The sequence below is a fragment of the Neopsephotus bourkii genome, unplaced genomic scaffold, assembly GCF_033783945.1.
Source record: "Neopsephotus bourkii isolate Nb327-2 ecotype Australia unplaced genomic scaffold, CSIRO-AGI_Nbou_v1 NB_580, whole genome shotgun sequence".
In the NCBI taxonomy this organism is placed as follows: domain Eukaryota; kingdom Metazoa; phylum Chordata; class Aves; order Psittaciformes; family Psittacidae; genus Neopsephotus; species Neopsephotus bourkii.
Window position 1 is genome coordinate 2,168,504 of NW_026901081.1, and position 119,082 is coordinate 2,287,585.

A 119,082-nucleotide genomic window follows, 5' to 3' on the forward strand; every position below is an offset into this window, starting at 1 on the left:
TATCGCTTTGCTTTAATTTTTTAGGGCAGAAGAGGGTGCTCTAATCTCTTGGTCTGACCTCCCACATCAGCCTTGGCCAAAGAGCTGCTGCTGCTGCTCCGAGCTCTTCAAGCATCCTGGAAATGAAATGTGTTTTGTAATGAATTATACCTGAGGGTACGGCTGAATAAAGCTGATCTCTCTGGAAACCCTCTGCAGCCAGCAGAGAGAGACAGGGAAAAGGCTTGGCTCCTGTTCTGCCTCTTCCTGCAGAACGCTCTCATGTCTCCACTGATTAATAGAGAAAACTGAGGGAGAGCAGCACGGCAACACTTTGTGTTAGCCTTTCTTCATGTCCTCTGAGCCTTAATTAAAAGCTCCAGTCTTGGAGGGATCAACCAGGTTCCCACATCTATTGTTCCAACTGTTAATTACCCTCAACATGAGAAATACCCACTTAACATCCAGTGTGTCTGGCTTCAGCTTCCTGCACCGGGCTCTCACTCTGCCTTTGCCTGAGAAGCAGAGCACCACAAAGCACAATAAATACCACCTCCCTGCAGAGGTTTGCAAACCATAATTAGCTCACATCCCAGTCATCCTCTGAGTAAAAGAAATAAACAGCCCCGCAAGGCTTCTGCCATAGAGCATGCTGTCAGGATTGCATCCTTGCGCTGCTCCTTTGACATTCATTTTTCATTTCCCTTCCCATTGCTTAATTAAAAGCCGTAGTGAGCCTCGCTCTTCAATGCTGAATATTGATGTGATGGCATCTTTTATCACCTATTTGATTTTTCCCCACTTCTGTTCTATAGCTCAGATGAACACAGATGCGGCATCACTGTTTTCAAGCCTGTCTCTGCTTTCCCTCATGCAAACATCTGCCTTGGACGCATGGTGTGAATCCTCTGTTCCCACTTGTATACAAACCCGTCTGCTTTTAGTTTAGAGGATCCTTTTCGAATCTGCCCATTTAATGAGAGGCCCAGACCAATCTGCAAGTCGTAGGAATAATGATTTTTCTGTTTCTTCCAGGTAATGTGATACAGATATTGAACAGCACTGGAAAAAATGAGGTCCCAGGGGCTCTGCTGGAAAACACCACTAAAGGAGGCTCCTCATCTACTATTTTATTTCAAAATAGCCATTAATCACATTTTATTTTCCTTATGACACAGACACATTGACTGCAGAGCACTGATTTTCTCTCCCAAGATCACCTTTCAGATGGATGACAACTTGTAGGCATTTAAGACAACATCACCACTTGACTTTACATGCCAGGCCTGTGACTCAATCACAACAATTATGTAAAGTCAGCCTGTCAAGATTCATTATCACTCCAGCCTCACTGTCTCGCATTAGTTAACCTCCATCCTTTAATTCTTTACAAGTTCCTCTCCATTTTGTCCTTCCCATGGCTTTGATTTGTTTGATGTTAACCCAATCTGACAGCAGTTTCTTGGTCATGCAGCACAGTTTGATGTCTCATGGTGTTGGAGGGGCTGTTTTCTGGGGGGAAGAGTGTCGTGCTGTGCCATATTATCCTGTTTTCAAGTTGCAGTCCAGCATGTGGAACGCTTTTTCCTCCGGATTGTCTGGTTTCCATCACAGCAGCTACACGTCTTTGCATCAGAGCAGTTGTACGTCATCACTGAAGAGTCCTGCAGAGCCAAGTTCAAGCAAGTCCACTTCTTTCCCAAACTGCCCAGATTTATTTGGTTTTCTTGGAATCTGATTTTGTAGCCTGTAAGATCTGAACTCTCTGGCACTGGTGTTAGTGGAATATATGACGTTGCATGTAGTTCGGATAGTCAATATTAGAGCTGGCAGGAAACGGTCTTATAGCACTAGATGAGATATTTATACATTTATTTATTTAGGCATCAAGACTCGACTGCTTGACAGCCTTGTCTCCAGAAGCTCATTATACAGCAACACATAGAGAAAAACTCCTTTTCCAGGAGACATTTCCAAACCTCTTAGAATCCAGCCACGATTCAACCTAAGAAGTGGCTACTGTTCATCATTTCCTCTACATGAAGCTTAGAGAGGCTGCACTTTAAATAAGCAAGTTAAAGCCAGATACTGAAGGAAATGGAGCGTCTCGTGGTGTTAACCAAAAAAAGCACTTGCCCAACATGTCTCAAAATGTTCTTCTTGAAATATGTCAGATTGAAAAACACTTCAGATATGTCTGGATCTATGTCTGGAGACCTTAGAAACTGCAGGTGTCTTTTGTGGGAATAAAGATATCAAGTAGGTCTGTCTCATAAGCAGGGAAGCTGAAAGCAGATGAGTGTTTTATGCATGTTTAGCAAGCCTGGCCCGCATTGAAAAGACTAGAAACCAGACACAGCAGCTCATTGACAATGACAATTCCATTGATGGCCTTAACAGAAAGACTGAGGGGAACAGCAAACCCACTCAGCACCTGTAAACTTCAGGAAGCTTGTACTTCCTTGGGCATTTAACAAATAAATTGCTTCATTGCAGTGAAGAAAACAAGAAAAGGGGTGAAAAAAAGGAGTAAGAAAAGAAAATATCACACTGAATCTCCTGGCAGACAAAGAACGATGGGTTTTGGCCAACCCCGTTCATGGTGAATGGCAACAAGACTTCCAGATGCGTCAATGGACTCATGAATGGCTGGCTGACGTTCTGGATGATGTGTTACCCTGTGCTATGTTGCACACTTCCCTGCAGCCACATAACCTCACTGAAGCATTCATCAAGTCCTGCCAGATCTGATAAATGGCATTTATGCCTAAAATAAAGCTTGAACATGACATTGAGTTGCATTTTCTTTACACCATGGCTTTAAAAACCCTACAGAGCAAATAATCCCAGACCATTTTCTGTCCCAGTAGGTCTTTCGTAGCCATTGGCATCTTTGACAGCTTGAAGAAAATAACCAGTTTACAACCTTATCTAAATATCTGAGCTTTCAGCTGTCTGCTGGAGAGACTTTAGCTCAAATACTGAACCACAGCACAGGCCATTTGGTCCTGTTGTTACATCTTCCTCCAGCTCTCACCTTGCCTATCACAACATATACCTTTGTCCCCTGTTATCAGGATACATAAACATCTAGCCAACATTTGGTAGAACAGCATCTTTAGCGTAATTTAAAGGTTTAGAAGCTGAGGAGAGACAAAGTTTACCAATCTAACCTATGCTGCATAAGAAATGCATGTACTAGACCCAAATCTTTAAGTTCTTTTTAGTATGGGATGAAATAAGACCCAAGAGGTACATTGCCTTTGTTATGCTTGTAGACTTCTATCATGTAGGCCAGCATTTTTAAGGCAAGGTCTCTGCATGATCTGCCAGATGTTACATGTAAGATCATACAAGGGCAGGGAAAAACACTACCCCAGGCTCTTAGCTGCATGTGCCTGTAACCCTAAATCATTTCTCTGACATCATCTCAGCTCCCCAACACCCAGCACCTACTGCATAAGAGCAATCCTGTCACAACAGCTTTATAAGCTTACCAGCTGCATATGCAATAACTCTTTATATCCCCATTTTCTAATACCACTTCATCATAATGAGGAGTTATAATACATAAATTAACTTATTAATTAATATAGAACATGATTTAGGTATGAAATTTCTTTGATAGGTGGGCAGCAGCCTCCAGCAACCTGATTTCTTCTCTCTCCTCCTTCAGTTACATATATACATTACATATATACATATATATATACATAACATATATATACATATATACACACACACCTATGTATATATTTGTATGTATATACATACTCTGGGCTGCTCTGGCAGCTCCTTTGCATTGCAGCATGGCTGGAGAGTCCCCATCCTGGCTGCAGCCTGCCTCTGCTGACTCCCTACAAAGTCCACGGTCTGCCTGAGCCTTACCACTAATCCCCTCTGGGCCCACAGGGTTGTGCAAGTGCTCAGTTTACTGGTAGTTTACTGGTTTTATTTCAGGCTGGCAGATCTGCAGGAATTTCTGCTGACCTTTTCTTTTAAACTGTTTTTAAATCCTTTCCGAAGGAAATAGTTTTGATTTCACTTCATTTCCAGAGCCTGAACAAAACTTAATGAGGGTCAATGGACCAAGTTTCAGAGCACACCTATTTATTAGCACCCTTTAATTGTCATATGTAAATGAGAGATGACTATTTCCAAGGGACATTTGAGCCACATGGACTGTTGCAGATGGTTATCTTGTCATGCTGCTCAAAGCAGTTAACTCAGCTAGAGCAACACATCTGCTAAACACATTAAGCAATAAAGAGTTAAAACTCTTCCATAAAGCTAAGATAACAGAGCAAAACACCTTTTTTCTTCACCTCCTGGGGGTAGAGAAACAACCAGTCCTAACTGCCATCCAGACATAAAATAACCAGCAATACCTGCAGTGCAACTAACCACAGAAGGGGGAAATAGAAATGAAATAATCAATTGCTCTTATCCATCTTTATGCCAACCATGTGGTTTTTTTCAAAAGGAGTTATAATGCAACGGAGTTGTTGCACAAAGGATAAGTCCCAGGGTAAACACTGTTGTGTTTCATACCCGGACTCTGCAGGAGTCCCAAACAAGCCTCTAGATATTAATCCCTTCATCTGAAACACGCACATCCAGGCTAACGCCTCGCTAAGTCCCCATTATCTGTTGCTGCACAGCGTGGTACCCTACAGCAGGGCAAGTGCTGCATGCCCTAGGAGAGGAGACAAAAACCAGACCAAAACTATCAGTGCAAACAAGCGCTGACCCAAAAGGATCGTGGAATCGTTTGGGTTGGAAAGGACCTTAAGGGCATCCAGTTCCAACCCCCTGCCATGGGCAGGGATATCCAGGCATTTTAGAATAGCAGCAGCCTGCTGTGTTCTGGTACAGATGTTTAGGGTGGCCATCACAAAGGGTCCTTTCCAGACGGGTGAGAGAAGAAACAGCACATTCCTCATGGAAAAGGAATCGTTCAGTGAAATTTAGCCATCAAAGTACATCTGAAGCTGAAGAGCCTGGATGATCAGCAGTTAGGGATCAGCACAGCATCACTGTGGTTCGTGGAGCAATGTGAACAGAGGAGGAGTCCCAAAAGCTGCAGCTCAGCTCTTCTGGTGCCTGTTTAAGGGAATTGATAACATCTTTGTGTCTTGGGGTGTGAAAGTGCCTCTGCTAATTGAAATTCCCTGGAGACCCACATCTCCTAAGCTGATAATGATAAGCCTCTCAGACTGTGTGTGGCTGTTACCTCCAGCACTGCTATGGACGGATAGCAGGTGAGATCTGAGAGCTCTGCATGTCACAATGGAAATCTTGGATGCTTAGAACCATGGAAGGAAAAGGCAAGAGCAACATCCAGGTCTGGGGAAGCAGTGAATCTGCCTATGGCCAGGGCAGGCTGCATGAATGTCTGCAGGGATATGAAGAGAGAGCCTCAGGGAGATTTATCAGAGGGGGGTCAGCAAAGTCTCTTCCTAAGCTGTCCTTGGCTCTGATGGGCTGGTTCTCACTTTACACGCTTCCAGCTTCATTGGCCTTTGATCCTTATCAGAGACCAAGAAGTCCCACATCTGATCCGAGGCCAGACTCCAACCCTGGAGCAGCCAGTTCTCATTTGACCTTTCAGATTGATGTCAGAGCGCTTGTGTGAGGCTTGCAGTGCTCAGAGGTGGGCAGGCGGAGAGATCTGATGAGAAAACACCTTCCCAGGTTCTAGGACTGCCTCCTTCTCAGATGTATTTAGTAGGGGCAGGGCAACGGGGAGGGCAGCTCGCCTTTTCCTACTAGCACTGACAGCTTCATGCTGTGAAAAAGAGAGCCAGTCATTGCCTTTTTTCTTCTATCACTTCACCTCCTGTGGCTGTCTCTAAAGCAGATCATGTCATCTTATACAATAAGAGACTGGAGCCTGGATTACCTTCTTCTGTGTTTTAAAGAGAACAAAACACTTCCAAGCCTGAATCTGGATCAGCATCACTGCAAGAGACTGAAATACTGAGTAGATAATGCAGCAAAAGAGCTGTCACTTCTGCTTCTTCCCTAGGACAACAGGCACACGTGCAAGCCATGCTTTACCCCATACTGGGCAATTGATGTTGCTTTTCCTGAGCACTTGATTGCTTAGATGAGGATCTGCCAGAAGATTTCACATCTGGCTGATATACAGGGAGGATCTCAAGATTAGTGAAAACATTCCCTCAGGTATTCAGCTGATGGAGTGAAGAAGCTCATCCACAGCAGCATCAAAGTCTGGTTCTGGGCCTATCTCAACCTCTAAGCATTAGCTTTTGAGTGGAAAGGCCAAGGAGGAGCTCTTCTGAGCTGGGAGGAACCTCAATACAGTAAAGTACATAAGGATAACTGTAAGAATTAATGTTTCACACATTAGCTTAGGTCTATGTATTGAATTTGGGCTGGAAAAGGCTCCATCTGTCTTCTTGGGGTTTTCTGTTGGCTGTTTTAGTTTGTGAAAGCTTCTGTGTCTTGAGATGTAACGGAGATGGTTATGTAGATGAAATGCATACGTGCATAGAATCATGGAATAGTTTGGGGTCGAAAGGACCTTAAGATCATCAAGTTCCAACCCCCCTGCCATGGGCAGGGACACCTCACACTAAACCATGGCACCCAAGGCTCTGTCCAACCTGGCCTTGAACACTGCCAGGGATGGAGCATTCACAGCTTCCCTGGGCAACCCATTCCAGTTCCTCACCACCCTCACAGTAAAGAACTTCTTCCTTATATCCAATCTAAACTTCCCCTGTTTCAGTTTGAACCCACCACCCCTTTTCCTATCACTACAGTCCCTAATGAAGAGTCCCTCCCCAGCATCCCTATAGGCCCCCTTCAGACACTGGAAGCTGCTCTGAGGTCTCCACACGGCTTCTCTTCTCCAGGCTAAACAGCCCCAGTGTTCTCAGCCTGGCTCCATACAGGAGCTGCTCCAGCCCCTGCTCATCCTTGAGGCCTCCTCTGGACTTGTTCCAACAGTTCCATGTCCTTTTTATGTTGAGGACACCAGAACTGCACACAATGCTCCAGGTGAGGTCTCACAAGAGCAGGACAGAGGGGCAGGATCACCTCCTTTGACCTGCTGGATACAGTTGCTTTCTGGGCTGCGAGCACACACTGAAGCAGGCTCATGTTCTTCAATGTATACCAAGGCAGGTCCAAAGAGGTGGAGGGTACTCCAGGAGGTGGGAGAACTGGTTTCAGGGGTTTCTGCTTGTCACAGGCCTTGTATACGACCTCAGGAAAATCATTTCCCCCACACAGCAAAGATAAAGCTTCAAGGCTTTAAAGGGGGAAGTATGAGTCAGCCTTGCGCAAGCCATCATGTACCAATTAACAGTCTCTTCTTCCTATCCATCATCTGCATTTCTTATTCCTCCTTGTGTTTGCCACCTTCTCACCACCGTGGGTGGAAGAACACCCATCTAAAGTCGACGTGTCCTGCTTCCATCCTCAGGTGCTGGCTGCTTTGCCAAAGTCCTGACATGAGGTAACTTAGAGCAAACCCAGTATGTCTATGCCTTGTGACGAGCTGTCCGCATGCCTCTGCAGTTCATAGCCCCCAGCCAGGAGCATCGCATCTTGGACCTTCCCTTTCATCTCAGCTGGCCTCAAGCAGCACAGTGGGTATTAAAAGTGGCTCTGATACTGGTGGGGCTTATTTACCTTCCTTCTTCCTTGCTTCTCCAAGATCAAAACAGCCCAACATCTGGTTGCACTTTACTGCCGCGCTGGCTTATGTCATGTCTTCCTTCCACAGCCTTTGTTTTCCTTATTAATCACCTCTGAGCCAACTCAGCTGACACATGGAGTGCTCGTAGCCCACGAGAGAGCGCTCCCTCGCTGGAACACTGCATGCTTTTCCAACTGGCTAAGCCGGAAAGCAACTCAGATGGCGTTCCTTGATCCATTGGGATGCCCTTTAAGCCTCCAATCACACCCGAAACCCGCTGAAGTCCCACCCTGGGAATCAGACATGATGCATCAGCATCTGGTCTGTCAAAGGATGAGGGTTTTTATACAGAAAAGGGATTTCTGTGGGGCACAAGCACTTGCAAGTGAAACAGGAGAGCACGACAAGAGGGATTTATACTCCCAGACACACATTTTACTGAGTGCAAATGTGATTTTCCAGTTCATCATCCAGACTAAGCTGTCACCAGCAGGATTTTGACCCTTAAAGCGAGCTGAAATCAGTGCTGGTAAAACACATTTCACCACCCTCAGTTTTTGCTTTTGTAACTGGGGACCTCCTGTCCGAAAGAGCCTCGGATGCTCCACTGAGCTACTGAGCACTGTTTGTTTCTCCCATTAAGCAGTGAGAGAAGAGAGGTGAGCCTCTGTCAACGTTTCGTTTTAATTAAGCTGCCCTTGTGATGAACGTCTGAGGATGAGAGGCAGTTCAGAGGACTCCCCAAATGCCACACTTACATCCACTCCTGATTTGATGCTGTTCTAAGGCTCTTTTCCCTGCTCAGATGATTCCTCAGTCTCATCGAGCCATGTGCATAAGAGTCCTTGTGTTAATCAACACGTCAGAGCTGCAGCCCCCTGCTTACCCCACCCTGCAGCTGCAAAGTAATGCTATAAAAACACTTAATGAAGCTTAATGCCTGGAAAACACCCAGCTCATTCCTCCAGGGAATGGGAATGCCCTCAGCTGTGATTAAAGTGATGCTCAGAGCCAGTGGCAGGGCAGAGGGTGGTGGTGTCTGCTTGGTGTGGTGTGTGTCTCACACGTGGCTCTGTGTTGGATAGCAGTGGAGGCTGTGATTTATCCATCATCCTGATGCATTAGGAGAGGGGGAAAAAGGCTGTTGTCTCCATTGCAGTAAGGCCAAGGTATCATCAAATCATTCTATGTGGACCACAGAATCATGGAATCAACTAACCTGGAAAAGATCTTCCAGATCATCCAGTCCAACAGTTATCCCAGGACTACCAAATCCATCACTAACCCATGGCAAGCTGAAGCCCCTGCTTTAAAACTGGGAGAAATGAGTGGCCCAGCACCCTAGCAGTGGGGCTGGGAACTGTCCTAGGGAGCGATCTCTTTGGATGAGCAGCAATGGACATGGGTTGAGAAGCTGGGACCTCCAAAGATGCCTTGGACATTGAGTTTGTCCCTTCTTTCCTGACATCCTTTGAAACCTCCTTTCCTCCCAGCACAGCCCTTCAGCTGTAAGAAACAACATCCCAGCTGTTCCTGGTGGCAGACACATCCCCTGCAGCAGCACTGGTGTGGGTCTGAGCCCTCCAACTGACGCCAGGACATGTTTCCATGTCCACAGGGTACCCAAGCTCCTGCACCAGTTAATGTTATTGGAGCCATCAGGAAAAAAGTAACTCAGCTCTCCCTGAAACACTGGAGCAGTTGAATGGAATTATTTGCCCCAGGGTATACAGTGACATATATGATATCCTCTGGGTCTAACACATCAGCGTGGTGCCAGATGAGCCTCAAGTAGGAGCTGTATGCTCTGCTGGAGCTGCAGTGCCCTAAACCATCTCCTATTACACTAAATACCCATGTGTGGTCACATAAATCATCCTTCTCTCTTTCCCTAACACCCTCTGAGGTCCCCAGGGTGTCCCATCTGCTCTCTTATTGATTTCAAAACAGGCAGGGGTCTCCCATAGGCTGTGTCATACGCGTCATCAACACCATGCAGATGTCTCGGATACCATGGGCATCTCAAACTGTATATGGGCAGCTCATCTGAACCCAGATGTGCTCCTTCCCCTCTTCCAGCCTATTAATAGGCAAGATCCAAGCCAATGCCTACGATGCTTAAATCTCCTGGGAGCCTGGAAGTGCCCTGTGTGACTGCAAAGTGAAGGATGAATGGCACCTCAGCTCAATGCGAATTAAGCAGCACCTGCAGATGACAGCCTATGCAGAGCAGAACGGTGGATGGACAGACATCTGCATCATTCCCACTGTAATTAGCATCCCCAGGAACCTGCTGAGCAGACTGTGGAGACGAGCTATGGGCATGTCACTCTTCATTAGTGAGGGAAGGAGGGGAAGAACAGGCATTTTATCCCATTATCCCCATAGATAGGAGGGGAAGGTGATAGGGGAGGGAGCACTGATCTGCCCAAACGAAGGCTGGCTGATACCACTGCTCTGGTTTGCATGCTCCAGCACCACAGCAGTGACCAGAGAGCACCTGGGAAGTGTGGGATGGCAGAGACACTGGGCAGAGAGGAAAAACACCCAGGAAGAGTGTGGTCAATGGCAGTAGACAAGCACAGAGATGCAAGAAGAGACCAAACAAGCACAGTCTTGAAAGGGAAAACCAGAAGGAGATGGCTTGGCTCTGGATGGTCCTCCCTGTGCTGTGATGGGATGTAGAAAGCCTGGGTCCCTGCACTGGGATGGAGCCTGCCACCCTGCCAGGGTGAGTGATCAGCCACAGTCCTCATATCCCAACATAAGTACTGAATTCCCAGGAACAGGGGTATAAATGAGAGATTCCTTCTGGAAATTAAAGCTCTGAGCAGCCCAGATATATGCCAGGGGAATCATCTTCAGATTTTACCAAAACCATTGTGGAAAAAAACCCCAAAAAGATGGCGAAAAATGCTGATTACTGAGTTTTGGATGGCATGGGGATGGACACTGAGAGACTTAGCTTAATAACTTGCTCATACAATGCATTATCTTGACATTGAAAAGCTGAGGAACCATCACTTTAATCACGGTGACCATCGTTCAGTGACATGGCGCTGAGTTGGGAGAGCTGCCCAGAAAGAAGGGGCTTAAAAGGAAGCTCCCACCACACCTCAGCTTGGGCAGATGGAGCTAATGGGAGAGATATCACCACAAGTTAAACCCCCTGAGATGCCTCCAGGTCCAAGTAGACATGCATGTGGGTACCACTGTATCTGAGCCGTCAGGGATGTGTAAGAGGGATTGCTTTGGATCAATATACAACTTTGTGATCTTCCACAGACCTCTTAGCATCCTCTGGCCAAGCATTGCTGTCTCTAGCACTGTATTTAAAGACTCCTTTAACTGGTAAACCACGTTACATCTACAATTCCCCATCGTCCTGAGTGGAGAAACACTAGGACATGGCAGAGTTGGGGTGCTGGTGCCTGGCTCCTTGCTGTGGACCAGGGTGTCAAAATGAACCCACCACATGGATTAGGTGCTGAAAGAGGGGGATGGAAACACCTCTTGTGATGCCTCATTCCCCATAACATGTAGATAATATCTTCTCAGCTAACAGAATAAATGAAAATGGTGAGGCAATCCATTGCTATGGCAACAGGAAACATTGAATTATGGGTGGATGGAGTCAAGGAGAAAAGATAATGGAAATGCATTTGTGTCTCCTGCTTGCTGGAGGTCTTTATTCATTGGTGTTTCTGCCATGCACTCATCCAGGCATGGAGCACAAAATGCAGTCATCACTTCCTGACCACGGGGCATGGTGTCCTACAAGGGTTTCATGTACCTTTATCAGGCTTCCTTATTTCTAAGGTCTTGTAAGATACACACATCTCCTCCAGAGTTTGTTTAGCTGGAACTGGCTTGTTACAAACACCCAAAGATGGGCACGCTAACCCCTATTATTTCATTGTCTGGCAGAAAAATGGGTAAATAAAGGAAAAGCAAATCATTCCACTGAGTGGACATCTGTGCTGATGCTCCCAGCAGAAATACAGGAAGGGTCATGCTCTGCAGTGAGTTAACATTTGCAGTAGGAGACAGGACCACATTAAAGCATCTATTGTGCGCAGAACTCATCCAAGCTCTCACCCTTGGAGCTGAACCCTCCAGCTGGGTGGGCACCTCTGTTCACAGCATCCAACTCTTCACAAGGAAGCCCTGTTCCAGGGCAGAAAGCACTTTGGAGGGAAATGAACCCCTGACACCAAGCAGTGACTAAGCAAAGACAAGGCATAGTCACGAAGGAGGATAAAGTTATTGCTAGCCAGATTTCAGTATGTTCCATCACAGGTCAAAGAGCAGTGTGTTTAAACTCATTTAGCTTAGTGACACTGCTAGTTTACTTCAGAGGGAGACTGGGAGAGAGGACTGGCTGTGCAATTGACAAAACTAAATGTCTTACAAACCATGCAGCCCAGATCTCTGTTATGTTGGTTTAGAGCTCTGTGCTACATGAATGTGATGCATGAAGCCAGACACATCAGGCTGAGGTCTCCGGGTCTTTTGGAAGGCAACAAAGACGGATTGTGGTCCAGGCTTCCTAGAAAATTAAGGTTTGATTAAGGGCTAGAACATGGCACACTCTAGATGCAAGAAATACAGGAAGAAGGTGAGGTGAAAGGGGGTGGTTGGGCTCTGCTCCCAAGGAACAAGGGATGGGACAAGAGGAACCGGCCTCAAGCTGCACCAGGGCAGGTTTAGATGGAGCTGAGGACCAATTCCTGCCCCAGAGGGTGCTCAGGCATTGGAACAGCCTGCCCAGGGCAGGGCTGCAGGCGCCGGCCCTGCAAGGGTTCACACCCTGTGGAGACGAGGCCTCAGTGCCATGGGGCAGTGGTGGCCTTGGCAGTGCTGGTCAATGGTTGGACTGGATGAGCTTAAAGGGCTTTTCCAACCTGGTTGATTCTGTGATTCTAAGGCAGAAACAGAGCTGGAAAAGGGGGAGAGGTGGCTGCCCTGCATTGCTGTCTTGTTTCCTTTGACCGTCTATTGTCATACATAACTGACAGATACGCTTTGAGCAGCTGACATCAGCAGTTGATCTCTATGACTTATGTGTACTTACCAGGTCTGGTCTGCATCTATCCCAGCAGAATAACCCATGCCAGGGTATGGTCTCTAGCCCAGTTCTGCAGTTGCCCAGTTCATCTTAGTGTTGACACAGAATCCCAGGCTGGTTTGTGTTGGAAGGGACCTTAAAGCTCCTCCAGCTCCAACCCCTGCCACAGGCAGGGACCCCTTCCACTGGAGCAGCTTGCTCCAAGCCCCTGTGTCCAACCTGGCCTTGAACACTGCCAGGGATGGGGCAGCCACAGCTTCTCTGGGCACCCTGTGCCAGCGCCTCAGCACCCTCACAGGGAAGAGCTTCTGCCTAAGAGCTCATCTAAATCTGAACTGTTGTTTCATGCCAGTGAACAGGTGAGTCAATGCCCAAGAAGTCTGAAGGACAGCACAGGCCAATGGCTGTTCCCATGAAGCAGCCATGAGGGGACCACTTAGCTCTGGAATGAGAGGTACAAGTTGTGTGACACAGTCTGAGCAACATTATTTGGCCCCAGAGCTAGAGAATAGTCTCTAGCAGAAAAGATGAAGTCACATAGTGCAGAGAGGTTCATGGAAAACCAGCAAGAAGCTGTCACACCTTCCCAGAAACCTATAGAAACCTCAAAAACTGTAGCAGAAAAGGCCAAAAGCCACAAGAACTAGAAAGTCATACAGCGAGAAGGCAGAAAGAATCAAGGACATGCATATATGTGGGTACCAGGCACTGATTATGTTTTTTAACTCATCCCATTGCCTTTATCAGTGTCTGGATTTCCATTTAATATTGGTTAAAGCGGGTCTCATCTCCAAAGGGCAAGGCATAAACGCCTTCTCCTGGTTATCATTGCTCCATGCCAAGAGCTGCTTTACAGGCAGTATAAACCTCTGCAACAATTTGCTATGAAGTGAACACTTAGGCTTACCTTTGAAGCAGTGTAGATCTCCATATATGTCTAGAATATATGCAGGGGACCATTAAATTTTTATTGTGCAATTCTGGAGGGAAAAAACCCAAACTAAACCCAAGCTAGCAAGCAAGATTTAGACTACAAATGGGATATGCTTACCTCCCGTGTGCTATTTTGACTGGAGATGAAGCACAGGTGCTTTGGAGCTGTTTACCCAAAAGAAAAGCGAAAAAGCTTTGTTTAAGAGGAAAAAGGTGAAATCTCTGAGGTCTTTGTCAACACCCTTACCATAGAATCATAGAATGGATTGGGTTGGAAAGGACCTTAAGATCATCCATTTCCAACCCCCTGCCATGGGCAGGGATGGCTCATACTAGACCGTTGCCTGAGGTTATGTCCCTTGATGGATAACTTTCCAGATGCTTCTAATAAGCCACAAGGCACAAGGACACAGTTCTACAGAAACACCATCAGCATTATTAGAATGCTTCATCAGTTTTGGTCTGATGCATTTTCCTACGGATGCAGGGAGAAGGAGGTACAGCATAACAGCAGTAACGAATAACAGAGATGGAAACACGGCAGCAACTGGAACTCACATCAAGTGTTGAGCAACACAAAGGTTCGGCATGATTGGATTTGGCTTTGTGGCTTGGTCCATTATAAACAGAGGGGTTGTTTGCAAAGCTTCAGTGTGGGATTAGATTTCCCAGCTCTTCAAAGCCTGAGGGTTGCTTGGATGGAGAGCAAGGGTTTGGGCTATTTGCTAAATAATAGCAGCAGCTTTTAGTTGCTATGTTTGACCCAAATATTTCCTTGGAAACCAAGCACAGAAGAAGCTTTTGCCAAGTCAGATGAAGCTGATTTGAAACCACAATCAAAACGTAAGTAACAACAATCATTTGGAGGGTAAGAGAGTTACAAAATCCCACTTAGGTAACATGGAGGTGAATTTACCTACCTGGGATGCTTTTAGATCATGATCCGTGCAACCATGAGCAGTGGAGGAAAAGGGAGGATTATTTGCTCTTTGGTGATGAAGACATTCCTGCTGTCATGTTTAAAGCAAACAGGAATTGCAATTCTTTTTGCATTTGGTTCTTTTTGACTTGGTGCATGGAGAAGAGAAGCTGCTTGGAGACAACAGAGCAGCTTCCAGTGTCTGAAGGGGGCTGCAAGGATGGTGGAGATGAACTCTTCATCAGGGACTGTAGTGATAGGACAAGGGGTGATGGGTTCAAACTGAAACAGGGGAAGTTTAGATTGGAGATAAGGAAGAAGTTCTTTACTGTGAGGGGTGGTGAGGCACTGGAATGGGTTGCCCAGGGAAGTTGTGAATGCTCCATCCCTGTCAGTGTTCAAGGCCAGGTCGGACAGAGCCTTGAGTGCCATGGTTTAGTGTGAGGTGTCCCTGCCCATGGCAGGGGTTTGGAACTGGATGACCTGAAGATCCTTTCCAATCCAAACTATTATATGATTCTGATTCTATATCATCCAAAAAAGAGATGTCCATGGTAGCTGCTCAGCAAGTGTAGCCCATATCCAAGCTCTAGCTCAGCAGGTCTCTAAATCTCTTGCTATTAAAAGCTGAGGATGTCTGTTAGGAAAGGTTCTCTTTATCTTTGTCCATTACACTTTTTTCTACAGGTTCTTAACCAGACACATCAGATACTAAACACTCTGGGTCAGAAAAAAACCTTCTTGCATTTTATTACAAGCTCTTAAATTTCATTAAATCACAGATCTTTTTTGTCCAAATCACTACTATGAGAATTTAAACCCATTCCTCTGGGATATAAGCTTGTGCCTGGTGAATACAATGTCCTAAGAGCTGTCATTCCAGCCAGTATGTGTCATTCTGTGTCACAGGGTTATGTCTGAGAACTCTGCCAAAATGAAACAGGATGGGAAGATTTGACCCTGATAGGGAATTGCCAAGACATGGGAGGATGAAACTGCAGCTAACAGATGTAGCAATGATTTTGGTAATTATTAGCTTCCTTTATGAGTCTGCATTTTATACTTTGAAATGAGTAGGGCTGACATGGTAGGAAAGAAACAGTGAACAGGCATGTCTTCACCTGCCATCAGAAATGACATAGTGTGAATGGCTAGTAAAACCAGATTCTGGCTCAATCTTCTAGGTTATCACATCAACAAATGAACCCATGTAATCCTTACTTTTGCCTTTTTAGATTGTCTGCCAACATGTTCTTATCCTATTGTGCACTGTGTCTTGTGTTCAATTAGAAATGGGCGTAATCAGTGATTATTATTAATGATGGCCATATGTTTACAGCAGCAAAGCCAGGAAATAAATCATATTCTCTGCAGTAAAATGGCCACAGGGTATTCTGAGCCTGGTGGTACCCAAGCCTGGTATGGTTAGAACATGGTGCTCCCTTTAGCCCAGAGCATCCATGGGTGCTCTTGCCCCGCTATTGACACCTACCCCACTGCTACCCCAAATAATCAATGTGCAGCAATAGACAGTTAACCAAAGTTGAGCATGTTTCTAGACTAGAATTGCTGCTGTGGGCACTGCTGGGAGTTGCTCTGTTTGTCTCAAGGCTTTGCTCCTGTCTCAAATGGTTTTGTTTGCACACAATGGATGTGTGCTACTTGCCTCAACCTGTGCCTTACTGAAGAGGATCTTCTTCAGCCCTAACCTGTGAGTCTGTGATGCTTTGGCTTGCTGTGTGACAGATCCTGTGTTTCCTGAAGACACCAGGCTTAGTTCTCAGTGTATCAACAAGGGTGGTGTCTATTTTAGGCATTCTCATCTATCTCAGCTACTGGTGCCTTAGCTGATGGAGGAAGGATCCTTACACATGTTGCTCTTAAGAGAAGGCTGTCCCAAGTACCTGAATGCACAAAGCTCAAAGCTGATCAAAACTGGGCCCTCAACATAAGAATGTGGACCTGTTGGAGCATGTCCAGAGGAGGCCACGAAGATGCTCAGAGCGCTGGACCACCTCTGTTATGCAGACAGGCTGAAAGAGTTGGTTCTTCCTGTTAATGTGGCACTCAAAGAAAATGTTTCTTCAGTTCCATAGGTAAGGAGTGACTTGTTTCCTGGTGCTGGATAAAGAAGATGTAGGACTAGATAGTTTATTGCACAGACGTTTGTGACAACCAAACTGGCATGTAGTAGAGCCAGAATATATCCCTCTATAACATACCTTCTTTCCAAGGAAGTACTTTCCATAATATCATTTCTGGTACCTTGGCATCCCTTTTAGCATGCTCAGTGCTGCTTAGCATCTTGTGAGCTGCCAGGTTGCCAGGTTGCAGAGTGATTCCTGGAACTGATGTGGGGCAATGCTGTGAAATCAACCATTTGCTGGTTACATCATCTGCCCAGTCTTATTTTTTAGGCCATGATCCTGTTGTTTCACCCTGTGAAGGTAGAAGTCTCAATGTAAACATCTTCAGATTCACTCACACCATAATACAGACCTTATTTAATGCTTATTTTGTTTTGAACTGAAATGAGAACAAAATGTCAAGATTTGATGGCAATTGTTAGAGGAGATTGGAAATGAATATTTGGGAAATGACTTCTCTGCTTCTCATTATTTTGTGTGGTTCATAAAACACTTCTCTAGCATTATTATCCGGGAAGTTTAGATAGAAATAGGTCCCCTGTTACTGGGGATTTCATCTCCTCCTGTTCAGCATCATATGTCATATGTGGTTACTACAGCAGTGGCTCTTTGATGTTTGCAGACTGAAGATGGCAATGCGCAGCAGGTTATAATCAAAAGCAATGAAAATGTTGTTTGCCCTCGTTTACTAGGGAAATGAGTACTGTGCGATGATGCTACCTTTGTTGTTGCCTCCCTGTGTCTTTACCTGCCTAACCATTCAGTCTTGGTTTTTCCCCAGGGAGTTTTGAACATGCTGCCCAATTTCAATCACTTTTGACAGAAAAGTGGAGACCTTGGAGGTATTCTATACCCAAAGGGTTTCTGCTCATAGCCAATGGAGAAAACCTTTACTGGCTGTCCAGAGGGAATGTCTATAGCAAAACCTCGACTCTTACGAGGCATTGGGGAATCAACCACAAGACATGGACCTTTAGAAAGGCAGGTTATGGTAATCCCATTGCTCTGAGCCCACATGTTAGAGTGAGCTGCTACTGCAATGAATATGGACGAGGGAAAGAAGTACAAGGGGATTTGTCTCCACTGGGAATACGTTATTTTTAAGTTACTTCATACAAAACTCAGCAGTTTGCAGACACACTTGTCCATTTTGGTTAAGGACCTCTTTTATACTGATGTGTAAGGCGTTACAGGGGAGACAAAGCTGGAGTTGGAGGTGTGTGGAGGACCTTGACCCATTGCTTGTTATCACTGCTGTGGTAGTTGGAACAAACCCTGCCATCCTGAGAGAAGTGTGGTAGAAAAAGAGAACTGACAACCTAGGGTTTGGGCAAAAGGCAAGAGGTGAATACTACAGGGAAAGAATATATTAGCTTGGAGCTGCCCCATCTAGCAATAAGCAGGTTGCTTATAATGCACTTTGAGGCTTTGGGTTGACTTTCATTGAGCAAGTTGATGTCTGCCTGTGATGTCTTGTCTAACTCCAGCCTTCAGGGGTGATGGTTTTACTCTCAATGAGCCACTTGCAGGGTATGCATGAACTTCCAAAGGTGGATATTCCTATTACATTTTACTCTTGAGAGTATTGTGTTGCTGTTCTCCTTACTCTATGCATCGAGTCATGGACAGAAGAAGCGGATCATGTGGCAGAAGGATATCTATAGGGACATAAGGACAGTGGGATTGAGTGCGCCCTCAGCAAGTTTGCCGATGACACCAAGCTGTGTGGTTCGGTTGATCCGCTGGAGTGAAGGAATGCCATCCAGAGGGACCTTGACACGCTTGTGAGGTGGGCTGATGCCAACCTCATGAAGTTTAACCATGCCAAGTGCAAGGTCCTACACCTGGGTCGGAGCAATCCCAGGCACAGCTACAGGCTGGGCAGAGAAGAGATTCAGAGCAGCCCAAGGAGAAGGACTTGGGGGTGCTGGTCGATGAGAAAATGAACATGAGCCGGCTTCAGTGTGCGCTTGCAGCCCAGAAAGCAACCGTATCCTGGGCTGCATCAAAAGGAGCGTGACCAGCAGGTCGAAGGAGGTGATCCTGCCCCTCTGCTCTGATCTCGTGAGACCTCACTTGGAGCATTGTGTGCAGTTCTGGTGTCCTCAACATAAAAAGGACATGGAACTGTTGGAACAAGTCCAGAGGAGGCCACGAGGATGCTCAGGGGCTGGAGCAGCTCCTGTATGGAGACAGGCTGAGAAAGTTGGGGCTGTTCAGCCTGGAGAAGAGAAGCTGCGTGGAGACCTCAGAGCAGCTTCCAGTATCTGAAGGGGGCCTATAGGGATGCTGGGGATGGACTCTTCATTAGGGACTGTAGTGATAGGACAAGGGGTAATGGGTTCAAACTGAAACAGGGGAAGTTTAGATTGGATATAAGGAAGAAATTCTTTCCTGTGAGGGTGGTGAGGCACTGGAATGGGTTGCTCAGGGAGGTTGTGAATGCTCCATCCCTTGCAGCACTCAAGACCAAGTCGGACGAAGCCTTGGGTGCCCTGGTTTAGTGTGAGGTGTCCCATGGCAGGGGGCTGGAACTGGATTATCTTGAGGTCCTTTCCAACCCTAACTATTCTGATTCTATGACATAGGCCAGAAGTGTGTCCAAGGGTTGCTTTCTAACAGCAATCCTTTAAGCCCTCTTGGAGCACCCATCCTGCACAGGACACCTTGTCATGGCTACTGCCTGCTCTGTGACCCCACAGCCCAGTCCAGCTCCTTGCATAGCCCTTTCTTTGTGTCCTTGCAGCATCTCTCATTTCTTAGGAATACCCAAGATCTTTTTGTGACACCCCTCCAACCAGCTGTTGGCCACAAAGTGTTGTGAGACATGTGAAGAGAGCCATTCTAGTGCTTGCATCCGCAGTAGCAGCCTGAATTCTCCTTCTTTAAGCCTGGCATATCTCTTTCCTGGGCTTTGCCTACCCACGCAAGGCATTAAGTGGTGTGTTGATATAACCTCCCCAGTACACCCTCACAAGGCCTTCTGAAGCTCTTTGACGTGTTCCTCTTCCAGGATAACTCAACAACGACAAGTCCCATCCAGGAGGTATGATTGCACACTGGAAATGGAAGGGTTGTTACAAAGTGCTTGGTACAATTTTACTAAGTAGCACAGGGCAAAAGAACTCATAGAAAACTGAATAGGAAACATTTCCACCCAAGAAGCCTTGTTCAATGTGATGGTAAGAATATGACATCAGCCTTTGTAAATTTCCTTTTCTGATGGTTTTGAAGAGCTTGGATAAAACTTTTCTCATTTCCCAAGCAATCTCCTAAGACATCCTTTCTAGGGAAATGCTAACGTGTGGTACCTGAGTCCTCAGCCACACAGCCTGTATTAGCCCTGGGCTATGGTGAGGGAACTGCAGGAGGGAAGCCAAGGGACCAGCCACAAAAGCTGAAGCTCTGACCCTTTTTCTGCACCAGGCTGACTCAGTGTAATTAGCCCCAGGCCATCTCCAACATTCCACAGCAAAGAAGCAGAGGTAAGCTGTACTTCTTAACCCATCCTTTGTGCAAAGCAGATGTGCTCCCCCTATAGCAGAAAGAAAGTGGGGATGTAGGTGTTTTGAACCCACATTTTTTGCCCATTCCACTGAGATATCCTTTCTCTAAGAAACTGCATGGGCTCTGGTCCATAGAGCTGATTTTCTGAGGTTGTTTAAACACACACAGCATGGACCAGAAGAACATCCTGGATTAAAGGGCTCTTGACCACCTCCTGGGGCATAGAAGGGTGATGGCATTGTCCCACAGAGAGGGCTCTCCTGCTCCCTGCAGCCACCCTGACTCAGCATCAGGGGATTTTCAGGCTCACAATTCCCTGCAGCAGAAGAGCAGAGCTTCTTCAGTTGAATTTCTGTCCACCCTTACACTGCAGTGCATACATACATACACTTCTGTGCAGTCCCTGAGCAGTCCCCTTCAGCCAATGCACCCTGCAGACCTCCTGCAGGCCCACCAGGATCAGAGCTCACTGGAGCCAGATCCTGGGACTATCCCAAGCCCCCATCTATGTGCCTGACAGGCTCCTTTGACAGCCAAGACCAAGTATTTGTCTCCAGGTAGGCAGTTTCAATAGAGCCCTTTGAGGAAACCAGTCTGCCATCTGTCTGTGTCTACCTATGGCAGCTTAATGGAGAGTAATGACCCTCCATGAACCCTTTAAATGAAAAACATTAACTGATCTGATGAGGGAAAATGAATTATTGTTTCAAACAATACTTCCAATTTACCTGCCAGTTCGTCTTGTCCAATACACAATGAACACAGATGTAGTCTCTGTCAGTCACCAAGTCGCAGGCAGAAAGAGATCTTTCTCTCTGGCTACCTGGGAATGTTAAAATCACAGAATCATTGAACAGTTTGGGTTGAAGGGACCTTAAAGCTCCTCCAGCTCCAACCCCTGCCATAGGCAGGGACCCCTTCCACTGGAGCAGCTTGCTCCAAGCCCCTGTGTCCAACCTGGCCTTGAGCACTGCCAGGGATGGGGCAGCCACAGCTTCTCTGGGCACCCTGTGCCAGCGCCTCAGCACCCTCACAGGGAAGAGCTTCTGCCTAAAAGCTCAGCTCAGTCTCTCCTCGGGCAGGTTCAAGCCATTCCCCTTGGCCTGTCCCTACAGGCCCTTGTCCCAAGGCCTCCTCTGGGCTCACTCCAGCATCTCCCCATGTTCTAGCAAAGTCCTGGGTCAGTTTCTGACAGATTTTTATAACTCACATTCTCTCCTTGTATCTGAACTGATTTGAGGTCATTTTTCCTTGTTTTCAGGGACAGGAGATGTGTCCGTGAGCTGCTTTACCCCAAGCTAAGCCTGCCCATGGGACCATGCTGAGGGTGCAGTATCAATGGTCACAGACCCACTGAATGAACCTGAGACTTCCAGGGAAACCAAGTGTATCATCTATACAAACACTAAACATGAAAACACAAAGATAGAGATGAGTATGTGGCTTCAAGGATGTATAACAGGGGGACTCTTAGCACTCCCAACACTTGGTATGTCCCCAGTCCCGTTGCAGGCAGAATAGCAGACTGGAAAGGAGATCTTACATTGATATTTCCTGGTTTGAGGCAATATCTAACAATCAGCATCCTTAAAACTGGAGTACTTGGAAACTGATTTGGTGCTCAGAGTACAGGGGTGCTTTGTGATGGCTTCCTGCAATATGTAGAAGACATAGAGTAACTCATCAACGTGTTAGAAGTCATATATTTCTTTCTTATTCATCCTGCATGCAGCTGTAGGCAAAGGGGACATTCTGTCCTTGATGATGTTTGATGAAGTAGATTTAATCAGACAGGACATTGACCCTGATATCATAGTGTCAGCTCATCCATTATGAAGGTTTTGTACCTGCTGGTCCTTGGATTGGTGTGTCTCCCGGATTTTTGTCCTTGTTCATTCTATTTGGTTTCATGGTCAATAACCTTGTGGTTGGTGTGTGCAAATCTCATAATCTTTTGCTCTAACAGGAAATGTCAGCTTGCATGGATCTCCAGGAATGATAGATATCCTGCCCCTGGAAATGGCAGGGCCACAAAAGGGACCTGTCTGCAAGTACGAAGTTAACACAGTGTATTTGTATAATCAATGTAAAAACACCCCACACAACACACCTTTATTCCCTGTTCCTGTAAAACCGCAGCAATACATGAAAAACAACAGTAAAGAAGGAGAGAATAACATAGGGATGATCCAAGCAGGGAACACAAGGATAAAATCTTCGGTTTGACTCTGGTGTCCCTGCCCATGGCAGGGGGTTGGAGCTGGAGGATCTTAAGGTCCTTTCCAATCCAAACCATTCTATGATTCTATGACTCCTGTTCTTGCTTTGTGGTCTTGGTGAGAGCCCATTTTAGACATCTCTTTTCTATGCTGCTGCTTTTCTGCCTCTTCTTCCTCGCCTTTCATTCTGAATGTGTGCTGAGCTCCTTCCAGCCTCCTAAAAAAGTATAGACACCATTAAAGGAAAGGACACTAATCTTCAAATACCCTCTTTTGCACTGCTGCCTGTCTCTACCACTTGTCTCTTAACTCAACAAAGACCTTCTGTTGGGGCTGCTTGTGCGCCTAAAGGTTCTTCAACTGGGGGCTGAGGCCATCAGAAGATCCAAAGGAGACAAATCAACACTGAGAACACACAACACCTTCCAAAAAGCTCAGCCTGCATTCCCAGACACTGCACAGAGCTTCTTGAAGACAACATTTCCATTTTTATTTAGTGAAAATTACTTTATTTGGGCTTTTTTTGGTGTGTTTTCTCTTTCTATAGGAGGTTTTGTGATGCTGTAGTGGCTGGAAAGGCTCTTGGTGCAGGCTTGTGCTGGAAAACATGCTCTATATAATATGTGCTGCTGTTGACAGAACTTACAGATGACTGAAGCTCATCAACAGTAGCAAACAGCTGGTGTTAGTCAAGATGCAAATTAGTTTTCCATGGCAGGCAGCAAGGCACAAATAATCATCCCAAAACAGCAATGAAGACCTACTTCTGTCAGTTAGGATCGTATGCAACACCAGGACATAAAGCCTTCTGGCCATATGGGAATGTCTTGCTGGAAACAACAGCTCAACTATGATCTTTTTGGGTCCAGGGTTCTTTCTATTGGTTCCCACAATTAGGAATGGGATAAACATTGGTCCCTACAATTAGGATGAGGCTAAATCAGTAAAACTGAAACGCACACGTCTATAGAGCACGAATGGTTTATTTACTGCCTGAAGCGTTTCAGTGTTCAGCGGCCTTTTTGGTTCAGATGCCATTGGAAGGCAGAGCTGGTCCCTAATTATAGACATCTGTGAGTAATGCATTTCACAGCTGTTGTGCTATAACAGGCATGGAGAAGCTCGAAGCTCGGACAACAGCCAGTGTTGTCACTGAGTGCTGGATGCTTGTTGCTAGGTCTCTGCTTGGCAAACAGCCTGCAGGTTGCAGCTGCTCAGGCTGGGAGGCAGGAAGGATGCAAGTCCCATGGGACAGCCCAGTGCTTGTAGAAGGACCAGCTGTACCTGGGATGAGGTGACTCTGTTTTCTACACCTGTGCCAAAGGGAGGTTCCTCCCATAGGGACACAACAGCCGATGTCTCTGGAAGCTGCAGAATTGTATAGAGAATAAATACAGCCTGAAAATTCCCGAATTAGAGTGAATTGACTTGCAGCCCTGATCCAGCTCTGGGGCAGCAGCACAAGAGGGACGTGGAGCTGTTGGAGCGAGGCCAGAGGAGGCCATGGAGCTGCTGCAAGGGCTGGAGCAGCTCTGCTCTGGAGCCAGGCTGAGAGAGCTGGGCTGGGGCAGCCTGGAGAAGAGAAGGCTCCTGAAGGGGAGACCTTAGAGCAGCTCCAGTGCCTAAAGGGGCTGCAGGAAAGCTGGAGAGGGGCTTGGGACAAGGGCCTGTAGGGACAGGCCAAGGGGAATGGCTTGAACCTGCCCGAGGGGAGACTGAGCTGAGCTCTTAGGCAGAAGCTCTTCCCTGTGAGGGTGCTGAGGCGCTGGCACAGGGTGCCCAGAGAAGCTGTGGCTGCCCCATCCCTGGCAGTGTTCAAGGCCAGGTTGGACACAGGGGCTTGGAGCAAGCTGCTCCAGTGGAAGGGGTCCCTGCCCATGGCAGGGGTTGGAGCTGGAGGAGCTTTAAGGTCCCTTCAACCCAAACCAGTCTGGGATTCTGTGAAATAAGAAGCCAGGAGACAGAAAGAAGAATACCGCAAGAAGGAAAAGTTCCTCTCTTTATCACTATGGCCAGTCTGTAAACCCCACAAGGCAGGAATGCCTGTACGTATCACACAGATGGAAACGCTCTCCAGTAAGTCAGTGATGGTTCTGAGATACCCTGTGCCCTGCCTGCACCCTCGAGCTCTCTTTTGTGTCAGGCTTTCTCTTCTTTTGCCCTTGCAGTTGTCACTCTTCAGACGTCCTTGGCTCCCCATGACTCTGGAAGTGGCGATGCCTCTCAAATGTAAGTCTGCAGGGTCAGAAATAGGTGCAGGCTATAAATAGTGTGATAACAACCTGCAAATAAACTGAAGGGCCAGGCTGCATGGCAGGGGAGGCTGTCACCATGTGTGTAAGATGTTGCTTTCCTTGCTGCTGGTAATCCAGGAACAGCGGCTGCGAGCCATCCATGGAAAGCATCCAAGTCACCACGTGCTCAGATGAGGAAGGATTCAAGCTCAGGCCCCCATTCCTCACAGCCCCTGCTATTTCAATCTCCCTTTTGTGTGTGTGTGTTTTAAATAGATAGGATCTTTAAATAGCAATGAGTTCAGAGGGTAGTTTTCAAGTAAAACTAAATGATGGGCTGTGGTCTCCAGGCTTTCGAGTCCATACTGACAGTGACTGTGTGCCTGAGTCAGGGCCTGGCCTCTCATCACAGCCTTCGTCTTGATCCAGCTGGATCAAAACCAAGACACTCAGGATACAGCACCTGAATTATTTGGTACTGGGCTTTGTTTTGAACTGAGTGGCTCGGTTACAAAGCTGTTCCTAATTCTGCCCAGGTGGATGACGAGCATCACTTGGATGAAGCACATCCCTGTTCTTCAGGGCACCTGGAATGGACTCAGACACAAAGCTCTCGATAGCACGGTGTCTGGATGGAGACAATGGGCAACAAACAGGTCACAGAGCAGAACTTGCCTTCTGGTTTCAGACACAAATGATGGATAACAGTGTTTGGGGTATTTTACAGCTCGGATGAAGAACGTCCATTGCTCCAGCAGCTTTCACCTGGATGTAACTGCCAGATTACCCTTAACCAAAACTTCCTCTGGAGAAACCTCCCCTGTCAGCAAGAACGGATCTGTTTATAGGAGATCTGACCATTTGTACTCTTGAATTAAAACTGAGCTTGTTAAACAGGCTCAATAATCAGCCTGTTACTGCAACCATAAAACAGGGACAAGAGAGAAGAAGGACCAGCAGTCCCTTGAAAACAAAGCCACTTTTCTGCCAGACTCTTTCTGAGTTGCAGAACCTGCTTCCCCTTTAAGCATCTTCCAACACCACTGTCAGCCACTGAAAACACATTCAAAACAAAAAGACAACTCATAATCTATGTTAGCTTTGCTAACCAGGACATTGAGTGATTCAGAAGCTGAATTAAGGGATGGAAGCTGGCTTTGAATGCTGCAAAACATTGCAGCTGTTAAAAACATCTGCAATTCTGTGCTCTGAAGGAAGGAGGATCCAGATTTTCTGGACAGGGCGTGATGCTGACTGGCCTCAAAGCAAACATTATGATGTGCAACGTTGTCCAACACTATGAGGTGCTCAGCTCCCCATGCACCAAATACAGTGAGCACAGCCTGACGCATCTTTCTCCGACACAACCAGTCTTCACTATTGCTAGAAGTAGGATTTGGATTGAAACAATACCCATAAATTCCACGGGACTAGCTGCTTGGATTGGTTTGACTGTGTCCCTCCGGGGCTGATTCAACAGTCTGGTTCCTTCAGGCTTGGTGTGGAGATGGGAGCCTATGACAAGTCTCCCTGCTAGGGTGGAGCAAGCACATATTTTCTAGATGATAACTAAGCAAACGCAGTCCTCTGGTAATTCATGAAACAGGGACAGTGCAGGAAGTCCTGAAATTCTTGCCTTCTGGCAGAAACCCTGGAGAGCATCATGCTGTGTAACACTATATGGCAAACCACGCCTTGGCCCAGCTTCCCTAGGGGAATAGCTGCTAAGGATGGTATGGGAATAGATAGATACCTTTTAAGGATGGTATGTTAGCAACCAGGGGTGGATACTGGGGTTTAGCATCTTTTCCACATAAGGTCCATGAGAGCGGACATGTGCCTGTCTATCTGCACATTGGTTCCCCTCCACAGGCAGAAACCTGGTTCTCCAGGGCATGTATGTGCCTGACGGTGCAATTAGCTAGTTCCTGTTACACTGGCAACACAAAGCAGGTGAAGGCAAGTCCATTCAGTCCCACCAGCATTTCCGTGTTCCTCACACATCAGCAGCTTAGTGGCACCAGAGGTTTCTTCCACTTCTGACAAGGGAATGTCTTGGGTTTAATCATTGCTTCCAAGAAGTGAGCAGATGTGGGAAACGATTCACACCACCTCCTTTCCAGGATGGGCACTGCCCTATGCTCAGTTTGGAGAGGAAATGAGGACGATCTTAAGGTCCTTTCCAACCCTAACTATTCTATGATTCTATGATCATAAACAATCATATCCCACAAACAAGGAATGAAACATTCCTCCCTCTTACACTGGAGAACTGAAAGGGATTAATGAGGCAGTATGTGTAGGACATGTCAAAGTTTTCAGCTCTCCCATAGCTCCTGTAGAGCTGCACCCCCTGCTCTGCAGACACATGATGGAGAGATACACGGTACTAAGGTCCTTTCCAACACTAAGCATTCAATGATTCTTTAAATGGAGACATCTGGCCCCCAGCATGGGGTGGCATTGGAAATCCTTCTCCTTATCCTTGAAGAGAATACCAGCTCCACTCAATTAAATAACTCCTGCTACCTAATGCTTGCAGAGATTTGAAAGCCTCCCCCACAACTTTCCCCTCCTCAGGTCCCAGATCCTGTGTTGCTGGGGCCCCTCTGGTGTCTCATTAGGTTTCTTTTATTAAGGCTTGGTGTACAATGAAGGACTTTGTAGTGAAGTGACAGAGGGCAGCCAGTTCATGTGGGACTCTTTGTCTCAGGCTTTGTAAGAGCTGGTATTGTGAAAGCATTTGACATGCCCACCGACACAAATATAAAGGCAATTTAATGACATATTATATTTAATTGGGGGTGTGGAGGGGGAAAATAAAGAAGAAAGTGCTTGGCTGAATGGGGGCCAGAGGGCTCAGGTGGGAATTTATTGTAGTGGCTTCAATTGCCCATAGCAACGTATTGTGTAGGAATCCAGCATCCACTGCAGAGGTGATTAAGTGTCCAGAGGTGAAGGCGGAAGAGTGATTGAATGAGTTGGAGAGGGAATAACAACTCCAGGTGGGCTCAGATTCATACAGGTATCTTAAAGGGGAATTCTGTAGCACAATAGAGTAGGCTATGGAGGAGTAGAGGTTTTGATGCTCCATCACTGAATGTTTGGTCTGCAAAAAAACATGGAGCACCTCTAAAGTACCTCTAAAATCATGGAGCCTCTAAAATCATAGAATCATGGAATAGTTAAGGTTGGAAAGGACCTTAAGATCATCCAGTTCTAACCCTCTGCCATGGGCAGAGACACCTCACACTAGACCAGGTTGCTCCAAGCTCTGTCCAACCTGGCCTTGAACACTGCCAGGTCTCTTCAATTTTATAAAGCTCAGCAGCACAAAACCACTACTGATCTTATGCTGGCCAACACATAAGAAGCCAAAAGCTGTGAATTCAGGTCTTGAATTCAGGTCTGGACTTCATCTATGCTGTGGCTGCAGTGGGAGTTCAGGACTTGAGATGGGGAATGTAATTTGGGCAATCCAGTTGAAGGCTCAGGATCCTCTCTTCCAGCCCTAAAACCTGTGGTCCTGAAGGTGACAAAGCACTGTGGTGGCCTCACAGAGGCAGAGCTTCAAGCAGAGGACAATTGTCTGAGAGGGACTCTTTATCAGAGAGTGTAATGATAGAACAAGGGGTGATGGGCTCAAACTGAAACAGGTTTGGAGATAAGGAAGCTCTTCCCTGTGAGGGTGCTGAGGCCCTGGCACAGGGTGCCCAGAGAAGTGGTAAATGTCCCATTCCTGGCAGTGTTCAAGGCCAGGTTGGACAGGGCTTGGAACAACCTGTTCTAGTGTAAAGTGCTCCTGTCCATGGCAGGGGGTTGGAACTGGATGAGCTTTAAGGTCCTTTCCAACCCAAACCATTCTATGATTCTATGATTCTATGGGTCTATGATAATACACAATAAAACCACAGCCCGCATCCAAGGCAGTTCTTGTGCCAATGGTGGTTGTTGCGCAGGGAGATTGCCAGGAAAGCAAACGTGTCTCTCCCGGGTACTTCTTGAAATAGAGGTGGTTGATAAGTGCAAAGTGATCATTAGTTGCCTAAAAGGATGAGACAAAGGAGAAAACAAGACATTATTTAGAATCATAGAATCATAGAATAGTTTGGGTTGCAAAGGCCCTTAAGGTCATCCAGTTCCAACCCCCTGCCATAGGCAGGGAAACCTCACCCTAGACCATGTCACCCAAGGCTCTGTCCAACCTGGCCTTGAACACTGCCAGGGATGGAGCATTCACAACCAACCTGGGCAACCCATTCCAGTGCCTCAGCACCCTCACAGTAAAGAACTTCTTAATGGCTACTTTCCCTTTCTGCCCTCAAAAAGAAGAAGTTTCCTGTGACTTCATTTCAAGCTCAGGAAGGGAATAAGCTTTAAAACCATCTTCCTGGGAGGTCCCGATGAAACAGGGCTGTCAGAGCAGGCAGGCTGTTGGCCCTCTGATTCGAAATCCAGCTAATTAGCTCTGAAGCACAGAGTTTCAGATTTGAGCAGGGCTTGAAGCTGCTGAGCTTGATATTTCCAGGCCTGTCAGCCCAGGCATTAGAAAAGCAAAGAGCTCAATTGCAGAGAGGGAACACTGGGCTTAATGAGGCACCCTGGGGAAATTTGGCAGAACCAGGAAGGAGAGCGCATTGATGGCAAAGCCTTCCTCATCGGCCTCCTGGTGGGAGACTGGGATGCAGAGCAGTGCTAACAAGGGAGTAATTCCTCCTCCCAGGGCCCCCGCAGGGATTCATGAAGGCTGGAAGCAGGCAGCAGCATCAAGAAGGCTTCTGAAGGAGCACAGCCGCAGAGCCAGGGCATCGTCTTGAAGCAACAGCATCTTTCCAACATCCGAGGGCTTTGAGCTGCAAGAAGATGAGATGGCATGGTCTTTTGTGGATGAAAAGACAAGCATAGATGTTGTCCCTGATTTTTGCACTAGGCTTGGGATAGCATCAGCAGCATTTGGAGGCCTTTCTCTGAAGCTACCTGGATGTAAACCCCTGGACCAAGCCAAAACCTGTGTTAAACAGTGCCTGAAACCAGGACAAAAGCTGCATTAAGAGGTGTCTATACACTTACAAGGTTCTCCTGTATCCTCTAAGGTTGCCAGGGCACCTGCCAACTGACTACCATCAGCTGAGCTCAATGTAAGACAAAGGATCATGGGCACATACCATGGGTGTAGGACATCTACCCATAGAGAAAGGACTGAGGGATTGAGTTTTACTAAGATAGATACAAATGGGAACCATTCTAGAAATCAGACACTTAAGGCCTATTTGAGGTCCAAATTTCTCCAACATAGAGTTTGCCACATTTGGAATAAAGATGTGGAAATATCTTCCACATCTGTAGAATATGTGCTGCCTGTACCCAAGGCCGGCATAGGAAAACAATCCTGAATGTGACCAAACTACAGTGCAGTTCATACTAGGACAGTGTGGCAGAGAGTATCCGTTTGTTCTCTTGCATGAGATCACTTACATGGCTGTTTCCTGTTTCAAACGTTCCCTAAATTAGTGCAAGGGATCTTGGTGCTAGGCATGGGAGAAACATCCCCTCTGGGACCTCATCTTGTGCTTGCAAAACACGTCATGACCATAAACCATAATTTTATCCCTTAGCTCCAAAGGAAGAGATAAAACAGAAGAATGGGAGAGAGTGTTTATTGTGAAAACCACTACAACAGGGGCCATCAAGGGGTGATTTTCACTTCAATGCCTCGCTGGAGAAACCTCAGCTCAAAGAAAGGTCTTAACCAAAAGAAGGAGGAAGGTAATATTATTCAGGTAATCTAAGGCTATGCTTCAGAGAGCATAAGAAGTTTACATGGGTGGGTGAGAAAGCTGTTTTCACATGGCTGAGGGTATTGCACAGCTCACTGGCTGCATCCTGGGAAGAGTCTCATCTTCCCAATGAGCAGTTGCTATCTGAGAAGATGGGATTAAGAGGAACAATGGTCTGACTGGACCACTGGATTGTAAGAACTGGCTTTGTTTGAATACCCATTCTCTTACTTTGCCTCCCCTTTGAAAACACATCAAGACAAATCACAGCTCCCTGTCCTACCTAATGTGCTGCTGCTTGCATTAAATGATAGGGCATGTACAAGCAAGTGCCAGAAGTGCTGGACCTTGCTTCAGTTGGGTGTTTGTACTGCTGTAAGTCGTGATACTCAGCACAGCTACTGAACTAGATAAGAGACAGAAAGGAAGCCCTTATCTCAAAAAGCAATGAAAGGCACTTGTGTTGGTTCTGCAGTTTGAACTCAGCCTGCCACACTGGGGGCAGGCTTTGTATTAAGACAAAGTGGTACTCTTCAGATTTAATAGTGCAGTCATATTCCTTTGGTCAGAAACAGTCTCTGCCTTGGCTTTTGCTTTGGAGCAATTCCTAGACATCAGGCCAGGAAAACATTTAAACATATTCTTGATTGCAGTCATGCACAACTAGTTTGCATTTTCCTTTAAGCTGTTTTCCTTTCTCTGCCATCAATTCCACCTTAAAAACAATCTCCAGGGTGTCCTGTCACCACCACAACCTGCTCTTTAACATGTCCTTTCCCTGTTGCTGTCTTGCTCCTTCTAGAAACAATATACCTTGTTGATAGGGGGTAAATATTGCCGAGTAAGCTTGTAAGGAGCAAGATTTGTAGGGAGGGAACATACCTTTCATTAGGCCAACTGCTTCAGCTTGAAAGGTAACACAAGTTCTCAGTAACATCAAACATTTGACTTGATGGTGGATTCAAACTGAGTCACCAACATCACATTGCAGAAGCAGAAGCAAACTCTGACCTATCCAAGAGCATGCAAACAAGAAAGATATGGACCAACACACAAAATCAGTTTTTAAGATCTGGGTAGACCAGAGACAGTCGATCTCTGCAGTACTTCCAGTGTGATCTGGACGTCATTGTTCTCCCAGTACTTTCTGCTCTATATGACTTAGCTGAAAACATCTATCACTCCATTTTGGATAACAGGAATATCCAAAGGATCTCCTAAGCTTTGCGCCCTCCCAGCCACCAAATAACCCTATCCAAGCAGGCCACCTCCCACAGCAGCCTTGTCTTAGGAGCATCTCCCTGCCCTTGTTCTTTGTAACCAGCTTGCCATATGATTTGGCATGATGAGCACCTCCTGGAGACCAGACTCCATCCAGTAAAGAATTAGCAGAAATTAAGTAGCGTTTATCAGGCTGGTCCTAACTGGACCTCCCCTCAACTGAACAGGAGCCACGCTGGATCTTGCCTCTTTCCATTTCTGGGGCTAATTATTGCCAGCTAAACAGCACCAGGCTTTCCCTTTTTCTCTTTGCCATGCTTGTTAGCATTGTTTCTTCCAGCAGCTTTTCATCCCAATGGAGGCAATTGTGCCTGGCTGACATTTTAATTCTTTCCAGCTGCATCTGAACAAAATGACATGAATTAAGTGGAAGGGTTTGGGGAAGACGGGGAAGGAAGCTTCTAGCCCCCATTGCCTGTCCCACAGGGAGGGTTTTGTGCTCAGTGAAGGAGATGCTCAAAAGATGCCACAAAGAGAGGTTTGCCACGTTGACACCATGGTCTGGTCCTGAGGATGGATGGAGCACCTCTCCTATGAGGAAGGGCTGAAGAGTTGGGGTTGTTCAGACTGAAGAGAAAGCTTCAGGGAGACCTTATCGTGGCCTTTCAGTTCTTAAAAGGGGCCTATAACAAAGCTGGGGAGAGACATTTTAGCAGGGCCTGTTGCAATAGGACGAGGGGTGATGGTCTTAAACTAAAAGAGGGAGATTCAGGGTGGATGGGAGGGAAGAACTCTTTACAGTGAGGGTGGTAAAACACTGGCACAAGTTGCCCAGAGAGGTGGTGGATGCCCCATCCGTGAAGACATTTAAGGCTGGGCTGGATGTGGTTCCGGGCAACCTGAGCTAGTTGAAGATGTCTTTGCTCTTTGCAGGGGGCTGGAACTGGATGAGCTTTGAAGGTCCCTTCCAACCCAAACCATTCTATGATTCTATGCTTCTATGCTTCTATGATTCTCTGCTGTGTTGCAGCACCACTACCCCTCTGGACCTCTTCCCTTGAAAGACATGGTGGGGAAACAGAGGTGAAGGACTTGCAAGGTCTCCCAGCAGAGCAGTGGCACACATTTGCCTTTATTTACAGAAAGTTTCCAAGGCAATCTGCTGCCGTGGGCCCATACTTTGGTTTAGGGTCCCCTGCACCCAAATAAATGAAGCTGAGTGAGCTTTTCCCCACCCTATAAGGTGTCTGCAGCTGAACTATGCCAGTTAAAGACAGAGAATGCACTGCCAAGATGTGGATCTGCTCAGCAATACATAGAAATCCCAGCCACGAACTACGATTTCTCTGGGTAAGATATTGCATAAATACAGACTGGAAAGCCTGCTTATATCCCTAACATTAGTAAGAAGAGGTGGACTAAAATAACATACTTAAATACTGGGGGGGGGTTAGGTCTTAGGGTGCTTTAGAGTGATCCTGCCCCTCTACTCTGCTCTTGTGAGACCTCACTTGGAGCATTGTGTGCAGTTCTGGTGTCCTCAACATAAAAAGGACATGGATCTGTTGGAACAAGTTCAGAGGAGGCCACGAGGATGAGCAGGGGCTGGAGCAGCTCCCATATGAAGATAGGCTGAGAAAGTTGGGGCTGTTGAGCCTGGAGAAGAGAAGCTGTGTGGAGACCTCAGAGCAGCTTCCAGTATCTGACAAGGGCTATAGGGATGCTGGGGATGGACTCTTCATAGGGACTGTAGTGATAGGACAAGGGGTGATGGGTTCAAACTGAAACAGGGGAAGTTTAGATTGGATATAAGGAAGAAGTTCTTTACTGTGAGGGTGGTGAAGCACTGGAATGGGTTGCCCAGGGAAGTTGTGAATGCTCCATCCCTGGCAGTGTTCAAGGCCAGGTTGGACAGAGCCTTGGGTGCCATGGTTTAGTGTGAGGTGTTCCTGCCCATAGCAGGGGGGTTGGAACTTGATTATCTTAAGGTCCTTTCCAACCCAAACCATTCTATTATTTCAGAAGCTGAGCCCATTAGCCTAAGACAGGAGAGGAAGAGATGTCAAAAGAAGAATTAAAAGCAAAAAAGCCTTAGCAGCTGGTATTAACCACAGGGAACAAGCTCAGACTGGTTCAGTAACCCACAGGACAACACAATCAGGCTGGTGCTGGATTAAGCCTGCCCTGAAACCAGAAACTGGAGATGTTTGCTTGCCACACTTCTGTTACTGCAGCCTCATATTAGAGAGCAGGAATAGAAAGGGGTTTGGCCTTTCAGTGGTTCCTCATTCTAGCACCACACTCTTGGTCACACCACAACTCCCAGCTTCAAGACAATGGGAGTCTTGCCTCCTTGCTTGCTGTTTTGACACCTCCCCATCATGTTGGCCCTTCTTTTCACCTTTAGGAAGGACACATTTTCAACAGCTACTTTCTTTGTGCTACACTTGGACAGATTTTCCAGGGTATTGCAATGCCTGATATTCCTAGTCCTTGGTTGTTGTTTCACATCAAATATATTAAAGCCCAGCTTCTGAGGGCAAGGAACTTGTGCTATGGTCTGAAGATGCAGCTATGGTGGTCACCAGAGCTAGCATGAGACGACCTGGCTCAGACACCAGTAGCACTGTAACTGCATCAGCTGGATCATGGAACCATAGAACAATTAGGGTTGGAAAGGACCTTAAGATCATCCAGTTCCAACCCCCTGCCATGGGCAGGGACACCTCACTCTAAACCATGGCACCCAAGGCTCTGTCCAACCTGGCCTTGAACACTGCCCAGGGATGGAGCATTCACAACCTCCCTGGGCAACCCATTCCAGTGCCTCACCACCCTCACAGTAAAGAACTTCTTCCTTATATCCAGTCTAAACTTCCCCTGTTTAACTTTTAACCCATTATCCCTTGTCCTGTCACTACAGTAAATCCAGCATATCCAGGAGCTTCCCGTTTCAGCACATAACAGGAGACAGGAGCTGGTGCAGGAGGTGGTAAGAAATTGGAGATGAGAGGGGGTGCAATGGACCACAGGGAAATCAGATGTGGGAGATGGAGAAAGAAGGTGGAATAGAAGTGATGGACACAGTCACAGTCCCCAGTGGGCCGACTGTCATCACCTGAAATGCCTGTGCTTCCTTTTCCCCAGCTTCCAAAAAGGTAGCACTGTTGGGTCTGGAGAGCCCATCCCAACGTTGGACACCAGACCAAAGTGCCTACATAGGGAACTGAATTGCTTAAGGTTGTGCTACAGAGTGGGGCAGCTCAGAGACACTCCTGAAAGGTGATTTGGACCTGAGCAGCCTCAAATCAGTTTCTGGAGGTACCTATTTCTCCTCATTAACTACAGAATCATAGCACCATTTAGGTTGGAAAAGACCCTTAAAGTCATCAAGTCCAACCATTAACCAAGTCCACCGCTAAACCATGTCCTTAAGTGCCACGTCTACATGACTTCCAAATACCTCCAGAGTAAAGCATGTCTGAGGTCCCAAACCCACATGCCTCAGGAATTTGAGCTGCTTTTAGTGGCAAAAGAAGGGAAGACCATGCCAGTGAGGAAGAGAAGATGTTTTCCATAAAGTCTCAGCGCTAGATTTTTCAGCTGCTTTAGAAACTAATGGGAAGAGCAGACTTGCAAAACCTACTTTTGTGCCTTTCTTCCCTCTGGAGTGCAATATACACTTTTCTAGGTGATGAGGGCTTCTTTCAGGTGGTGGAGTTGGTGTCTCCAGCACCAAGATGAATGTGATTCTGGCAGGCTTTCAAAGTACCCAACCTAACACCTGAGGAAGTGCCCCTGGGGTGCGCTGAACTGAGAAACCAGGGGAGAAAAAGGCTGTTTCCAGCCTTTCCCACTATTTTCTCTTTCTTTAAAGACCTATTTGATCAGCTCTCAGCTGGGATTGGAGCTATGAATGCTGCCAGGCTTTCATTCTGCTGCACAGATTGCGGTGTCTCCACAAATCCATGCAGATCTTGCAATCAAAACTGAACTTCAGGTCACTTACTTACTTATTGCATCATTCGGCATCCCTGTACATCTTTATGACTCTAACTGTGAAAGGAAGAGGCACGGAAAGGAGCAGAGGGTGAAGGAGATAATGAGCATTTCCTGATGTATAAAGGGCTGTTTGTTTGGGTTTTTTTCCTTGCAGAAAGGATCTCTGTCCAGTGAGTCAGATTCCTTGGGGGATTTAAAGGAATGTGACACTACCCCTCTGTTATTTCACTGAGGCCTTGCACCTCAGGCTGTGGTTTCTTGATAGGTTTTCTTTTGCAGCAACAGCAGCTTAAACAATTGCCTCCCAGCCCTTTTCCCTTACCCCTTCCCAAGAGTTTGTTCCTGCCATATCATGGTGTGGTGCCACAGAGCTATGGATGGGTAGGGTAGGGTAAAAAGAATCATGGAGCCAACTGATTCCCCCCCAGAAAAACCCTGTTTTGGCTATGCTGCTTTGTTGGATCCATTCCCTGGACCAGCTCTCAGCAGAGCAGTTGTGCTGGCAGGGGAGAAGCGATGGCATGCAGCAGCAGGAATGAGAGGCAGCAGAGGGAGGAAGAGCTGAAAAGCCATCAAAGACAACGTACCTTGAAGCTAAAGACTCAATTAGTGGCTTTTCATGCAGCTGCTCCATGAGGAAAATGGTAAATCACAGGTCCTGCATCCTCCCCAGTATGCTGCCATGCTTGGAGCATCTGTGGTATTGATGCAGAGCACCCTGAAGGAGAGGAGGGAGGACCAGAGCACCTGAGATCTACATAAGAAGAATGTTTGGAAAGACTCAGCTCAAGACCTGTAGACCTTTAAGCCACACCTGTGTATTTCTAAGCCCTGGATCTAAGGAGGGTTTTGCAATGTGTGGAAAGGGGAATAGGGTGAGCATTGTAACGCCTCTGGAAATGTCTCCAAGCTCCTGAAGTCAGTGTAGAAATAGTCTCGGCTATTCAAACAGACCAGCAAGGTGGAGATAAATGGGTGGTAGGAGGCTCTCATGATGCTACCATAAGCTCCCATGAAGGGCACCAAAGGAGGAGAGGGGACAGAGCGAAAAACGACGGTGTGCAGCAAGCACAGGGGCAGCTCTGATTTAGGTGCCAAGATGAATGAGGCAGTAGTGGAGCTGTCTGAGTAGAGGAAGGACTTTCTGCCTGTCTTTCGGTGAGGAGCAGAAAGGGATCGAGGGGGAATGGAGCACAGCTTTGCAGGATGGAGGCGGACGTGATGCTGCTTGATCTGGAGCTGAATGTGCTTAAGGGACTCTCCAGGGATGATCACTCAAAATGACATTCAGAAAGCACCACTGGGACACTCCCAGCTCTGCACAGCACAATGCATCTTCACACGGCGAGATTGACAAGTGGGTGATGAATGCCAACAGTGCAGGAATTCCCTTTAAGGGCAAGAAGGCAATTAACTTTGGAAACAAGGGTTGGGGCTGAATGTACTTGGATATGTTGTGTGCAGGGCTGGATTCGAAAGGAGCTGGGTGAGATGGGTGTGCAGCACCCGCGGATGTGTCTCCCCATTGAGTATGAGCTGGGGGTGGCTGACTGTCCCAAAACTTGGTGGGACAAGCCAATGCAGGAAGCAATGAAGGAAGTCCCCAGAGTCATATTTCTGACCCCAGGAATGAAATGTGGAGGTAGAAGTTGGTCATTAACTTCAAGCTCAAGCGCTGAATGTGCAAAGGACTCAAAGGGGAGAGAGGCTTGGCATGGCAAAGGTGAAACTGCTGCACGTCTATTGGAAGAACCACGTCTGTGCCTTATGGTCTTACTATCATAAGGACATGGAACTGTTGGAACAAGTCCAGAGGAGGCCACGAGGATGAGCAGGGGACTGGAGCACCTCCCATATGAAGACAGGCTGAGAAAGTTGGCACTGTTCAGCCTGGAGAAGAGAAGCTGCGTGGAGACCTCAGAGCAGCTTCCAGTGTCTGAAAGGGGCTATAGGGATGCTGGGGAGCGACTCTTCATTAGGGACTGTAGTGACAGGACAAAGGGTAATGAGTTCAAACTTAACAGGGGAAGTTAAGGTTGGATATAAGGCAGAAGTTCTTTACTGTGAGGGTGGTGAGGCACTGGAATGGGTTGCCCAGGGAGGTTGTGAATGCTCCATCCCTGGCAGTGTTCAAGGCCAGGCTGGACGAAGCCTTGGGTGCCATGGTTTAGTGTGAGGTGTCCTTGCCCATGGTAGGGGGGTTGGAACTTGATGATCTTAAGGTCCTTTCCAACCCAAACCATTCTGTGATTCTACTATGAGGGTGTGTTTTGCAGTTAGCACTTCCCTAGTTAATACACATGAATACAAAGAAAAGGAAAACACATAAATCCCTTTTACTTTATGAGAAGGCCACCCAGACAAGCTTGTTGTCTGGTGGGCTCTCCAAGCTATCTTGCATATTTAGGCATAGCTAAGGTTGCCAACACAGGTTTTGTGCCTGTGTAAATAGGAGACAAACCTCCTCCAGCCTTTACCACACCGTATCAGTTTGGTTTTGAGACTTTGCTTCAGCTGCAACACCACCCGTGCTTCAATCCCAAACCTTTTTGCTTTCAAAGTCATTTTGCTTCCAAGACCAGTTTGTTATGCTAAGCAACAGCAATATCCACACACTTACTGGGAGGTCCTTCACAAAACACAAGCATTTATCCAAATAAGTAAAGAATAACCTAAGGTCTTTCCCTACCCCTTCAGAACATATTGTTCCCATTGAACACCAAGGAGGATGCTTCACTGTGATGAAGTATCATGGGGAGAGAGTTAAAAAAAAAGGCTTACTGGGAAAAAGCATACCAAATTTTATTCCAGCGTTCATGTTTTAACATCTTATAACTCAAAAATGCCTTCGTTGTTTTCAGGCTGTTTTGGCACCATAGTTTTCCTTTGCCTTCTGTTTTCGACCCAAATTGATTTTGAAGCCAAAGCTACATCAAAAGTACTATTACTGAAAGGCAATTACACCTTTGCTCAGGGGATGCTGTTGCCTGTTCAAGATTCCTGGCTGGTTTTGGCAGCAGCCCTGACATTCGTGTTGGTGGGTGGACGTGAAGGAAGACACTGCTCCCATCTGAACAAGTGAAGATTAATGTCTGTCATGACAGCCTTATTCAGTACACCTATTGTCAAGCCAGCTCATGTTCCTGCTCTGAACTGCCTTCTGTTGGGGTTTCTCACTGTCAATACTTTGCGTGATTGTACTCATGATCTGAGCTAAGGTCCTGAAGAAGACAGCAGAAGGGTTCCCAGGGGAGGCTTTGTCTGTCTGTACCTGCAGGACTCAAAGGCAGTCTCTTGGCTCATGCCCTGGAGAGGTCTCCTTGTTTCCTGCAGTCTCTGTTGGCTATTTGAATAGATGCCAGATGATTCATAACACCTAAGTCTACAGGTCTAAAACAGATCAGCATTTAGTTCCAAGTATTCTCTCTATAGGCAAGGGAAAGAGATTTCCAGAGCATAATTCAGCAAATCCGATTGGGACACATACACTAGGGTGGTTTGAATCAGTCTGCACAAGCGCCTTTCTCTTTCCACCCACTAGAAAAGAAGCCTTGGACACTTGGGCTTCCAAAGACAAAGCCATTTTCTGTTCTGGTATTGTACACATCCATGGATTTTTTTTTTCCTGTGAGTGCTTAGAAAGCCATTACATTACCTTTCAGTGTAATTCTGCTATCCAATTACTCTGTTCATAAATGAAGATAGGGTTTTTTTTAATGATGGGCCAGAAAAGGAAAGACTTTCAGGAAACAGCAGGAGGTTTGGTTTAGGAATATGAAAAATATAATAGATTTTCATGGTTTGGAGCATTGCTGCAGTTAAACTTCTGGTTTCGTCAGCTTTGTGTTACGTAGTTCATCATTTGGAATTCATTAGGAAATTGCTTGCCTTAGAGAGAGAGTGACCAAACTATGGGTTATAGTCCTGAATCTTAACTTGATTCAACCTCTCTCTGAAGGCTGAAGCAGTTTATATCAGTCAGGAAAGGTTCCCACCTCAGATACCTCAGTTAGAAATCCATGACAAGTAGGATAAACTTGGGCCTTGCTGGCTGGATTATCTCCAAAGGGTTCAACACAAGCCCATCTGAAGAAGCTGTTAAGAAATGTGGCTGAGGTTGAAAGCCCTGGGCTGGTCTGTGAAGTGGTACCTCCCCTCTCTATGGAGAGATGACTTAAATGAGTAACAGGACTGCAGGGGTCAATGCTGCAAAGTGTAGGGAGCTGTCAGCAGAACATCCCAGCATTGAGAGGAAAGCCAAATTCCATCACTCTATCCTGACATCTTGGTGCTTGCATCTCAGATGGATGAAGCTGGGGTTTCAAACTTCAAAGCATGACTCTCTGGTGCCTGAAAACAACTTGAGCAGAAAGCGATTCATTTAGGTTCATCCATCTCTGAATGCCTATCCTCCAGGGAATGGAAGCAGAACCCTCTGTTAGCTTGAGTCATTCTGGTCTGAACTTGGAGTGACACCAACATTACTGGTGTAAAAGAGATGAAGCTCTGGTCAGATCCTCATATTTTCTCAAGAGGAGCCACCTGTATTACCCTAGTGGAAAGAAAATGAGACCCATCTCCTCTTCATCCAGTGTGACCTCTTATTTCAGCACCATGTTTAACACGAGTTCAATACCACATTCAATCCAAGTTCAACACTGGGATCACAGTTCCATCACCCTCCTCTTCATGAGAACAAAAGCCCATCACATGCTCCACATGTTGCAGCTGCACCTTTTTCTTCACCCCTGGACCTTCACCCTCAATCCTACACCATGAAGTTATTCAGTTGTTCAGTCCATTTCCTATTCATTTCAGCCACTTGTGTGGCTGATTCTGAACTCTGGATACTTACTCTTTCCTGGAAACTGTTTGAGACCTCCTACTTTCAGAGCACCCAAGATCAAGCCAACAGCCTCCAAGGCTACAAAAACCAAATAGAATAATAGAATCCCACCCTGGTTTGGGTTGGAAGGGACCTCAAAGCTCATACAGTTCCAACCCCTGCCACAGGCAGGGACCCCTTCCACTGGAGCAGCTTGCTCCAAGCCCCTGTGTCCAACCTGGCCTTGAACACTGCCAGGGATGGGGCAGCCGCAGCTTTTCTGGGCACCCTGTTCCACATACATTATAAGTTATTAGTTCTGTTGGTTTAGGCTTCTTTTGTCTGTAAATCCTTAATTTTGAGCTAAAGAATCAGCTTTTCCAGACAACCCTGTGTACCCCTACCCTCTGTGGGTAAGCAGGCACGTAGTACACAGAGCAAGGACTCGCCATGCCCTTGGAAGAGGGAGACAACGAGAACCACACACATCTTCCATTGAACCCTGCAGCATCCAGGTATGAAAGGGACAGGGCAGGGGGCACTGGGCTTTCCATGTGGCCAGCGTTGAATGGATGGAGCTGGCAAAGCTGGGTTTCACCAAGGCAGGCACTTGCAAGCAGCAGCTACATTTGTTTACCAAGTTCCTTGCAAGCGTGTGAATTAGAGACTGGATCATTAGCTTCACAATGAACCAGAATGCTGATTTATTTAATGAATGTAAATGGCCTTTTGTTAGCTAATTAAATTAGGGAAATGAGAAGTATTCATTATAAAATGGATAGCAAGGAGGGAAAAAGCTTCTGTACTCCAGTGACAGCTGTAATGCCAGTCTTCCCATGCCCGTGCCTCTCTGTAAAAGCTTCCAATCAAGTTTCTGTCCTTGAGGGCAGGTTATTACTATCCTGAATACAGAATCATCTGTACTCAACTATGGGTTACTGGAGGTCTGTAAAGGTCCTGAACCAAGAAAAGTGATGGACTAGGCTTCTTTTTCGAGTTACTCCTGTGTACATCCAGATTAAGCTGAGTGGTCTCCTTGAATTCCTATCAGTGTAAACACAACCATTTGCATAATTAGTAGTGCAATAAGCTATTTGCAATCATTTCCACTGGCATCTACCAGGAGTCAGTTGCTCAATGCTTTGTAAATTCCCTGGCTTGAAAACTCCTCTTCCAAACTACCTGCTTATGAAAACACACCATGGTCCTTCACCAGTCAAGTTCAGTATCTAGTAAGTCCAGTCCTAATGTTCTAATGCTTAATCCAGAGACAAAAAACATTGCCTTCACAAAAAGACTAACACAAGTGGTCCCCAGCCATGGGTTTCATGACTGTAAAAGAGCCAGAACCGTAGCAAGAGTGGGTTCTGGTTCTGTTGTAGCAGCATTATGAGCTTGCATGCTTTGGGACAACGCTATAGAGGACATCAAGGTTTCAAAGACACTGATGTCTCTCTTACTAAACAGTATTTGTCAGTATTCAGCTTAACAATGCTGGATTCCCAATGAGTTCCTTGCTCCGTAGATACTGCTCATCTTAGAAACCCTTCTCCCAAGTAACACAATGGTTTTCAGGTACCACAATGGCCAAATGCTGGGCAATCAATCTCACTAATTCCTTTCAGATGAAGTATGTATAAGATAATAGAGCTCATAGAGGAATGGCATTTATTTCATGCCAAAGCACATAACTAAAAGCCAAAGTGTCTTTTGACAGGTTTATAATCCACCTATGCATTGCCATCCATGTAGGTCATACATTAGTCAAGCCATATATTACTCAAGACTCCTCTTAATAAGCAACTTGAAGACTTTCAACAGCCTTTTGGTAGGCTATTAGCAAGTAAAGCAATAACAGCAATATCACAAGGCACTGTCTATCCAGAACATCAACAAACTGATCTCCATTCTCAGGAAATAAATCAAATATAAGACTTTAAGCTCCAGGGAAATAAGTTCCATCAATTAAACCATGTAAATGACCAAGGTTTTCAAATCAAATAACTCATCACAAAAGGCCACTCCTCACCCAGGGGTTATGGAGGAAGTCGCCACATCTATGACTGTTATTAACAGGCATAAATCTGTAAAGATTTAGATCTATGCTTGAGTTCTCAGGGTTGTATGTCTACATGTGAGGCAGTAATTAGAAAGCAGTGATGATTAATATGCCTGATTAACTGCACTATTAGAAGACAGGCAATGCAATTACAGAGTCTTTTGGACATGCATGATCCTCCACTCCATCACCAACTGAATAAAACAAACACAAACAGAATCAATCAAATGAAATGGGAAAATCGAGTTCAAGGAAATGCATGGGAAATGTCAAAGACAGCTCCATTCTGGGTCGCTCTGATACCAACAACTGAAGTGTAAAATTAAAAAGCTGAAGGAGATAAATGAGGCACATAACCAAATCAAGGGAATCTCCCAGCACAGGCTCTTACAGCTCCCTTTAGTCTGCAGCTTGTGTTGTGGGGGGAATCACAGAATGGTTTGGGTTGCAAAGGACCTTAAGTTCATCCAATTCCAACCCCCTGCCATGGGCAGGGACACCTCACACTAAACCATGGCACCCAAGGCTCTGTCCAACCTGGCCTTGAACACTGCCAGGGATGGAGCATTCACAACTTCCCTGGGCAACCCAGTCCAGTGCCTCACCACCCTCACAGTAAAGAACTTCTTCCTTATATCCAATCTAAACTTCCCCTGTTTCAGTTTTAACCCATCACCCCTTGTCCTATCACTACAGTCCCTAATGAGGAGTCCCTCCCCAGCATCCCTATAGGCTCCCTTCAGACACTGGAAGCTGCTCTGAGGTCTCCACGCAGCTTCTCTTCTCCAGGCTGAACAGCCCCAACTTTCTCAGCCTGTCTCCATACAGGAGCTGCTCCAGCCCCTGATCATCCTCTTGGTCTCCTCTGGACTTGTTCCAACAGCCCCATGTCCTTCTTATGTACAAAGTGGATAAAGCCATACTTGAGTGATCTAAAATGAGATCCACCTGATAAAGAACCCTTTTCTCTTACTCTGCCTTTCCTCCCAATACCTGACATCAGAGATGCTCATGAACTAACTGCCAGAACTAGGCATTTGCTGATCCTTAGGATGTGTATTGAGAAAGCTGAACACAGTGAAAAGAATCTGCAGACTAAACAAAAAAACCCCATCTTCCAAATAGAACGAGACTGTCAGATGGAGCAGGCCTTCAATTTCGTGACCTTAAGAATCAGAATTTCCCACTCATGGTTCTTTTGGTTATAATTGAAGATGAACACAGGAACCTCTTTGCAGCTGGGGAAGTGAAACCGCAAAGCAGCTGGTGTATGGCTTGTTTGGGATGACACAAGCAGTCAGCATTGGAGCCTGAAGAGCCCATACTCCGAAGATGATAAAGCAGTGTCCTTGGACAATTGTATTATGGCTTGAGAAGCCTTTCACCAGTATAGCTGGCATTCATGAAATTCCTCAAGTGCTTTGAAATGTCTTAGATACTTGCATATTGCTCTCTGGCCTTGCTTAACCATGCAGTAAACAGGAAGATGGGCTCCTGTTGATATCTTGGTTTGATCTGGAAGGATATTGTGATAATAATCATACAGGGCATTGTCCAAAAAGATTAGGCTGAGCCAAGCAAATTGGGACTTTTCCCATCCCATAGCCATTCAGGCTGAATCAGCCCAACGTTTCCCTGTCCATAACGTTTTACCACATGCTGTGTGGGGATAGTTGTGCCAACTTTGCCTTTCCCCTTCCCCAGGCTGGATATAAAAGCAATCCAAGCCAAGGAACTCTGGCTCTTTGGAATAAATGGGAAACGTTTTCTAAATATGGGAAATGGATGTACTAAAAGGAGTGCAGCTGGGCTAAATATTGTGCATGATGCAACAGTACAAGCAAGGCTGAGGAGAAGGGAGGGAAATAAGAGCCATTTGCATGGAAGGAAATTGCTTGCTGCCAACAGGCGTATGTCAAAGGAGCTCTCTGTTTAAAGGCATGAAGAAGCTGTGCAATTGTAAGACCCCTGCTCCTAAAGAGGAGAATTTGTTTTAACCAACACTGATGAAACAGAGAGGGCTTTTAGCATTGAAAACAGGTTTTCTCCTGCTTCTCCAACAGCCCTCTGGAGCTGGGCCATGGTTTGTTGTGCTCAGGCTCCTCTCTGCGGGGATACGGTACTTCCTGAGCTCCTGCCATTCCCACAGTGTTCTCACAGTCACGTTCTTCTTTCTGTGTTTTTAGTACAGGATTATTGAATCACTCGCTCAGAGGCTAGAAAGCAATGACAGGGAGGGTCACACGTCTGTAGGCTCAAGTCCAAGCTTCCAGCTAATGGCTGGAACAGAGGTATAGCAGTTAGGAGAGGACCCTTGGAGACTGATGCTGGAACAGCAGCGGCGTTTTGCTGGGAAATCAAAGGTGTGAGACTCAAGTTGAAATCCATTCTGGTCAACCCCAGTGAGCAGGTACTTAGCTATGAAGCAAAGGAGCCAAAGGTGTTATATTGCCCATCCAGAATCTCCAGATGTTCTTGGCTACTTTTTATCCCTTAAGGGCTTATTCTTGGAAGTTGTATTTGAGAAGGACATTTGGTTGCACAAGAAAGGTCTGCTGATCTAATAGGAAAGAGTGCACTGACCTGAAGGTAGAGACAGAGGTAACAGAGAAGTGATTTACTCTTGGAACATATGACCATTTGCTTTTGGAAATCAAAAATTGATGTTTTCTCTTAAAATACGCTTAGGCCAATTACAGTCTACTGGGCTCTGCTCAGAAGTAAGGGCAGGATAGACTCATAGAATCATAGAATGGTTTGGATTGGAAAGGACCTTAAGATCATCCAGTTCCAATCCCCTGCCATGGGGAGGGATGCCTCACACTAGACCATGTCACCCAAGGCTCTGTCCAATCTGCCATTGCCTAACGAATTCCTCTGAGATGAACATGTAGGAAATCAGGGTCTTGTTTGTTTTCATTTCCCTGGTATTTCACATTAAAGATGGAAGGAAGTGTGTGATCTTGCTCACCTGAAGGATGGCAACTGCCAAAGGACGAGGACAAGTCTAGATGGCCATGAATGAAGATGAGGAAAGGAGCACTGCAATAAGTTCCTTCTCGTAAGTAACACAAGGATGCAGGCTGGATGTTATAGAGAGAAAAGGGCAGCTCAAGTTAAGTTCTGGACCCTTTAACACAACATTATGTGACCATGCCCAGCAGCCATGAGGTTAACACCTAACCCAGCTCCAAGTTCTTCTCACTGCATTTACAACAAGCGGCTCTCTCACATCCCTGGGATGTGAGATGTGTGGCTACCATGGGCCAGCACAATTCACAGTCAGTCAGGGTTTGATTTTGCTCTAACCAGAGCTTTCTCACACAATGAATCCTTTGACCTCACTGGGCTCCATAACGTGTGCCTCAGTGATTTTCGAGGCCTCAGCCAAGAGCATGGGAAAGCTGATGTTCCCCTCAAGGGCGTTCTTACATAGGAAGACCAAGGGACCTTGAATGCTGCAAGAAGGCTGCACTTTTAACGCAATGAATAAAGTCTCTGTTGGCAAAGAGTCAGCAAAGAGCTCTCTGACACCTCAGGGCTTTGCTGCGAAATGAACGGCTTTGTCAGGACAGATAGTGTAGATCTGTCCCTTTTTATTTCTCTGAGTCCCCACTGGGGAGATTTCATTAAAGCAATGTTAGACCATGGGTGTTAGCCGCGTTTGCAGCATATAATTAGCTGGGAAGGCTGAAAGGAAGTTATCTGCTCTAACCTTGGCCACTGGGCTGCATGCGGCTGTGAGCAAATTTTAAGGGAGATGCTGCACGGGCTGTGGAAATAATGATTTTCTCCCCTGAGAGCCTGTGGAAAATGTTCTTTGCTTGCACAAGGAATTCTGGAAATGACGGGTCTTTAATTAGCAGATCCCAGACTGGGATCTCACTGTTTCACACCACTGTGAGCTGCTGTATGACCGATGGTTAAGTAAAGGGAAAACAAGGGGATGCCCCTATGGACATTCCACTGACCCCACAGTGAGGGCAGGAGCCCTAATTGGAAGCTGAGATGATTTAAGACCTGAGGGCATGAACGCCTTTGGTCTGTATTCAGGGCACGCGTTTGGAAACCAATTATTCTGGACAGGCATTGGTGATTCAGACCAAACCATCTCAGTCTGCAGACTGGGGTGAAGCTAGTCCCAGACATGAACACTTGAAAAGGTGATTTTAGGGAACATCCACCAGCTTCTATCCATCCCTGTTTGGAGCAGCAGGCTGGACTGGAACCTCCTGAGGTCCCTTCCACCTCAAATTATCCTGTCATGGAATCACAGATTATCATATTGGAAGGGACCTCAGGGATCATCTGGTTCAACCTCTCCAGGCAAAGCATGACCTAGACTGGATGCCCAGCACCTCGTCCAGCCCAATCTTAACAGTGTCTAACGTTAGGGAGGCACGATTTCCCTGGGGAGATTATTCCAATGTCTGCTTGTTCTCAATGGGGAAAATTTCCCTCTTGTGTCCAGTGGGAATCTCCCCAGCAGTAATTTGTGCCCATCACCGCTTGTCTTCTCCATGGACTCTTTGTCAAAAGGGAGTCTCCATCTTCTCTGCAGCCACCCTTTAACTACTGGCACATTGGGATCAGGTCTCCCTGAGCCTTCTCCAGCTGAACAGTCCCAGCTCTCTCAGCCTTTCCTCACACACTGCCCAGAGCTTGGATCATCTTTGTGGCCCTTCTCTGGACCCTCTTCATCCCACCCAAAGCTTTTCTGTACAGCAGGACCCAAACTAACCCCATATTCCAGGGGTGGCCTGACAAGCACTGAGCAGAGTGGGACAGGGATATCTTTGTCTCTGCTGTGATGTTCCCCAGCACCCTGTTGGCTATCCTTGCCCCAGCTGCTCACTGTTCACTCCTGTGGAGCTTGCGTCCCCCAGGATCCCCAGGACCCTTTTTCAGAGCTGCTCCAGCCAGGCAGATCCCAGCCTGGGCTGCACTTGGGATTGTGTTTTCCTAAGTCCAAGGCCTTACACTTCTCCTTATCCACTTGTACACTTATCCACTTACCCACTATACACCTATCTCCATCATATTCTTGCCTGACCACATGATCCTATGAAAGATGGGAACCTCAAGATCAGTTTCTCCCCTACATGCAGACAGTCAGTAGGAGCTAGGCATGTCCCAAAGACACCGGGGAGGGTGACTGGCATTACGTTGTGTCAGCACTATACAGTGAGTCAGCAGGCCTGCACAGGCTCTGATTGCTGCTGCTGGCTATAGAAAGGGCATGAGATGACATCTCTTTATGGCCTCAAAGGCAGTTTGCATCCCATACTGCACATGTACATTACACAGAACTTAGGGCAAATCCCCTTTGTGCTCCTCAGGCTGTTGGGTCTCCAGATATGGGCTCCTGCAGGATCAGGACTTCCATGGATATTAGACATCCTCTGATGTTTCATTATGCCCCATTTTAGGCACACCTTGTCTTAAGGGTCTTTAAAAGAGGACACTATTTTTTGGTAAAATATTCCCTCTGATGCCCCTCATTTTCCTACATGAAACAGAAGCATTTTCCATTAAAAGACACTGTAGTTTCACCGTTTATTGCTGGTGGTTAAAGAGCTCTTGGTGCATTGGTGTCACTAGCTGCAAATGTGTTATTCACCTTTAAACTGAAGCTTGCTCTCAGTTTTCCCTTTGGATTCCAGGGAGGAACACAGTTTGAACTCCAGTGATGCGCTCTGGGTGAACTCTCCTGACACAGCAGCTGATGGTTAAACAAACAGGGCTCCCCAACATGAACTTTGCAAAGGGAAAAGGTCCTTGTCCCACCAGTGAATCAGCAGAGCTGTCTAGTAGAAAACAGCCCCACATGCTCAGACCAGCCTTGAGCAAGATGCTGTATTACAACTGCTGTCTTCTCAACATAGCCTTAGCAATATGATTGCTTGATACTCGGATGTGTCGTTGGCCTAGCAATTTATTAACTTGTAGTCAGTAGAAAGTGCTTCTCAGCAAAGAGAAATAGATGATGCCCATGCCAAGCACTGACCAAAATCATTTTGCTGTTAGTTTGGAGATTGTTCCTTTTCATAGAATCATAGAATAGTTTGGGTTGGAAAGGACCTTAAGATCATCCAGTTCCAAACCTCCTGGCATGGACAGGGACACCTCACACTAAACCATGGCACCCAAGGCTCTGTCCAACCTGGCCTTGAACACTGCCAGGGATGGAGCATTCACAACTTCCCTGGGCAACCCATTCCAGTGCCTCAGCACCCTCACAGTAAAGAACTCCTTCCTTATTTCCAACCTGTTTAAGTTTTAACCCATCACCCCTTGTCCTATCACTACAGTGATAATGAAGAGTCCCTCCCCAGCATCCCTGTAGCCCCCTTCAGACACTGGAAGCTGCTCTGAGGTCTCCACGCAGCTTCTCTTCTCCAGGCTGAACAGCCCCAGTGTTCTCAGCCTGGCTCCATGCGGGAGCTGCTCCAGCCCCTGAGCATCCTCATGTCCCACAATCAAACCCTGTTTCTTTGTGTCTTCACAGCTTATGAGGGAGGTGTTGCTCAGTGTGACTAACACGAACTGACCTTTAAATGTGCTCAGATGTCACTGGGAGTCATGCAAAGTCTTGATCAGGATGGTGCTTTTCAGATAGAGCTTTGATTTCTTTAGTTTCATGAATGAATTGAATGGGCATCTTCAGTGAGAGTATGTGTGCCCCAGTCCAGGTCACTCAACCTGGACACTCACAGGGGATGTCTGAACATGTGTTCCTTCTCCCAGTAAGCCCCAATGTCCGATAGTTCACGTTATAAACACTCCCTCTTTACTCTTTTCACCCAGAGTATGACAATTTCATCTAAATCCCACTTGGCATCTTGATGTTTGAGGTCGCAAGAGCAAAGGCTGAAGATTGACAGGGGTTAACTCTGGTTGTCTGAACACAGTTCAAGGCAAACGAAGGGCATGAAACTCCAGGTCAGCTGAGCCAAACCAGGTCTGCAATAGAAACAGTGTCTTATTTATTACCTACCTGATAAAGCTGGAGTTAGTAAGCATGATATTGGGTGTGCCAGCTTCTCTAGGGCTAAAGTGAGAACACCAAACCTTAAGAACAAGCCTGTTGCACTTTGCTAGACTTGAACCTCTCACTTGTAGGGTAGAGGTGATGCAAGTGAAGGGGGAAAAGATGCTTATTTCCAAGAGACAGGGAAAGAAAATGATATGTGGAGAGGAAGGCTGAGATCATGCTTGCATCCCAGTTTAACAATGCCTGTTGGACTGGTAGAGCAGCCGGTGTTGCACAAAGCAGCATGACTGGACAAGATACATTTTCACTGGAAATCTCAAGAGTAAACCTTGCTCACTCGTGACTTCATTTCCTTCATTCAAAAACCTTGCTTGCTCAAGAGCCGAGGCTGTGATGGCAACGCTTTCCTATCATCCAGCTTTCTAAACCAGTCAAAACGCTGGTACATCTCCACACCTACGTTTTGTTCCCTCTCTCACGACTGTTCAGGCCCTTCCATGACCTTTACTCTTCTATTATGTAAGTATTTTGCAAGTATTTACAAACCCAACGACAGCAGAATTTTATCTTGGCAAAGGGAGCTGCAGCAGTGATTTTGCTTTTTGCCTTTATCAGCTGACTCCAGCCTAGAAACTTTGCAACCTGGGGTTAATCTTGCATCTCATGAACTTCATAATCTACAAGCAACAGGTCAGGAAAGTTCACAACTCTTTTTATCTGTGTGGGTAAATGCAAAGTTCACTATGAGGAAAAGAAAAAAGCACTCAAACAGAGTAGATGCAACAAAACTAGACTCATTGGGGCTCCTTTGGGAGTGTTTGGATGCATTGGAAAGGATAGGCAGCATTTGCACACCAGCTTTTCTGCTTTTACCACCCCTCTGATGATCCTGAAGGATTTATTGTCACAGGAATCACTCAGGAATAACTACTACATGGGGAAAACTAGCCGGGTTCAAAGCAGGATTAGGTATTTCTAAGGGGAATGAGAAGTGACAGAAGTAGAAGGATTTAATAGGGCAAAAAGAGAGATCAGAGGGGTGCAGAAACTAAATGAAAGGGTGAAAAGTTCACAAGTACCAGAGATGCTGACATGCTTTGACCACCCGTAGCTGACTCTGTGCTGCAGGATCTGCCCTCAGGGTGGGCTCCTCTGGGATTATACCTTGGGGCAAAGCCCTGCCACCACCCCTGCTTTGCCTGAAGGCATCAGGGTTTAGGAGTTATCCAGGAGACAGGGCAAGGCAAAGCATTAAAACTGTTCTCTCATGGCAACTACTTTGTTAAAGTATGTGGGGCCAAGCTTTACCCTGACACTGAGATCTTCAGAAAAGCCAAAAGAGCTTTTCCTTGAGGAAGAAGGACCTCCTCGAAGAGGAGGACCTGTGTCTCCAGGTATTGATTCATTCAGGTCCCCCATGGTCCTCAAGAACCTCTTCTGTTGGTACCTTGAAGATGCTCAACACATACCCTTAACCTCAATAATGGCATTTAAGAGGAAACCCCAGAGAGGGTCTGTCATCTTCATGACTCCAACATGCCACCTATCTTTAGGAGATGGAGCTGAATTCCCACTCCCAGCATCTTGCCCAGGGGCATCTCATTTTCCACTGGGGCCTCCAGACATTTTCCATGTTATAAATAATAACAGAGCTTCATACCTGCAGATCCAGTGCTGTCTAACTGGACTGGGTGATGTGTGTATTCCCACTGCATCTGCAAGGATTTGTAATTACCCTTGAGTAGTTTTTCCTAAGGGCATTTTGGGAAGTAAAGCCTAGGTCCCACCTTAAGCTTCACTCCTCTGGGCAAATTCCCACATATTTCAAAGGGAGGAGGGGAAAAAACTCAAGGAGAGACGCTGTTATTTGTTTAATGAATCTGCAGAATTGCACTTCTTTCTGGGAATCTTATTAAAAGTCCCTTCCTCATGGAAAAGTGGCTGGTGAAGTAGGTACTTTGTCAAGTCGAAAAGGAAAAGAGAACAGATCGGAAGTCTAATCACATTGAAACCATATGTGCAGCATATGTCAGCAGTTACAGAGGGCTTTAGAAAAAACAGCTACAAAACCTCAGCCTCCGACATCAAAGGGGTTTTAAAAGGGCCAAAATTTTGATCACTGAATTTCGGCCCATTAGGGAAAAGTCTTGGGGGTTTTAGGGCTTTCCCCCCCACACCATGTCTGTTATGAATAGTTTTGCTACAGAAAACTAAGCAGACATCCCTACCATACAAAAGAAATCCTATCAGTGCTGGCTTCCTCCCTGGGACCCTGCAGATCCCAGCACACACTGAGTCAATCTTTTCACAAGCCATGGCTGTGTTTTAAAGCCCAGTCCTGCCTTTGAAAAGTGTCTTTATTCAACAACAGCACCGTAGGGCTCCGTGTTTCCTGCCTCCCTGAGTTTCAATATGACGTGTTCCTTGTTTGCTCTTGCAAGGGGGAATGGTCTTTCATTGTGGATTGGAGGAGTTAACACAGCCCCTTTCCCTTTTCTCCTACAGCACTTACAAGGTGTTCTCTCACAACACTTCAGTGTGTAGGTTGGTTATAACACCCCCTTCACGACCTTGATCTTCTTTATTGATGTGGGGTATATTTATTGCAGGAAGGCATGAGTTCTGTGCACAAACTGAAGTTGTTGAACCAGGTCCTGCACAAACACCCTTGAGCTAAATGCTTGGAGGCCTAAAGGCAATCTGCAAAGCAAATGGGGGCAAACTCTCCTTAGCTCCTGGCTTAGCACACACCATATGTGTCTGCAGCAGCCTTTGGTGATAAGTGTCAGGGTTAAGTCCTCCATGGGAGCCTTTGCAGTGCTAAAGAAGACACTACGCTCAAGCATGGGCAGATCCCGGCTTTCCCATCACCTACAAGCTTTCTCACGGGGAAGACAAACCCCCCCTTCCCAACAGGGTTTGGGGATAGCACAGACATGACAGACACCGGAATGTGCCAGCAGGGAGGTGTTAAATCCCAGCAGGATGCAACTCATTGGGGAAACTGGTTCTACCGGGATGGTGCAATCATCTGAGCTCAAACACAACCCTTCTTCCTCCCACTCGCTCCCACCATGAGGCTCTGTGGGACAGTTGCATGTGTTTGTGAGCTGGGAAGTAGTAATTAGAAACCTCTTGAAAGGAGATGGTGGAAGAGTTGGTTCAGGGGAGGTGAGGGAGATACCTGGAGTCTATAGGAAGCAGGGTTGTGTGGGCATCATGGAGCTGTGGGAAAGGACACGTTTGGGATGGCACACTGGAACAGACAGGATGAACAGGGAACAAGAATGGGCCTCTCAGCTGGTCCCAAGGCCACTGAGATGTTTGGATGACTCCATACCCTGATGCTTCTGCTGCTCTGTTGAGTAGAAGATAGAGGCACAACTCAAGATGGGGTTCCTGGTGTTGCAGACATCACACATTGAGAAGCAAAGCTCGAGGGCAGACTTGGGGAGCAACCTGAACATGTGGTCCCTGTACAGACAATGTACCTGTGGCCAAGGATTATGGAAGGGGCCAGCTGAGGGGACGTTTCTGTTAGACATTGGGAATACAAACTGCATTTTATGCAGACCTCCTTAGTGGCAGAAGGGCGCAGGGAAAGATCGGATTCTTTCTCTGGGGACAGGGGCTGGGAGCAGAACTCCTGCCCTTTCTCATGTGGAAGCTCTCCAGCAAGCCCCATGCACCATCCCCTCCTCATTTGATGGCTGTCAAATAAGAATTCATCCTGATGTCCCATATAACTTACCCTAAAACACACCTTTCAAATCCCTACACAGCACACACCATAGGAGAACCCCACCTAATGCTTGTTTCACTTAACCCTCAGCTTTGCTTCTCTTTAGCACCAAGCTCCAGCAGATACACCTAAGGGTCATGATCTACAACCCAAAATACAACTTAGTGATCTTGGATTTTCTCTGCTGCTGTTTTCAAGGCCCATGGGAAAACCTTCAAGCTGAGCATCCACATGGAAATGCCCCTAACTTCTCCTGATTCTTTGAGGCAAGGTACCCACCAAAAGTGTAAATTCAAGCTGGTGGGAGACCAGAAGGGGACAAAGACCTCCCTTTTAGTTTCCATTATGGCTTGCCACTGTTGTTACACCCTTACACTTGCTGTGCTCCAGCAGTGCCAATTCATTCAGTAAAATGCATGCCATTTCATTTAAAGACCCATCTTCTTGGTCATCTGCAAACATTTACCTTCCAGATCAAGAATGAAGGAGGTGAAAGCCGTTTACCTTCTATTTAGAGAATGGAGGAGATATCAACCATTGAAAACCACCAACAAAAGTTTAAAGGAGACATTCAGTGCTCAAAATCCAGGTGAAGTTTAAAAAAACATTTCTTCTTTTTACATTTCTGCTGTTTTTCTAAGGAAAAGCTGGCTTGTCATATCCTGACTCATGAGTTCCATGCACTTGGGAGCTGAGCACACTTCAGCTTTGGACTGAAGACTGGGTCTGCAAGATTACAGAAAGAGTTCAAACAAGTCCAAGGAAAATGAGTTAAGGATGCTGGCTGTGACTCATAGGAGCCCTATGAAGTAATGTTGCGTGTTTGACCTAGAGAAATAAGAGCAGATAACTCCATACAATCGCTTCATGCATAGAACCGTGAGCACAGGGAGAAAGGCTGTGCAGGTTTGCCATGGTGGATGGAGCAAGGAAAGGGGAGATTAAATTTAGCTGGCTATTAGGAACAATTTCCTGAGAGTGAAGACAATTAGGCAGTGGAACTGTTTTGCCTAGTGAGGTAATTACTGCACAAACACTAGATGGACGCCAGCCAAGATGAGATAAGTATAGTGGAAAATGTAGTACAAGGTCTCCTCTGATGAGCCCACAGGGGCTGGCTTTGCTGGCAGCACGCCCGGCCGAGCTGCTGGAGGAAACTTTCCCTGGAAATGGCTCGAAACAATAAGGGCTTTGCTAGGGAAGGGGATGCAGGACCAGTGCTGGCTGTCTCGGCAGGGCAGAGACCAATGCTTCAACACCCCCTGCCATAAAAGTCCGCAAGGAGCTGAGTCAGGAAATGAGAGTTGAAGAAAAAAATGCCTAAATAGTGGCTTTTTGGGGGGGGGCAGTAACTCTTAGACTCATAGAATCAATGATGTTGGAAAAGCCCTTTAAGCTCATCCAGTCCAACCATTCCCAGCACTGCCAAGGCCACCACTGCCCCATGGCACTGAGTTCTCATCTCCACTTGCAGGGCCGGTGACTGCAGCCCTGCCCTGGGCAGCCTGTTCCAATGCCTGAGCACCCTCTGGGGCAGGAATTGGTCCTCAGCTCCATCTAAACCTGCCCTGGTGCAGCTTGAGGCCGTTTCCTCTTGTCCCATCCCTTGCTCCTTGGGAGCAGAGCCCAGCCCCTCCTGGCTCCATCCTCCTCTCAGGCACTTGGAGGCAGCCATCAGGTCCCCCCTGAGCCTTCTCCAGACTGAACCCCCCAGGTCCCTCAGCCCTTCCCCATCACACTTGGGCTCCATGTCCTGCACCAGCTCCATTCCCTTCTCTGGATCTCTTATTCAGGTTCCTTAAAAGCCCTTGTTGCTCCAAATGGTGCTTGGGTGTTTCTGCAGCTGTTGAACATGCTGGGTTTTCTCTGTTCACTGACACATGTGGAGTGTTTGCAGAATCCGGAGCCAGGAGAGCTCCCAGAGCAAAGGGACAGGTTTCTGGCAGAGGTCACAGTGCTGGGAGCTGAGCACTCGAACATCTGGGCTGCTGCAGTGTCTCCCAGGAGGAGGAAGCGTGGCTAACCCACATCATGGCAATTTGAGTGCTTTTCCCCACAGCGATGTAAGCACTAACACACCAGGGACAGAGACCTTAAACTGATATTCACACTCACCATGGAACTTGCCTGCCCGTAACAGCACCAGCACATTCCAGTCCTCAACCTACCCAATGAAACAAAACCCACAGCTCTCCCCATTTGTCCATACGTTTCATCTCTTTAATAGATGTTTTTCTATATCAAAATGAAAATATCCATAGGACCACACTATTAGAGGGGTTTCCTAGCAGGGAATACCTTTAATACCACCATGCTCACTTTTTCCAGTAACTCATGGAATGAGGACAACCCCATTGCATGAGGAGCTCTTGCTCATGATACTCCTCTTCCTCACCTTGCTGCAGGAGTATCATTGACATTGATTCCCAGCCTGGATCATTCGGTTTAATGTCCTCTTCAAAATATGTTTTCCTTACTATGACAATATATGGTAACTCCTTCTCTTGTAAGAAGAGTGAGGGGATGGGAGAGGGACCAAATCCCATTAACAGGCAAGGCTTCATCTTAGCAGAAACCCCAAAAGTGCCTCTGTACCATGGCTTAATTCTGGAAGGGAAAGGCACTCTGGAGAAAAAAGCAAGCAGGTCACTTCAGGCTGGAAATAGAATATCATGGAGGAACAGAGTGATGCTTTTGGGGTACCCAGGAACCCATCTGGGTACCACACAGGGTAACCTAGCGCTGGGGCTGAACTTAGTCTCTGGTGTCTCTGGTAAGTCCTAGTAGGGCAGCTCATGGTTCAGCAGCTACTCCGTTACTGGGACATATCCTGGACCTCACCCTCATATAACCCAGTGAGAGGTTGTTCGAGATCAGCCAACTGGCTGTGTAAAAGGGGATGAAAGACAGGGGAGAAGATGCAGGTATAGGGCTAGGACACCTACCCATCACTGCACAGAAAGGATGTGAGCAGAGCAATGCCCAGTCTCAGCCCTGGGTTTTATGTGCCACGTACTCTCCTTAATGCACTATATTGTCAGGTGCTTTCCACTGGAAATTAGGCCACTTAATCAAACTGCTGTGTTGTCCAAAGGTTTGTATAGCAGTATATTTACCTGCTATATCAGTAGGCAAACGCCTGTATTTATTTACCTGTCTCTAAATAGGTGCAAGCCTTCCCAGGAAGGGGACAGAAGGTGACCATTCCCACTGGCACCACTGCTGCTTTGAGGGAAACTCCCCAATGTGGATAAAGCCACCACTGAGCAAACACTGGGATAAAGGATGCTTGAAATCCTAGTACCACCCTGTTCTTATCCCTCCATGTTTGACATGCAGTCAGGAAGCAGAGGAGCTGAAGCCTGTAAGATGTGGCTGAGTGAGCATTATGTGCAGGAGGTTGCAGCAGAGCTGCCCCATGGAGTTTTCCCCCATAGGGGCAAAGTGAGGACCACGTCTGCCCAAGGAACATCCTCTCATCTCCCTATGGCAGCACTGTGCTGCGCCTGAGCTCTTCCTCCTGCTCCTCAGCTACCCCAGTGTGCTTTGCACAGCAGATGGGTCATAGATGGTGAAGGAAGAAGCAGCTCTCAAACCCTCAATGCTGTTGTATATAGGTCAGGCTTTGCAGGCAAACCAAAGAGCAGCGGAGCTGCCATTGCCCATGCCAGTCCGATGATCAGCAGGGATCTTGCATGCATCAGCTGCTCCTGCTTTCCACCAGGTTACAGGAACCATAACAGGGAAGGCAAGGTAAAAACCCTCTGGGAAGCACCAGCATACACCCCGAGACCACACAAGTGACATCTGTCAATACTGATCTGGCTCCTTGCCTCAGTGGGGTTCCCCACTTGCAGGACCTTCCTTGACTTTTAGCTTTATCAGGAGGAACTGAGACCAGACTTGCACCATCCTTCTATGGTATAAACCAGGGAGAATGCCTCTTTTTGCTGGAACAGGGCCAGAGAAGGGCAATGGAGATGATGCAGGGCCTGGAGCCCAAGTGTGACGGGGAAGGGCTGAGGGACCTGGGGGGTTCAGTCTGGAGAAGAGAAGGCTCAGGGGGGACCTGATGGCTACCTCCAACTGCCTGACAGGAGGATGCAGCCAGGAGGGGCTGGGCTCTGCTCCCAAGGAACAAGGGATGGGACAAGTGGTTGGACTGGATGAGCTTAAAGGGCTTTTCCAACCCAATCGATTCCATGATTCTATGGTTCAGTTCAGTGAAGTTGCTTCACTGACATATTTAGGCAGACTTTTGCATTAATTTATTTGAAGGAGAGTCCACTATGGAACACTACACAGCTGCATTTTTCATGCAGTAGCGTCCAAAGACTTGCACATGGGCAATATCCATCCTGGGGACTGGAGCTGCATTTGGCCAACCTTCAGGTTAGCTTGCAGAAGGCTAATCTCCCTCACCCCTGGCAGGGCAGGTTAAAGCAGCAACATGCTGGTGGCCATGTCTAACCCTAGAGGATGATGTCCCCCAAAGCCTGACACCCCTTTATCCTCTACCCTCAAGCTCAGAAAAAAGATGGAGGACTCCTGTCATTGCCTGTGATGCCTTCACACTGAAGTTCCTGGGATGGGGAATGGCTCTTCCAAGCAAGATCTAACCAGTGCTGTCTAAGGCAGTTTCCACCAAGCATTTAATATACACTGTATTGCCCTAGGAATGAATCCAACCTCATCCCTGCTGTCTCTTCTGCTCCTAACTATGGTCTGTTCAGGCATTTCAGAGATATTTTTACCATGATCCCACATTCTTTTCCTGGCTAGGAGCATGCTGTTGCCCTTCTTGCTGTAAAGCAGATGTTTCCCTCTTGAGTGCTCTCCTTCCAGCTGTTTGCTGGCTGGATTCATTCTGTTTGTGTTGGCTTTGTGCAGTGTGCTTCTCTTGAAAGCAGTGATCACAGAATCCAGACTGGTTTGGGTTGGAAGGGACCTTAAAGCTCATCCAGTCCCAACCCCTGCCATGGGCAGGGACCCCTTCCACTGGAGCAGCTTGCTCCAAGCCCCTGTGTCCAACCTGGCCTTGAGCACTGCCAGGGATGGGGCAGCCACAGCTTCTCTGGGCACCCTGTGCCAGCGCCTCAGCACCCTCACAGGGAAGAGCTTCTGCCTAAGAGCTCAGCTCAGTCTCCCCTCGGGCAGGTTCAAGCCATTCCCCTTGGCCTGTCCCTACAGGCCCTTGTCCCAAGCCCCTCTCCAGGTTTCTTGTAGCCCCTTTAGGTATTTAAAGACTTGTATCCTATCCTATCCTATCCTTTCCAATGGGGCAGGAAACATGGCTCTGAGTCAATGGAGCAAAGGCACAATGCACACAATGGGAAAGCATTCCCCTCGCTGGTTTTCGCTCAAGCAGAGACCGTTTCTCTCATGCCAATGGCCTTTCAGAGCTGGCTTTAGCAGGCACCTCCTAGCGATACCCTGACAGGAACTTCAGGTCTGGGGAAAAGCTCTCTAGAGAAATGGAAGGGGGATTCAGCCCCACCAGCAGTCAATAAATGGGATCTTGGGTACCTAATTCACATTTGAGCATCCCTACGTCCCATTTTTGTGCCTCTTTGCATAAGGCAAACCAGGGTATATGCACACCACAGTGAATGCCCTACAAAACGTGTCACAAATACACCCTTTCTGCCTCCCTCCTCTAATGATAACCCTGGAAGGAGAGCTTTGGCTTCTGCTGGTATGAGCAGAACAGGTAGAGTCCAGGCTTAAAGTCAAGGTCAGAAAATACTGCTTTTTTAAATAAGCCTGATATCCTTTCTTTATCATCCCTGCTCCTTTCCACCCTTCATAGGACAGCTCAGTATTACAGCTCCTGTTAATTATTCATCACAGCCTGTATTTGCTTAGGCAGCAGTTCACTGCATGAACTCCCTTAACCTGCCCGATCCAGCCTTCTTGGGTTGTAGATTAGCAAGAGCTGGGGCAATACTGATGAATGGGGCCCACAATGAACAAGCACTTCTTGCTTCCTTCCATAAGCTATTTCAGGATGACTCTGCAGTGTTTTGAAGCATCTTTGCTTCTTGGTTTTGCCTCAGTGATGCCTGACCGAGGCATCACAGTGTCCCAGAGGGGTGCATAAGAGATACAGTTATATTATGGGGGTCATATGAGTGAAATCAAGCACAGGTCTGTGAGGCAATGGTTAAAGAACAACCTCAGGTCTTGCAGGTCCCTTTCTCCATGTAGGGTGGTGGGTTGTGTGGTGAACTGGAGCAGAACAGAGGTGACTGGGGAGCCCTTTGGACCTTTCATGTGGTTCTTTCATGGGTACCCAAGCAGGTGATGGCAGGGTCATAGGCAGGAGTGAGACATCAGGGCTGATGGACAAGGCTCCTTGTGGGTTTTGAGGGGCTGTGAGCTGAGCTCCAATTATCCTGGCACTTTAAACCGGGTTGTTCAACCTCATTTAATTCACATAACCCTCACTTGTTTGAACAGCTTAAAGAGGAGCAATAGAATTCTTCCCTGTGAGGGTGCTGAGGCGCTGGCACAGGGTGCCCAGAGAAGCTGTGGCTGCCCCATCCCTGGCAGTGTTCAAGGCCAGGTTGGACACAGGGGCTTGGAGCAAGCTGCTCCAGTGGAAGGGGTCCCTGCCCATGGCAGGGGTTAGAACTGGATGATCTTAAGGTCCCTTCCAACCCAAACCAGTCTGGGATTCTATGGAAATACAGGAGGCAAGGGAGGACCCTACGCTTTCTCTTCAATGTAATACTAAAAAGACATTCTTAACCTATTTAGTTCTTTATTTCATTCATAGCGTACTTCATTCCTTCAAGCAAAATATCTTACACTTGCTCCTCATTTGGTGACGCATGTTTTCAGCTCGTGTATTTGACTCTGCTCCTCTGCCCAAGGACAGCTTGCCTTTTGGGCTGGAAAGGACAAGCTATGGCTCCTCTCAGATTTAATAATGTAATACTCTCCTGTATTTTCTATAAAGGAAAAACAAGGCGCTGGTGTAAGAAGTTTCCTGTGTTTCTCATACTGCTTCTACACATGCGGAGCCATATGGATTAGTGAAGTGTTTTGATCTCGCGTTACTCAGAGAATCTGGTTTACATAGTCAAATGCAAATGAAATCACAACTTCTTGTGCTCTCTTTGTCCTTCTCCCGCTCTCCCTGCATCCATCCATCTCCCTCTGTACCTACCTTTCATCTGTGCCATCCTTGCAGCATCTGAATACCTTCCCTGTAAATTCAGTGGCAATGGAGAGGTTCTCAGTGAACTTCCTAAAGGCTGTGCAAAGGTTGACATGGTTAAAACGCTTTTTCAGTTTCAGAGTTTGGATTTTGAGATCTAATTTATCCGTGGATTTAAGGTTTTTATAGGGTAAAATCAACCTACAGTGTATGGGAGAGTTCTATAGAGAGTACGTGTAGGTCCTCAGCATCATAAAGGTCCCTATGAGATTTATACAAGGTTCTAAACCAAACCCATTGCTGTTGGTTGGATGAATCTCTGTCTCATGGGAAGTCCTCCAGTCTTGGGTTTGAGGACTTCCTGTGCCTCTCTGACATCCTGTTCCCTGGGGAATTTAAATCACTCTTCTTATTTCGTTCTGGTCTGCATCTCTCAAGTTTCAGTTTGGCAATCTAAACTCCTTAAGCAAGACCAACAGCATGTTGGGATTGAGATCAGTTTACATAGAGGTGCTGGGGTAAAAGATACGCATTTTTTCCAGTATTGGAAACAACAAGGACTGGTTCATGAGAGGGGTCAAGGCAGCACCTTAGGGAGGAAAAATGGACATTGGCTTCTTTTTCTTTCTCTCAGTGGGCAGTAGCACTTGAAGGAGTCAGTGAGGGAAGATGCGACCCGATATGTTTCTCTCTTCATCAGGGACTGTAGTGATAGGACAAGGGGTTCATATTGAAACAGGGGAAGTTCAGGTTAGATATAAAGAAGAAGTTCTTTACTGTGAGGGTGGTGAGGCACTGGCACAGGGTGCCCAGAGAAGTGGTAAATGCCCTATCCCTGGCAGTGCTCAAGACCAGCTTGGACAGAGCCTTGGGTGCCATGGTTTAGTGTGAGGTGTCCCTGCCCATGGCAGAGGGATTGGAACTCTATGATCTTAAGGTCCTTTCCAACCCAAACCATTCTGTGATTCTATGACTGTTCTATGTGTGTGCAGAGAGCTGCACGAAACTTGGAGATAGAGCTGAGAAGTGTCCAAGGTGCCAAGCCTGAGGGACCTGGGCTCTGTCTGTAACCAGTGCTTGGCTCTGGAGCTTGGTTTTGGCATGGGATCCAGCTCTTTCTCATCCACAACTTAGGGCTGCACAGAGAGATGGGAACCACCAGAGAGACCTAGTAGCTACCTTCCCATCCCAGCTAATCTCCCTCTTTTATCTTGTCATCCTGTTGGTATTGCAGCTCTTTCTATCCCAGATCTTCCCATCTCTTCCTCCTAAATCTGGAGCAAAGGATGGAGAAGGCGGAGGAGAACAGTGGTGGGAATTATGTCAGTAATGGGATGCACTAGTGTGAGAGGGGAGTGAAGACCTAAAGCTCTTTTAGCCCTCTCTAGCACACAGTGATTTAAAAGAGGTGCTTTCTGCCACTGGTAGCTCTGGACCCAAGGCATGAGCTGTTTGGACTGAATAATGTACAACCTCTGCCCATCTGGGCTTTTCTCCCTGCGTGTCCCCAGAATGCCAATAGACACATCTGGTTTGCCTGCAGGGTGCTGGGGATTTGGTAGGGATATGTTTTGTTCCTGCTTTTTATCCCTAGGGCATGATGAGGGAAGGTCAGCAGGACACGGAGCAGCATGTGATGAGCCAAGGGTGGGGTAAGAAGAGGAGAGGACAAGGAGTATTAGGGAACACACAAGGAATTCTTTGTAAACTGAGGAATTTTGTGGTTTCAAAAGCAAAATGTCTTTGCCTTTGCCTTGCAAACAAAATATATGTGTGCCTGTTTCTCCTTTATTCCTGATTTGGTGCCTAGTGGCAGCTCTGGCTCTGTGGAAAGCTGGGAGCAGTATTACTGCTCCTGGTATGTGAAGATGAACTTGCGGTCGAGGGCCAGGCCAAGGAATCTGGCTCCCCTGCCAAGCCCTGCAGCGGGCTGGCTGCTTTGGATACACAGCATTGCAATGAGCATCCCTGGGGCTCAACACATTCAACCATCGAGCAGTGTCCAAGGGCATCTGCCTCCAAGGAGAGTGAGAAGAGGGAAGGGAGAGCATGCCCCTGTCTGTTTGGAAAATGTTGAGGAAAGGCTGGAAAAAAGCATTTTCCTGATGAGTTGGACACTTTTTGTTCTGAGGATTCACAGCACCTTCTATCAAAATCTTATCAAGAATATAGGCTGAGACTCTGAGCATCAAGAGCCTCTCTCAGCTCTCTTTAAGGAGGTAAGAGCCTAAGCACAGTCAGACACATCAGATACCTCACCCTTTTGGCTCATCCATCATTCCCTGGGTGTCCTGGATGCATCGTGATGCTCCAGAGCTGAACCAGATCTTCTGCCATGTGGCTCATGAGCTCCCACCTCCATCAGCTTTAAGACAGCACATGATGAGATCACAGGTTAGTGTATTTTAGCTGGTAGCCCCTGTATTGTACTTCATGCATGCGTTGATGTGTCATGTTTTGTCATGTTAATGCTTGCAAAGCCCTTGAGATCCTCAGGAGTAGAAAGGATTTGGGGATCAGGTAACTGCACACATTACGTATATCCATTTGCTGAGTGGGGAATGGACTTCAGCCCACGTTTAGGGGAATTTTAGGCTTAAATGCATCCTGGAGACATCCCAGTTTGTTGCTTTTATGCAGTTCAGCTATGACAGCACCTGGTGTAGTATTATTCACTGCTTTATTCATACCAAAACTTAGGAGATCCCCCATATCTGCAGAGTAATACAAGGTGGTGTTTTCCTTCTGGTTTCTGGTTTGATTCCTCCCACCTTCCACAAGCTGTTATATGTGGGCTGTAAGCTGCAGGCTGCCAGCTTTGCTGAAGGCATCACTGCTATTCCAGGTGGAGTTTTCCTTCCATGCTCTCCGTTTCTATTCCATTTCAGAAGCTGGATTAGTTCTGAAGGATTGGATCTGCAGGGGGGTGAAAGGAGGCAGCCACAAAAACAGGGAGGCTTCTGAGCCTGGCAAGCCAAAGCGATCTCTCCTTTCTGTACGTGTCCCCATGGTTTTATTGTCTCCATTGGTCTTGCTTTCCAGCTCCAGGCTTTTATTACCCCAAGAAGAATGGTTTGGCTAACAGAGACCTCTCCCTGCAGACAGAGGGAAGGAACAAGCCAAACTGATGATGCAGATGGAGCTTCACTTGGATCTGCTCACAATACCAAAGGAAAATAGAGAAAGAAAGTTTCTTAACAGAAGTATCTACTTTTTTCCCCACATGGTTGACCTTTTCCTTCTCTCAAAATAAGAGAAAACGTAAGGGGAAGAAAAGGAACATAAGTGGATAACTCCATAACTGTAAGAAAAGCAGCAGAAGGACAGACCTTCGAGTCCCATAAAGGCACATTCAAATCCAGTGGCTTATAGCATATTTGGGTTACGTCCTTTGGAAGAAATGGGAAAGATACCCAAGAGAGGCATCTACAACACCTAGTTACCATGGGTTGTTGTGAGACCTGGGATGGCTGAATGGCTCCTCACTCCTTGAGCAGAAAAGGGGATCTCAAAATGACCCTTCTGCCCCAGTTCCTCAGCCATCAGATAGGAGTCATCACCAACACAACTATGGGCATAGGAGGTAGGGAGGGAACCAGTTATTACGGCAATCAGGCGATATGGGTGACCAGGACTGCTAATGAGAGCTATTCTGGATACAGAAACATGATTTGGTCTTGTTTGTCTTTGGTTAACTGTCTTGGTTTGCTGACCAGATTCATTCCCTTCACTGTGCAAGCATTAATGCAGAGCAGCAATGCTTCCCTGCATGGTGAACAGACAGACTTCTGCCATTGTATTGGGGTGCAGAATGCATAGAATCATAGAATCATAGCATAATTATGGTTCAAAAGGACCTTAAGATCGTCCAGTTCCAACCCCATCCCATGTCCAAAGTGCAATGCCTGCCGGCCCCAAACAGGCTACTCTGCCTTCAAAACCACCCAAAACTTTCCTTTTCCTAGATCAGTCTGAGGTCCTTAGTGCTCAGTCCTGAGTTATTGTGCTAACATAAACTCTACGCTTCACCCCCAGATCCCAGCTCCTCCTTACAAAGGATCCAGATGTATTCCTAGGCTCCACACATTCACTTTTCCACAGTCACAGCTGCATGACTCAGTGCTGTGCAGCAGTTTTCATTTCCAAAGTGTTTCGCAAACACAAAGCTGACTAAGCCTTGCCAGACCCCATCCTTTGCCAATTGGATTGAAGGGGCCTCTGAGGAGCACGGATGCAGAGGTGCAGTTTCATTTTCAATTGCATAAGCATTTGGGGGGAGGTTTAGAGACAAAGGAAATTGTTCTTCTGTCACTGCTGAGATTTTCTGCCTATTTCTAAGGAGCATTTGCAACGTCTATTTGCTCAGAAAGGCAACAGCATCCTAGGTGCTGGTGACAAGCTCCCCTCTAAGAGTGGAAGGGCCCCAGGGGAAGTCAAGAAAGGTGATATTTAATGCCTCTCCAGTTTTAAAATGTGTGACTATAAGAAAGTTGATATCCTGTGTCTAACACCTGCAATCCATCTTCCTCGTTCCACCCCTACCCCTAAGGCTGGAGGGAATTAGAGCAAGGGGTTGCAGCTTGCTCAGATTAACAATTCTCAGTGCAATAGATCCAATAGAAAAGCAAGTTGTGTGTTCTATCAGACTTGTCATGCCATAGTCCTCTTCTCTCACGTCACCTGGAGCTCCTTCCCAGCAGTGGGATCCTCAATCCCACTATGTCACTGATAAAGGTGTTGAACAGGCTTAGCCCCAACACCAACCTCTAAGAAACACCACTCATCACTCATCTCTACTTGGATATCAAGCTGTTGACCATGACCATTTGAATGCAGCATTTCAGCCAATTCCTTACCCACTGAGTGGTCCATCTGTCAAATCCATGCCTCTCATCTCTGCAAAGAGCTGGGTTTTCTATGCTGTCTTTGTATTTGGAAGTCTGTTGTATTAGGAAACATGTAACCAGATGCCCACAGGCAGCTTGGAAAACCTCTCCTGTGACTGATAAGTTTTATCACTTTTAATGTGTTTTGATGGAAAAAGGAAGTGGAAATCGCCACTGAAGTCACTTCCCATGGAAACCATGAACCTTCCTCTACTCACCATCACAGACATCACTGTGATTTAATTAGACATCCTCTGGGTACTGAAGTCTGTGGGCCAGAATATTTTGACTACGGGAGGCCCAATGGTCCAGATGCCACCACTTACCTTCAGCTCTCTCCTGCATCTATTAGGATTGTTCATTTTTAGTGTCTGAACTGCAGCTTAGGAGAAAATAAGTCTCTACTTGAAACACCATCACCAGACGTGAATCTGTTTGGAAGAAAAGCTCAGTTTCATCATGGAAGTCTTGGCCTGGGCAAGAGCATGTCTAAGCAAATCATGGTCTGGTCTTGCAGCCTAAGCCAGTGAATGCATCTATATCTTTGCTGTGCAAGACATCACTCAGAAGCTGAAGCCACCCCTGAAGGCATAAGCACAACAAGAAAATCCCCAGGAGATGAAATCATGTGTTGGCAGCTCTCTGGTCCGACCATGGTTTTACTGATAATTATGTCCTGTAGAGCAGCTTTGGTGTTTTTATACATTTCATTGATTTTCCTAAATGCAGACCCTGAGCTATGTAGTTTTTGAGAACTGTCTATCAGTTTCTTTCATAACTAAGTGTATATTTCTATTAAGGCATTGACTGTTCCTGTAAGAGGCTGTGAGTCAAGGAATAGAGGTCTCCTGAGAAGAAGTGCTCTGGCATAATCACTCCAGTATTGGTGGACTTGATAATGAGTAAAACCATGTTGGTTTAATGATGCAGCAGGTCAGCTTGGGTGAACATGCTGCTTCCTACCAGCTCTGGGATCTCTGGATTGTTGTTGAGACTTTGGCTATGGCTGGTTAAGAAAAAGTATCAGTTAAAGATGGTTTTGTCCTTCATTGTTCTATCCCAGCCCTGGCTAGGCCCAGCTGCAGGAAGAGTTTTGCAATTCAATCTGACTGATGTCCCAAACACATGGAAATGGCCGTGGAGGCTGGAGAATGGCTGAACGTTCCACAGAGCTTCTGAGATGGGCTCCTGGTCTTCCCTCTCACCCCAGACCAGTGAGCAGCACAGCTGAGCTATGCATCCACAGCTGCCAAACTGGAGACACCCTCGAGGGACAGGTAATTTGGACATCATACTTCTTTCTTTTTATTCCCCAGATGAGTGATATTGCCTCCATGTGCAAAAGGAGTAAGGACTTCTGTGAACAACAGGAAGCTAATGCCCAAGAGCATCATCACAGCAGTATTTACTGTAGTGATCTCTGCCTCGCTGTGATTTGCACCAAAACAAGTTGCAGAGAAGGGCAAACATGGATTTTATAAATACAGTGTCTGAAACATAGGTCCCAGCTTATGAGGCAGATGTGAAGGTGAAAGCTGGGAACACAGAGGATGAAAGCAGAAATAACAAGCACAAGAATATGCTGCGCCACATGGGACTGGGAGGGGTTGAACTGGTGAGAAGTTGAGCAGTTGAGAGAAGTGCATCGTCTGATCACTGATGGCATTTACAAGGGGTCACCAGCTGGTCACACACACAAACAGATAGGCCACATGATTATCTATCTGCAAAAGGCACAACAGAGTCACTGCTGGATTTGAAAGTCTATGGCGATGCTGAAGGGCAGCAGCGATCGCGAATTACTTATTGGAAAGATGACAAACACATTAAAGCCCAAGGGGAAGATGGGTGGCATGGGATTTGATCCTGCTAAGTTAAAAGGCAAGTCTTTGAGAGAAGGTAATGCTTGGAGAGTGTTTCAGGCCATTACTCTGGAATGATAAAGAAATCTCAGTAGACACCAGATGGGCAATATTTAAGGAAGCAATAGGGAACACAGTAGGGAACTTACTGGGAGGCCTAAGCAAACAAGAAGGAGCTGGACAAACATCAAAACAAGAGCATTAGAAGCGAAACGCAAACAGAGCCAAGGATTATGGGAGAGTGGAAATAAAAGCAGAAAACAAAGCAGAGGGAGATTTCCAAAGGCAAGGAAAACTTTTCAGGGTATAGAGAAGCACCGGGAAAACAAGGTGTGAAACCGAGATGGAAAAACATGGGAACAATAGTGCTGCAGTGCTACAAGCACCAAAAGGTGGCCTAAAGGCAAATGTGAATGAGAAGGTAGAGCCATGGAAGAAGTATTTAGCTGAACATTCTCATCTACCTGGATACAGTCCTGCTAGACCAAGATCAAGATCAAAAAAGCCATCAAGTAGGAGCCCATGTCAGATGATGAAATAGAAGGGGCTACGTGGCATCAACAGTCAGTCCCCTTTAGCAGCATTATGTCCTGGGACTCTTAGAGATCCACACACACCTAAGGAAAAGAGGATGCATCAAATGAATGGTCAAAAATAATGCACATTATTACCACCGATGAAACTCTAAAGGCATATTGTAGGGCAGTGGGAAAAATCATACTGGAAGTAATAGTTGGCTCATTAAAGTAAATTACATAGGAAGCAATAAATGGGAAATGCTAAAGTGTGGGAGGGGGTTGGATTAAATGCCCGTGCTCTGACTATGAGTAGAAATAGAGTGAGGATGGCTTTAAAGGCTTTTGAAGTTATTCCTTTATTTTATTTTGAGAGAAGCACCATAGAGAGTAACAAAATCAGACGTGTTTCATCTAAAGGCAATGTAACTGCCATTGCTCTGTGGAACAGTGGGAGCAGGGAGAAAGTTAAGTAACAGCTTCAAGTCATAAAGTTGGGCAGAGTGACTGTTAACATTTCATCATCTTCCCATATAGCCTAGTAACAACCCAAGCTGAAATGGCTCTCATGGCAATGGGTGTTATATCATTAAGGCCCTTATCTGATGCAAATGACACCAAGCAGTCAGCAGACAGATCAGAAGTGGTGGTGGTGGTCTTCACACATAGCAAAAACACTTCTGTTAACACAAGCTTCCAATAGACACCAAAGTGTCAAGTGGTGCAGGAGTAGGGACAACAATTGGTGAGAGAAAAATGCAGGAAGAGAACAAAAAGATTGGTTTGTGTTTCTCAGGCAGCATGAGCATACTTGGGAACTTCCTTCAGTGATGCTATTGTGTAGATAGTCACAGCCTTAGAGATTAGGGGTGTCTTCATAGAATGGTTTGGGTTGGAATGGACCTTAAGATATCCAGCTCCAACCCCCTGTGACTAGGCCATGTCCCCAAAGCTCCATTCAACCTGGCCTTGAACACTGCCAGGGATGGAGCATTTACCACTTCTCTGGGCACCCTGTACCAGTGCTCAGCACCCTCACAGTAAAGAACATCCTTATATCTAACCTGAGCCTATGTCACTGAATCTATGTATTTAGCTTGTTTTTCTATTAAATTATATGATTCTATGAAATCAGTTTTTTGCATCACTTCTCTCTGCCTTCACCCCTCCATGTGCTGCTGGCCAACAGAGGGGCTCGAGGGTAATTCCATTTCCTTGGGCTTTGAAAACGCAGGGTTCCCCCAGGGATTCTATTCACTCATTCACCTACAACATCTAAAATCAGAAACAGTTTGGACAATAGAGTCCAGCAGCCTCACCAAAACACTCGGTGGGAGGAGGTTATAGGCAGAGAGAGCAGAAAATCCTTGTCTCATTCAAGGGAAAAGATAATGAAACATGGCCTCATTACAGCTTCCAGAGACAAAGTAGTTTTAATTTAGCAGGAATAATATGCACAAACCCCACCAGCCCAGCAAAGAGACACCTCAGATGTTCTCATGTTGAAGCAGTGATGATTCCTGTGCTTTTCTATCTCCTCACCTTTCTATCTCAGGGTAACCTGGATACCTTCATCACTCCTGTAAGAAAAATGCAGTTTTTCCCTCCTGCTTATCCCACTCTTTGCTGCTCCCTGCCATACTCTGAGTCATCAGTGTGCTTCAGAGGAAACAATGGGGCTCCAGGTTTGGGATTTGGGATTTGATGGGAAGCGAGCTCCTGATGAGCTTTTCTGCAGGCAGGAGTGCAGAATGGAACTGTGTAAGGGAGAGAGACAAAACCCAGCAAATAGATGTGGTTTTGGCCATGGATATGGATTTGCCCACTTTTGGGCCATTATATCCATACCTTGCCAACTCTATCTCACAATTTGAGGCAGGAAACATCACATTTCCAGCTGTAAAATATTTCTGCCCCATCGTATCCAACATAAGAAAGCCCCAACAGAAGAAGGATGTGGAATGCTTCCAGAGGAGAACATGGAGATGCTGAGAGGGCTGGAGCAGCTCTGCTCTGGAGCCAGGCTGAGAGAGCTGGGCTGGGTCAGCCTGGAGAAGAGAAGGCTCCTGAAGGGGAGACCTTAGAGCAGCTCCAGTGCCTATAGGGGCTGCAGGAAAGCTGGAGAGGGGCTTGGGACAAGGGCCTGTAGGGATGGGACAAGGGCCTGTAGGGACAGGCCAAGAGGAATGGCTTGAACCTGCCTGAGGGGAGATTTAGGTTACATATAAGGGGGAAGTTCCGTGGCAGGGGATTGGAACTAGATGGTCTTTAAGGTTCTTTCCAACCCAAACCATGCAATGATTCTCTGTAGCTCATTCTTTGTAAGATGATGTGAATCTTAGCATTGCTGTCTGCTTGCTTCATTATAACCCCGTCCTTGGGTTGGTATTGCTGGGTACGTATTTTGGAGCATGAACAAACAGCCAGTGGATCAATGTTTGCTGGTGCAAACTTGCTGAGACAATATATTGGCTTCATTTGTTAAACTTTAATGATTGACCTGGCTGACAAAGCCCAGAACGCAATAACTCCCAGTTCTCCAGGCATGTTTAGCTATTGGCTAATTACACTTTAAGCTCAATGGACATTATCTCCTTCAAAATATATCCCTGCCACTGAGTTAAAAACACATGCAATCAAACCCCAGAGGAATGCATCACAAACAGAAGGCCCCTATGAAGCTGGTTTGAGTGACAACCCACTAGGCTTTGTGGCGCCAGTGGCTCTAAAGCTGCTTGCAAGGAGATGCCAACCCATGAAGTCAGCATCCATCCATCTTTTGGGGAGCTTGGCAATAAGGGAAGACTGCAGCCTAAACACAGGAGCTATTAAAGCAGGAAAAGATGCATATGTCATCTTGTCTGTGATACATACCATGCTCGGTTACCATAGCAATGGACGTTATAGGTAGCTTCAGAGGAGGGAGTGATTAGCAGACAGATAAGGGAGAAGACTGTGCTGTACCCTCTACAGTCAGAGTATTTTCATTAAGATTATAAGAAACAGGATCTAGATATTAAACAGTAGGTGCTCACATTCTTGTCCTAATCTAACTTGAAAAGCATCAGCAGTGAGGGCATCCCTTGCTTCCCATGGCAGGCAATTGCACCAGATGACAGATTTTCCCAGTATTTGGCCTCCTGTTGTCTTTATTTCCCACTATATGGCTCTTAATCTTCTCAAGTGACAAGCAAAAGCACTCCGAGTCAATGTTTGCCTTTGAAATTTGGCTGCTCAAAGGCTAACTTTATCAAGTAATGATTTTGTGCTTTGGGCTAAAACTTGCTTCCAAGGCTTCAGCGCGCAGATGGGTTCTACCTTTCAAATTAAAACACATTTATAACCATTTTATCTTCAACTAGAAAAGCAAAAGAATGGAAAAAATCATTCCTTTTATTGGGACTGGAGTTATTTTCCTCTTTTAGCCTGGTTCCTGGACAAAATGATGCCCGTGTGGTCTTTTCCTAGCCATTAAGCATCCACACTTTTAAACCTGCTGGCCAGTATCACCCTCCTTTCAGAAAAGGGTCTTTGTCACTCTATGGGGGTAGAAAGTTCCTACAAGATTCATTAATATCAGCAACCAGAGAAAGGAGAATTAAAGGCAAATTAAATGAACATTAAATGCAAATTAATCTATGTTAATGGGCCCATTAACAGAAAGGCAATTCCCTACTCATCCGGCAAGGCAGCAGCCAACTGATCTGTCAGCAAATGCCTCCTGGTCCACCAGCCTCAGAGCCCTACCAGCAATACTTCAGGTTTCCCTTTCCTGACCAAACCTGTAAGGATCACTGGGAGGAACTGGGAATACTGCAGGATGCAAATAGGCAGGGAACTGGGAAACCAGGTTTCATTGTCGGGGAGCAAGAAAAGTGTCAACAGCCTTCTCCAACTCAGCATGAAAATAACCCTAATATACTCTATTGTTTCCTTTATTTTCCACAACACAGGTCGCTGCAGGGCTTGTTTCAGCAATGTACTTGTACCCACACATGTAACAAAGGCCACGGGTGCTTAGCAAGCAATCCTCTGCAGAAGTGAAGTCAATGGAGCCTTAGGAAATACAGCATGTTGAGTGAGTGTTTAAGAGCTTTATGTTTAAGAGCTTTTTTAAGGCTGGACTTTGGAGGTTTAGACCAAAGACATCCAGAGGTCTCTTGCAGCTTAAATTACACTTTGAGTTTGCATCTTGAGAGATGTGTCTGTCGTCTGTATGCGTGGTACACTGTACCCTTACCTTATTCCTCCTTAGTTCTCACTTTGTAAATCAGACTTCTTTTCCAGGCCATACTCCAAGAGGATTTTCAAGTCTCTGATTGTCTGGATAAAGGGCCTCAACCCATGCTTCAATGTCCTTTTGGAGGATGAGACAACCCCTGTAGGGTGCAGCATCCAAGCAGGGTGCTGGTTCCCTCAGTGCACCCTGCAGACTCTTTCAGTATGGACTGATGGGGTAAATATGGGCCACACAATCTGTCTTTGATTTTTCAAAGATTTCTGCCTTCTCAAAGGGATTTGGATTCTATCCATCTTATGTGGGAAATAGAGATGAAGGAACCTCTGGGGACTTGAGGATCCAAAGACACGGAATTGAGTGAAACTGAAACATGACTTTAGAAAGATGTTAACACCTCTTCAGTCTACAGACTCATCTGCTGATACCAATGTGAAGATGTTAAAAAAACTGAGAAGAAAGATAGAACAAAGATAAAAAACCCTGTGTTTTACTTCTTCCCTTAGGGAAGGAAGTCTTACGAACCATGCATGGAATTACTATGGCTCATAAGATGGAACCATCATGTTTCAATCTTACGGATCATGACTCCAGGTGGCATTCAACAGAGCTGAGGATGTGACCTTTCATGAAGAGATTGACCTCAATCTACAGACACCATTATAGAAACAGGGTTTTCCCACCCATTGGCCTTCCCCTCCATGCCTTAGCCACAAATGACAGCAGAAAGAGCTTAGGATGCATTGATTTCATCCATGTAAACCTAAATATTTATTAACTCGAGAGCTGAATATTGACTGGTGTCAAAGGGAAGTCAATATCTGCAATGAGAGACTCAACGTATATAGAAAGGAAACAAAATGGCCAGTGAGCAGCTTGCCAGAAAACAACCACCCACTTGCCAGGAGCAGGAAGATGGATAAAATCCCATATTTCCTTTCAGCAAGCTGTTCAGGCTTCATAATACCTGAAAAGCGGATGTTTGGCCCCAGTGTGGTGATGAAACCATCACAAGTGTCCAGGCCTCCTCTGCTGTCTGTAAAGACAAGGGATCTGGGGTTGATTCAGTGGACCTGAATGAGATCCTTCTTTTCTCCATCAGTGGATGGGACTCAGCCAGTCTCATAGAAGACTTGGTACTCCTACATAGTATTCTGTTAGTCAGGTTACTGCACAGCAAGGGGAGAGAGCTGCCTTCCCTTCCTGCTGCTGAATTTTGGTCAAAACAAAGAAAAGAAGGACTCCTCAGGCCAAGGGAGCCAAAATCCATAGATTCTATTAGCTAAACCAGTGTCAAATTCACCAGGCTATGGGGGAACTGGGTGAAGGGACAGCAGGGATAGGAGATAAACAGTGAAGAAGGGGCTCTCCTCTGTCCCTCTTGCTCAAGTTGGGTCACTAAGCACTAAGGAGAGCAAAATCCCTGTGGAAAGGCAGGAAGAATGAGCAAGAGGAACCTGGACCCTTACCAACAGCCATGGGGCTTCCAACCGAAGGAGTGGAAGAATATTCTCTGTGCAGTTTTCCTACTGGCCCTCCATCAAGAAAGCTATAAGGAGGTGACACAGTTTTCCATACAAGTCCATTGGTCAACACAGACCAAGTGAGTTGGCTGCAGTCAATCACTGATGAGACTTCCATCCGTAAGACATGGTCCAGTGACAAAGGATAAGCATGGACCTACAGGACAACCTGCATTTTTGACCAAGGCTGTATAGAGCAGCTTGCAATGTGTTTGCAAGATTCCCAGTGTCATGGGTATAGGTGCAATGGGGTCTTAAGTCTTGCTTGTTACGGGAGTTCAAAACATCTCTATTTCTAGTTCTGACTTACTACAGGACTCCTACAAGATGGGAAACATTCCCAGAGCAGACAGATAGACCCATGTCTTCTACATATTCCCAGTGGGAATGGTGGCTGTTGTTTGCTGTTATTGTGGGCAGCTTCTATTCTAACTTCTTGCAGTAACTAAACCCTTCCACAAGTAATCATTGCTGGCTGCTGCTGTGTGTGCTTCCTTCTGAGAGATGCCACCAAATGCACTCAAGCTTCCTAAGACATTTGCTCTATTTCAACCTCAAAGGAGAGAGCTCATGAGCAATGAGATGCACAATGGGAAGGCTCCTTCCTCTGCAGGAAAACCCAGGGAGAAGGACACATAGAAACATAGAATCACAGAATGGTTTGGGCTGGAAAGGACATTAAGATCATCCAGTTCCAACCCCCTGCCATGGGCAGGGATGGGGGAGAGGATCAGAGCTGGGGATTGCAAGGCACCCATCTGGGTGTGTGGCTTTTCTAACAGTTTGGTACATGAGAAACCTCCTTTCCTGGGATTGCATAAGAAGAGGAAGGGAAATGAGATCTCAGGGAGGGACTCAAAGTGGTGAAACTCCAACACTGGCTCTTCTTACTAATCCAGTTTATGTCATCCTCATTCACTCTTTAACTCCTCTTGCCTGTTATGTGTCTATTTAGAATCCATTCAGGAGAAACTCAGAGTGACTCAGACACCTTTCCTTCAGCTTAAGAGGATTTTAGACAACATAAACCAGGCAGGATGTTATCAGATGTTGAGAAACAAGGAACTGCGCTGGTGTCTTCTGGGAACAGAAGGTCAGAGAAAGGCTCAGCGTGACCCTGAAAGAACCAAGCTGGGAGAAGATGTCATGGTACTCAGACCTGTCTCTGCAGTAGATGTCTATGAGGGCTATTTGGAGTGCTGCTGTTACAGCTGGAAAGGACCTTAAGATCATCCAGTCCCAAACCCCCTACCATGGGCAGGGACACCTCACACTAAACCATGGCACCCAAGGCTCTGTCCAACCTGGCCTTGAACACTGCCAGGGATGGAGCATTCACAGCTTCCCTGGGCAACCCATTCAGGTGCCTCAGCACCCTCACAGTAAAGAACTTCCTCCTTATATCCAATCTAAACTTCCCCAGTTTCAGTTTGAACCCATCACCCCTTGTCCTATCACTGCAGTCCCTAATGAAGAGTTCGTCTCCAGCATCCCTATAGGCCCCCTTCAGACACTGGAAGCTGCTCTGAGGTCTCCACACAGCTTCTCTTCTCCAGGCTGAACAGCCCCAACTTTCTCAGCCTGTCTCCATACAGGAGCTGCTCCAGCCCCTGCTCATCCTCGTGGCCTCCTCTGGGCTTGCTTCAACAGCTCCATGTCCTTCTTACACTGAGGACCCCAGAACTGCACACAGTGCTGCAAGTGGGGTCTCAAGAGAGCAGAGGGGCAGGATCACCTCCTTTGACCTGCTGGTTACACTCCTTTTGATGCAGCCAATAAACTTCAGACCAAAAATCAAAGTTTAAAGATCTTTCTTTAGCCGAATCCAAAGGTTTTAAGCCATGCTCGTGTTTGTCAGTTCCTCCTCTCACATCACCAGTCCTGGCAGCGCTGATCACCGGATTTTATCTCAGCCTGAGGGTTTATTTCCCAAATCCTCCCCCTTCAGACTGGCGTTTTGCTTTCCTGAGGCCAACTTAGACACGGCAAAGGCCAAGCACGAGGCATGGAAAAATGAACAAAGTGGAAAATAAAACAAAAGCTTCCAGCATAGCAGCTTCCCCTACCCACAGCTACAGAGATGAGCAGTGTGCAGACCTGGCTGAATGGAGCATTAGAGCAGACTGCTCGTGTCTGGAGATATCACCGCCACCTTTAAATAGAGAATCACAAACCAGATTAAGGGGTTTTCTAAGGGGTTTTCCCAGGGTTTTCCCCATAAGCACTTGGCTCTGCTGAGTCCTGAGCAGAGATTTCCCTGCCCATGGGAAGGGGTTGGAACTGGATGATCTTAAGGTCCTTTCCAGCCCAAACCATTCTGTGATTTCCTCTGGCCGGCTCCCAAGACACTCATCCCCTCCTTGGCAGAGCTGATGGAGTCTGATGGTGATCCCCAAAAGCAGCTCCTTAGATGTTGATGCAGTGAGCGCATAACCCAGATACGCCAATTCAGAGGCTACAGAGGAAACACTGCAATCTCCTGATGCCACCAGGACCTCCTGCCTTGAGCCCCCAGGCCATTAACCAGAGCTGTGTTTGCTCACGAGGGGGGTTCATCCTTCATCTTCAAGCAGCTCATGGAGTGATGAGCTCCGAGAAAGCAGAGCAAAAACCCAGCCTTTTTGTCACCTTTTCATCACAAAGAGATGCTAAACGCAAATCTCAGCAACACGCTTGCCTGAGGTTCACAGCCTGAGAAAACTTTGATCATTGATGTGGGGCATGTGGCGGATTTCAAAGCACCAGAGCTATGAAAAGTAAGCACAGGGAGTGTGATTGTACCTTCTTAACCTAAACTTATTAAGCAACAAGCAGCTTCACAGCTTGAGACCTGGCAGAGGCCACTAATCATGGCCAGCACATGAGGGGAGAGGCGTGGGAAAACTCATGGACCCTTGAGGTCCTTTTTGCCCTGTCCATCACCAACACATTAGGTAGGTTCCTGGTTCTTTTCCCAGTACCAGCATCGAGCCACCACTAGGCTGTTATACCTGATAATCAAGAACTTCTGGTGCGGGGCTGCTCTTTCACAGCATCCTTGCAACAGCACCAGAGACCGTCCTCCAGTGACGGGGTCTAGATTTCTCTATTCCCAAACTGTGGATTTTTACCTCCTCTTTTCCCCTCTTTCCCAAGTTTTATCCTATTTCAGGGCTTGCACCATACAATTGATAATCCCCAGTCTCCTGCCTGCTGGTGTTGTTCAGACCTCGGTGCTGCCTTGTTGTGCTCTGCACCCTAGGGTGCCAGAGCTGACGTTGGCTCTATAGTCATGGAAAACTGAGTGTAGACAGCGTTCAGGAATAGGACCAACTCCTGCAAAAGAGGTCAGTGCTGGAAACAAGGCAGTGCTGGGAAGTCAACTCCAGAGTGATCCCCAAGAAAGCATAAGGACAAGGAGGGGTTTTACCCAGGGGGATGCAGAGCAATGTGTGCGTGTGCAAGGCCTGTTTGTCACCCCCCTTTTTCCCCCGTAAGGGGGGGATCTGCCAGCTCAGGAGCCGCACAGCCGAGCGCAAGTCCTGCCTCTTTCTTCCTCCTCCTCCTCCTCCTCCTCCTCCTCCCAGATGTTCCCTTGTGTGCAGCCATCTGTTGAGCTCCCTCCTCCTGCGGGGAAGGGGCAGCCCGTTTGCCCGGCCAGCTGCACGCCTTGGACGAGGAGGAGGAGGAGGACGAGGAGGAGGAGGGAGGAAGGGGACACCCGGCCCCAAGCCCCGCTGCTGCTGCCGGCTCCCGGCGGCGCCCGCTCCCTGCCGTGGGAACCGGCGCTGCGCGGCCGCCCCGCCGTGGGAACCGACCCCGGTCCCGGTGAGCCCCCCCCCCGCCTTGGCACCGCCGGTTCTCATTATTGGGGATGGGAAAGGGAGGTTTGAGCCCTCCCTGCAGGTCCGAGCGCCCGCACTGGGGGTATCTGCAGGGACCCCCTCCCTCAGCGTCCGAACGGGGAAACTTTGTGCTGTGATGAGTTGTAGGGGCTCAGCGAGGGGGGGCATCGCAAAACGCTTCTGGTGCGGCAAACGGGGAAGCACAGAGGTTTGGGGTGGGGGTGAGCTACTTTGCCACCACTTACGGCATCCCCACAGAGGGATTTTGGGGTGCAGCGGGGGCGTGCGAGACACCCCCCCCCCCCAAATCCCCGCTTCCTCCCCTTCCACCGGCGCGGGATGCATCGTTTCCAGGCGGGATCCGATCCCTTCCCTTCTCCTTCCCTCCGGTGCAATGGGGAGCGCTGGGGATTGCCACGGCTGCAAAGTAATCCGAGCAGCAGCTGGAGGCTCCGCACCGCCTCCCGTGCCCGGCTGCGGGGCTTTGATTTCACCCAGGGCTCCGCTCTCCTCCCTCCTCTCCGCCCCCCATCTCCCTCCTTCCCTCCCTCCCCGGACCAGGCGGTCGAGGGGAAGGAGAGAAGCCTTTTGGTCGGGTTCTGGTGCTGGGAGGCTCGCTGGGGTTCGAGGTAAGGGGAGAAAGGAGAAGGGGAGGGTGGTAACGCTGGGATGGGGTGAAGAGGCTGGAAAGGGGGGGTCTGCTCCCTCCGGGGCTGCGGAGATAAAGGCAGGGCAAAGCTCCCGTGCCTGGGAATTTCCCATGGCTGTAAATGGATTAAGCTGGAGGGGAAGGTGTGTTTGGGGAGAGGAGGGGAGGAAGCAGACCAGGGTTTATTTGTTCTCTTATTAGAAGAGAGAAAAGAAACAGAAAGACAGAAAGAAAGAGAAAGAAAGAAAATGAAAGAAAAGGAAAGGATCTGGTGGTGGCTCTCGAAGAGGGAGGTCACAAAGCTCGGGGCTCCCCTGATAACACACACACCCTGTAAACTTTTTAAGCAGCTCCATGGAAACTTGCTATTAAAGCTGCAGTCATTTAACAGGCGCAGACCACGTCGGGTTTCTTAGCCCAGGGAAGCACAACACGTGCCAGCTCTCTGGAAACAAAAGGGTCCCTCAACTTTCCTCCTATGGCTTGGGGTTTGGGGAGGTCGGGAGGAGGAGGATGGAGGTGGTGGTGGGTTTTGGTGTGGGGAAGCTGCATCGCCTCCGTTAACCGATGCTGTCCATCGCGGTGAGCTAATGTGATTTAGGGGGGGGGAACACGGGTTCATCAGCGCAGCTGGGCGAGGAGCCTCCAGTCTCCCAAGTGGAAGCATTTCCCCGGGTGTCTGCCATGAGACATCAGCTGCCGTTAGGCTGAATACCCGCATTCAGTCCGGTTACAGTAGGAAACTTGTCTGGGTGGACACTGTGCCATTGCTCTGCAGAGAGCAGCCGGGGCTGGTGGCTGGCGTTGCGCTGAAATATCGCATTGAGCGCTTGCTCCAAAGCAATCCTGGCAGCCGCGGGGGCTTTAGAGCAGTGATAGAGAGCAAGGGGAATGCCAGAAGAGGCACTGTGCAAAGGCAGGGTTCGACCAACGCCTCGCTGATCCCGCCGGGAATGAAGGAGCACACTTGGATGTGTTGGATGCTGCAAGGACCATGGGGAGCTTGGGATGTCTCGGGGGGAATTTGCAGGCTAAACTTGGCTGGCTGCTCGCCCTCGCCGCTGCAAAGGCAAAGTGGGTTCATATCTCCCATCGACCTCTCATAGGGCACACACAAGCGTGTCCCTTCGTGACCCATGGAAGCCAGTCCCTATCCCAGGGAGGACATGGGAATGGGAGGTGCTTGCTCATGTGTGGGTTATAAAGGGCCCGGTGAGGTCCTGACCTGTGCTCAGCCGTTTCCTGTCTCACTCCAACACAGGATCCCTCGCTGGAGGTGGTGGGGTGAGTGATGCTCAGGACTGGGGTAGGAAGGAGGTTGGGTGGCAGCATCCGGACCACGGGTTTTCCCTTTGCAGTATCCCGGAACAGGTTTTCCCTTTGCAGTGTCCAGGACCATGGGTTTTCCCTTTGCAGTATCCAGGACCATGGGTTTTCCCTTTGCAGTATCCCAGAACAGGTTTTCCCTTGCAGTATCCCAGAGTGAGCTGTGCTGCGGGGAGACGCTGCTGGTTTGTGAATGAATCTGAGCAGCTGCTGGCGAAGGCAATGGGGAGCAATTACAGAATGCCCGGAGGGAATGAGGACGTGAGGGACATCCCAGGGGATGTTAATATCTGACAGCGAGGTGGAATGGAAGGGAAGGCTGCAGGGACAGGGGAAGGGTCTCCTGCACTGGTATTCCTTAAGACTGAGTGCAAGGAATAGCCCAGCATTGAATGGGTGGCAGGAAAGGGCTGTTAAAACAAAACACCAAGCAGAAGTCTCCTATCTTTTTGAATACAGGATAAAGCATCCTGTGTTGCCCCATCCCTGCAGCAACCAGCAGCGTGTGCCACCCCGGTGGAGACAGAGCTGGGAAATAAAGGTAAGCCATCGTTTTCCAGAGGTTTAAGAGTTTCCCCTCCATCCCTAACTGCTTCTTTTCCTCCTCTTTCAGTCTCTTTTCCCTCCTCCTCCTCACTTGTCAGCACTTGGTGGGGAGAAGCAGAGCCTGGAAGGTGGGATAGGACAAGGCATCCTCAGCCCAGTACCCGGAGAGCCGTGGTGCTGCTAAACTACCAAAGGGGGCTTCCCCACACCAGAGATGCTGAGGGTTGGGAACAGATAAAGCCTGGCTTGAGCAAGCTGGTTCTTGTCTTCAAACTTGGCACTGATGGAGGTGAATGGATGGAGGGCTCAGCCATTCGGTCCAGGGACACTTGGTGATTTTCAGCTCCATTGGGGTTTTCATATGTATTTCTTTAATTTCTTGGGAACTTCCATCATTCCTTATTGGAGTATTCATGATGTGCAGAGGGGCTGGGGGAAGGAAATACATGCTCTGAGAATCAAACCGGCCTCCCCCCCTCACTGCTTGCAGACACTGCCAAAGATTAAACCAACCTGGCTGCCTTCACACGGGACATTCCGGAGTTGCATTAACCAGGCTGGAATTCTGCCTGTCGCAGCAGTGGCAAACTGGAATGAAGCACTTTATCTTTGCTGTGGATGAGTGCGGGGCCATGTGCTGTGTGTAACAGCTGAGCGCTGACACGTGTGGGCTTCCTTTTCCTTCCCTTTTCCCCTCTGCTGCTGCTTCTTTGCTCTCTGTGTATCTGTGATGCTGACTCCTCTCTTTCCCCCTGGTTCATGTCCAGCAGCTCAAATAAGGACCTTTAGGGTTGGTTTTTCACTCTGAGTAAGAGAACCCTCATTGGGAAATGCTGAGACTTTAAGGCAAAGCCCTGCTGTGGCAGAAGGGTCGGACCAGATGCGATTCCTCGCCCCTATCACGTCTGAGGTGACAAATGCCTGCAGAGCAATCTGAGTGGGGCAGGACATGTCCCTGACCCCAAAATCATTCATTTTCCTCCCAACCTTGACAATGAGATGTCTGTGACAGGGGCATGGAGAGGCTGAGATTCACACAGCAGGATGGAGGCCTTTCCTCCAAAGCCCTTTAATCATACAATCATAGAATCCCAGAGTAGTTTATGTTGGAAGGGACCTTGAAGCTCATCCAGCTCCAACCCCTGCCATGGGCAGGGACCCCTTCCACTGGAGCAGCTTGCTCCAAGCCCCTGTGTCCAACCTGGCCTTGAACACTGCCAGGGATGGGGCGGGGGCACGTATGGGGATGCTGAGATTTGGGATGTCTTACTCTGTTGGTAGAGAAATCAGGTCAAATTGGGTCAGGGGGTGGCTTAATAGAGGGTTAAATGGTAGAGGAATACGGCTGTGTGTGACTTCAGGCGTCTCCATGGTATGGCAGAAGTGCCACAGAGCTGTGCCAAAACCAAGGGAACAGGGATGGGGACAGGATGGAGCCAGGGGAGGTGCACAGCAGGGGTCCCTGGAGAGCCAGACCTGCTGTTGGCAGCCACTGGGACTGCAGCCCCGCTTCAGAGTCCATGGACAGTGATCTGAGGGACACTTGGATACTTCCCCACCACAACCACCTCCCTGGATGTCCCCTTCCCTGTCCCTTTCCCTGTCCCCCAGCCCAGCTGCCCGTTTCACAAAGGGCAAAGCAAGGTTGGCGTCTGCAGAGCATCCAGGCAAGGCAGGAGCTGGGCATGGTGCATGAAGACAGTGATGGCATTTGGCTGGACCAGTTGTGGCAGTGGTCGTGTTGTCTGCGGGCTTCTATGTGGGGTGAGACTGGGATGTCCTGGCTTGTGAGTCCTTCCCAGTTAATGTGGTGGGACTTGGATCTGGGAATGGTACCATCATCCCCACGGGGGAATGAGCACCTCTGGCGTTAGTCATGCTTCAGGTGTCCGGAGGGAAACCAAGGCACATAAATGGGGAAGCTCATACTCATCAGCAGTATGAAATGGGTCCTGCTGGGGATGTAGCTCTCCCAACCCATGTTGGATGATTTTGCTCTCCAATCTCCTGCACCAGGAACTGAAGGATCCTGGGGCAGTGAAAGAAGGCAAAGAGCTGAGGAGGTACCACAACATTACATCACTGAGGCAGGGAAGCATCACCCAGGGTGGCAACCACAGTGGGGATGATGCCCTGGTTTAAAACCCTTTGTCAGCTTTACCCAATCCCATATTCCCAAGCCTTTTTGGAGACCCACAGGGCATAAGGAATGTCTTGTGTGCTTTGCTGGAGTGGAGGCAGCTCCTGAAGCCCTGCCTGATGCTCTATGGAGAGGTTTCGCTGCCATTCATTGTTCACAGCATCACGTTGCAAGAGTTATTGTGGGGTGGGGGGGGAGAAGAAAGGCTGGGAAGGGAAGGAGCCAGGAGCCTCCAGCTGTGCTCTTTGGAACAATAATGGCCAGGATTGTATGTATTATCTCCTCGGTGGAGGGTCTGCAGCTGCACGCTGAGAGCCACAGGCAGCAAAGAGGCCCAGAGATTATTGTGCATGAAAAAGACCCATAAAACCATCCACAGAAATAAAGGAAAAGCCCACAGAGAAGCCCTGGGTGGTGGGGGCAGCACCGAGGGGCACCCAGCCTCACGTTGCCTCCTTGCTTTACCCTCTGTTATTGAAGCCAGCATCCCCGCAGGGTTGGTAGAAGGGAGGTTGGGAGCTGCTGCCTTTCAGGGAGCTAAAGCCACATGGGGTCATCCTAAAGGCCCTCTGCCAGGGCCCAGCTGACATGGATTTCTTTTCCCTCTGCTTTGTGCATGATTCTGGCTGGTGCTGCCTCTGCTTGATGGAGGCAGGGAGAGCACCACAACCGAGGCACCCAAGAGGCAGCATCTGGACACTTGATTAGCAGACACCTCTGTTTCAAGGAGAAAGAGGTGGAAAGCCCTTAGAGATACAGGATCATGGAAGCATGGAATGGTTTGGGTTGGAAGGGACCTTAAAGCTCATCCAGCTCCAACCCCTGCCATGGGCAGGGACCCCTTCCACTGGAGCAGCTTGCTCCAAGCCCCTGTGTCCAACCAGGCCTTGAACACTGCCAGGGATGGGGCAGCCACAGCTTCTCTGGGCACCCTGTGCCAGCGCCTCAGCACCCTCACAGGGAAGAACTTCTGCCTTATATCCAATCTAAACTTCCTCTGTTTCAGTTTGAACCCATCACCCCTTGTCCTATCACTGCAGTCCCTGATGCAGAGCCCCTCTCCAGCATCCTTGCAGCCCCCTTCAGACACTGGAAGCTGCTCTGAGATCTCCACCAGCTTCTGTTCTCCAGGCTGAACAGCCCCAACTTTCTCAGCCTGTCTCCATACAGGAGCTGCTCCAGCTCCTGAGCATCCTCGTGGCCTCCTCTGGACTTCTTCTAACAGCTCCATGTCCTTTCTATGTCGAGGTCACCAGCACTGCACACAGTGCTGCAAGTGGGGTCTCACAAGAGCAGAGAGATAGAACCACCTCCTTCAGCTTGCTGGTCACACTGGGATGACAGGGATGCTGTGAGCTACTCAGTCTCGATGGGCTATGTCTCACCAGGAGGGGCAAAGGCATCACCCTGGGATGCTTTACCTTCCTCCAGCACCATCCCTTCTCTCTCTCTTCCTTCCTTTCTTCCTTCCCCCTGCCCAGCTCATCCTCTCAAGGAGAACCCACCATGTTCATCCATGCAGCATGGTCCTTCTGCAGCCAACTGGTGTGATCGAACACAAACCAAGTCAGGAACGTGGGATGCATCCACAGATATCAGACCTTTCCCTCATGGACCAGACACCTGCGGGTGGGTCCTTGCAACCTGTGCAAAGGATGGGATATTGTATGTGCCATTCCAGGGACATGTGTTGCATGCGGCATTCCCCAGTTGGGCACAAAGGCATGGCTCTATTAACATCATCATGGGTAGGAGGTTTCCTCTCCTCTGCTGCACCTCTTAGTGCTTCTCACTGTCCCAGTGTATGGTGTTCATCCCAGAGTGAGAGCTGGAGTGCTCTGATAAAGCATTGTCATAGCCAGAGCTGGCACAGGAACCAGCTGGGGGTCAGGTGTGGGGCAGCCTCATCAAGGGCTGAAGCTATAGAAGAACCTTGCTGGGATCATTTCAGCTTTCAGTAATTGACCAGCTAAGAAATAAGGCCTCGGTTGGTTTATGCTTTAACTACTCACATCAGCTTTCTCCTCTGACACCAGGAATGGTCTAAGAGGGGAGGGAAGTGCATGCAACCCTGATGCTGCAGATGAAGCTGTGATCCATCGCTTCCAAACTGATCCTTTGCAGGGGGATATGCAGCCCTGAAGAAGAAGGGTTTAATCTTCCTAGTCATTGCTGTGATTTGAGTAAAGCCTGCATACTCATAGCCTCCCTCTGGGCATCACTGTGAGGCCTTGAGCATTGGTGATGATGGGGCAGGGGGATCTGTTGGTGGCTTCACCAAGTCCCTCTACAGCAAAATACGTTAGAGCTGGCATAAAAACCAGTATAAAACTCTCCTTCTGCTATGAAGTGCCAAGCCAAAGGGCTGCTCTGTCCTCCTGCTTGTGCCAAAATAACTCATTTGCGCTCCCATTCTGGGATGTGTCACTGGGTTTATGATAAAAGATCCTATTTGGACAGAGTTTGAGGAGGTTAAGAAAATATTTGTGTTCCCAGCTGAGATGAGGTCTCTGTTGCACTCAGTGAGCACTGGGACAGTGAGACCTCCTGTTCCTGGAAACGCTTATGGTGAGAAAGAAAAGAGGGAGGATCATAATGAGGGCTCATTGAGGGTAGAAGGATTTGGGGTGATGCTGGAGCAGAATAAAGCCCTGTGGTCCTGCATCCCTTGTCTGATCCCATGCACCCCTTGTCTGATCCTTTGCATCCCACACTGCTAGAACTGGTGTGCCACCACGAATGCTCCCAGTTTGAGCCATCCTTCATCTTGCACAGCCAAGAGGCAACGGTGGGGCTGGGATGCTCACACCCCATCCAGCCCCACGAATCCCCCATAGTGCTGACAGGAGGTGCCACGCTGCTCCAACCCATTTCCCTGCCCACAGCGCTCCAGAGGCTTGGCAAACCTCATTTCCATTCGGGAACACCTCCTCCAGGCGCAAGCACAGCTCAGCGTGAGGCTGGCGAGCGAAACCACTTCCAGAAGCCACGGGAGACCCTTTCCCCCACCCCAATACAACTGCTGTTAACCTGACAGCTTCCTGGGCTCAGCAGGGAAGGGGGATTTGTGTGCTGCAGTGATTTAATTTGCCCACACTGGAGGCAGCACTGACTTATTCCCTACTCGAGGCGAAATTCCTGGGAGTTGAGCTGGTTTTTGCTTCCAAGATGTGGCTTTGCGAAGCACGTAGCTCTTGGGGTGGCGGAAGCTGTCCGTGTTTCAGCTGGGGATGTAAACCAGCTGGAGGTCGCTGTGTGGGTTGGCAGACCTGCCCGCGCAGGTTTCCTTTTGTCAGAGCCCAAAATACACCACACTCCGATTTCCTCCTTCGAGGGGGGATGAGGGATGCTGGAGGAGGGAGGTTGCACCCGGGGAGTAAGCTCTTAGCTGTTTAAACACTAGGATGATAAATTACCTGTTGCCTCTTGCAAAGCAGATGGGATTTGTGACACGAACAGTTGGAGCAAAGATTATTTTAATAGGTCTCTCCAATTGTTTTATATATATTAACAAAAGCATCATATTTTTCTTTCGACTTAAAAAAACCCAATAGGCTGTTTCAGCCTGAGCAAGGCATGGCACATGTTTGGAAACAAACCCAGTGTGAAGCTGTAGGGTTTGAAGCGTTCCGTCTATATCCATCTTTCCTGCAACCTATGGTGTGTTGAGAGGCTGCTTGGGTTTGGCTTTGGGGTTGTGAAATGATTCTGATGCTTGACAATCTGGCTTTGCTCTTACCAGTCTTATCTAACCCATCCCTGTAACAGTGATGAATATATAACAGCTATGATATATAACCTACCAGTAACAGCTATGCAAATCTCTCTGAAGGATGGGTGGGATGCTGGATAACCATTGAGGTTTTGGCTCAGTAGTTTATGTCCAGAGCAGAGAAAAAGGTAATGGAGATAACTGAAGTCTGTGGAAAATGAGGAATGATGTCTTGGGTTTTGTGTCCTTGCCCCTTCTGGCTCCCAGCAACCCAAATTCCATGTTTCCTGGTGAGATCCACATCTCATTGCTCATGCAGAGCAATGGAGTTCTTGTCCATATCTGGGAGCACCACCTTGTCCCCTCTTTCAATCACTTGCATGGGACCAAAACACCTCCCACAGCAGATAAACCACTGGCTCAAGATCTCCTTGATTTGTCTACGTCCTGTGACCCCTGGGGACTCCCAGTCAAGGAGGATAAATCCCACCCTTAGCCCATCCATCCCCATCACTCTGCCCTGAAGGTCTGCCTTAAGCACAACCGCATCTCCGCATTGCAGAAGCAGACATGACTTTTTCTTTCCATTACCAGTTTGGTGCCTATTGTATCTTACTTTTCCATAGCCTGGTAATGTAGATTCCTGATACCACTGGGTTAATTACTTGCTGACAAGTCCTCTTTTGGTAGTGGAGCTCTTAGCTGAATGCAAAGGAGGTGCTTTTACATCCGTTATTAGAAATCATTAAAGCAGAAAGGAATTAATAGAGAATTTTTTTTCTTTTCCTTTTTTTTTTGGTCTTCATTCCCTGCATTTAATTCTGATTTTCCCCAGTGAGCAGGAAGATGGAGCAAAAAATGTTCAGCACGTGGAGAGTGATTTATCTCCTGTTCAGACCCTTGCTGTCTCTTTAGATTGAGCCGTAAGAGCTAAAGCCACCGTCCCAGTGGCGGAGTTTCCCCCCATCCCAATGCTTGCATGCACTGAGGGGGTAATAAGGTGAGGAGAACGAGAGGATCAGGTTGCATATACCCTTCTTTATATCCTGATGGATAGCTGTGACTGAATCTTCTCTTTAAGCAGCATTGCACTTCCCATTGATAAAACCATCTGTGTGATGCGTGATAAATTATCACCTACAAGCAACTTGTGCAATGGGTCCTGATGGAGGGTCCATGAAATCAAGCTGAATTTAGAAGAGCCAAGGGGCTAATTCTCATCCTGCTGTCATTGATATCAGAGTAACTCCACTGAACTCCTCCAAACCTGCCCATGGAAGTGTTCAAGGCCAGGTTGGACACAGGGGCTTGGAGCAAGCTGCTCCAGTGGAAGGGGTCCCTGCCAGTGGCAGGGGTTGGAGCTGGATGAGCTTTAAGATCCCTTCCAATCCAAACCAGTTTGATTCTGTGATCTAAGAAAATACAGGATCAAACTGAAACAGTAGATACTTCTTGGGTTCTCATCACCTCTCCCCTCCCTAAATCCAGTAAATCACAACATCGAGTATAAAGCCAGGACCAGTTCTGCAGAGTGCACCCCAAAACCAGCAAACAACACAAGATAACACATGGGTTAGAAAGCCCTGCTGCCATTCTCACCAAAACTCCTTTGTGAGGAAGCATTAATTGCTTTAATACACTTTATAGAGGGGGCAAAAGCAGCTTTTTGCTGCAGGTATGTGGGGAGGAAGAGCTGGTCTGAAGCAGGCAGAGCAAAAGCCTGGATGACCTTTACTTTCAACTGATTCACACACACAAATAAGAACCAGTATCCTTGTCAGCAGCAATTCCTTTCTCATGTGAGGGGTGTGTGCCTGCAGATTGAGGGATTAATAGTCTCTGGTCGTAGGCTGGTTTGAGCTAGTTTTGCTGCCTGCTCACATTGGCCTATGGGATCTGGGGACTGGGCTGTGATTGCATCTCTGGTGTAATTTGGACTCAGCCTGGGAGAGTCCACACTGGAAAAGTGGAGCTGTTGCTAGAGCTGCACTTTGCTCAACAATTACCCGTATTTTACCGAGTGATTAATGGGAGGAAGGGAAGGGAAAGGTGTCTGAAGTGATTTTGTGCTTGGAGAAGCCCCTTGGGACCATCCTGATGCTCCGCTGCATCCCAGCTGCATCCCAGAGCCTCCCAAGTATTTAAAGAGAGAAAGAGCCAACTATCTCTCTGTGTTTTCCAGCCTGGAGGATTTATGGCCTCTATCAGCCCATGCAGCTTGTTTCACTTTCCAATAACTTTCCCTTTCCCCTGCCCCCAGCAGTGATTGCAGCCAAGTGGGCCTTGTGGGCCTCGCTATAGGGACTGCTTTTCCTTCACTTGGCTGATGCAAGAGGCAGAAGACAATCCCCAGATTTTCCTCCTGATGAAATACTGCTGTTAACCCAACTCCTCCGTCCTTTGCTAGAACAGCAGCTCTGTTTGGGATAGGTGGATTGCAGCCCTTCCTTTTTGCCTCTTCCCTTTAAAGGTTGCTCTATTCGCTGTTAATCCAGAATTAATCCAGCAGGACACTTGGAAATGACCAGGATCTCTCCTTAGAAATGCACAGATTCATGTTATAGATTCACAGAGTGCCTTGTGTTGGAAGGGACCTTAAAGCTCATCCAGCTCCAACCCCTGCCATGGGCAGGGACACCTTCCACTAGAGCAGCTTGCTCCAAGCCCCTGTGTCCAACCTGGCCTTGAGCACTGCCAGGGATGGGGAGTACCTGTCATACCTGATCTGCTCTAATTGTGGGGTGCTATTGAAAATACAGGTCCTGATTTCCTGGTTCCTGTCTCAGAGCTGGTAAACCTCTGGCTGGGCAGCCTGATTTGCTGGAAGACGTCCCACCAAAGGAAAAGAAAGGAAGATTAGGGTTTTCTTGGATGAGTGAGCTGAACTGGTTCATCCTGGATGCTCTTTGTTGCTGGACAGGACTTGGGTTTGGAAGATGCAGCCAGGGTTGGGGTGGGAAGCTGTACCAGAGGGAGACTGGGCATTCTGTTCCGCCATGGACGAGGGAGAGATGGAGCATTCCAGGAATGGATCTGGCCTTAGGTGGGTTTCATCTCCTTCTGAAGCAATTTATTTCACTTCACACCATTGTAGACACAACCTGGGGTTTCTGCACTTCTTACTTATGCACCTTAAGCTTCATGTGGTGGCTTTAGGTCCTCATCCATGACTTCAGCTGCATTTCAGCTTTGGGAAGCTGAGGGGTGCAGCATGAAGAATGAGGGGTCCCCTTCCTGACTCCCATCAAACAATAGACTTTCAAACATCTCCCCTTTCTATTTTTAATTAGTCCTTGATTTTTGGCTATAGGGATTTCCAGCTTGGTGGTTGCCAGGACAACCGGAGGAAGCCTGGGTAGCATCCTCTCAGTCTCTGCATATCCAAAGAGGGGACCAGTCCCTGAGGGACGGGCTTCCATCCAAGGTGGGATGTGTTAGCACATCTCCTTTGGGTGGGAATGAGGTGGAAACCTCTCAGCTGTGGATCAGGGAAGACTAGTGAGAAAAGTCTTTAAGGAGGAGGAGAAGGAGGAAATCCAGCGCAGTAAGAAGTGTGAATTGGCAACAGCACCATAACAAGGCTTTCCTCTCTCCCACACCACCCCACTACCATCAGCTGAGACGTGGGTTTCCTGCAGTCTGGTTCTCAAATCAGATTTTAATGTGGTTTCTTTTGGCAGGGAAACCTCAGTGTGAGGTTTCTGCCCATGTCCTGCCACACAACAGTGAAGGGGATGAGCAGAGCAGGAAGGAATCATGCATTGAAGCATCTGCAGGCTCAGGGAGGGATGTGGGATTTGGGGAGAAGGCTAGCACCCTAGTTGCTAGGAGCTTGGTCCATCACTGGGTCTCTTTGGGGTTGTCTCAGGATATTTGCCATGCACAAAGGATGAGCAACAAAGACCAGAGACCTGCAGCCACTCTGGGTACCAAAATGTGGGGGATGATGCTGCACCCCAACAGATCCTGTTGAAATCAATGGGTACAATGAGCCCGCAGACCTCATTTATTTTATCCTTGGGATATCTCCACACCACAATAGTTATAGAAATGGTCAATGAATGAACCACCCCAAGGGCTGCTTTCTCCTGATGGCTTTCCCTTCACTATCCCAAGTGCTGGTGCCAGTGTTTTCTGATCCATGCTGTTTCCTCTAGGTGAATCTCCCCTGTGCTTCAGCAGGATAACTCATCTCCCTTTTACAAGGGGATACCTTGGCTTCCTGCCTTTATCAACAGAGCAGCTCGTAGGCAGCAATCCAAAGGCAATTTGATGCGGTTTCAAACGGATGCTGTACACAGATGAACAGTAAATGCCTGCAGCGTGTTTCTTTCCTCATTCAAAGAGCACTATTGATTGCTCCATGCAATGACAAAGCATGCCTGGACCTGACTAAGCTCTTCCTTGATTATCTGGCAATGCAGGCGACTCTTTCCTTGGAGTGGAAGGTGTCCGGTACCTTTATTTCTCCTATCTTTTATCAGGGCTATTGGCCAAGTGGTCTATTTGCCTATGAAGGCTTCATGCTCCTCCATAAGGGAGTTTTTAGCTGGTAGTAATGGATTGCAGCTCATCAGCAAAGCAATTGCAAGCCAGTAAGGGAGTATTTGGGGCAGTGCTGGAGGAGGGAAGAGGCAATAGATGCTGTGCAAATAGCTAAGCTGAGCTTTATGTCCTGCATTTCAGCTGTGTAATGTTGTGTCTTTGACGCTGGCTGCAGCAACGGGTGGTGCAATAGGAGTCACTTCATCTGCCCACTTATGGAGATCATTTCTGTAGCTGATTGGGAATGGAACTCCCATGTCAAAGGGGTTTAAGCAGCTGCGTATGGAACCGCTGGCTTTGATTCTTGTCTCAGTTCAAGGAATCATAGAATCATGGAATGGTTTGGGTTGGAAGGGACCTTAAAGCTCATCCAGCTCCAGCCCATCAAGGGCAGGGACCCCTTCCACTGGAGCAGCTTGCTCCAAGCCCCTGTGTCCAACCTGGCCTTGAACACTGCCAGGGATGGGGCAGCCACAGCTTCTCTGGGCACCCTGTGCCAGCGCCTCAGCACCTTCATTATAAAGTTTCTTCCTTATCTCTAGCCTGAATCAGCCCTCTTTTAGTCTAAGGCCATTCCCCCTTGTCCTATTGCTACAGGCCCTGCTAAAAGGTCTGTTCCCAGTTAAAATAGGACTTTGGAAGTTGACCTCTTGCTTTTCTTCAGGTGGCCCAGCAGGAGCCCATGAAGGTCTTAGCAGTGCTCAGAAAGCCAAGTCTCACACTGATGTGTGTTTGGACCTGCTGAGGTCTGATGCAGGTCCCACCACAGCCAACAGGATGCCATGAGGAACTGAGCTGGGCTTTTGAAGGGGAAGTCAGGAGACACTTTCCCTGTTGCGACATCAAGTGGGAACAGCTACTGGGTAGGATCTGTGAGAAGAAATACCAGTATCACAGGATCACAGAATCCAAGGATACAGGGACATCAAGGATCATCTGGTCCAGCCTCCCTCGGCAAAGCATGACCTGGACTGGATGCCCAGTGCCCTGTGCAGCCCAATCTTAATAGTGTCCAGTGTTGGGGAGTCAACACTTCCCTGGGGAGATTATTCCAGTGCCTGGTTGTTCTCACTGGGGAAAATTTCCCTCTTGTGTCCAGTGGGAATCTCCCCAGCAGTAACTTGTGCCCATCACCCCTCGGCTTCTCCATAGGACTCCTTGTCAAAAGGGAGTCTCCATCTTCTTTGCAGCCACCCTTTAACTCCTGGCATGTGGGGATAAGGTCTCCTCTGAGCCTTCTTTTCTCTACGCTGAACAAACCCAGCTCTCTCAGCCTGTCGTGAGACTGAGCTGACATTAGTGCAGGTGCTTCCCTGCAGTGAGACATTTAACATTTGAGGTTTTGCTTTTTGAGTTCCCAAAGAGCTCCCCGCTGCTGTAATTTCCCCTGGTAATGAAACATTTCAGTGCATTCCAAACGCAGCTCCATGGAAAAAGGAGGGTTTAGTCTAGGAGGGATTGCAGAAGGGAGCAAGTTATGGTCTGCCTGCATGAAACCGGAGGGGATCAGCCCTGATGTCATTAAGAAAGGGGTATCTGGATATGTGTCTGTAGAAAGGAGCTCTACCCCGTGTCCCCTCTGCACACATACGTGTTTGCTCAAGAAACAGTTGAGATGGGCTGGGGCTGGGGCTCATCTCGCAGTTCTTCTGTTGTTTCTATGCAATAATGCACCCCAGAGGACTGCGTGTCAGCCTTTAGCAATGCACCAGTTGCAAGCGCGTTGGCCACAGTCCCAATCTCTGCTCTCTATTTGCAGGAGGTCTGGGGCTACCACCAGACAGGTCCTATCGGTGACTGGGACAATGTTTTTGCAATGGTTTTCCCCCCTTTGTGCTCCTTATACACATTGGCAAGTAATCCCTGGGAAGGAGAGCAGAGCCAGTGCTGGAAAGGGAGAGAAACTGCTGCCAAAAGCTGGGTGAGGGAGGATGAAGTGTGAACCTCTAGGAAATGGCCCTGGGAAGGTGCAAGGGCTGTGGGGAAGGCGCCTCAGCCAGATCAAAGGGTGCATGGGAAAGATGATCCCACAAGGAAGCGAATAAAGTGCTTTTAAGCAGCAGCGGGGAAGGTGAGAATAGAGAGCAGGGGGGCTGAGATGGGGATGGGAACACGCATTTTAAAGGGGGTTTATTTTCTTTGGTTAAAGGAGTGCTTGGCACGTGGGTCTCTTTATCACCAACAGCATAGGCAGTGAGCAATGATGGCTCTCCTTGCCTCCTTTGGTGGGAGATTGCTGGCCTCTTGTAAGGCATGAGGAGCTGTCACCCATGATTGCAATGGGAATCAAAGAGGAAAGCCCTTGTTGACCTGTAGGGTCTGGCATCCAATTTAACCCCTTCAGAGAGGCAGAGCTAAAGCTGTTTTGGCTGGCTGTTGCAATCACTGTTGCCTACAGTTGTGTAGAGGATGTGTTAGGATGCGATCAGAAGAGGCCGGTGAGGTGCACATCAGCTCTCTTCCTCCCTTGTCTGTGATGATGAAGGGACAGAAACACCTGAGATGGAGGAAGTTTAAAACCAGAGAGTTAGGGAGAGCTCCCTGCTTGCTGCCATTGTTAATCACAGAGAATTCTTAATGTAATTAGCAAAGCCTCCCCAGAGGCTCTGTATGAAACAAATTGACTCTCTCCACTCGATGCCTGTGCAGGAGGCTGGGCTCCCTACAGCAGAGTCTGGGTTAGACTGAGTGGTCCTTAGTTCCTCTGCTTCATCAGGCAAGGAGCCAAGGGGATGTTGTTTCTCCTGCCTGCCACCAGCCTGAGGAGCACTGGGTTTAGCCACCTGATACAAAGCAATGATTTTACCTACCTAAACACTTCTGTATTAGCATCTGAAGTCTAAGCAAAGGAGACGTGCAGTTCATCTGGGCAGAAGGCAGCTCCTTTCTAGCTGTTCATCGTGGATGATGTTCTGATGATGCTGTTATCTCCCTCACCTATAGGAAATTTGAATGGAGCTTTGGTTTTTCCTTTCCTGATAAGGCTTTTGGACACCTAAGGCTCTGTAAGGCACAGCCTAAATGATTTCTCTAACCTCTCAGTGCAAGACTCCCAAATGCGTGCCCTGACATGAAGACCTCTGTGCATTGCACTATAGCCAGGCTATAAAACGACTCAATGTTTGAGCTGTCATTTAGCTCCTTTTGTGGTCCACTCAAAAGGCCAGATCTTGCTGATAGGCAAGTTCTTACTGTTCTTACAGCTAATTTCCTGTTGTTTCTTAACTCGGTTATATCTTCAAGACTTGACCTGATTTGCTTTCTCCATTAAGTTCCCACAGGGGTTCATAACATGAAAGATAAGGTGTTTGGAACATCCATGCTGTTTAAGGTTATACTTAATCTATCCATTTGGAAAGACAGAAGAGAATACTGTACAACTTAAACAGTTACGCATCTACAGCAGTTAAATCTATTTCATTATCATCTTGTTTTCCAGGTCAACAATGCGGTTCCTAGCCTGGTTCAATTTGCTGCTTCTCCTTCCTTGTTTCAGTACCACCAAGACCTGCTTCCCTGGCTGCCACTGCGAAGTGGAAAGCTTTGGTCTCTTTGACAGCTTTAGCCTGACCAAGGTGGACTGCAGTGGAATAGGCTCACACATTGTTCCCGTCCCAATCCCTCTGGATACCTCCTACTTGGATCTATCATCAAACAAACTGGAAACAATCAATGAATCGAAGCTCACTGGCCCTGGATACACCACCTTGGTGAGCCTTGACCTGAGCTACAATAAGATCGCCAAGATTTCCTCCACAACCTTCTCCAGGCTTCGATACCTGGAGTCCTTGGACTTGAGTCATAACTCTTTGGAAGTCCTTCCAGAGGACTGTTTCTCCAGTTCTCCTTTGGGCGACATAGATTTGAGCAATAATAAGCTCTCGGATATAGCGATGGACATTTTCACTTCAAAAGGTCAAGGAAAACCCTTGAATGTGGATCTATCCAATAATATTCTCAGCACAATTACAAGACACCGTGAAAAGAGCATCCCAAATATCCAGAACTTGAATCTTTCTGGGAACAGGCTAACGTCTGTGCCAAACCTTCAAGGCATCCCTCTCCGATACTTAAATCTTGATGGGAACCCCATAGTCAAAGTTGAGAAAGGAGACTTCATGGGGCTGAAAGATCTGATTCATTTATCCCTCAGTGGCCTGCGTGGCTTGGGAGAGTTCTCTCCTTATAGCTTCAAGGAGCTACCAGCCCTCCAAGTACTTGATTTATCCAACAATCCCAACCTGAAGTCACTGACTGCTGAAGTGATCTTTGGGCTGAACTCCCTACAAGAGCTCAACCTCTCTGGCACAGGCATGTCATCCTTGCCAAAGACTGTGCTGAAACACCTGCCTTCCATCAAAAGCATCACCCTGGGGAAGAACATACAGTGTCTTAAGACCATCAAAGAAGGACAGTACCACCGACAAATCGGGCTGACCAAAAAAGAGGTTCTCAGTTGCCATGATAGCCATGGATCCGTAGCAGCAGCACCTTATGTTTTGTGATGAAAGCTGGGGAGAAGGTGGGGAAGGGAGGGTGGGGGGGCATGGGATTTGTACAGGATCGGACTGAGAGGGTTTGCAGTGTGCCTTTTGTAAGACTGCCAATAATTTATATATTTGTATAAGCCAATATTTGATTGTTTGTGGATTTTATAAACTCTCAAACTCTCTGCAATGCTCCAGTTTTTACCCTTGAGGTCCTGTACGCAGCCCCTTGGCTCAAGAGTGGTGATGCTGGATAATGGGGACCGAGCTGCTCTGCAGGTCCCAGGGCAGAACAATAGGTCTGGAGCAACCTTTTGTGTCCCAAAACAAAGTCATTTGTCTCCACACCAAAACATACTGACTCTGTAGCTTACAAACCCATGCACCATCCTTTTGTATTAACTCTTACTCCCCAAGAAGTGCCTTCTGGATGTTGCCTTCATTAGCAGCACCCTGGTCCCTGTCATGCACTTTCAGTCTTGAAGAAACCTTTCCAGACAAACCTGAACACAGGGTGCTCCTAATGGGCTGGTTTTTACATGTTATTTGCATGTGTGTGCAATGAACATTAAGACAAGAACTTTTCCCACTGTTTCTCCCTGTTTTGCCATCATGTCTTTAGATCCAACCTTTCTAACCTTAGCGAGCCATTGCTCAGAGATGATGCACAGCAAAGCAAGAGGGAAGCAGAGGGGTTTGCAAACAGCCACATCTCACCCAGGAACCAGCCTCTGATGAAACAAATTGAGTTGCAAAGTAAAGAGATCATGTATCCTGGCATAAAATAGTAATAAACATCCCTCTTCCCTTTCTGGGAAAGCTGGGAAGAAAACCTGGGCAGGGATCCCCATATTGACCAAGACGCAGCCCCACAGGATGCAAAACTAAGCTGTTTCCATGCTGATGTTCCCCATCTGAACATAGCTGCAGCTCAGCTGGGAGCATGTGAGGCAGTTTTCAGCACCAAAACAGTCCAGAGCATGCCAGGAGAAGGATTAACACTGATGCCTTCACCCCTGCAGCACTTTGCCTATCAGGGGAAAGATCTCCTTGGGCTTTAGTTCCAGAGCTGTGGCTTTTCTTTCTCTCCCATGGCTCTTTGGCTGCCAACCGCAATCTGATAGAAAGCCTGGTCCTCAGAGGCTTGCTCATGTTTTCCTTTGTTTCTGAGATGCTGGAAAAGCAAAGGGGAGCCCCCCTGGTCCCTCTTCTTTTACTCCTTTTAGAAGTCATGAATGCTCCATCCCTGGAAATGTTCAAAGCCAGGTTGGACAGAGCCTTAGGTGACATGGTGTAGGGTGAGGCAGGGTTGGAACTGGATGATCTTAAGGTCCTTTCCAACCCAATTCTATGATGTATGTTCTATGATAGAATCAGGAGGAAATGAGGGAAGGCAGCACAACTCGACTCAATGCCATGTATGAAAGCCTTCAACTTGCTTATAGGAGTTCCTGCAGTCTGGTGCATCTCTGGCATGCTCTGTCCAGGGGATGGGAAAGATGGGGATCCTACTTGGGCTTATCAACAGCATGGTCTCTAAACCCAGACTTATGTGAAGTTGACTTTCAGTGTCTGAAACTCATTTAACGAGGTCCATGTGAAGATGATGCAGATACAAACCCATCCCCAAACCTTCCTTGGGAGTGCTGGAAGAAGCTCAGGCTTCATCGTCACTCCCCTAAAGGTCTTTGAAATGGAAACCCTGTTACTCGAAGCAGTTGCCTCCAGGGATGGTTGAAACTCATTGAGCCCATAAAGGAGCCAACACCTCGCTTTGGGTGCTGAAATCACTCTCCCTCATTTTCATCAATCTCCTTTTCTTTGGGGACCTTAGGGTGGGATTTTAACCCTTTCCTATCAGTGCTGGAGCTTTTTGTCCCTCTCCTGGCTCTGCAATGCTCGACCAACCTTCACAGGCACAAAAAGCATAGATTTTCTTGAGAAAGCAATAGGACTGCTCATAAGCAGGGGCCTGGAAGGGAACAACAACCAACTGCAGTGCAGGACAGGGGCAATTTGGGAAGAAAGGGGTGTTTTTAGTGAATTTTGCCTTATTAAGAGAATTCTGCTGGCAGAAAACATAGGTGGGTTTGTTTTTTTTTACAGAACTTGTTTAATTTTATAAGTCTACATAGATGAACTGCTACAGACATCGCAAACCGTCAAAGGTACTGCCTTTGTGCCACTGTGGTAAGTTGGAAACCCAATGTGACAATGCAGTTGAAGACTGCAAGTGCTCCTCGTGTAATCTCACACTAGCTGGTAGCTAAGGAAGCCTTGGCAGAAGCTGGCAAGTCCCGTTGCTGTGTTAGAGTGTTGGGCTTATTTTAAAGACCCTCTGCAGCATTGTAAGGCTTTGTGATTTATCACAATGTAATAAAGTGATTTAGAGGAGAATAAACCCACATCCCCCAGGTTTATTGCCTTAATGCTGGGAGGGCAGTAGCTACTGGGACCAAAGTGCAGGACTTGCTCTGCTCAGCCCTACCAGCCTCATGAGTGTTGTATCTCCAAGCTGGGGTCAGGGTTTGTCCCGCTGTGTTTGGCTCATTGGGGTCCTCATTGGCAGAAAGGCTTGAGAGCATCACTGGCTGATTTAAAGGATACTGTGGACTCATGGCAGTGAAGTAGCACAAGAGCACATTTCCTGCTCCAAAGCTTGGCAGAGATGGTTGGACAGAGTCTTGGGCAACATGGTCTAGTGTGAGGCGACCCTGCACATGGCAGGGGGTTGGAAATGGATGATCTTAAGGCCCTTTCCAACCCAAACCTATGATTCTATGGTGGGGAATCTCTTCATGGATTTGGCCAATCTATGACACGGTCTGCTAGGGTTGAAAGGCTGGATTTGCAGAGGGGGTGATGTAAGGGGAGCCCATAATCTTGTTTCATACAACCAGGGGGTGGAAGGAAGTGAATGCTCTTTTTTATGATGGTGCTGAGGCGCTGGCACAGGGTGCCCAGAGAAGCTGTGGCTGCCCCATCCCTGGCAGTGTTCAAGGCCAGGTTGGACACAGGGGCTTGGAGCAAGCTGCTCCAGTGGAAGGGGTCCCTGCCCGTGGCAGGGGTTGGAGCTGGATGAGCTTTAAGGTCCCATCCAACCCAAACCATTCCATGATTCTATGATGCTGTGAATGTCAGCACTGCTCTCTGAGGAGCGGGGGCTCCTGCACGGAGGGCTGAGATCATGCAGAGCCATTGCAATAAGGAATAAACAGAAACCTCTCAGGAGGGCTTTGCCTGCTCATAAATAGGAGATTTAATTCCAAGCATTTCTCAGTGCTGTGTATAAAAGCAGAGCTGAAGCAAGGAAACCTCAGCCTCTGGGAAGCTGCAGTGTTCCCGGTCCTCCCAAGCCTGAAGGAACAACTGAATCTTCCACCCAGGCAGGCAGAGCTGCAGGCTCACGGGAAGAGGCTGCTCTGATTGGGGAGGCAGAGGTTCTCCATCTGCTTCCTCTGGGATGGGTCCAGGAGAGGCCAGATCTTGCTCCCAGCACTGTTATGGACTATAGGGGAAAGCCCATCACTAACTCTTAGAGGAGATTGCTCCTCTGGTGTCCATTAGGCTGTGATCATGAGCCTACACCACCATATCCCTTCTGGATGAAGAGTTCCTCTCCAGCATCCTTGTACCCCCTTCAGACACTGGAAGCTGCTATGAGGTCTCCACACAGCTTCTCTTCTCCAGGCTCAACAGCCCCAGTGTTCTCAGCCTGGCTCCATACAGGAGCTGCTCCAGCCCCTGAGCATCCTCGTGGCCTCCTCTGGACTTGCTCCAACAGCTCCATGTCCTTACGTCAAGGACATCAGAACTGCACACAGTGCTGCAAGTGGGGTATCAACAGAGCAGAGCAGAGGGGCAGGATCACCTCCTTCGGTCATACCAGCTCCATGAAGCTGCTGTCAGCTTGATAACACAGTGCAATGGGGTAAACCTCGGTGCCAGACCAGCCACCCATGCCGGGAGGGCTGGTTAGCTGCAGGTTCCTGCTGTCCCTGGGGCCGGCTCAGCTCTGTGGCCGGATACATTTGCCCTGGCAAGCAAGATGGGCGTTTTAATGAGAGCCTGAGTATATTTAGAAGCAGGAAAACCTCAGTGCAGGCCAGGCAATAAGGACAGACAGGGGTAGGGAGGGGAAGAAGTGGCTGAGCTGGCGTTTGCTTGCAGTGCTGTGTCTCCTGAAGGGTCATCAGCATCTCACCCCTCTTCCTAACACACTGGGAAAGACACCAAGGATTGCTTCCCCTCTTCTGCCTCATGCCCAGGGCAGCATCAGGACAACCTTCTCTTTATTTTGGGCATCTCTTGGTACCCAAAACCTCCCATTTTCTTCTCCTGGCTGTCAGCTGTCAGCCTACAGAGATCCCTCACTGACTGATTATGTGACTGACTTCACAGCAGTAGGTGCCTTCCCTGTTTTATATAGCTGCTCCTCCCTATGTTTCCCATTTTGCAGGAGGGTTTTATTGTTCCACACACCCAGGATGGAAAGCACGGATGCACTCGTGCCATGCCAGAAAACAAAGCTGCATGGCTGGGCGTAATCCATCTGGCTCCCCGGGGAAAGCTTTGGGGCAGCATCCTCTGTCCCATACATGTAGATAGAGGCAGCACTGCTGCATTATTCCTGCCCTATTTCGCCATAGGCATCCCCTGCCTTCCCTCCTTGAGTGGACAAGCAGACCTGGGAAGCTGATGAAAAGGTGGAAAAGTGGAGCTGAAACTAGGCCATCAGATAAACCCTTTCCTGTAATAAGCAGGGAGCGGGAGCACCGGCCCTTAATCACAGCCTTTGTTTCCTAGCATTTGTATGCCTGTGTGCACACATCCCTCAGTGCCAAAACAAACCCACCCCCTCCTGCCCCATCCCCATCCCTGCTCTGCCTTTCATTAATGGTGTTAGAAATGGTTCATTCTGACACACAGCAGCACCCCTTGGAAGCAGCAGTCTGCAGTGCTAGGCGCTGAGCATCCTTCAAACCCCATTGCTAGCCACAAAGGGGGCACGGGTAGGGGATGTGCTGCTGCTCTATCCCCTCCACTGGTCCAGCCTCCACTCTGGATGCACCCCAATGGAATGAATCAGCATGAAACAACCCAAACTTCACCCCTGGAAACTTTCCCACCACTGTGGTGATGTTCTTTTACCCCAGCACTGCCCTGCTGGACCTCTGCACCATGTTCTCCCCTCCTCTTCCCCATTAGCAGTGATGTGTGTCAACGGTGCTGGCTGGTAATTGAGTGGGGCCGTGCTGGGAATCTGAACCTACATTTCAAAGAGATTGTTAACCTCCTTTTCCCTTCTCTTTGAACTGCTTTGCTTTATTGTAGGTTAAAGGAAACACATGGCTTCTTCCTCCCAGGGCCTCTTTTGATGGGAGCACGGCGCATTGGAGCTGGTGGGGGTTTACCAGCAATGATGGTGGCAGTGTGCTGCTAAGCAGTGTGATGATGCAGTTCAGTGGCATTGAGCTGTCCCTTGATTTCAGAGCAGGATGCAGATAAAGGAATGATCCAGAGATGGACAAAGGATTGGCACAGGCACCAACATCACTCTCCTGGCAGCACATGCAGGGGGTCTCAGCTGACAGAGGACCACATGTTATGGCGCTCTCACCCAAAAACTAGGTTCAAACCCCAATGCCATGCTGGAATTTCTGAGTGGGATTGGGCACATGAATGAAACCTTATCCAAGGTGTGCTTCCATGGATGGATTAGGAAACTGGAGAGGGGTTTTGGCCAAGGGCCTGTAGGGCCAGGCCAAGGGGAATGGCTTGAACCTGCCCGAGGGGAGACTGAGCTGAGCTCTTAGGCAGAAGCTCTTCCCTGTGAGGGTGCTGAGGCGCTGGCACAGGGTGCCCAGAGAAGCTGTGGCTGCCCCATCCCTGGCAGTGCTCAAGGCCAGGTTGGACACAGGGGCTTGGAGCAAGCTGCTCCAGTGGAAGGGGTCCCTGCCCGTGACAGGGGTTGGAGCTGGAGGAGCTTTAACGTCCCTTCCAACCCATTCTACGATTCTCTGATTCCCATCAGCTGGGATCAGTTATGATGGGAAGAAAGAAAGTCAGGGATGGAGCAGAGCTTTGGCATAACCCAAAAATGGAATCTGGGGTCTTTTATGGGGCTCGCACTCCTATGGCTCTGACGAAAGCTGTAAGTCCTGTTTTTCACCTCTATTATTGCCTTATTTGAGATGTTTTTCACCTCAAATGAAGACAAATTTGACTTCATTCCTGCTGCTCTTGAATTTGGATGGCAGGTCTTCCATGCCCTCCCAGCTCTACTCCTGTCCCTAATTCAGCCACACCAGTTGAAGTCCCATTCTGCCAATGACTGTCCCTACCTTTTTGTAGGATTTATCCATGCAATAATTGCCACAGCTCAGAAACCCCCTAGATTTCAACTGAGCCCTGCTCACCGACCAAACCTGAGCTCTAAGCTTCAGCTATTGTGAGAGGGAGCACATCAGCGTACGCTTCAGTCCAACACTTACATTAATACATCCTACCTCATGGTTGCTATGAACTAAGTGCATATTGCATCCGTTGCTCACTGCATTGATCAAACATCTGAGGACTCAAAGTATACATCAATCTGTGCTGTTCCATCACCTTTAGGATATTCCCAAAGAAGAACATTGCTTTGCCCATAGTCACTGCCATGATTTCTCTTATTGCTTCAGTCAGTACAAAACCCAAAAGAATGGATAGATTTCTTCCCTGGAAGAAGTGGGCATCTCTGAATGGAATTCTCAGACCTGCTAATCTCTGCCTAAGGTAAGAAACTCCTCAAGAGGGAGTAGCTGTTCCTGTGAGATATGCCAAGGAAAACAGATTCCTGTTCGGTGCTTACCTGAAGGAACACAAGGGGCAAGATTTCCCACCTATTTTGCTGCTAATCCTAATCACCAGAGGAAAAATCCCCCATTTTCCCCAGAAGTACTTGTTCATAGAAGTTTTCTCACTTCAATGCATTGTAAAGTGATTGCTTGCCTTAAAACCCCCACCAAAACTAACCCAGCAGCTGCCTCTTTGTCATAGTGCCATTTGCAACCTGCATCGTAGAGACCGCAGAGGTGAAAATCCCCTTGAATAAACAGGAAAGGAGGAGGGCACAGAACATATCCCATGGGAAATGCCTTTGTAATCCATGGTAGCAATCCTCCCACAATGCTATTTTTACCTTCGGTTCTTAAATGTCCTGTGGCAGCATCCTCAACCTCCCAAGACCAATGCATCTTCATGGCTAAATTGGGAAGCATCCTGCCCAGAGGTCTTGCAACCAGAGAAGACCTCCAAAGAGGATATTAACACAGAAATAGGGGAAGATCAGGACCGTGTTTCAGTCAGTTTTCCCAAAGCCTCATCATAAAGCTGTATTTTTGCCCTGGTTACTTTAGGAACCCACAGTGGCTCCATATAGCCCATACCTGCTTGCTGTAAGATTGCCCTTAATGGTGTGTCAAGCCTTTTGACAAGTCTAACGGGCTTCTTCCTTTAGATGCAACTAAGGTTTGAATTCACCAGGAAGACACCTTTTCACCCCAAAATATTCCCCATAAGAATATTCCTGTCTCTACATTTGCTCATCAGTTATTTCTACTTCCACACAAGCAGTCTCTGATCCATGGGAGGTGTGTGGACATTGGCGATGCCAGGAAAAGAGGTGCTGGGAGGAAAGATGGAGAAGATCTCTATGGGAAAGATCTTTACCGAGCTCAAAAGGGGTTTGGGTTTCATTGCTTTGAGAGGAAGAATAGTGCTTTTCTGCAGTGTCCCTGAAAATACTGTTTTCTGGCTTTCAACAGCCTCTGAAAAGCACTGTCAGGTCCTTTATGCGTGGAGAACATCTTCCATTCACAGCCTGCAGTCCATGGGCAGGTAATAGAGTAAGGAAAAGCTCTCTCTGGGATTGCTTCCCTCTTCCTGAAGCCAACATCAGAGCTATAAAGCATGTGCTGTGCCAGCATCCCGAAGTACAGTGGAAGCACCAGAGTAGGCAGGGACCCCATCCTGGAGTCACCAAGGGGCTATTGGAATTGTGCTAACAGCCCCAGCAGCCTGATGGAAATGGGGTGGCAATTCCTTCATTTCCATTATTGGAGCAGAAAATACAGGTCCCCAGAACAACCCTTGTGTCAGGACAGGGGCAGGTGTCCCTGCCCATGGCAGGGGGGTTGGAACTCGATGGTCTTAAGGTCCTTTCCAACCCTAACTATTCTATGATTCTATTCTATGATTCTATGACATGTCCCCATTTCAATGCTGCAGAAGAGAAGGTTGTTGCCCCATGGGAAGCAGCAGTTTCACCTGGCAGAGCGGAGCTATGTGGTTTCCAGCAGAGCTCTGGAGCCAGCCAAGCACCGTGAGCCTGGTTTTGAATCCAAGCAAGGAAGTCCTGGCTCTGGGCAGGGTTATTAGCTTTGGCTCCGAGCTCATCTGGTCCCTGGCCAAGGCATTCTGGCTGCGGCAGGACCTGCCTGGCTTCTGTCCCACCAGCTTGGGTCTCTCCTCATCACACGTCCCTGCCTCCTTGGTTCAGCACTGATGGAGCAAGCTTGTGTGCTTGCCTGACTGAGCAATGGGGATAGCTGCAGACTTGGCAGTTAGAGCCTGTTCATACTCCAAACCTCTTCCTTTATGCAGATACCCCTCAGAAGGAATGAAGGTGTGACAGGCAGAAAGAAGGGACCTTAAAGCTCATCCAGCTCCAACCCCTGCCACGGGCAGGGACCCCTTCCACTGGAGCAGCTTGCTCCAAGCCCCTGTGTCCAACCTGGCCTTGAGCACTGCCAGGGATGGGGCAGCCACAGCTTCTCTGGGCACCCTGTGCCAGCGCCCCAGCACCCTTATAACAAATAATAGCTTCCTTATGGTAATATAAGCCTATCCTCCAGCCTCTAACCTGAATATTCCATAACTGCAGCCTGAGCATAACTCCTTGTCCTTACCCCAAAGGCAGTGACGAGGTCATGAAGTTAATGCTGAACAAGCAGTGATGCTTTATACCAGCTACATGTGAACTGCTGAGCCCCTGATGAAGGCTGGATCCCTTCTTTTTAACCACCTTCCAGTACCAGGCACAGTCTGGGATGCAGCAGATGATAGCATTTTTTATCAGCTTTGCAGGAAATTAAGTGTTAGACCTGCTTTTTTCCCAGGTACCTGCTACATGCGGCAGGTTAAACAGGGAGCATGCACACAAAACAAAGAAGATGCTCTGCTGTGAGGAAATAAGGACAGAAGCTGCCCCATGATGGTGGCCTTGGACAGAAATTGTCCAAACACTAGATAAATAGTGCTGGAAAGAGGCAGAGCTTCTCTGGGGACAGGCAGAAATAAGGCTCAGGAGGGTCTTGAGGTCTGGTTATAGTGGGAGCCAATGGATTGACGCCCTTCATAGACACAAAGCAAACAAACAAGCACACCCAGCTACCAAGGAGGATGTCAGGATGACATGGGTTACAGAATCATAGAATCACAGAATGGTTTGGGTTGGAAAGGACCTTAAGATCATCCAGTTCCAACCCCCTGCCATGGGCAGGGACACCTCACACTAAACCATGGCACCCAAGGCTCTGTCCAACCTGACCTTGAGCACTGCCAGGGATGGAGCATTCACAACCTCCCTGGGCAACCCATTCCAGTCCCTCACCTCCCTCACAGTAAAGAACTTCTTCCTTACATCCAATCTAAACTTTCCCTCTTTCAGTTTGAACCCATCACCCCTTGTCCTATCACTACAGTCCCTAATGAAGAGTAATCCCCCCCAGCATCCTTGCAGCCCCCTTCAGACACTGGAAGCTGCTCTGAGGTCTCCACACAGCTTCTCTTCTCCAGGCTGAACAGCCCCAACTTTCTCAACCTGGCTCCATACAGGAGCTGCTCCAGCCCCTGAGCATCCTCGTGGCCTCCTCTGGACTTGTTCCAACAGTTCCATGTCCTTTTTATGTTGAGGACACCAGAACTGCACACAGTAAAGACCTTAAGATCATCCAGTTCCACTCCCTTGCAATGGGCAGGGACACCTCACACTAGACCATGTCACCCAACCCTTCATTCAACTTGGCCTTGAACACTGCCAGGGATGGAGTATTCATCACTTCTTTGGGCAAGTTTTTCCAGTGCCTCAGCACCCTCACAGGGAAGAACTTCTTCCTTATATCTAACCTGAATTTTCCCTGTTTCAGTTTGAACAGTTATGTCTGTCTGTTCTGAAACTGCATGCATTCACAGGGGAAAAGAAGTGATTAGATGTTACTTCTATCTGTAAATATTGATACGTCTTCTGGCCTTGAGATAATTTTGTTATTTACTGCACATCCTTGTAGTGGTGGGTACCAACTTTGCTGCCAGGATGAGGGTCCAGTGTTAGGGTCATCAGGGATGCAATTCATTGTGAAATACAAAGCATAGCAGAGTGCCCAGAGAAGCTGTGGCTGCCCCATCCCTGGCAGTGCTCAAGGCCAGGTTGGACACAGGGGCTTGGAGCAAGCTGCTCCAGTGGAAGGGGTCCCTGCCCGTGGCAGGGGTTGGAACTGGATGAGCTTTAAGGTCCCTTCCAACCCAAACCACTCTGGGATTCTATGAGTCAGATCATCAGAGAAGCATCATAGCCACCAAATTCATCCATGCAAAGAAATAGCGCTTCACCAGAGAAGAACACATCCTTCAGGACTAGGCTGATCACTGGATGCACTCAGCAGGATCACAGCCATTCACTCAGTCTGTTTGGAAGAAGGCAGCCTGAGGAGGTGGATGGAGCAGAAAGCTAACCATCTGCAGCAAGGGACAATTAGCTGCCGTAATGACATCTTTCAAATCAATAAGCCTGAAGAACTCACTGCCAGGAGCCATCAAGAAATGACCCGAAGAGCCATTAACATTAAACCTAACAAGTCTTGGGGAAGAGGAACAGGCTGATACAGGGCTTGGGTCATGGCAACATGGGCAGAGGAGAAGGAGACAACCAGAAGGGTGAGCACCATCTGTTCTCATTGAAACAATCGAGCAGTTAATTTGGGATTTCATCAAGGAGCTTGTAATCTGGACGAATGCACATATGTCTATAAACGCAGTCAGATGGCAGAGCAGAAACCCTTCATCAGCATTCATCACGTTTCGGGCTCTGAGCTGCTGATAAAGGCAGCTGTGGCAGTTTAATACATTGCAGTTCCTCCCAGGCATTCTGCTTCTTTTCCTTCCAAACTGCTTTAGATGAGATTAACAAAACATGCATTAAACGGTGTCAGAACTGGCCCCCTGACACATCTTGAAACGTGGCTGTAAAGGGATGGGGTTATAACCCTATTCTTACCAGGGAGGGCTGAATGTAGACATCAGTAGTGAAGCAGATGGAAGCAGGTCCAGGCATGGAGGATTAAAAGCCCAGAGGCAGGTTCAGGAGGATGGGCTGGGGAGGAGGCAATGGAAGGGTGTGCAAAAGGACTTTAAAGGGACTGAGACACAGATGGGGTTTGCAGGAGTATTTCAGAGGTCTGTAGAATAGGATACGTATTGGGGTGACACATGAGTGAACACAGAGAAGGAGAGAGTTACACAGGTGCCAGTCCGGAGGGCAAATCCCTTGTCAGAGAGCATTTCACCCCTAAAGGGTGAGAAACTACCTTGAAATGCAGTGAGTTGGGGATGGGGTTATGTGTTTATGCCCCATCCCGGGCAGTGTTCAAGGCCAGGTTGGATGGGGCTTGGAGCAAGTTGCTCTAGTGGAAGGTGTCCCTGCGCATGGCAGGGGTTGGAACTGGATGAGCTTTAAGGTCCCTTCCAACCCATACTATTCCATGATGAACTTTAAGGTCTCTTCCAAACCATTCTGTGATTCTATACTTCTATAGGTGAAAGCCAGGGAAGCTCATGAGCCAGAAGAGGCCCACCAATGTCTTGGTTATCCAAATGAAGAAAGGTCTGGCAGGAAGGGCACCTTCTTGCCTTAATAGACAGTAGGCTAGGGCTGCTAGGAGGTGACAGTGGTAACACACCAGAGACCGGGCAAATAGCAGAGGGTCAGGGATTAGATGCACAACCAGTCTACATGAAGATTTAGGGATGTAAACCTTATTCAGCAAAGAGAAGACTGAGGGGGGTCATTACGTATGGGTATTTACATAGGGCAAAGCTGTCTGATGGAGAGGTAGAGGTTCTTCAGCCACACTGATAAGGGAAATAGGAAGTCACAGTGGGTGAAAGATAGCACTAGATTAATTCAGCCTTTCAAGTGGACACCAATTCACTGCTACAAAGGTAATTAACTATTGGAACAGCTCATCAGGGAGGCTGCCAAGTCACCAGTGCATCTTCTGTTGAAATAAAATTAGGTATCTATGAAAGGAGATGCTCTAATCCAGCTTCAGGGAAAAATCTATTTCCTCTATACAGAAGGTCAGATAAGATCATCCTTGTGCTGCCTTTTGACTGTGCAGTCAGTGAATTTAGGAAGCACAAACTCCCCTGTGTAAGGATCCATCTTCATGTGGTACACAATGTGTCAAGCAAATCAAGGGCAAATGCATAATACAGGCTGTGATTCCAGCTCCAGAGCATGCCGCCAATGCTGGGAAGAGAGCTCAGAAATTCCTGGCTCATACTCCATTAGCCTACTGGAAGATGGATAAACCTCCACATTCCTTCAAACCCCAGATGAATCACAGAACTGCTTAGAGGCTTTTGGGTTTGCCTGGTATTTATATTGCAACAGCAATAAGGAGATGCAGTCTGACTCTGATGAATTGACAGGGGATGGATGGATGGATGGATAGATGGATGGATGGATGGATGGATGGATGGATGGATGGATGGGTGGGTGGGTGGATGGATGGATGGGTGGGTGGATGGATGGATGGATGGATGGATGGATGGATGGATGGATGGGTGGGTAGGTGGGTGGATGGATGGATGGATGGATGGATGGATGGATGGATGGATGGATGGATGGATGGAAAGGTGTCCTCTGCCCCAACAGGGTTTAAAGTCTTTCTGAGGACACAAAGCAAGAAAGATAGGACTCATTTGTCACCCAGCAGTGGCAGCCAGCAAACACAGTCCTCCACCAACTCCATGAGATCATGCGGCCCATGTGCCAGAAACAAAAGCAGACAAGCAGGCAAACCTTGGAAGAGCAGATAAATGGAGTCATTGTGATGGAGAAAGGGGTGCAAGCCCCAAAAGGATGTGGCCAAAGCCAGGATCTATTCAAACAAGGCAAACTTCTGGATGGTGTCATCACCAGGGAAGAGAATGGCCAAGAACCATCAAGAACAAGGGCTGGGAGTCATCCAGCCACATGGAGAAGTGGCAAAATGTGCCAGATGAAACAGCTCTTGAATGCGCTTGTTTCTCCCTGCTGACTTTAAAGGGAGCCAGGGATGACTGGCCCAGATGGAGATATTAACACTTGAGCAATCAGAAGTCCAAAGTGCCAGAGGAGGCTGGGACTGAACCAGCCGCTGCAGACAGGGAAGAGCTTCTGCCTAAGAGCTCAGCTCAGTCTCTCCTCGGGTAGGTTCAAGCCATTCCCCATGGCCTGTCCCTACAGGCCCTTGTCCCAAGCCCCTCTCCAGCTTTCCTGCAGCCCCTTTAGGCACTGGAGCTGCTCTAAGGTCTCCCCTTCAGGAGCCTTCTCTTCTCCAGGCTGCCCCAGCCCAGCTCTCTCAGCCTGGCTCCAGAGCAGAGCTGCTCCAGCCCTCGCAGCAGCTCCATGGCCTCCTCTGGCCTCGCTCCAACAGCTCCACATCCCTCTTGCGCTGCTGCCCCAGGGCTGGATCAGGGCTGCAGGGGGGATGCTCCAGGATGGGTTATATCCCCAAGAGGGGAAATAGGAAAGAAAAAAAGGTAAAGCTAAAACATGTCAAGAAATCCAGAACAAAACCACTTCATTATGGACCGAAGGAGAAGACTGTTCTTTAAGCCACGATGAAGTCACTTTAGGTGGTTTTCATTACTTGGTGATGTGGTTTTTAATCATCTCACTGAACCCCCCTTGGAATATCCCTTTTGCTTCAAACAGAACTGACTTTAATTCTTTTTATCTCCTAGATTTTGGTCACTGAACCACAAAATCCAATTTCATTTCAGGTCTCCTGGAGAGCACTGGTGACGTGGAGGCCCCTGCTCACTGTGCATCCTGTGCAGGTGGGAGCAGAGGGAAGAGAAAGGGAAAGGCAAAAGCAAAGGGAAAGGCAAAGGGAAAGGGAAAAGGAAAGAGAAAGGCAAAAGGAAAGGGAAAGGGAAAGAGAAAGGGAAAGGAGAAGGGGAAGAGAAAGGGAAAGGGGAAGGGGAAGAGAAAGGGAAAGGGAAAAGGAAAGAGAAAGGCAAAAGGAAAGGGAAAGGGAAAAGGAAAGGGAAAAGGAAAAGGGAAAAGGAATGGGAAAGGGAGAGCCAAGGAAGGAAAGGAAAGTGCAAGGACAAAGAAAGGGCAAGGGCAAGGGCAAGGGCAAGGGCAAGGGCAAGGGCAAGGGCAAGGGCAAGGGCAAGGGCAGGAAAGGAAAGGAAAGGAAAGGAAAGGAAAGGAAAGGAAAGGAAAAGGAAAGGAAAGGAAAGGAAAGGAAAGGAAAGGAAAGGAAAGGAAAGGAAAGGAAAGGAAAGGAAAGGAAAGGAAAGGAAAGGAAAGGAAAGGAAAGGAAAGGAAAGGAAAGGAAAGGAAAGGAAAGGGAAAGTAAAAAGAGAAGTAAAAGGAATAGGGAAGAGGAAAGGGGAAAAGGAAAAGGAAAGGAAAAGCTTTAAGCACTGTTCCTGTTACCCCCTCTGTGTTCAGGGCTTTCTGCCACAGCAGAGATGGAATTACAGCACTGGAGGAAACCCAATGAAATAATGAATCCCATTTGGATTTCATTAGCACGGAGCTGAGGCCGTGTCCAACCAGCACATCTGTGCATCAGGCATTCCTCCTGGCACCAGGCAGCTCAGACCCAAACTGCTTTGTTTGGCACAAACCAGGCATGGAGGGCAGAGACGTGGCAGTTTGTGGTGCCAGCACGGACATGGGGTCAGGGATGGTCCTTCAACCCTCAGATGGGTCCACGGCTGCAGCACCACAGCTGAGCTTTGTCATGCTCTGCACTGCACAAACCTATCCAGGGAGACATCCCTCATCCCAAAAGATCAGGTGGTGATGGAGGGAAGATCACCCCATCATAGGGCTGCATACCCTCTATAATATAAGGCATAGCCCTCTGCCCTGAGAGAGAGATGGGTTCCCTCCCCATACCAAAAAGCCACCACTTCACAGTGAACTGGGATGTAGCAGGGAGGTATTTCTATGTTTGAGACATGGAAGAACCAGCCCTGAGACATCCAAGCATCTCTAGCAATGAGGTGGGGAAAGGGCAAAGGGCCACAGACGGATGGGAGAAAGCCCCAGACATGGAGCAGGGCTGTGATGGAGGCTCAGGAAGCAACCACAAACTCCACCTCCTGTCTGAGGGTTCCTTTGTGTTTGCAGAAATACACTACTAAAGAGCTGATTTCCCTTTATTTTGGCCACAGGGACTTTGTTCCTGGTGCAGGACAAGTCTCAGATGAAGAGTGCTAAAGGAGGGTGTGAAGCCCAGTGTGACCAGGGAGTCCACAAAGGCAGTTATCCCCAAGTGCTTGGCACCCCATGTTGTCCAAAGCCAGTGTCATTATCTTCCTTTTATTGATGGGGACACCAACACAGGATTAAAATGTGCCCATAACATAAGCAATAAGTTCCTGCCTGTTCATTCCCAATGGACACCCTGCAAGCCGAAACCTGTCATTATAAAGGCCAGTACTGAAAAGATGTTGGAGTAAATTAAGGCTGGTTTCATTTGCAGGCAGAAAAAAGATACTTGGAGGAAGCAGCAGGTCTTGGGTTTCTGAGCTGGGCTGCTGAGAGCAAGACAAGAAACAAAGCTCTTTTAATTTTAATTAATTCTTTCAATGTTAAAAGATTTCATGCTAATTCCTATAATCACACCAAGAGCTTCTGCTCAACCACAGCCAGGGAGCTTTCAGAAATTGCTGCTTTCATAGAATCATAGAATCACAGAATGGTTTGGGTTGGAAAGGATCTTAAGATCATTCAGTTCCAACCCCCTGTCATGGGCAGGCACACCTTCCACTAGAGCAGATTGCACCAGGCTCTGCTCAACCTGGCCTTGAACAGTGCCAGGGATGGAGCATTTGGATGGAGCATTTACCACTTCTCTGGGCACCCTGTGCCAGTGCCTCAGCACCCTTATAGTAAAGAACTTCTTCCTTATATCCAATCTTAACTTCCCCTGTTTCAGTTTGAATCTGTTACCCCTTGTCCTATCACTACAGTCCCTGATGAAGAGTCCCTCTCCAGCATCCCTATATGCCCCCTTCAGATACTGGAAGCTGCTCTGAGGTCTCCACTCAGCTTCTCTTCTCCAGGCTGAACAGCCCCAACTTTCTCAGCCTGGCTCCATACAGGAGCTGCTCCAGCCCCTGAGCATCCTCGTGGCCTCCTCTGGACTTGTTCCAACAGATCCATGTCCTTTTCATGTTGAGGACCCCAGAACTGCACACAATGCTCCAGGTGAGGTCTCACGAGAGCAGAATAAAGGGGCAGGATCACCTCCTTCGACCTGCTGGTCACGCTCCTTTTGATGCAGCCCAGGATACGGTTGCTTTCTGGGCTGCAAGCGCACACTGAAGCTGGCTCATGTTAACATGAAACAGGAGTTCAAAACTGAGAACTCGATGACTTTTACCTTGATTTTCTGCCCAGTTCCTATACATTCCTCTTCCTTTTTATTACAGCTCCATTTATCCTGTCTGACTTTTATCCTGCAGGTATTTGGGATGATCTGGGGGAGGGAAGCAGGGTGTGAGCACAGTCCCCTAAACCATGATGCTTCCTATTCATTCCTCCCTCACCCTGACACGTGTTAACAGCTTGGCAGGGAAATTGCTGTACAAATTACTATGCTCAGCTGCATGTGTGGCTCTAGAGATCCTCACACCATGATCACAGAGCCAGGCAAAATCCACAGGACCCCGAAGCCACTTCTTCATCCCTCTTCCCACAAGGATTTTCCTGGGGTTACCCAGAAAGGGAGCGAGTTGGTCCCTACAGCTGGTTCACAGAGGGCTGGCACTAACAAGATGCTCACTGTATTAGGTTTAAAGCAGTACCATTGTCATCCACAGCTTCTGCTGGGTGCTGGCAGCCGATCTCGGATGGTGCCTAGCTGTGGTCTCAGGAAAGAGCATTAAAACTGCTTGAAAACACTGCAGCTAATTGCACTGTCACGACATTAGCACTGCAGTTTCCAAACACTTGGAACAAAAGGCTATTGTCACTTCTGGCAGCTCTCAGCATCATCATGCAGGGCTGAAGCATCCACATTTTCCCATTTAATAGGCATCTAAGGAGTGTTTTCCATAGCCTGGCCAAGCATGACTGTTCTGCTGGCTCCAAATAGCCAGCAGCCAAGTGTGATTTGCTGTTGTGTGTTGCTAGGAAGGCATGCAACCTTATGAGTGGAAAGGCAGCTCCAAGCAGCTTAACTGAGGCCATATTACTGACCTTTAGGTGGGTAAGATTAAGGAACCCATTCCATCATCTTCTGCATGGCCAAGAGCTGAACTAGTACCTATTAAACCCTTCTTTATACAGATGATTTTTTGCTCTCTCCCATGGTAAGCAGAGGACTTGAGGCTGGAGCTCCAGCATCAGCAATGAGATGGACTTCATTCCTTTAAAACAAAGAGCTGCCTGCTTTATTTTCCAGCTTGCCACAGTCCCCCATTTGAAATAGATAGGATTCCACCCTGGAGAACAGGGAATCTCAGTGTGCCGCTTCTTATTAGAAAGGTGTTCAGGAGAAAAGAGGAGGGAACAAATAACCTCCTCATAAATCATTTGCAATGGAAGGGGAGGGGAGGTTAATGATTTTAAATGGATACTTTGGCAAGTCCTTTAATGAGAAGGAGAAGGTAATTGCGTTGACCTTGGAGATCACATCATTCTCCTTGGGCCAGAGGAAAGAAATGATGTAGGATTGCCTAGTGCAAGCTAAGCAAGGGGAGATGTTACAGAAGACTGACACAGTCAATACCTAACCATGGAACAGGGCATTTTCTATTTTGTCTCCCTGCTTTCCTACCTCCTAAGTGATTGTTCTTGTGCCTCAGTTTCCATTTGGATGGGGTTTGATCCCTTGTTCCTTTCTGTGGAGGCAAATGCAATGGGTTGGAGGTTGGGTTCTGAGGTTTCTTTGCATCCACAATTTCATCCAGAAGCCTACGCGCTCCAGTGAGACCTGTGCAACACAGAGTAACAGAAATTATGCCTCCAAATCAAGCTGCTTCTAGAAAGCAGCCTCCCACCAACCCCAAAAAGGGAGGAAAACTGCATTTTCCAATGGAGCGGAGTAGAGAAGTCCTCAGGGATCACCTTTGAGCCTCATCCAATGCCATCATGCAATCCCTCAGCTGGGTTACACCAAGCAGGGGTCTTTATGATTTAGAACCACTGAGTATGAAACTTGAACTTCTTTGGGAAGACGCCTTCCTATGACTGTTGAAGGTCTCTATTCCATGAGAGAACTGAGCACATGGAGTCAAAATAGAGATAGCTCAGGAGCCAGGAAAAGACACAAGGGCAGGAGATACGGATTTGTCCTATCCTGTGTGGACACCTCCATTCAAGCAAGCAGCCCAGGTTCAATGGGCAGTGCTGTTATGAATCAGCTCATCTAGGGGTGAAGATCTGAAGATCATGATGATCACAGAGGTGAAACAAGTCCCACTGTGGGGCTGTTCAAAGAAACGATTTCTTCCATTTCAGACAATTTCGGAGCAAGCGCAAGAACAAATTACTCCCATTTTCCTTCTGATTCCACTTCATTTCCACACCTTTGTCAGTTCTACCTGGTTTTCCCCATTGTAACAAAGGTGCAGGCAAAGATGGGAAGGGAAATAAAGATATCAACCAATCTCTTTTCTCCCTGTTTCTCATTTTGCCAAAGGTGTGAGGCCAGAGAAAGAACAATTTAGGACCTGAAGCAAATACTCACTCTATGATTTCCTCCTTCAGAGACTGATGCTTCAGTCAGATACTGTTTTAAAGGTGTCTTAAAGGTTAGGACTGACATTGTCCTTTGCAAGAGCTGCCTGACAGCTTGTCACACTGAGGTTTTGCTCTTTCTCATATCACCTGGCAAAGGAGACAGTTTTCAGCAGCATCTATCACCTCTGTTCATTACAGTATCCTCCAGACAAATGAGGTGTGATAGGTGGGCAGCAGGAAGGTGGCACAGTGAAAGGCCGAGGTTCTGATGGAACTAGTATCAGTTATAGGATGACAGCGCAAGATTGAATGCCAAATACACTTGAGATCTAAGAAAGTCTGCTGTTACGGGTGTGAGAGAACAGGATCCTTGCTCTTCAGCATTTATTTTGCCCCAGGTTGCCCCATTTATGCCACACTTTCTACGACCATCCTTGTCTATGACAAGCTATGATCAGTCCAACATCTGAGCTTTGTCTAAACCTGCCACACTGACCCCTCATATCTCCATCCAAACAAACTAATTCCTTGCCTGGCACCATCCCAGTGGGAACTCCTGCTGGCTCTAAATAAAGCCCAAAGGAAGTTTGTTAAGAGCTGGAAAGGGATGGTTCAATAAAACCAAGCCATGTGAAGCTTGTGAAGGAGACTGTGGGTTTGATGGGCTAAGGAGCTGCTGTTCTGAAGTGTGATGGAGGAGAGGACTTGGTCTGGTGGGAACACAAGTGTGCCAGCTTCCTCCTTCCCTTTCATTCACGCCAGCCAAAGCTCAGAGGTCTTCATTCTGCTGCCAGATCTCAAAGTATTGATCAGTGAAGACCCGGGTAAGCCCAAAGCCTTATCCAAAATATCCCTGCTGCATCTGGGGAAGAAAGTGGGGAGGGCACAGAAAGTCTAGCTAAATAGCTATTAATGATTAGCTACAGCATAGGAACCTGGAGCAGGGAGGAGAACCGTAAGCTCACAGCCAGCTCATTCATGTTGGACCGTTTCCTTCCTGCTTTGGGTTGGACGTACTCTAAAGAATGGCCTTGCTGAACCTGGGCCATAGTCCAAAGTAACTTAATTGACTGTTAACACAATCGCAGCCGATAGAAGAAGGCATTTCTCAGTCTACACAGAAGGTCTCATGCCTCTCTTTGCATCCACCTTCTCTGCCTGCCTACTGCTGTACCAGGGTGATGACATCAACCCAGCTCCCCATCCATCTCCTGCAGCAGAGGTTTGTACAAGGGGAATCTTCCCCATAAACCCACTTGTCTATAAGCATTTCTGCCATAAGATTTCATCCTGAGAGAGGCAAAAAGAGCTCAAACATGAGATGGAGATGAACAGGAGAGTCTGAGAAATTACTTCTACTATCAGCTGCAATTGTGTTAACAGGTCCCCACAGACCTGTGAGCATGGAGCATATGATCGTAAGAGAAAGAGACCAGAAATAGGGTGTGCAAAGGTGTTATTTTGCATATGTGGGAGGAAAATCATAGAATCCCAGCCTGGTTTGGGTTGGAAGGGACCTTAAAGCTCATCCACCTCCAACCCCTGCCATGGGCAGGGACCCCTTCCACTGGAGTAGCTTGCTCCAAGCCCCTGTGTCCAACCTGGCCTTGAGCACTGCCAGGGATGGGGCAGCCACAGCTTCTCTGGGCACCCTGTGCCAGCGCCTCAGCACCCTCTTTCCTCAGCACAGGGAAGAGCTTCTGCCTAAGAGCTCAGCTCAGTCTCCCCTCTAGCAGGTTAAAGCCATTCTCCCTATCAATCCCTACATGTCCTTGTAAAACAGAACAAACACCCCATAGTGGAAAGGAACGGCACAAAAGCATGTGTTTGAAGGAAAACAATCCCCAAACCCCATCCCAATTATTGTCACACAAATTCCTCCCCATTCTTGTTAGAAGGGAGCACTTGGAGCTGCCCTCCAGCACCACGGTGGCAACCAGCCACTTATATAGCATGAGCTGAGCAAGCCACCCATCAGCTCTCCCAGGGAGGACAATCTCTATGGATCTAATTAAAGCCTGTCACGCAGCTCTGCTTGGCTGACCAGGCTTCCTGGGAATAAAATGACCTCTGCTAATGTAATCTGACAACCATCATTGCATCAGGGCTAAGCCTCTACATAGGACTCAACACTTGCCCAGAGATGGACACAACAGCCGGAGCTCTGAAGGTGCAGGAGACCTGGAAACCCCAGTTGTGCACATCTGGTTATCTCTTGTCCCCATAGGCAGAGGATGCTGCCTCCTGCCATACATGTCAGTGAGACAGCAGGCAGAAATGGCTGGAAAACTGGGTCTCCCCTGTGCAGAAGCATCTTCTAGAGACATGGGACCACTGCCCACTTCAACTGCATTGCTGCAGCCTTTAAGAGAGGAGGTGGTTATTTGGAAATGATAACTCTTCTTAGGTAAGGGACAAAATATGAAGCTGTGACCTACACTTTGCTAATAATCACTGTGCTGATGTTGCTGTCTCCTTGCCAGCCTCTGGAAAGGGTTCTGAGGCAGATGTCTCTTCTCCATCCCTGTTCCAGCACTGCAAATAGTGTGGTGTGCTCCTGTACCTGTCTCTGCATAGAGTTGTGTCAGGGCTAGTTAGGAGATCTCACAAGAAAGAAAAGATCAAAGTTAATTGAAACTTCTTAGGGAGTAAAGCAGCGATCCCTGCCTGTGCCTATAACCAAAACACTGAGGAGTACCTTTTCCTTCTGATGTTGTATTACTCCACTTAGTTTTTCTCCTCCTAAAAATGTCTCATCTGTCTGGAAATCTCTGATCCCCTCAGTCATAAAAACTATGTTCCAGTTACTCAACCTCAAATCTCAGTTTGTAGGATCACGGCTTTGGGATCCTACCTTCCTGTAAATCTGTGTGCCATATGCATAACGTGAGCAAGCTTCTCTAGTGGAAGGTGTCCCTGCCTGTGGCAAGGGTTGGAACTGGATGAGCTTTAAGGTCCCTTCCAATCCAAACCATTCTATGATTGTGGTAGCTATGTCCTGGCAGCTCCATACAGCTTGATGCTCTGAGAGGAAGGACAGAGAGCTGGTCTAAGAGAAGATGTCCATAGTGGCAGAGCTATAAACGTCTGTGGCACTGTGATACAGCCCCTGCATCTCTGCCTGTGCTATGGGGGGGTGAACATTCCTGACCTCACCTGCCTCTTGGGAATGGTTCGTGCCCTATGTTATCCCTTAAAACCTGCTCAGGAATTCATCAGAGGTGTGAGCCAAGCCACAGAGCAGTCTGGCAGCGTAGCAAGAGATAACTGAATGGATGCTCCAGGCCCTGGCACTAATTAATTGATTAAACCTGAATAATGGGAGCAGATCTTTGATCAAATTGTCCTTCATAAGATCCCTGAAGGAATGAGGCTTGCAGAAACAGGAGAGGAATCTCCTTAACTAATGATGCTTATTAGGAGCATTTAAATAATCTCTGTGAAGGCACATATAGCCCTTAGGAGCAACAAAGGACCAGGAAACTGCTGTCATCTGGTGGCAAACACAGGCCTGGGTGACCTGTGGCATGGATAGATGGATAGATAGAGAGATAGATAGAGAGAGAGATAGAGAGATAGTAGATAGATGTGCAGATAGATATGATAGGCAGACAGAGAGAGACAGAGAGACAGATAGATAGATCTGTAGTGCAGCTGAGGTTGAATCAGTGTGATGGACTTAAAACTGTCATAAATTCCCAGGTAAATAACAAGGAACACAAAAACCCATCACTTTGTGTGGCAGCAAGAGCAGAACTGAAAACCTCAGAGAGCAGCTGACAACACACGGTCTCTGCTTGTTTTTCCCTTTAGAATGTAATTGCTTTTTTAATATAAAAGCTGGTTTTAATATAAAAGCTTTTAAAATCATTTTCTTGGTGCTGCAATGCGGAGCTCCCATAAATCTCTCAGGATCACGTCGTCTCATCCTCCACACCAGCATCCACAGTCCTCTCCAATCAAACAATAACCACCATGCCAAAAGCCAATGCTCTCATTAGTGTGATCAGTTGATTACTCATGTCTCTGCAATGAATTTAATGGGTGTTGCACAGCAAATGCTTCACCTGCTCTGTTTCCTCTCTGCTTCTTATTGATGGTCCTACTTGTGGAGGCTCTCAGCTCTCTTGGCTCACATCCTATGTGATGCAGGAGCTGTATCTCCAACCCATCCTGCCAGGTGAGCACTCAGATGGTTTCTGTGACACCCATGGCCTGGGGTTTTGTAGCACAGCCTTGAGTAGGAGAAACTGCAGCTGAAACTTGATTAAATCTGGTACTTTCCTCACTGTGTCCATCTCTCTTCTCATCACTGATGGGAACTTCAACCTTTGGCAGTGTTCAAGGCCAGGTTGGACACAGGGGCTTGGAGCAAGCTGCTCTAGTGGAAGGGGTCCCTGTCCATGGCATGGCGTTGGAACAGGATGAGTTTTAAGGTCCCTGTCAACCCAAACCATTTTATGATTCTATGAACCTATGAGCCTATGATTCTGTGAAACTGGCCTTTTGATTTTATAGCATATTGGGTCATTACAAATGCTGTAGTCTTGGAATCCAGAATCCATGGAGGTCACCTGGGGATCTTCTTTTGTTCTGAGAAGACACTCAGAGCTATCTGGTCTTGGAATCCAGGTTGCATCTGGTGAATCATCAACTGACCTCATCAAGATGAGCACCTCCAGCATGAAGACAGGCTGAGAAAGTTGGGGCTGTTCAGCCTGGAGAAGAGAAGCTGTGTGGAGACCTCAGAGCAGCTTCCAGTGTCTCAAGGGGGCTACAAGGATGCTGGGGAGGGACTCTTCATTAGGGACTGCAGTGACAGGACAAGGGGTGATGGGTTCAGACTGAAACAGGGGAAGTTTAGATTGGATATAAGGAAGAAGTTCTTTACTGTGAGGGTGGTGAGGCACTGGAATGGGTTGCCCAGGGAGGTTGTGAATGCTCCATCCCTGGCAGTGTTCAAGGCCAGGCTGGACAGAGCCTTGGGTGCCATGGTTTAGTGTGAGGTGTCCCTGCCCATGGCAGGGGGTTGGAACTGGATGATGGTAAGGTCCTTTCCTACCCAAACTATTCTATGATTCTAAGATGGAACCACCAAGCTGTGGGGTCTCCATCTAGGATGTGAATGGATGATTCCTTAAGCTCATTAAAGCTGGTACAAGAAGATGAGAGCTTTGGTAATCTCTCAGGAATGACATGAAGACTGGAATGACATCAATGCTATGAAGACCTTGGGAAAACATGAAGACCATGAGGTGCGCAGCAACGCTCAGTTGCTCAGCTCAAAGTCACTTGAGTGTAGCAGCATTTTCTGATTGCCTACCTGAGACTGAAACAGTGACATAGTTCAAAGTC

The 119,082-nt window shown here is 47.7% G+C and overlaps 1 protein-coding gene across 2 annotated transcripts; it reads left to right on the top strand.

The window, feature by feature from the left end:
• Nucleotides 1–77,043: 77,043 nt before the first annotated feature.
• TSKU (tsukushi, small leucine rich proteoglycan) lies at nt 77,044–94,854 on the top strand. 2 transcript variants are annotated; one of them, XM_061351369.1, is made up of 3 exons: nt 77,044–77,287; nt 79,746–79,820; nt 93,662–94,854. In XM_061351369.1, exon 3 carries the CDS (start codon nt 93,669–93,671, stop codon nt 94,725–94,727), a length of 1,059 nt encoding a protein of 352 aa, XP_061207353.1. In that variant the 5' UTR covers nt 77,044–77,287; nt 79,746–79,820; nt 93,662–93,668; the 3' UTR covers nt 94,728–94,854. The 2 variants fall into 2 exon arrangements, with proteins under 2 accessions (XP_061207353.1, XP_061207352.1); XM_061351368.1 differs by lacking the exon at nt 77,044–77,287 and adding an exon at nt 78,515–79,237.
• The last annotated feature ends 24,228 nt before the right edge of the window (nt 94,855–119,082 follow it).

What these genes read in the sequence shown, in the direction of transcription:
- TSKU (XM_061351369.1), top strand. Translation starts at nt 93,669, where the DNA reads ATGCGGTTCCTAGCCTGGTTCAATTTGCTGCTTCTCCTTCCTTGTTTC.